General features: G+C 41.5%; 3 protein-coding genes across 5 annotated transcripts; all 3 read right to left on the bottom strand.

Annotated features, from left to right (window-relative positions):
• Positions 1-6886: 6886 nt before the first annotated feature.
• FZD6 (frizzled class receptor 6) lies at positions 6887-32320 on the bottom strand. Of its 2 annotated transcripts, none has more exons than XM_084283222.1 (7): positions 32209-32320; positions 31741-32056; positions 16970-17166; positions 13240-14257; positions 11053-11201; positions 9322-9744; positions 6887-8862 (listed from the first exon to the last, which is right to left on the bottom strand). In XM_084283222.1, the coding sequence occupies exons 2-7, from the start codon at positions 31918-31920 to the stop codon at positions 8706-8708; spliced, it is 2124 nt and encodes a 707-aa protein (XP_084139348.1). In that variant the 5' UTR covers positions 31921-32056; positions 32209-32320; the 3' UTR covers positions 6887-8705. The 2 variants fall into 2 exon arrangements, with proteins under 2 accessions (XP_084139348.1, XP_084139349.1); XM_084283223.1 differs by having other exon boundaries at positions 32205-32240.
• A 22639-nt stretch (positions 32321-54959) lies between these two features.
• Positions 54960-75728, bottom strand: BAALC (BAALC binder of MAP3K1 and KLF4; the record flags this gene model as incomplete). Its single annotated transcript, XM_084281473.1, has 3 exons — positions 54960-55064; positions 58080-58249; positions 75563-75728. 3 exons carry the CDS (start codon positions 75726-75728, stop codon positions 54960-54962), a joined length of 441 nt encoding a protein of 146 aa, XP_084137599.1.
• Positions 75729-94550: 18822 nt separating this feature from the next.
• ATP6V1C1 (ATPase H+ transporting V1 subunit C1) lies at positions 94551-115028 on the bottom strand. 2 transcript variants are annotated; one of them, XR_014618258.1, is made up of 16 exons: positions 114958-115028; positions 110185-110366; positions 108813-108880; positions 107572-107657; positions 106691-106785; positions 104938-105029; positions 103790-103888; positions 102305-102373; positions 101146-101238; positions 100967-101060; positions 100376-100473; positions 99419-99545; positions 98325-98416; positions 95579-96653; positions 95281-95489; positions 94551-94693 (listed from the first exon to the last, which is right to left on the bottom strand). XR_014618258.1 is itself a non-coding variant. In XM_084283149.1 (13 exons), the coding sequence occupies exons 2-13, from the start codon at positions 110314-110316 to the stop codon at positions 98321-98323; spliced, it is 1149 nt and encodes a 382-aa protein (XP_084139275.1). In that variant the 5' UTR covers positions 110317-110366; positions 114958-115028; the 3' UTR covers positions 97810-98320. The 2 variants fall into 2 exon arrangements, 1 of the variants encoding a protein (XP_084139275.1); XM_084283149.1 differs by lacking the exons at positions 94551-94693; positions 95281-95489; positions 95579-96653 and having other exon boundaries at positions 97810-98416.
• Between the last annotated feature and the right edge of the window lie 1997 nt (positions 115029-117025).

Below are 117025 nucleotides of genomic sequence, written 5' to 3'. Positions count from 1 at the left end.
TTGGTGCCATGCGTGCAGTCTCCCTGCTGCAACTGGCCCTGTTTTTCCCTCCTCTCATAGCCTCTCAGCGCCCCAAAAAAAAGCCACACAGTCTGGAGAGAAAGATGTGCTCATACACACCAGTGTTTCCACTCACCCCACCTATAAAAGGCTTAAATTCAAGGGCCTGCCCATTGTGTTGCTGGGACTCTGCTTTTCTTGCACACTCTTTAACTTTATAAATACTGTTAGTCATGATTTTATTTTTTATTTTTTTAATTGAACCAGTAAATAAATGGCGCTCATTCATTCCTCTTCAACTGCAACTGCAGTAGGAAAAATAAGAGCATTTTCTAATGGAAACCCATTGCCTATGGCTAGTGCAGAGGTCGGGAGTGACAGACCAGGTTCCAAGTCTGGTGAAATAGACCCAAATCTGGTGGAAGAGCCCCAAACAGATTTGGTAGAACAGATCACCTCCTTACACAGGGAGGAGAAGCTTTAACCACTCAGACATGGTTTCTTCTCAGATAGGAACTACATTACTCCGGGCTTTTCACAACCAGGAAAACCAGGCTTAGGTGTCTAAATATTAATTCAATGATGAGGATCCGGAGCCAAAAGGGGCCCAGTGTGGGAAGTGCCAAGTCCTGGACCTTTCATCTGCCTTTAACTCTTACTGCTTCCTAAGTGTCCCTGCTCTGCTGTGCCCAGGGATTCTGGTGCTGAGTGGCAGTCCTGGCTGTGTGCTGCTGTGGGGAGCTTGTGTGTGTCATGGGCTCAGCAGCAAAGCACACGGGGTTAACATTGCTGTGCTCACAACTGCAACCCCCAGTATCTTTGCTGATCTACCTTTGGTAGGACTCACGGAATTATGAACTCATGGAGTTCATAATTTAGCTCTTGTTAACTTTCTTACGGATATTTTGGGGAAAGCTGCAAGGCAGCGTGAGAGGCTGAGCTCAGAGAAGGCTGCTGTATTCCTCGAGTGTCTCTGTGCAGCCTGGCTGTCTGATGGAGAAAACAAAGAGCCGTCTGTGCTGCTGCAGAAAGCCAAAGTAAGAGCTCTCAGGAAAAATTATGGCAGGTCTAAGAAATACATATCTCATATTCTACCAAAAAACCCACACAACTTTGGAACTGCATAAAATCAATGGGATCAGTTCCTCGATCCCTTTTAACACCTTTTAATTTATACATTTTATTTATATAGTGTGTTTAATACTTTACCATAATCCAAAACTCCTTCCCCTCTACTTTGTTCTTTTACTAGCACAGATATGCTTATTTATAAAATCTTCAAGTAGTTTCTAAATAAATGCAGTGAGTGTGGCATTGTAGTCACAGTAGTACTTTTCAGGTATGCATATTAACACTGGAATCTTAAAAAATTGTTTGAGAAAGTTTTTTTTTATTTTTTATTTTTTATTATTGGATTATAATACTCAGTAATGTCCTAGTTCAGTCTCTGCAAAAAGCTTGAAAGTGTAAGTCACATCAATATTTTACTTTCTGGGATTCCCTACCTCCAGGTAAAAGTGAAATTATGCTAACATTTCACTATGCAAATAAAATAAAATAAAATAAAATAAAATAAATAAATTGATCATCCGAGTAACAACCAAAAAGAAGAAGGCAGAGGTTTGAGCAAAATAACAGCATTCATCAAAACAAGAGGCAAGTAACTGTCATGAAAGCATACACTAACCTTTAAGAGGTTTGCCCACTGAAGGAAAATCCCATGTCCATATACAGGAGGAAGGCATTTTTTGAATGTGGGATAAAAATCATGCGGTTAGTTAGTCATTCATTCTTCACTGGGGTCATTCTGAATAAGCACTTATTTCACATAAGAAATAGTGTATTCTTGCACAATAGAAAATGCTAGAGAGAGGATTTGCTCTTTACTACACAGATTACTACTCTTTACTCTCTACTACTCAGATTAATTAAGTTTTCTATCAAGATAAACCTTTAATACTTTCACCAACAAGAGCGGGACATATGTCAGATATCAGAGTATGCCTTGCAGAAAGCTTGTCCTTTGGGAAACTGCTGGAGCTATTAGCAGATCAGTTTTTTTCCTCCAAGTAGCCAACTGATTTACGGTTGCTTTTCCCTCTAGCTGTTACTTTATCGTAATAATTTAAGCATTGAATGTATTAAACTAAATACATTGTCAGACAGAAATAGATAAACTTCAACTGACCTCCCAGGGAGAATTGAATGCCTCACTGATAAAGGATAAATCAGGCCATCCAGACTTATCCATCATATAAACATTATGATGAAAAGCCCATACAAAGACTTGTTTCCACTTGCTCACTGGGTGAAGCTTTCTGACTCTGAAGGAGTCCAAAGGCCCCACTGCAAAACTGCCCACCAAGACTGGGGATGGAAGAAGATGAAGCCACAGAAACAAATGAATTGGTCCAGGACATTCAAGTATTTCACAAAACAATGTAAGCCGGGGGGCAGTGCTACAGCTCAGCAGTGACAGCTCTGAACATGGGGGGGGGCTGCCCTGGCTCTGCCCGATGAGCGTGGTGGTGGAGCCTGTGGCATTCCTGAGGCCTGGCTTCTCACATCCCCAGGCAGCCTGGCCTCAGCAACAACACACCGCGGCTCGCTGCAGGCTGTGGGCCTGCTGGGCAGCACCCACCTTGTCTGCCCACTGATGGACCCAACACGACATGGAGTTACAGGGGCTGCTGGGGCAGGCATAGTGAGAGATTTTCACCATAGAATCAGAATCATTAAGGTTGGAAAAGCCCTCCAAGATCACCTGGTCCAACCACCCCCCTACCACCAGTGTCACCCACTGAACTGTGTCCCCAAGCACCACGTCCAACCTCTCCTTGAGTACCCCCAGGGACGGTGACTCCGCCACCTCCCTGGGCAACCCGTCCCAGTGCCTGGCTGCTTTTTCTGAGAAGGAATGTCTCCTGATTTTCAAACTGAACCTCCCATGAGCAGAGTCCCATAGTTAGCTTCACGGATACTTTAACAGGTAAAATCTTGCATTAAAATTGTTGCATATGCTAAACTGCAAGTCTCAGTTGACTTGCATCTTAATTGCACTAGTGAAATGGCGCTGGAAATGGTCAAGCACAACGCTGAATCACTGTCTCACAGGGAGATGAAATTGTGTTCTGGCCAGAATGGAGGAAGACCTACCAAATTCCTGTGAATAAAATGTCTTTTTGAGTCCTTCTTTGATTTATGTTTTTTGTTTTGTTTTGTTTTGTTTTGTTTTGTTTTGCAAGGGGTGCTCATCTAACTATGCTTCTCTGTGGCATAACTTTGCTTCTTGTGTGGTTTCTGTGCTTCTGTCCTTGTAACTTTGCTGTAATTGCAACACCTCTTGGCTGATTACAAAGCTACATGTCACAAATGAGTGAGACAGTTTCCCATTGTCAAGTACAGAAACTTTCAGTATGTGTGCCCTGAATATATCTAATGCTGTTGAGGTTATATTATTTTAAAAGACAAAGTTCTCCCTTGTTTTTTCATTGCTTGTCCTTCCTTGTTTTGTCCTGCTGGCTTGGTGACTTTCTCCTTCTCTCCCTAGGAAACCTCATCCCAATTAGCAGCTTCTCTCAGTGTCTGTTCTTATGACGATCTTCTCTACTGAAATCACATTTTAGGAAAAACAGCTTTGAGTAATTTCCAAGGTGAGTCCTGCCTTGAACCAGCCTGATGCATTTGTATCACATCCACTCACTGGCGTTTCAGTGACATGTCTTCACATTTCATTAATGATACACTCTTGGATTGTTAATCTCTTCAGATGGAAGTCCAGGTTGCAGCTCTGCCTGTAGGAACCTGGAAACAGAGCAAGTCCAAGAGAGGCAACATCAGTGACCCAAACCCGTAGCCAAGGAACCTTTCCACCTGCTTCAGCATCCTCGAATCCTCCGTCTTTGTCTGGGTCATTCAAGACTGGCAGGTACTCTCTGATAGTAGGTATGATACTACTAGAGTTAGGCCTGGGGATAATGCAGCTTCCCAGGTAGCTTAAGACACCAACTAATTAAACAATTTAGTATTAATTTTCTCAAAGACTTCATCTGGCAGATCCAGTTTTATATGATCAGGCAGAGCACTAGGAAGATAAAGTGGGATGCCTAACAACTTCATAAAAAAAAGGGAGCTTTGTTCATCCTGAATACACGACCAACCCAGAACATATTTCTTGCTATTAAGCTCCTTTTGGTGGCCATTAACAATCCCACCGTCATCTCTGTAACTCACAAACTTAACACTTCCATTTCACAAAAAGTGATTTTTTTCCACTCTGCTCTTCTTGTAGAAATGGTTCTTCACTTCAGTCACATCTTCCTTTCCCGTTTCTGTTAGTGCTGGGAAACCACCTGTGAGCCATTTAACGAAGGGAAAGTGTTGTGGGTGTAAAGATAGCTCATGTTTGTCATTAGTTTATTTTAACCAGCACGACCTGAAATCAAGCAAACTTTTATTTTAAATTTACTTTTGATGAACAAAGTTGAAATACAGGAATAACATTAGCAAAGAATTCAGATATAAATGTCCTGGCATGTTTTTAATCTTTTAATTACACTTTGCATCTCAAATACTTTTTAATTGGAAGCAAAATCCGGCTATTATACAGAAACAGATTTGATAGATGTACATCAGAAAGGTACTCCTAGCTCCACTTGCAGAGACACAAAGCAGACAGCTCATGAAGGTGTGGTAGAGGTTACCCAATTCTTCTTTCTTTTTTTTTAATTATGCTTAAATTTTTGTCCATTAAAAAAAGCGTAAGTACCATACGGAACAAAAATAAGTGAAAGAATAAGCACAAAAAGGGTGAAACACAGGAAATAACATTTATTCCCATGAGACTTTAAAATACATCTGGTGCCAGCCATCTGAACTTTTGCAAATACCAGAGGTTAACACTGGCAGAGATCTTTACCCGTAAACACAGCCAGAGCGGTCAGATACCTTCAAAGACCTATTCAGCAAGCAGTCATCATCAGTGCAGGGCTGCAGCAGTTCCCTGCCCAGGTGTAGCTTTCTGAAATTGCATCTTGAACCTGGGTGGTCAAACTTCAAAGGCAAACAATTCCGCAGCCTCCCCAGCTACTGAATTTTTTCCATGCTTTGTGGAATATTAAACTTATTTTTTATTAAAGCAGTTCAACTTTTCATATTTATTATTTTTAGCTTCTGAAATTCAATGACTGTCTTCAAACCAAGTGCATTCTTTATCTGCTAAAATAAAAAAGACCTGCAGTTCTTCACAAATCGGTTGAACGATTGTCAGACAAAAAGTATGTTGCATTAACTTGTTACTGCTCCATATCTGAACTGGTTTTTGGAAGTTTAAAATAGCGAAAGGATTTTAAGATATTTTAAATACTGCAAATGTTTTCTTGTTACCTGCTAGTACCACAGTTCAACCATTACTAATAGGAATGGGAATGTAGTAGCAACCACTTTGTCCATACCCCAGTTCAGTTTTAGAAAAAAAAAATGTTGGAAGTTTCTGAAATATGTGCATAGCTTTATTTTGTGCTCTATGTAAACTTTATCCCAAGTTTCAGGAAAAGATTAGCCAAAGATATTTAAAGAAAGAATATTACTGTATTGGTAAGTTCAGGCACCGTTTATATCACAAAACAATTTTGTATGTTAAATTTATCTTGGGACTTGAAAGCTTGGTGTAACACATATTATAAAGTAAATTAAGACAGATCCATTAAGAGAAAGAAGAGAGGTAAAAGACCATTGGTACACACGTTTTTAAGGCTTAGAGAGGTTGTCATTATCCTCAATTCCAACTTTCTACAAAGGCAGAGAACTAGACTAGCACTGGCTTTATCAGTATTTTCAATTATTGGAGTTACAGAGCATCTATCCAGTCTTTAATGACTGGAGCTGTTAGAGATGCTCCAATAAAAATTTATTTGTAGTTTTAAAAAAGGTCTCTTAATATGAATTACCTATTTTCAAGTTTTAGAACACTCAGTCATGATAATGTTGGTTAGGTAACATGAGAGCAAATAACCAAAACACCTTTTATTAGGCAAACAACACTTCAGAGCTTCTTTATAGTCCATCACTGTAAGGCAATCTTCTAGACCATGGCTCATCTCTGCACCTGTTTCCTTTCAATTTTCCACCCACCATCATTTCTGTAGGCATTCAAATAGCTGTTGAATTTTCCAACTCCTACTTTGGTGTTTCAAGGTTAAAACATCCAGAGATCACCATCTCTAACTATGAAGTTCACCTTGGGAACTCACACTGTTAGTTATTTATGGCACAGTACTGCAGTCTAATTCTACCAGTGATGTATTTCACTTGAAACGAGTGACTGTTTAGTCAGTATTTTGCAGTTCTTTGAAAGTTCATATAGTTTTAAGTCCCAAAAAGTATTGCTGTTACTTAAGCATTACTTTGTACTCATCTTTTCAGAACAGTGTCCAGAAGTCGACCTTTTTCCTAAACTGCCAAAAAAAGGAGGTAAACTATTTAAGAAGGTCGTAGCAAGAGCATATTGTGGAAATACACATTCTATATAATCTAAAGGAGGTCTTTAGCTAGAGGTCATGAAAGAAAGAATGCTGTAAATGCTAAGATGAAAGAGCTAATTCAGTTTCTCACTCTTTCATAACCTTCCGTGTTCATCTGAACAATTCCCACCATTGTTCTCTGTCTTGGTTCTCATACAGGAGGGATAAAAGCATTGCAATAATTATTACCTCATAGAGCTCTAAGTAAAAATGCATTAAGGAGTCTTAGGTGCAAAAATACCACAGTAACAGAGAAATAAACACACTGAATCTAGCTAAAAAGAAATACCAACTCAAACTTTTTACTATACAACAGTATTTTTATTACTAACAAAGACAGTAATAACAAAACTACTGAATGTGTATAAAGTTACCCGTTTACAAACATAACTAAAAGAAGGAAGGGTACTTAGTGTGCATTTTCACAGGTTTTTCTCACTGCCCTTCTGAGCAGCAAGAATATTAGATATTTTCAATGGGGAAAATGATGAAAGCAATAGCACATCCTATTTAAGGCAATAAATTACAAATACGAAAATGCACATGACAATATAAAGGTAAATACATTCAATTTTCAATGCATGATCAATAAAACAAGTAACTCTGGTTTATCAGAACAGTATTTGCCATTGTCTCAGTACTTACATGACCTTTGTGCCATGCAATTTTGCTCGATTGTTCAAAGCATCAGCATGAGTGCTGCACAAACTGGAACACAGATCCTCCACACAATAACGAAATAAAGATAACGATTTAAGAGCAATGTTCCTCTTAGTAATCAAACAAATGATGCTGAACAATCTCACAAAAAGCAGTGAAATTTCAGTTTAGAAACCCTGGCTCCAAATCACCTCAAGTAATAAATGACATTGACTTCCCTGGAGCCAGGATTCCTTTAGAGATGAATGATGAAACGCTTATGCACATCAGTATTTCTTGCTCTGGAGCACCATTCTATCATAAGAAAGTATCATAAGAAAGGCTATCTGTATTAAGGCCTTCTTGAGTTAAAGAGAATACATTGTTGTAGCATATAGAAAATTAAACTTTGTAGAAAAGTTATTAAGGTCTTGTTTTATGTAAAATGTACTGTTAAACAAGCTTGCATCTTAGTTTATCTGCACCACAGTTTATTTTCTGCAAGGTTTCTCTACAGATTTAAAAAAGAGTTCAAGTTACTTGCATAGAAACAAAAGGAAGCATATGCTTTCACTGCAGCTCAGTAAAAAACAACAACAACAAAAAAAACACACAACAAACATTTACTTCAGATTCTGTCTTCCTGAATAGAGGATCTGAAGCATTTCCCTGCTTGGCATGATGCACTGGAACACCATACCAGGAGGGGCTCGAAGCATTTTTCTGAAGTACAGCTGTATCTCATGTACTACCCCTGTACAAGATGCCCAGATGGCTGATCAGTCTTGCCCCAGATGTGTAGTGTATGGTGTGTGTTTTGTATAAAGATAAAATCTGCTTTACTGTGAACTACATAAAATTGCCTGATCATCATAAAACTGTTGACCTCAGTAGTATCTAACGGAAGCATTAACTTTATCCAGTTTATACAATTAATACAAAACAGTAGTTCTAAATATTGACCTTATGCAGTCAGTTATTTACATAATTCATTTTTTATGTACAAAATAAATCACTATGATTCCAGATTCCCTTTCATATTCAGTGTAGAAACTACCATAAAACAGTGCTATAAATGACACATCATGACGATTTATAAAGTTTATGCATCTCTTATTTTTAAGTGATAATGTTGTTTAATAGACGATAAAAAAGAAAAAAATCCAAAACAAGTAAAAAGCTGAAAAATATCAAATACGCAGATGGAACTTGTATGCCTTGGAAAGTAACAGTGCTTTCTATGGACTATTTCAATACAGTTTATTAAAAAGTGTTCTTTATATTGGGAATAATATTTTTCATCTTTCTTAAATTATTGCTAGTCAATCCAGCTATATCCTATAGAACTTTCATTTCCATTATTCCTGGATGGGTATGAATACAGTACATTATTGCCAGTTGTCCCCACTACAAAACTTACATTTTTATAAGTGCAAAACAAGATGTGTCTGATTTTTAATAAGGCACAGAATATCTGTTATTTCCAGTGTTACAGAACCCATAACAGTTTTATTTGTTGAAAGTGTTCAAATAAAAATCAGTCTTTCAAGGGTTTGAACTGGTTCCTGAATCCAACTCTTTTCTGGTGTCTGAAGCTGAGTAGACAAGTAGTGATATGGAGCCTGACTGTGAGACATCAGGTATCTGGGAACTGCTCCTTTGTAATGCAGGAGATTCAATAAAATCATTTTTAGGAGTTACTCTGTAAGCAATGAGAAATAAAACACAGCGAGTCAATTTTAAGCAAAATTCATTAGACTGGAAAAGATTTCTTTTTTAAGTAACAAACTGATCATGTATCTTAAGCTATCTTCCTTTCAAGAGAACGCAGCACAGTTTTGTATACTTCAAGCTTTTGTTTTTTCAGACTCATCGCCTTTCAAAAGGATTGTATTGCAGCCACAGATTTATTCAGGGTCACATCTCAACAACACACAAATATCCTTCAAGCTGAAGTTCCAGCACTCAAACACTTAAATGGAAAAAGAATCCTAAAAGCCAATACAATAGCCCATATCGTACTGTAAGATACACGGCCCTAAGTTTGCAAGAATTACAGTATTCCTAACAGCTACTGACAGTGAACTGTATACTGATTCATCAGAGAGAAAAAGCAGGAATAGTAGTAATATAAGTAAAAAACTGAGTTACGAAATCTTACCTTCCTTCACCTATTCTCTTCACACTCCCAGACAAGCTACTCATATCACACGTGCTATCTGCTTTGTTTCTTTTTTCCACCTGATCCACGGTCAGTTTAGAACTGCACAACATTTGATTTCCACTGTTTTCGCCTTCCTCGACTTTTTGGGCTGATGTTCCATCTGCCTCTTTCTCAGATGTCTCCGGAGACGTTTTAATTTCTGCAACAGTTTCTTGGCTTAAGTAATCGTGATTAGTGATCGCTACTGCAGAAGTTCCATGATTTGTTGTGCCACTCGTGCTAGTCCCCATTGACTTCGAAATTACTTTCAATCTGTGCGAACTTGATTTGTAGTGCTTCTTTTTGTGTTTAACTTTGGAGTTGTGCCTCAAGAAAAATTCGCATGATTCTTGCAGTACTCTTCTACTCTCCCTGATTGGACTGAAAGAAAATACAAGCATATAACTGAATGACGAGGATAACCTCACATACAATGCATTACAGCTTGGTACACAAAAACATAAAATGAAGAGCAAACAATGATGTAATCTGAGCTGGATGTTAATGAATATGAAGAAAACAATTATATATAAAAAGAGGGAAAAAAACTGATTGTAATGGCTTCAAAGCAATTATGCCCGTGGAACAATTAAATAAAGCCGATTTCTACATTCCTTACTTCTGCAAGTAGGTCCAATGACTTCAGTAGTTTAATCATCTAAGAGAGGAAAGCAGGATTAGCTCATAAGCAGCTGTATTACCAAATTAACTTTATGTAATGTAAACCTTGTTCGAGTGAAAAAAACGGTAAGCGTTGTAAGAATGACTTCATTATTTTAAAATTCTTATAGCTGAAAACAGTTAACATCTGAAATGCAAGAAAAATCCTACAGGAAATGGAAAAAGAGAGGAGAGGGAAAGGAAGCTATAAGCTCACCATCATGGAATGCAGATGTAAAATAAAAGGAGCTTAAGGACTTCATAAAGGGAAACTCAAAGAAATAAAAAGATCTTAAAATACATTATAATATATGAGTAACACAGATAATCTCAGAAGGATTAATATCCTTCTGAAGGATCCAATCTTATCCAATGAAGGAATAAAAAGGAAAAGAAAAATGACAGTTATGAAAAATGGAGTTGACATTTGTAACCCGTTTAAAATCATAGATATGCATTTACTAAAATTAAGTAATTAAACTGATTTACTCTGTGTTTCAGAATAAAAATAAGGGACAGTAACTTAATATAATAAAGCCTAGCTAAGGATGGGACAATTAAGATTAATTTCTAAATAAGACAAGCTTGACAGACGAGAAAAGCAGAGGATGTTGTTATTCCATGATAGTAAACATAGCTGAGTGCTGTGCCAAATAAAGTCTGAATACATGAAAAGATCTAAGTTGATGGCTGAAGTTATCTTCCCTGATTTGACTGGAAACCAGAGATTATCCAATGCTAAATAAAACAATATGTCTACAGCTCTACGAAGAGAATAAATAAGCAGAGGAGAATATTGTTTTGTCTTCTGAGAATGCAGTCAGGTCACTGTGTATGGAAACCTTCCACAGACTGCAGTGGAACTTTTTGCTTGTGCCAATATGCAGCATTCAAACTTCAAGAGATAAAAGGGCCCAAGGACAACGTTTTGATTACCTGAGACACATTTATGAAAAGTCTGAAATCCAATATATATATATATTTTTTTTAAGTAAACACTTGAAAAACAAGAATAAAAATTGCTCTTACTCTCTTTTGCGGTTTCTGTTGAAGAAATTGGCCCATTCCGAGCAGGTCTTTTTACTTCCCACCCAGAAGACTGGAGATATGCCAACAATTAGTGTCAGCAAATATTTCATCAGAAACAAAAATATTTCTGGTCTTGCCAGTGCCTTTGCCTAGAAGATAACAAGGTTTAATAAATACGGAGAAGACATACTTGTTATTTTTTGAATACAGAAAACCAAAGAAATTATGTAAAAGAGAGACTTTCTCCTCATGGCTGCTCTTCTTTGCTGAGGCTTGTACTGTGGACAAATGCAAGACATGTACAGTCAAGTCGGATCTGGTTAATGTCTGCTTGCAGGCTACAGCTGGATACACAGAGAGGAGATTAGTTAGAAGGAAATATTTTTCTTTTAAATTGACAGGAAAGGTAATTTTAGGGGTAATAGTTTTTGTAGCCATGTTCTTCAGAGATGGTTTGTACAGATGAGATTCATCCCTTCAGCTTAAAAGGGACAGCGGGTGGATGAGCTGGGAGTTAATCAGATTAGACAGGGAGCTGCAGGGAACAACATAGCTGCTTTCTGTTTATTGCAAAATTAATCCACCTATTTGCAGAACAGGATCATAAGAGCCGAGCCATTTAACTCCGTAACAGACTATCTCCTCCTCCCAGGTTGCAAATTTAATTTATGTTACCTGGCTTACCTGCCAATCCTATCTACAAAAATCAGCATTTTTGTCAGTCACGTAGCCTTAGCTACTTAGGCTGAAGTTTGTTTCCATTTGGTTCTGTTCTGATCAATGCATCATGGCTCAGGGAAGCCACAGCCAAGCACAACAATTGAAGCTGCTGTAATAGCTCTAAGAGCACAGGCTGTTTATCACATGGACAGAGCCCAGTAAGTACATCTTTGTGTAAACTTGCTGTTGCTATTTACTCTTTCCAATAGGTTAAAGACTGAGGATACAGGCGCTTTGTGCCTTATTAGGCTATGATTGTATATCTAAGCACTACAAAACAAGTTGGTTTTGTTTGTTTGTTGATAAAGTGAAACGCCTTACTTTCAACCTTGCTTAATTTGAGCCATCTAAGTTGAAACGAAGCTCAATGCAAAAGTGCACTTGTTAATGAAACGTTAATGGAAGCAAAAAAATAGCCAAGAAGCCTGTGAGCTCTGATGTTCAGTTTACACCAAGTTCAATACAAAGGATATAGAGGATGGTTACGAACATGGAAGGATCAAGCCTTTTTTTCCCCCATAATGCTTGTGTTTATATTCCTCTTTTCGATGACAGGTTATTGCAGTAAAAACACAGATGGTATGTACAAAACAATGAAAGATAACATGAGAAACTTGTAGTTGTCTTAGTGATGGTTTATCCCTCTATATTTGTTCTTAAATGGAATGACACAAACCACAAATTACTTAAAATTGCAGAGAATTTTATGTATTGAAAGAGATTTAAGAGATTTACATAAGATTCAGAGTACTGGCTACGGGACAGCTTTACTTACTTTAAAAGCCTTTCCACGGAAGTTTTTTTTCTTACTTTTGTTTAAAAAAAAAAAAAAAAAAAAAAACGTGAACATCTCTGCAATTTAAAGCATTTTTATTTTTTAAAAGATTTCTTCACATTATTGAAAATTAGCCTGGAAGTGACAGCTATCATGGAAAAAATATACTGGAAATTTGTTTTGTAGTTCAGTGCTTTACAGTTCTATACTTCAACAAAAAAAATGATTTTAAAAAATGATTTTAAAGCTGTGGTTATGAGCAACAATTTAAAGCCAATTTAGATTCAATTTTCAAGATTCATTTTTTCAACTTGAATTGAAATTGATGTGAATTCACCTTAGGTACTGAAATACAGAACTATGCATCCAAATACAGGTCAACTGCTTTTAGGAAGAGATTGTGAAAAACAAGCCCTGCCCCGAGCATTACTCATGCTGTGAAGTTCAAGTAATCCCATTACAGCTGTGAGTTGGAATTGCTGAGTGAAATCAATTTGTTTAGAAGAAAATTTCAAAGGAGAAGGATGATACCACCAATTTTAACTTAAAAAGCAACCAATCATTGCACGTTCTTGAACTGTTTACTTACCATGAAAATAATTTTATTAAACTACGCCACAAGATATAGCAATGTATATGGGTTTTTGCTAATTAACTTATCAGTATTATGTAGAAAGGAAACTGCTACTTGCCTGATAAGGACAAGGAATGTGGTACTGGTCACAGTGGTCGAACACCCAGGTGGTTTCCCAGGTCTTGCGGTTCACCAGCTCATAGACATAGCACCCGAGAAGTGACACAAGCGGCACCAAGTACAAGCCACTAAAAACTCCAATTCGAATCATGAACTTCTTCAGCTTCTCTTGGTTTCTGCCGTCGTGCTGGATGACTTGCCGCACGTGATTTAAAGAGATAATACCAGCTAAAAGAAGAGAAAGACCGAAAAAAACACAAAGGCATAACGGCAAAAGCACAAAGTACAGAGAAGCATCCACGTCGTAGAGACCCACAAAGCAAACTCCACTGATATTGTCCCCTTCGACTTTGTTCATGGCAAGAAGCATAATGGTTAGAAAGCCGGGTATTCCCCACGCCACGGCGTGGAACCACATAGCCTTCTGCGCAATAGCTTCACAGCTCCATTTCCTTCCTGCTGCGAGGAACCAGGTGATGGTGAGAATCACCCACCAAATGGTTCCTGCCATAGTGAAGAAGTACAAAACCATGAAAAGGACGGTGCAGGCTTTGTTTTGGGAGCCAAGAACAACTGTTTCCCCAATTTCTAGCTTATCGTCTGCCTTGTTACAGGCAGTTCTATTCCCAAGCAGAAATCCAATGAAGTACATTAGAGACACTATGCTGTAACAGACCGAGTAATAAATGATGGGCCTCTCTGGGTACCTAAACCTTTTAACATCAATCAGGAAAGTCAGGAAGGTGAAAAGCGTAGCACAAAGACAAAAGATTGAAACTATTCCAATGAAGCTTTTTGCAACATCCAACTCGTAATTTTTGAAGTACATATTGGGACACGGGGGAGCACACTGATCGATGCCTAGAAACTTGTAGCCTTGTCCATTGGAAGTGTGCAGGTGTCGGGGACACCAGAATCCATAATCCCTTCGCGTCTGTCCTGGGGTCTTCTGAGTTCCATGTGCGTTCGTGGTTACAGGAGCAGTGGCAGGAGCAGTCTCGTCACAATTGACTAGTCTAGATAAATTAACAGAAGAGGAAATATCTTAATACCCCTCATTATCAACCACAGTTATTTCTTACTGAAAAAAAAATGTGGAAAAATCTGATTCTAAGCACTGTGAACTTTTATAGATGATGTAAAATCTGCATCATATGAAAAACCTCAGTGGTATTTTAAAAAAACATCAAATCACAGAATGGTTTGGGTTGGAAGGAACCTTAAAGATCATCTGATTCCAGCCCCCTGCCATGGGCAGGGACACCTCCCACCAGCCCAGGCTGCCCAAAGCCCCATCCAGCCTGGCCTTGAGCACCTCCAGGGATGGGGCAGCCACAGCTTCTCTGGGCAGCCTGTGCCAGGGCCTCACCACCCTTACAGTGAAGAATTTATTTTTTATATGTAATCTAAATCTCCCCTTTTTGAGTTTAAAGCCATTCCCCCTTGCCCTATCCCTACACCCCTGACACAGAGTCCCTTCCCAGCTGTCCTGCAGCCCCCTTTAGGCACTGGCAGGCCGCTGTAAGCTCTGCCCAAGGACTTCTCTTTTCCAGGGTGAACACCCCCAGCTCCCTCAGCCTGTTTGCACAGGAGAGGGGCTCCAGCCCTCTGAGTCCTTCCATGGCCTTCCTCTGGACTTGTTCTAATATGTCCAAACAGAGCAATGTATTTTCAGTTTAGAAGGCTAATAAAACACAGCTATTTAACTGTTGTCTCTGCCATTTTATTGCTTACGAAACACTTCACTCAAACTGCAACTGTTCTTTTACAGTCTTAATCCATACTTTTTTTAAATATATATATAATATTTATAGTTGATTTTATTTGGATAGACTGGGGGAGAGACAGCAAATGATCTTGTCAAAATGCAAGCTTCAATCAAGAAACAGTGCTCACAGTATCTAGAATTAACTGTTGACTAGTGTGTGATGGGGATATTATGATTTTGTATTATAATGATATTTCGTTGTCAACAGCAATAAAGAGACAAAGCTAAAAACATAAGCATTGCAAAAAAATCAGTGTTTTAAAAGTTCATTTAGAAATCGCTTTAGACTCATTTGTTCAAAGATTTAATTGGACAAAATGTGAGGGTTTTTTCTTATGATTAATATAGGATTAGCAATGTTGGACAGATCTTTGATTATTCAAGTATAACTCAGATAAGCATTTATTCAAAATGGGATTTATGTTAAAATACATTCTGAGTTTAGGCACGTATTTAAAAATAACAAGTTTTGCATGCTAGCTTTTAAAGAGAGATTCTGCTATCCCCAAACATTCTTTGTCAAATGCTATTGTAGGGACATGTCTGCAAGGAATGTACTGACCTTACATCTAAAACTACTTTTTCCCCTCCATGTCAATTTGGAAGCTCAGCTTGAGCTAAAAAGCCTTAAGTTCTTTATTTCTCTGCATTATCATGCTGGCCAAATAAAGCCAGACTAATAATTAAGAAAACTGATGCCAAAGCAGATTCTTTCATTAACTGTGGGCCAGACCAGTATGAACATCAGAACAGTGCAAACTTTATTCACCCATGTCTTAACAGGCATTATGCATGTTTGTAAGAATATGAGTGTGAATCTCAGAACTGCAACTGAATTTGAAGCCCATCCTCATCACTTCAGCTGTTTTCAGAATATCCTGTGTTACTTGGCCTTCCCTGTGTCATCAGCTGGGCAGACATCATTTCCCACATGAACAATGTAGGGCCATTTTCAGTAAATGCTAGCAGTAATATAATATTTTAAAGCCGCAATGACTCCCGCAAGAAATGGAATTTGATTTGAAATGTCATTTGGAATATATATTGAATCATTGGATTACCTTGTAATTTTCCTAATTTTTCAAACCAGTTCTGGAAGACTTTCGTGCTCAAGTCTCAATTTTTGTGCAGAGAAAAAGGGAAATAGAATTAATGCCATATATCTGTCATATTCATTCCAATATGGATTTCTACCAAGAAGCATAGCACAGGACTACTGGCCCAGCTCTGCCTCAGCCCTGTCATGGATCAGCAACTGCATGGGGGCTAGAAACTCGACCTGTTGAGTTTCCACTCCTTGCTCCTCTCTCGTATTTTTGCCCTGATGCGGTTAAGAACACTTGGCATTAAACATTTGTAAGTATCTCCAGTTGAAGGTCAGAATCTCAAAATGATTAAACCAGAGATGCTTAAGTCGTTCCCATTTTATATATAATGGCTCTCTTTTTCCCCAGTGTAATATAAGCTGTCCTTTCTCTGGCATAAAGACCTGAACAACTGTGAGAAAAAGGTGCAAGCACTGGAAATGAGACTTCTGCCATGTAGTACAGGAAAAGTAATACAAGACTGAATTTGCACATGCAAGTCATTAGGAATAAGGTAAGGCTTCTACTATTTAATGCTGGGTGTGCACTCAAATACAGAATATTTTAGATACCTTTATTTTATGAACAATTATTTATAAAAACCCTGTAAAGTATTGTTATTATCCCTAGTATAGAGATCAGAAAGCAGAGTGACATCTGTGCTGTAACACTTATAATTTTAAATTTAATAATTTTAATATTTTAATTTTTAATAATGTACTAATTTTAATATATGTGACCATTTTAATAATGAAAAAAGTAACATATAAGAATAGTCCTATGAATTTTTAACGTCCTGTCTCTAATTTTTAGCTTGGTCTGGGTACATCTGAAAAATATCACCTCTACTACTGATCACGTGAAAAATACCCCACCTGTTACATTCCAGCTCTTCAGGCCATGCGATTCCAAAAGTGTCAATCAACGGCTTGCAGTCAGAATACACCTTCTCACAGAGGTTTCGGCAAGGATGAATCACATGAACTTGCTCCAGGCAGGCAGGAACAAATGCTTTGCACAGAAATGTGTGGACGTCTGGTGAGCAGTGGAGATTCATAAGGGTAAGAAAAGGCTTTGGGAAAGAAAAAGGCTTTCATTAGTATTTTTAAAAACGTAATTCGAGGCAGTAAAATTAATTTTCATCACTATGGCTCACATTTCTTCTCCCAAAGGTTTAAAAGGATAGTAGAGAACACTGTACAGCAGTTGTGGAAGAGCAAAACCTGGTGGTTTGAGTGTGGAGGAACCACTCCTCACTGCACTGGTTCTTCCAGCTCAGTCCCTACTCTGAGATCTTAGTCCATCTGTTACTACTCAAATTTGGTTTTTCTTATTAGTGTTAGAAATCTGAAAGGAATCATTAAGGTCCAAGATTCAAAAAAAGAGAGGGGGGAAGGTAAAATATTAAGTTTCTATTTTGGCTATTCAGCTTCTAAACAGGCAGGCTGAGATTTTTAAAGATGGATCTATCCTTGTACTTTGTGTTGGAATTACATTTTCAGTCTGGTGTGTTGTATCCATCATCTTCCCTCAGTCTATAGTTTGCTGTGTTTTTCTTTTTCTTTTTTAATATTTTTATTATTGATGCAGTCCAAATACATTTAAAAGTGAGCAATAATGATATTTCAAGATCTCCACATGACTGAGAACTTGTCTACCTGTATTACAGGATGCTATACAATGACCTACTGATGCATATTCCTAGTGGAGAGTTCACAGAGTGAAATGTAATGCAATTTTCCTGCCCCTTGTTCATTCAGTCCATTACTCACAGTCCAAGAGGCCTTCAGAGAGGAAAAAAAAAAAAAAAGACATCACCTTTTCTCTGCATTTTACTAACTTTATTGCTAGGGTAAATGACTTTAGACAAACCAAACTGGTGCTTTTGAGGGATTTTGTACTCAGGTTCTTGTAAACATCAGCAACAAGAGAAGTCGAGAGCAGCTGGCTGGGCATGCACAAGCTCAAACGCTCCCATGTCTTCGTTCTTTAATAAATCCCAGTATCCTGGCCTGCTGTTTGCTCTGCCTTCCCTGCAACACCAGGCAAAGCTCCCAGTGCAGCTCATTAGGTAAAGCCAGGTCGTTTAATAACTCTGGGGCAGCAGGGATTAACTGAGGGCTGTGGGCAAAATTGATCTGCAGGATCCCATCAGCCTAAGTGCTTTGTAGGTAGGCTTTTTGATGAGACACTGTCCATTTCTGGAAAAAGGAATCCCTGTATCATGTGTAAATAGTCAAATTCATGTGCTTCAGGAAAGCTTAAACAGTACTTAACACACTTTGACATGTGCTGGTAAATAGGGACATTGCACAAAGTTTTCAAAGTATCCAGAACTTTCAGTAAAAATAATATGACCAGCAAGAATTTTATTCAATTCTTTGCCACTAACAGCTCTGTATCTCAGTCATTCTGAATTCATCAAGAAGGGACCAGTAAGAAAGGATTAACCTCTGAGTCTGGAACAGCACCCTTAATTTTGTCAGGTTCTAAGTATCCCAAATATATCCACACCCACGTACCAAGAGCAAGTCTCACTGCTGAGCATGCAGTTGAAAAGGAAAAACTTTGGTAAATAACCTCCCCTTCAGGTGGGATACCTCAGGAAGGAACCCAGGAATGGGGAGGAGGGGGTAAGATAAGGCAGGGTAAGAGTGACAGAAAAACATTTTATGAAAAAAAAAAAAAAAAAATTAAAATGTTGGCACTCTTAGAGCACTGACTGCAAGCTGCAGCTCTCCTTACAGCAGAGGTACGAGTGCCTGATCCCTCACCTGGGTGTGTGCTCTGCAGCTGCCTTCCCAGGAAGGCGACTTGAGGATTTTAGGACAAGGAAAGATGCTTCTTAAAACGCTACACTGCATTGGATGAAAAAAGCAGTCAGCCATTAGCCCTAAATGAATTACATTTCCTTTGCACTGTCGTGGTGTTTATTCTTTTCAGTTACTTTTTTTTCCTGTTCAAATATTTAATTTACGCTAGGTCTGTTCTTCTTTGCACTTAGGATAACATAAAGATAATAGCTTGAGTGATCGTACAGAAATTGAATTTACATTTGATGTCAACTCCCGGGGAAGCTGTCTTATTATTAATTCTTCCTTTTTATCCCCTCAGAGTTCATCTCAGTTGATACAAAACAAAATTAATTTTGAACAGCAAGTTTCAGGGTGTCAATCAAGAGCTCTTGCAGACTTCAGCTAAACAGCAATATTTTCTGTAGGAGTAGGAAGTTTTAAGAATTGTTTTCATATTTGTAAAATCAATGATGTCTAAAGAGCATGAAGAAAGCTATGTTTGGTTAAAAGGTCAGGCTTTGCAACCTACCTCAGCCATGCTGACAACTTCTGCTATACAAAACGATTCCAAAGCCAGAACACCGCAGCAATCACCACACAATTAATAACGCTGCGTATTACAGGCAGATAATGGCAAGTGAAAACTTGACTGTGAGAGTTTTACTACAGCATGTTGTCTTTGGCTACTGTGGTTTAACGAACAGGTTTTGTTTTGAAGCAGAAGCGTCCCAACAGATAAACACAGAAATGCCAGACTGGAGGAAGAAGGTGGCTATGCTCAGCCTTCTTTTCTTCCTGTTCTTTATACAGGCATTAGAAAAGAAAGTCCCCTTTGGGTTACCAGTGTGGTTTATTTAAAAACTGTGGCCTATGACCGTGTCAAAGCCTTCTTGAAAATCCAAGTATAACACACAGGCTGAGCCACCTTTTCCAACAAATCTGTGGATTCCAAAGAACTCCAACAGCTTTTGTTGGCCATAAGTTCCCCCAACCAAAAAAAAACTCTACAAAACGTACAATAAAACCCTTTGCCCCAAGCATAAGCAGATGGGATTTGTACAGTACAGATTTATTTTTAGAAATTGCCTACTTTTACCATTTGAGAGCAACATAAGAGGTGGCAAACTGCACTTGGAAATCTGTTTTAAATTAGCTATCTTTAAATGTGGGCTTCGTGTCCAGCCAGCCAGTCGTTTTGGAAGTGCTGCATTGTAAAAAATAACAGGTCTGCATTTCCTGACGCACCACGAAAGCAAAATCTCACCAAAACCAAAAGGAGAAGCATTCGCTCCTCCTGCTGGATAGCATGTAAGCAAAAAGGTTAAAACCAAGACCAGAAGCTCCCCGAAAATAAGCCCTGGCTGCCTCAGGGCTGGGTTACCACACCTAGCAATAGCTACCATTGCCCTGTCACACAGAGGACAGAGATGAAAACCTGCAGATTTGGCAACAGCAGAGTGAAACAAAGCTGCTTGCAAACCAAGAGCAGAGCCTCACGAGGCCAATGTAAGTCCTAAAATAGAAATTCTCATCTTCCTGCCTATGGGAAACAAAACCCAGTAAATACAAGGCAAAATAAAATACGCTAACAGTATACCAAAACAAAAAAACCACCAAACCACCTAATAACTAGCAGGAAGTGACTGTAGAGCCAAAGATGATATAATCTGTAATGTCCCCAAGTAAGAGTGGTGGGAAAACTGAGGATTGAAATGCAAACTGCTCCACTGCATTGTCAGTGCAAGAATCCAAGCACAGCATTGCTGTGAAGCTCCTGTGTGTTCACTGTGGACAGTGAGTAAGGTCAAGCAATCAAAGACCAGAACATCCCGATCGACAAGAGGAATACCCTCAGCACTGAGCAAAACACCACTCAGCTTAGTGCTGGACTTTTTAAGGAAGCTTGTCTGTATCCCTTTTTCTCCAGAGGGAAAGCCAGCCTAGCTCAGTAACCCAGTCACGGTGTGGCCCTGCAGACAGGAACACAAGTGAGATGCGCAAAAACAAATGGTACAGCAGAGAGAATAAACACCGAGGTGCAAACAGGCTCTTAAACATATTTTGCCAGTAAATAAATTGCAGCTTTCAACTCCACGCTAATCTCAAGATCATGAAGCTTTCCTGTATTGTGCTTGGCAGGCTTGGAAAACCAAGATATAACAGAAACAAGGCTCAGTACTCCAGGAAGATGCTGCAGATGAAGATGACTTTGTTCCATCTCATCTCGGTTTTTCCCTACAGGAAAGGACTACCAGAGGTGATTGAGTAGTTACTACCAATGTATGTCAAAATGAGTGAGAATGTTCTCCTGGACTGTAATCAATATCACAGAAACATTTAAAATAGAAAGCGGTAGATCAAAATACCAAGGTCTTTGTTAAGCAGCTCTTGGAAATCTTAACTGGCAAGAACGAGTATTTCTGAGTTGCTGATAAGCAGAGGTGAGAGCCTGTGCTCAGCTATTTGGAGCCAGTTATGTAAAGCTAACAGCCCACCCTCCTCATCGCTGAGGTTTAGCTACCAAGGTAAGTAAGTTAACTGAGCTAAATGTATTAACACTGAGGTTAATTACGTTAAAACAATGAGACACTGTCTCAGCATTAAGCAATGGCACGTGCTTCATGGTTTGAGGTGAATCCTGTGACCCAAAGCACCAACACTGCAACCTCACTCCTCACAGCATTGCGTATGTCAATTCAGGAAGCAAACGTAGGCTTAAATCCGAATTTCTGTAATCTTAGTACTCGGGGTGCCCCATATTCCTACCTGTATTAAAGCTGTACTTCGTTATTCATAAAACATTCACCTGCTTTTCAGAAAATCTGCAGAAGTTTGTTACGGGTAACAATTTACAGTACCAGATTCAAACAACTACTCCAGTAAGTGTCATTACAGACTTGAAGTACAACCTCAAAATCTAAACACAATGAATTTTACCTATACACCTTAATATGCAGTGTTGGAAATACAGCTGCTATCCACCTCTGCAATTATAAATGCAGCAGTCTCAGAAAAATAGGCAGTAACCACTCTCCATACTCAGAGCTATGCTACCCATTAATCTCCAATACCCCTAGCTACTATTATAATGATCAGCTGGTTCAGTTAAGAAGAGTGAAACATATATGGCATGGCTGATTTAATCCTACACTGTTGTTTCAATAGAGTTGTTCTGGGGTGGATGCGAGCAAGATTAGCATCGTGCCCAGGGAAACTAATGGCATCACACAACTCATTGTGTTCACACAATGGCTCATGGCTGCACAGTGAACTGGCTGCCAAGAGTCTGATTCCTTGTTTGTGCACAATTAAGTCACGACAAATAAACGCACCAACACAGGAAACTAAACGAAGGGTGAAATTTGCAAGCTAGGTTAGACTCAAAGCAGAGCTGTGAAGAGACTCAGCTCATGTTCAAAGTGATATGGGTAACTCTTCTAAGACAGGTTTTTCAGAAGTAAAATTCACTGATAGGAGTACAGTATTTTAGATATTGACATAAATACATTTAATATGCATTATTAAATTGTGTCAGTTTGATGGAGGCAATAAACATTAAAATAAAAGTCAAATTTGTGTGCTTTCAATAAGCTGCCTTTAAAGCATTGCTCCCTGCAGCTTGTGAAATAGAATTAAGCCAATACAAGTCAGGTTTAATTTAAAAGCTTGTAAAACCTTTTCTGATCTAAATTGGTTCAGAGGTTACAAATATAAGAACAAAATCTTTTTTCAGAATCGAAAGTAGGTTACCCCAGTAGTTTAGAAGAGACAAATCGTTTACATTTCCCACCCCAGCACAATCTGGTTCAAGGATCTGAGAAAAAAAACAAAGGAAAAATGTAACAATGGCTCAGGAACCATGGGCAAGCAGCTGAGATGCCCGAGCAGTGCAGACCCTATCCTGTGCAGCTGCTCCATGAGCCAAATCACTCACCTGAGCGTTCAGTGTGGCTCCACTGAAAGCACGAGCGTACTCGCTAACCCTTCATCACCACTGTCCCTCTAAATATAAATGTACTAAACGTAATATATTTAATATATAACTTGGCCGTGAGCCTTCCTAGCTGCTCACAGGGGATGGGATCATTAACCAGCAACCCAAAGAGTACAAGGCACAAGGTGAAGTCTTTCAAAGGTCAGTAGGGCAGCAAAATACCCACTCAAAAACCCACCCCACCAAAACAGCCAGGCTCTAAAACTTACCAATGACATCGAGGGTGTACGTGGACACGTACACAAGAAGATCAAGCGGGCTGTTCTGCTTTGACCTCTGCGGGTTGCTAGTTTTGGGTGGCTAAGCTGCTGGTTTGTCATTAACTAGCAACTACAGAATTTCTTTAGGCAGTAAGACTACTTATTCCCGTGTCTTCCCTTTAAGATAAAAATACACATATCCCTATGCATATTAGCTATAACAAAGGTTAGAAACAATACAGATGGAAATGTTACATCTCCCTAGAAGAAGTTATTACGAAACAAAGTTCCGGTGCTTTCTGAAATAGCTTATTAGCAAAATTCACTGCCTTTTGTGGTTCTAACCTAAATTATAGCTTGACCGAAATTATAGGCATGACAACCTCTGCAATTTACAATACAAAATAAATATTAGGGAGCTTTCCTGAGCACAACTCAACTATTTACGCGCAGCTTTCAATTATATATGGTTTTATCTCCGTCTATACTATACATAGCAGAGAAGATGAAAACAAGTTAACTGCTGGAAAGTACACCGCAGCCCTCAAACGTCTCGAGTCTAGACTACACCAAATGAGACCTCCACTGCATCTGGGCTGTGGCAGCAGAAACATCTCAAAATAATCCGAAATCCTTCATGTATTTGCCATGTGTTAGAGGAGCAAATTGATTTAGCACTGAGCTTTTTAATACAGGACACAGTTTAGAAGATTACCTGTGAAAGAGTTGATGCACCAGGTGTTATCTAGGGATATGGGGACATTCACCTCCCCGTTTCTAAACCCAAGCCATGCTAACACACTCGATGCCCCTTATCACAGAATCATCAGGATGGCAAGAAAGCCACTTCTGTGGATGTAAAGGCACCTTAACCAGCTGTGCAGAGGCCCAGCCACCTACCACTTTTCCACACACCTGCTGAGCCAGCTCCGAGTCCACCCAGGAGCACAGTTAGTTGTATGTTGTAACAGCACAGACACCGAGCCTCAGCTAATAAACCCTACCAGGGGTTTATTACCTTACACCCAGCAGGAGCTGGTTGTCTCTGCACAGCCCTGCTGGAGCTGGAAGAAATGGGAAGTACAGCAGAGGCACAAACTAATTTTGCAAGGAGTTTCGCAGGGCTCAAAGCTGACCTTACAAGAGCCCTGCATGGAGCCACGCTACTGCCTGCATCACGTCTTTCCCTCTTCCTAAATCTGGGCTTGTCCCACCTGGCCAGTACAACAGCACGGCACTGACACTGTATAGAGAAAGGAAAATCTGGTTTATGAAGATAGTTCCCATGCTAACAGGGAATGGGCTCGGCCTCGCAGATCCCACTCAATGAGAAGTAGCCACGAGTTGATTTCTTTCCTGCGTGTCACAGGAATGAGAGGCAGCTTGTCCCACGGCCAGTTCAGTGCCTCGACGTCCCACCTACTGGAAACACCAAAAGCAGAAGCCAGAGGCAGCACCGCTGGTGCTGAGGTACCTAAATGCAACCTGATGGGCTCTTCATTTAATAACTCAGCCATCTGACTCGAGCATGCCAGGCTGAGGTCATCTGCTACATCAGAGCAAAGCGAAGGGATTAGTGAAAGTTTGCAGGGATTAGCAACTGTAATGATTTTCACGTGGTACTGAATCAAACGCTTTACTGAACTTCAAACGGGCTGGCTTAGTTCGCACCTCCAAAATCCGCACAGGTCGCTGCTGCCACGCACGCAGGTCAGCCAGCAGGAGAGGGTCCCTGGAACGAAATCTCAGCAGCACCAGAGCACGGGCCAGCAAGTCAGACAGCACTGGAAACAAATGATGCAGGCTCAGACTGAGACAGCTGAAGAGAACAATGGAAAAGCAGGTGGCAGCCTGGCTTTGTTTCTGTTTGGGAAGCTCTGACCACGCCGTGAGCTGTTCACGTGCTCAGCACCCACCACCTGCTGTAAATTCTGATCCACAGCAATTTTCTGCGAAGACTCTGCTTCTGGGAAGGTCGTTGGGGGTGCAGAACAGAAAACCAGGCCTGCCACTTTAATCCACTCCTACAGCTGTAATCTCTGCTGTATTGTGAAAACACAAAACATGCAGCAATTAATGCAAAAAGTAGATCATTGCTGTATAGAAAAGGCAGTGTGGAAGATTTCTAAAGAGATCTATAAGGTCTTCATGGAAAAAAGGTGATACTGCATTCCTAAGGACTTGTGGAAAACAGCTCTCATCTTCCACAGACACATCTACTTCGTGATATTTCTGTTGTTATTTCTAAGATAATGTCTAAATGTCTAAAACAGTGATAAGTTGTACAGTTATAGATTTTTGCTCTGCAGATATATATCTTAATTTCTCTTATTTGTTGATTTTTATTTACTTTGGGATACAGTTCAACCTTAGAGGCAAGAAAGCAAGAAAAACTTGCTTCTAAATAATATTAAAAAAAAAAAAAAAAAATCTGAATTCTAAAGCATAGACGAAGCAGCTGGTAAGGAAGGAAGCTTTACCCACAACAGCCACTACTTTATGAAAACTTCCTCCTTCCTTCAAATGTAGGGTAGCCAAAAATATGAAAGGGCTGTCAATAAAACTACGGAACTGATGTTTCTATGGGATCCTCCTTCTGCACACGCAGCCTCACACAAAGTCTCTCCTCCCTTCCTCCAAAATCTCCACCCCAATCCCAGACATCTCAAAACACTGACCTCTCTGACAAGAAGATCAGTGCCTGCTACAGCACAGAAGCAACTTAGCACTACTTAATAGGCAACCTGTTGAGAGCTTGTGCCCTTCATTGGGAGAAATCACTCAAAACAGTCACAGGTGCTCCCCAGCACACTACAGAAACCTTGGCCCATGAGAAGCTGGGGGCTGCCACGAGCACCATCAACCTGTTCATTACTGTTCTGTAGACTCAGAGGCAGTCAAGGACTCACATTTGCTTGCTCTGTCCCTCACAGATGCTCCTGATAAGCAGGCAGTCTTCCTTTTGTCCCTCTGCCCTGGTGCCTGGCTCCCAGACTGCTGCAGGCAGTGCCCTGGGCGGTCTCCCTGCGGCTGAGGTGGCACTGGGGAAGGTGGGACAGGCACCAGGCTGTGTAAAAGGACGCTGACAAACTCACTGAGGGCACGTGGATGGACCAGAACTGCTCTTGTTAAACTGGTAAAGGAGCAGGAGGCATTAGACACATGGCACAGGTGGCAATCCCTGCAGGAGGCCTGCCCTCGCCCTCCAGAGCTGCCAGGCTTGTGGCTGGTGTCAGCGCTGGGTCAGATGCGCAGACCCCTCCTGCTCTCCCCAGCTCTGAACGCCCACGTGAGGCAGCTCCTCCTCAGCACCAGGAGGTCCTTATAGTCCTCAAGGCCACCTTTTTTTCTACCCATTCACCTCAGGATCTGTGGGCCACATTCACCTTCAGAGCTCAATTTGTAGCTCCAACCATCCCCCCCCAGCTTACACAGCGCTTACCCTCCCCTGAATACCTCGTAGTGGGAACACCAAACCCACCTTCCACTTCCACCCTGCACACAGTAAGGCACAGGCACTGCACAGCCTCACGACCCATGGACAGTAGACAATCAGCATCTCACAGCTGCAAGAAGGTGCCTAAAACCCACTGCGGCCCCTTCAGAAAGAGGCAATCCTGATTAGGGAGGCTGGCATCAATCTGTCCTTTCCTAGGTGTCCTCCTGGAGTAGGCTGCAGCCCCAGGACTAAGCCCACCCGTCTCCACCTGCAGTGCTTGGTGCAGCCAGTGCCCACGCTTGGCATGTGAGCATGGAAAAGGAGTTGGAGAAGCACATGGAGACCCATAGACCTCCAGGGCTGGCACCAACTCCTGACAGGGCACTGCAGAAAGGACAGAAGTCTTCAGGAGACCAACAAAATAATTTATTGTATCCACAAAATCAGCGCATGGGGTGTATGAATGTGCTGCTCAAGCTCCTAGTACTGTGAGAGCTAACGATGACTTCAGTTACCTTGAAACATCTGAGAGCAACTGCAGTAGAGTGCAAAACCAAAAGGCCCTGAATTTGCATGTTGTAGAGTGACACAGATTTGTCTAACGCACATTTTTGACCTCTTAGCTTTTCCACAAGCAACACTGATACTCAAAACAGAGTTATTCATCTCCAACTATTCTGTATTTCTGGAGACTTACCCAGCACAGAAGTCATGGTGCTTTGTGTTTCCTTTGATCCACACAAAGCGGCTCTAAGAAAACAGTTCAGCATTTGCAAACTTTGATCTAACATGTATGGATCTAGTTATTTTAGCACAAATCTTTTACAACCACCTTGTTCCAATGAGCTAGAAAAGTTAACTTAGCCTGTACTAAACAATGATACACAGTATGTTATACTTCATACTTTTTTTTTTTAACACCTTCCATGTCAGTTACCACCAGTGATAAGGGTGGTGAAACAGCACAAATGTTTCCAGCAAAATGTGAATTACAAAGCCCCTTGTGCTTGTTCATACCTCTGCACCCTTTCTCCTGCTTAGGCTCTGAGGCAGCATCATGGAGAAAAAGCAATTCCAAGGAGATACAGCTGATCGACTGCTTTCCTAGCTGAAGCTGAGCTACCTTAAGAGATTTAAGCTTCCAGTTTCAAAGTACCAGTGGCTGGTGTACTGCAGCAAGCACTGCTTGTCTGAGGTAAGGGAGAGAGGCAGGATGCCTGTCTGTACAGGTCTCAGTGCATTCACACCTGTGCCATTTTGCAGAATGTCCCACTAACAGCAGTCTGCACCAAATAGCACTTAAATTCCTCAACAATCCCAACCTACAAAAGGTGGAAAGCTTCATCCTATTCCTCCTCCTGCATGTATAATATATTTAATATCAATATATATATATTGATTTAAGTTTGCCAGATAACTGGTTTCCAGTTTTTGCAAGTATCTTCATATTTGGTTGCTAATTTATACTTAGAGGCAAATCAAATGATCACATTAAAAAAAATTATTGAACTTACAGAGGTAGAAAACCACAGAACTTTGGCATCAAGCTTCTGAAGGTACTTTTTAATCCACTTCAAATTGCTTTGGTATATTCTCCTAGCTTCTGCCACTGCAATCAGCTCCACTGAACTCACCACAAACATGTATTTTGACACAACCGATTAAGAAATATGAACAAAGGAAGTTATTACAGAGTAATATTCTCTGCTTTGCTTGAATAATGCAATAATACTCCAGATAGTTGAAGTACTCAAAGCACTCAAGTTAGTTGAAGAACTCGAGTTAGAAGTGACTTGTTTTTGAGGATTGCCACGAGAGGGAGTTACACCTCTGGAAGTATGGCTGAAGGGCGGCTTCATCACAGCTCCATCCATCCATTTTCCTCACTAGACATATTCCAGGTCTTCAGCCTCCAAATTTGAGCTAGTAAGAACACGAGCAGTGGTACTGCTCAATTGCTTTGAGACAGATGCTGCAAGTCGCTGCAAATAATTAGGTTCCACTGTCATGCAGGTGTTCAAAGAACATACGTGAAAAAGCTTCAAGTCATTAAGTCATGTGGTTGTACCTTCCAAAAATCTCCATTTGTTGCATAAACAAAGCTAATCCAAACAAACAAAACTTGAATAGTTTGAATTCAATCCGCAGAATCAAGAATTCAATTAAAAAAAATAAGGCAGGTGGGGAGGGAGCGAATTATGAGCTTTCTGTTGCAAAAAATAAGAGCCAAGGAGGACTACCACCATTAGCAGGACCTCCATAAGATTGAGCAAGTCCTTCTCCCTGCTCTAATCAGTTCAATGTTCTGGTTTATAGCATATCACCATGAAGAGCTGATAAATCACACAGAAATAATACCACGAATCAGCTCGGTGACCCAGTTGATTTCCAGGAGGAAAACCACCACATGAGACTGTGGCTCCCTGTCATTCTCACCTGGAGGATTACTACGAAGGCAAAGAGATGCCAATTTAACACCTTTCCAGAAAGGAGACAGAGTCTACAGATGCCTTCATGCTCCATCAGATGGAGCTCATGGCTCTTCTGGCCATACAAGACTCCCCATGGGGAACACACACCCGCTGAGCCTCAACAGTGGGCTAGAGCAGAGACTTAGCCAAGTTCTGGAGAGGTAACTTCACACCCAGATGAGCCTCATCCTCCTGCCTGACTATTCTTTGTTCTTTCTGGGAGTAAACATAACGAATAAATAATGAAAATAAGTTTCCAGAGCATACAGGAGCAGAAAACAGGATTAATAGGCACTTCCTGCACAAAATACTTGAGATTTCTTGAAGAAGTCTCCACCATATGCCCTTGGATTGCACGATCAAGCAGCTTGCTCAAAGTCAGTTAAGATAAAGTAAGAAAAATATTACAAGCGTCAGTCTCATAACCCAGTGTTTACATTTTAAGACCATGCCCAGCCTTGAGAACAAGCTGTGGGGAGGGTAAAGAGAGATGGAATTAAAAAACAAAGCCTTTGAGCATTCCTACTGAGGATCAAAAGAAAAAAAGTTTTAACCAACATACCATTAAAATTCTTTCTTTGGTACAAACGGAGTTTGGACTACCAATTACAGAAAAATTCAAGCTCTTAAAACAGAAGTCGCCTTCATCTCCCACCCTCCTGCTCCTTCACGGCGGTAAAATGAAGTTAAACCACAGTCCCGAAGCCCCATAGCTCCTCCTCTGCTGCAAGTCCCCTGAAAAGCAGAACCTTTGACACTCCTGCAACAATTCACTGCTGCAATCAACCATGACAAGCCACGCTGACGCCGTTACTGAATACCACGTAGAATCACTTCAGAGGGCATAGGCAGGATGTATACCAGTAGTATGCACCAGCCTCTGGAGAGAGGCCCACCACAGAACTGTGCTGCGCTTACTGCACAGCTCCAGCTAAAGTCATAGTGCCAGACACAGTAAAAGTTACACAGATGGGGGAGAAACTGCCTTATGCTTTCATTCAGTGAGGCAGGTGTCTGAAAAAGTTGGTTTGGCCAACCAGTACTGTCCAACTGCAAATAGAGGAAGGCAGATCAGGTAGCTCAGGGACATCCGTACAGCACTGGGGTAGTGAGGTACACCAAATCAGAGGCCAGACTGTAGCAGTGACAGGACACTAAAAAGTATTAGCACGCTAGGCCAAACCCTAGTGCTGTTCCAAACAGCCCCCTGTCAGCTGGCTGATTAGTGATCAGCCATCGTAGGAGCCAGAAGTGATTACAAAAAGACAGGATGGAGAAAAGGGAACAACACTTCTTGCTACCATGCCATTCCTGTAGAGAGCACTAAATAAAAACACACAAGTCATGAACCCTGTCCCTGAGGAACTAGGCGTAACTCACTGACGATACAGGAAAGTCCCAGCAAACAGAAGTGACAGCGATCTCTGCTCTCACAGCAGCGTTCCTGGAAGGCATGAGCACTGACAAGCTACCTGCCAAGCAGGAACCACCTGCATGCCTGACAAGATAAAATGGCAGGCGCTGCAGAAAGAGAGCACTCCAGACAAAGGATGGCTGGAGAGAGAGTTTTCCAGTTTAAAAGCACACAAGGTATCTGAGATCTGTGGGTGAACTGAATTGCTCACATACAGAGCTCTTAACATCTGATACTGGAATTTCCCATGTGTCTACGTGGGGCTGGCAAATACAATGCAAGCCTCTGCCCTTCCAGACTGGCAGCTAGAGGCCAAAATGGTAATCCTGAGTATCCCAAACAGCACTAAACAAATGCTTTGGCAACTGAACCAAGCTCCTTCTCCAAGCTCAGTAATGAATATGCAAATAAGATTTTAGTTGTAGTAGTAGCAGCAGCCTTCCCCGATACTACCTTCAATTTTTTTTTTTAAACCAGAAGCTTCTGAATTTTAATCTCACTTCTGTTTCACTCTCTGCATAGCACAAGACTTTGAGCTTTTCAAGACCTGTGTTAAGGTGTTCCCCCTCCTCTTGCTACTGAAAAGCCATTATTAAAACAGGTTTAAAACTTGTTTTACAAGCCTCTCACCCAGAGAGGCTCTCACCCTCTGTAGCTCCTGTACCCGGCACAGCTCTTCCACAAGGTGGCATGCTCTCAAGGGAGCCATGTTGCAGTCAGTTCAGGTAGCAAAGCATTTAAAAAAAAAAAAAAAGCAAAGCACGGAAGAAAGTTTCTCTGGGTCAGGAGTTTCTGCATTCAGTCAAGTGGAAGCAGAACGCAAAAAGCAGAGCAGAGAACAAGACTATGAATAAGTTTAGGTACCTGTCCTTGATAGATGGAATAACAGATGGAAGTTAGGAAAGAAGAGACCTAACAGTGACTTCTAAACATTATTTTTGCACTGCCTGAGTTCAGGTGGGCCCGGATTATCACCAGGATATCACAGGCTATGCCCCTAGGGAATCTCAAGAACTGCGTTATGCATTAGTAAGGTACACGGGCTGCTGAGTGATGTGGTGAAGAGCTCTAGCAGCCGCACTGGTGTGCTACACCAACTCCTCCTCCAGTCTGATACAGAATCCATGGGGTATGTGCCTATAGCTCCCTCACACTCTGCTTACACAGCTAGACTGCAGTCCAGAAAGTTTCAAAGAAGCGTTATCTACTCAGTTTATCTCCCTTATCATTTAGTATGGCAGATACCAGCACTCAGCGCAATGTCTCAAGGACAGAAAGGATGCCCTGCACACTGTTTACCTCCACGCGCTACCTTCGGGGCGGCACAACTCACCTCCATCTGGAGAGCAGCAGTGTCCTGGTCGTAGTGCCCCATGATGTTGGGGAAGAAGGTCATGTTGTACGGCATCCGCGAGCACCTGGCGATGGTGATGGGCTCGCAGGTGAACAGGCTGTGCCCCCGCACCACCGCCAGCAGCCAGGCGCAGGTGACGGCGCCCAGGATCGCCCTCATTTTGCCGAGCTCCCCGCTACGGGCGCAGGGCTGCGGGCGGCGTGTCCGGCACTCGCATCGTCCCCTCCTCCTCGCCGAGGCTGCGGCTACTGCCCCATCTCCCAGCGCCTCTCCCCGGCTCCCTCCTCGCTCCGAGCTGCGAACACAAGGAAGAGCCGCGCCAGGCAGGGCGGTCAGCGCCCGCCGCGCTCGGCCTCCTGCCCGCCGCGGGGCTGCCGGCAGAGGAGGGCAGAGAAGAGGAAAGGAGGGGAAAAGACGGGAGACGAGGCCGCCCCGGCCCGCACCTACCCCGCCGGGCCTCGCCCCGCTGCTCCCAGCGCCCCGGCTCGGCGCTCGGTTCCCAGCCCCGCCCTAGGAAGCGGCGCCCGCAGGGGCGGGCGGGGAGCGGGGCCGGGAGGGCGGCCCCGGAGCCGGGGCTCCCTCGGCGCCGCAGCCCCGACACGCCCGGGCCGAGCCCCCAGCGCCCCCTCCTTCCTCCTCCGCCTCCTCCTCTTCCTCCCCGGGGCCCCGCCTGGCCATGGCGGCCGCGCTGCTGCCGTCCCCCTTCCCCTCAGCTCGCCCCCTCCACGCCGCCATGACGCGCTTGGCATGGCGGCGCCGCAGGAGGGCTGCCTGCCCCTGGGGAGGCGTGGGGGAGAGGGGACATGGGGAGCCCGAGGGGGGTGACAGAAAGAGAAGGTGGTGTGGGGTGTGTGGGACGTGGCAGTGAGGGCAATAAAGTGGATAATAAATGGATAACGTGTGGATAAAAGTGGAGCACCTCGCTGGGGGTGTTTGTGCCCTCATGTCCTTGCTACCTTCATGCCCTCCCATCTCCATACAGAATCATAGAATATCCCATTTTCCAAAATACCCAATATCCCAAATCCAAAATTCCAACATAGTTGGAATAGCACAGGTCTACCCAAAATATTCTTGCTGCCTTCATGCCCTCATGTCTGCCTGTCCTCTCTGCCTCCATGCCCTCACATCTCCATGTCTTCGCAGCCTCCATGCCCTCATGTTTCCATGTCCCCATGGGGCCTCGTCTCCTGGCAAGCTCAGGAATTGTGAACCACCCTCCCACCACCTCCTCTGCCACACTGAGACCCCATTAAACAATAAAACCCCGTTTGGAAGCAGCCAGGCCTGGCCCAGGAGCAGGCACGCTGCGCGCCCCTCAGCTCTGCGCAGAGCCACCTGAGGTCTCCTCAGGCTGGTGCGGAGCCACCCGCCCGGCTCCGAGCTGCAGGACTGGAACCGGGAGCGCCAGATGCCGAGACATGCAAACCAGCTCCAGGAACGGGCTGAGGGTGTTGAGGCAGCGCTGCACCTCTGCTCCTCTGCCCCAAGGGAGTCTGTGCAGCCAGGCCTCCTTACCCCGAATCCAGGTAGTCCGTCCAGGGGTGGCGGCGAGCGTCAGGCTGCACCTTGCCTATTCAGAGGACCGCAAAGGCTCTCCGTGCAGATCTTTTGTGTGCGAGCTCCTATGGAAATATACATGACCACAAAACCCCTCCTGAGTCTTTTACATGAAACTATCTTAGCACCTGTATGAATCACGAGAAGGGTTGTACCTACCTGCTGCAGATCCAAATAGCTCAGCCATTTGAGCAAATGGAGTAACTTGATAGCAGTAATGGAATTCAATTTGCTATACAAACAAGCAGCCAAATGGCAAGGTGACTAACATTTTCCCAGCAGGTTTCACAGATGGTATTAATGAAACCTTGTTATGTGCAGGTTGTGGAAGTTGATGTGCTACAGCGTACAAAGACCTGTGTTATCCTCTGTCGTCATTCCAGTTCTCATCCTCCAACTGGCTTCAGGTCTCTCTCAGAAGCTCATTCCTGTTCTAGAAATACCACATTTTTCTTTTCATGAGTGCTGAGAGGCTGCACGCGCTGTGGGTCTGGCATTGAGAGCACTAGGAGCATGCAGGTATCTCCCCAGTTGGCTTCTGCCGACATCCCAGGACAGCTCTTGCTCAGCTCTCGATGAAATTGCTGAGTTGCTCTCTGCTCTGGGAACGCCATCAGTTCCTTGAATGTACCCAAACTTTGCAGAGACAGGTTGTGTTCAATGCAGATTCAAACTCCACCAGCTTTCTACTGACTTTCTAGTTTCATTGACTAAACGTGGAGGCATTTTCATGGAAACAGGAACAGAATTACCCTGGACAATCTGTACAGAGTGAACACTCTTTGCTTCCTCGTATGTAGGGTTGACAAATTCTCAGAGGAGCTTCTGTTGCAATTTTAATACAGGAAAAACAGCATATCTTATATGATTTTCATGAAAGCTTAAAATGCTGAAACAGAAAAAAAATCTAAGGTTTGGGAATTTCAGTCAAACCATGGAAGTTTGTGAAAGTAACAAGCATCTGAAAATAAAGTATTGGGAAGGGCTCAGCAACCTTAGCTCTGCTGGTGTCACACTGTGTAAATATAGCATTATATGAAGTGATGCCTTAGTTCCTTCTGTCAGAATGCATTTGCATACATAAATTAAATCTCTAAAACACACATATGTCTAAATAACATTGTTTTCCTTCCTTAAAGACTCTCCTGTTTTTCTAAGATGACTGGAAAAGGCAGAGAAAAGGAAGGATGAGCCCTGTCTTCAATGACACTATTAATATATTTTGCTTCCTCTCAACCTAGTTGCTAAGCAAGTTATTCCTGAGGCTGGTTCTCAGAGCCGTGATCTAAATATATTTGTTTCTGGCTATATAAAGGTCTCGACTAACCAGAGTGAGGAATGTGAGCACTCTCACTGGTATCCAGCAAGGCACTTTTAAGTATGATTAAGTGTTTTAAGCGTGTACTCAAATGTATTGCTGATTAGGGATGCAACTACTCAGATGTGTAAGTACTTCGCTCACCTGGCACTGGAGATATTGTTAACATTTCAGTTAATGTAATATTAATTTTCTGACCTTTGTCTGGCACCACTTCAAACAATTATAGCATACCAATTTTCACTACAAAGAGTCGAAGTGATTTAGAGCCTTGTTCAAATCTCAGGTCATCTTCAGATGTCTTTCAACACATCCAGCACAGGGTGTTCAGCAGCGCTGGTTCACGTACCATCACCTCAGTGCCCACGCTCCATCCATCTGGCTGGAACCCATCCTCATCAGAAATGTTAACAGCCTGCCTGGGCTATGAGCTGAAGAACCCTTTTCTCCTTCAACTTTTTGTGTGGACGTCCTTCCTGGAAAGGTGAAAAACAGCGTGACCACATTTGCTTGCTGTGTGAACACGTTAGTGCACCCTGTGCTCATGCACTAGGGAAGAAGGCTCCAAGATGTACAGTGGCTTGAGTTTTCTCCTGTTGGCACAACTAAGAGCTTCATAACTGAATTATATTGTTGGAACATTATACCAAAGTTTGACTTAATATAATTTAAATGTTACAGATTTGCCAGTTACACAGTTTGATGCTGGCTGGTTCAGTTATAAGGTTCATGATGTTCTTATTATTCTGTATTTAAAACACATTATTCATAATTTGGTGAAATTTAGAAGGAGTAAATAGCCAGTAGATGGCACCAATAAATCCCGTTGTGAGACTTAAAATTGAAATCTTTTTCTCAAATGTGCTTGGAAATGAAAAAAAATATGGCACAAGACAATATTATTAAGACAATTTATTCTAATGAATTTACAATAATAGATTAAATGTTTCAGTTTATAAACAGAATGTGTTTTTAAGACAAGATTTTACCTCTTAATTCAACACAAACTCATGAGAAGGTCTTAGAAAGAGCACATAGGTGTTTTGCAGTAATTTTGCAGTTCTTCAGTAAATCCGGTCTTCGATCAGTTAATGCCTTCTGAGCACTTCTCCAATCTCATGCAGCTCTGTCAGCTTAAACCTTTATAATACATTTTTTTTCCATAAAGCCTTTGAACTGTAACCCCTTGCAACAGCAGTGAAATCTGGAAAAGGAAGTATATTTAGAAAGCCCGAAGGTTTTGCATTGCCATGTGTTAATCGCCCTGGTGGGTTCTCGCAGCCCACGTCATTTTCTTCCCTAAACAAAGTATGACCTATTTAGACTTTAGTCCTTGAAAACATTATGGCTGTGTGGTTTGTGGCACCCACACAGGCCACACATCAGATCTTGATTTCCTTTACGATAGAAGGATCTCATCTTTCATTTGTCTGTAAATGACAACACTGTGCCTTCACGGGGTTGCTTTAATAAAACAGTGATTATGCTAATGTTATTCCTTTCCCAACAGGTTACCTCGCCTAGGCTCGGATGCTGAGCACCATGTAAAGTTAACAGGAAATACGTCTCTGAAGAATAAATTTTTCTAAGAATGATCAAGGAAATTTCATTCCTTGTGGACTTTTAGCAGACTTCACTCAATAAATCTGCAACCAATCTTCTTGGGTGACAATAACAAAGAGCAGCGACAGTGGGTGTTTTCCCAATGGGGCTCCTCTTATCTTGTTCTTTCTGTGGCTCTGTACTTGCTTTGGACAATGTCACAAAGGCTGAGGGAAAGGAAATCTGTGTTACAGGGCATGAGTCATTTCCAATGGAAAGGGCTGATAGGAACCAAGCGCTCACAGTGGACAGGCAAGGCAGCAATGATGCTGACTGCAAAATAGCAAATACTGACTTAATAGGGTATGCTGTAGTGTTGTTCTTTGTTTCCTCAAAAAAAATGATGCATTAAGGAGAGGGACTGTCAGGGAGTGTAGTGATAACAGGACAAGGAGTGATGGCTTTAAACTAAAAGAAGGTAAATTTAGATTAGGTATTTGGAATAAATTCTTCACTGTGAGGGTGGTGAGGCCCTGGCACAGGCTGCCCAGAGAAGCTGTGGATGCCCCATCCCTGGAGGTGCTCAAGGCCAGGCTGGATGGGACTTTGGGCAACCTGGGCTGGGGGGAGGTGTCCCTGCCCATGGCAGGGGGCTGGAATTAGATGATCTTTAAGGTCCTTTCCAACCCAAACCATTCTGTGATTCTATGATTAACTTGAGCTGAGCTGTTCCTATTTATATGATGTGCAAACATCAAAGGAGAACTGACTTCACACACATTTCAAATGCTGCTTTTTAAGTTGGTAGTTTAAGATATTTTTTGAAATAAGAAAAAGCCAGAGATACAACAAAATGAGTTTTTGGAGTTCAGGCACTAACTGCTACAAGGTGATTCCGAAGGTACTGATCAGCATGTTAAAAGCAAAGTAGGAACCATCCACAGCATAATGCCAGGGTATTGGTAATTAAACCTATCCCATACCCAGCTAATGCATATTGTCTTCCCATCACAGCCACACAATTCTTCAGTGACTTCCTATGTTCTAAGGAACTACATAGCAGACTAACCTATAAAAATAATATTAAAAACCTGTCTGTAAATACAGGTTTTCTGACATCTCCCAGTTAGGTTTCTGGAGTGGTGCATTGACTATCTGGTTAACTATGAAGGAAGAAATTCAGATAGGAAGTATATTTTTTGTTTGTTTTCATTGGTTCACAATCTAATATTTATTTTTAATAGTGTTTCTTTGAAATTCTGTAGAGTAAAGCTATAAATAATGTATAAGAATTAGGTAGAAAGTACAGTGGTCACTGTATCCATCATCTTTATGTATAGAACAGCAAGTGGTTTTCTGTCAAAATCTGTTGTTTTCTGTCACTGTTCAGATCTATTTATAACAATTAAATTATTTGAATCTTTAATACTCAGAAATAACAAATGGATGTGCTTTTCCACAGGTGCTTCTGAGCTATTACAAAATTGAAACAACATGCAGAATGCTAAGTATATTTTCAGCTGAGACATACAGTTCTGCCTGAGATCAATGCAGAACACAAAAATGAGTCACACTTTAGATCTTAGGGAAAATGTAACCACATAACAACTAATTCGTTGGGTTAATAAAATCTGGTGCACTCCAGGACTTGTGTCAGCGTTACTGCTCTAAAGTAGGATTTGCAAAATATGCTTATGGAACCAGTTGTACTGTGTTGTGGGAGATAGTGCTGGCCACTGTTAACACTTACAAATTATATAAACCTCATTTTCTCAGTCTCCTTCTGCGTCTTTTCATCGTTGCTGTTTGGGATCAACCACTATATCATTAGTCAATGTCTAGAAATGAAGCCTTTCCATCCAACAGTTTGTAGTCAAAAAGGTTGTAGAGCCAACTCTGGGAGTGTGAAATCATTTCAAATGCAAATTATGACAGAAAAAGGAAATGTGAAATATCCTCAGACAAAAAAAAAAAATAGACAAAGCCAATAATGAATGAGAAAATAAAGGCCCTAGGATGTGATAGTAATAACCTTAGTAAATCTTGAACAGGAAAAACAAATATTGATTCATTAGTTGATTCTAAACACAAAAGTACAGTTGCTTGAACATACTTAGTTAACATTAAAATTAGTCTTCCCACCTGGCATATGAGGTAATTCAGCCATTCTCTGATATTGACAGCTATGACTGACAGATGATTTGAGAAAAGGTGAGTCTGAGGAGAGGCTAACCACTACTTAGTTATGTATTTTTACATTATTTTTGTAACAAAGTGCACTTGCTTCCATGTTTGTACCTTCATTTTCGTCCTGGGACTTTTCTGCTGTGTAACTGGATATGCTCAATTTCAAGAGGTAGGAGGAGGCCAAAAGCCAAAAAGTAAAGCATCAAATAAAGAGGGAAGATCAGAAGGAAAGGGTGAAGGGACAGGGCTCGGGCTTCTCTGAAGCAGAGGGATCAGAAGCAGAGGAGAAAGGCCAGAAGGCCTTCTTCTCTGAGCAGGGCAGACACCGGAGTCTGGGCAAGAGTTTGCTTGCTGGTTGGGGATGGAACATACAAAGCTCAGCTCTGGGCTAAGCGAAGGATCTTGTGATGCATCCAGAATGGCAAAACAAAGCAAAAATGTAGCATATAGACCATCAGGAAACAAACAAACAAACAACAATCCTGAGATGCAAAGTAGGATTTATGCATGCCCATGACACAGGTATCCTAATCTCCTCTTCTCTGAGCACTAGTTCATGAAGGCCTGTGATCTTGGAAAAAAAAAAAAAAAAAAAAAAAGTGGAAAAATGGCTCAGAATTATCTATAAAGCTTTCCCTCTCGCAAGGGAAAAAATGGAGATCACTCATACCATCATCTCCTGGATCCTAAATAGCATCTGTGAAAGAAGAAACTTCAAAAAAAAAAAGAAGAAACAAAGAGAAATTTAGGAATTACAGGAGACTTCTCTTGCCTTTCTTGCTGACAGCAGCCTTATCATCATGGCTGTCTTTGTCCGCAGAGGACCCAAACTGCCCTTGAATGATAGGGATGCCCATGTTTCCTTCTGTGAAGGCACTCATGGACATTGGTGTGATGTCCCTGTCTGTCAACAGAACATACAGTTCAGATCCTCCCAAGAGCAGAGGACAACACCTTATTAATAGCTAAGTGTTCATTATTGGTATTAACTGTCTTGCAACTCTGCCTCAGAGCCTTTATTTAGGTCTTGCACTGCTGTCAGTTCCCGCTATAGCTATGCTGTCCTATTTGAGCACAAATGACATGGTGAGTCACCACGTGCCACCGCCAATGGTCACCCCGTGCTATGATCCTTTACGCAAACTTTCAAGCAGTTCAAGGACCATCTGAGAGGTTCAACTGGTATCATGATATGGTAGAAGTGCATGATACACTGGAAGTGCAGATTCTCCTAGAATATTATTTTTATGATTGCATTAGGGCTAAGTCTGTGATGAGGTTCTGTGTCTGACCCAACTCTGGTAACTTTCAGAGTGAAAAGTGGAAATAAGCAAAACAATGTAGATGGAGAAGCCGATCATGGCTGGTAGCTGATACAGCCCTAAAGATGCTGACAGCACTCAAGGGATTAGGCCAACCCAGCAGTCCAAGTCTCTAAAAAGGGGAGCAGGGATATCCAAGGAGCAGCACTGTTCACAGAGGCCAGAAAGATAATGGAAATTCCACACCAAAAGTGCCGTAAGGCAGCTCCTGGGTCCTTTTCAAAATGCCTATAAAACAAAATGGATAGACGAGACCACGTTCAGTTTAACTCGCCCAACTCAATTTCTGCTGGAAATGCAATTGGAGTAATGTATCTATGATTTTTCGGTCTGGTCCTTTGGAGCATAAATCCAGCTTTACTTTCTCTTCAAATGTCATAACAGCCAGCATTGATTAAGAACTGAAAAGAAATACTTAGGAGCTTCACCGCTCAAGAGCAGTAATTTGCTCCTGAACAAAAGGACAGAAAATAAATTCAGATCACTAATAACAGAAGAAGATAATGTTTTGTTTCTACTCTCCTATTTGCACTTGCATTATCCTAACATGTGCCTCATTATACTTTGCACCAAAGTAATTCACCTTCTTTTGCAAAACTCAGGTGAAGCAACAGTCATGTAAAAAACTCACATAAGCAAATGCCACAGAGTAATTTGTATTAAAAATAGAACAATTATAGACATATATTAAAAATCTATTAAAAATAGAACAATTATAGACAAAGAACAATTTCTGTTATCATATCAAAAGTTATAATGTATTCATTGATTTACACTGATATAACCAGCATTAGGATTTAATCCAGTGGGCTGACATTTCCATAATTCCATAATTCATATGTTTCCCTCTTTCGATTTTCCTCTCTGTACGTGTTTTGGCAAGATACCTGTTTCTGCATCTCTGCCAGTTCCATTGCGTTATGCCTTCAACCACTAACAAATGCGAGATTTCTACATTCCTGGGAGTAAAGAAAACAGTTCAGCTAAGCTTTTGTTGTAGCTCCACGGGAATTGTGTGAGTGAAACTGTCAAAAGCCAGGAAAGAATTCTGTGATTTCTACTGATTGGGAAGAACTTAAAGCTACTGTCTGCTCGGGAACTGGGGAAGAGAAGGGAAGGGAAGGGAAGGGAAGGGAAGGGAAGGGAAGGGAAGGGAAGGGAAGGGAAGGGAAGGGAAGGGAAGGGAAGGGAAGGGAAGGGAAGGGAAGGGAAGGGAAGGGAAGGGAAGGGAAGGGAAGGGAAGGGAAGGGAAGGGAAGGGAAGGGAAGGGAAGGGAAGGGAAGGGAAGGGAAGGGAAGGGAAGGGAAGGGAAGGGAAGGGAAGGGAAGCGAAATCTGCTTACTGGAGCTTTCTACCTTCATACTAATTCACAGTAAACCAGCATGGTTTCTTCAGGATTATAGGCTATTGTGGTAGAACAGCAGCAGCAAAATACAAATTGAGTGAATGAAGAAAGGGAGAGCTTTTACTTGTAAACAAGCACAAAAATAATTTATTTTTATACTGTATAAAATTATATAAACAAAAGCTATGGAATAAATACAAAACTACTGATTTTCGCCCACAGTCAAGTCAGCTTTTACAACACTGGCTATATAAAGTGTATAAAGTATAAACTTCATGTGTATGAAGTATATACTCATTTTAAAGCCTTTATGGTACCAAAGTAGGCAGTATGGTGTGCAATGGTCTCAGTGTAAGTGAAAATTAGTGTCACTTGAATAAAAACTTACCTCTGATAGGTGCAACCAAAGCAGTCAGTCAGTGAAGGGAGAAAGATGCTGTGTAGGCCTGTCCCCACTGAGTTTTCAACTGATTTTTTTGATATGTGGGAGAAAATGGTGGGGTAGAAACAATTTATGCTAAATTGCACTGGTATGGCTAAGCAAAGCTTGAGCCTGTCTGCCATGTGAAGAAGGAGATCATTATTTCAACCTCAGAGACATTCCAAATACCCAGCTGGAGTAGAAAATGTGATTACTTTTCTGGGAGTCTGACAGGCAGCCCGAGAGCAGTGTCAAGATACATGTATTTATTGCCAAAAAGCTGGTCACTTGGGCTTGCTCAAGCGTATCTCCAACAAGTTTTTGAGAGAACAGAAATTTATTTAAGAATTCAGCACTGCCTGTTAAAGTATGTGGGGTAAATGCCATCTGAATTCAAAGAGAAGCAGTTCACAGAACTGAGCAGACAGGTCAGGATGTCCTGGGCTAATAAGAAAAGATCATTAATTTACCACTGGGGAGTCCCAAAAGGTGGTGGTAAATGAAGTGCTTAGGAACCAGCAGTATCTCCTCTTAGAGAGCAGCTTTCCACCTGCTTCAGAAGCATCCAAAATAAAAGCCCTCACTTATTTATCCAGATGACAGTGAACACAATGTGCTAGAGATGGTGAAGAAGACTTCTCGGTTAGTCTAACAAGTGGTAACCACAAGTGGCTCTGAGGAGATCTGAGAAGTTACCACACTTCAACCCTCAATGAGTGACTTCTCATCTCAGACAGGGTAATTGACCATTCCCAGGGTAATTTCTCATTGCTTAAACCATCAGTGGAGGGTTGTCTAATGTATGAAAAACGAGGATTTCAAATCGCAGCAGGATCTTCTAAGGAGGATGTAGGGACTTTACTGTGAGCCTGGATGATGCTTCTGTCATGAGACATGCTTAACTTGAAGGATGTTGAGTCAGAGAGGCAGTGCTAACATGACTGGGAGAAAGAACTGAGAGAAAACTTTTCAGCAAACGTTGGTCACAGAAGAGCCTGGAGATGTTACAGGAATTAACTTATTGCTTGCATCCTGCTGTGGCCACGGCAACAGGACCTCATGTCATCTCTATAAATAAACAGAGCCACATCAGAGATATCTGGCTCTGTGATCAAGTTCTCCTTCTAAATCAAATGACATGACCTATGCTAGTCACTTTGATCAAAAAGGTGTAACACATGGTCATTTCTGGAAGAATTATTTTCTTGATTTTTCATAGAATCACTGAATGGTTTGGGTTGGAAGGGATCTTAAAACTCATCTAATTCAAGCCCTTGGGCAGGGACACCTTCCGCTAGACTAGATTACTCAAAGCCCCATCCAACCTGACCCTTTCCAGATATACAATTAAAAGTAACCCAGACTTTACAAATTTATAGGACCAGAGATAAATGAAGAACATTGCCTTTCATGTGAGGAATATCATATGAACCTGCATTAGTCCCTAATACATCCAGTTCCAAATTCAGCTATGGAGAGCTGACATCTCTGTTTCTGAAGGCATCAGCCCTGTTGTAGCTTATCTTCAAAATGTCAAGGTTGGTCCCTCCTAGAGCAGGCTCACTGCATCCTCACTGCACAGCCTTGGAGGTTGATTTGGTCCACATTTAGCAGGCTTTCCACCATCTCATCCCTCGGCCTTTTCTGGAAGTCTGACACCTTTCCTGTCTCATGTAAGGCACACGACTGCTCCAGCAGATTCCACAAAAGTTGTCTGCATGCTCCCCATGCTGATAGCCACTTACTGCAAGAACATGCTGCCCACCATTACTGCTGTTGTGCCATCGGGACTGCTTTTTAGTGACTGCCACTGCCACATCTCACTCCTACTCTTGAATGAAGTCTCCCCCAAAGACCTGAAAATATGAGAGTGAGTAGACATTTGGCAAGTAGAACAGCCATCCATCCTAGAGAAGTCAGCATATGGGCAGGCTTTTGCCAAAAATGTGAATCATCAGTTCAGGTTCAGGAAGTTTAGCTGATTAGATTCAGGAATCTGATGATCCTTAAGGTCCCTTCCATCCCAAACTGTTCTATGTTTCTATGATAACTTTCACTGGGGACTCACGAGGTATCCCTGCCAGTTTCTCTGTAGTTCAGAAAAAAATTTGTGACTGGGATAGCAGTGTCCCTGGCGGGACCAGGATGACCAGGACTGGACACCAAATTCCTATATATGGGGCCATATCCAACAGCTGATGAAGGCAGCTAGCAGAAGCCCATGGCACAGGGATGTGTTCTGAAACTTTATCAGATATAAGACCACCAATTTATGTCCACATAAGTATGATCACTGTGGAAGTTTCTGAAGCCATAGTCTAGATTGCTTATCCTTAAGTGCACTGAGTTTGTTTACAAATTGACAATTTACTGGTGACGTTGCCATAACTAGTAACCAGAAACAAAATATTGTGTTTGTGCATGTGCTTGAATGTGTGCTTTCTGAAGGGTTATTCTTTTTGTAAAGTGACAGAATTGACTCTAAAACAAGGATGTACGTGTGACTAGAGTGTGCTAATAAAGCATTCGTTAGGTTATCAGGAAGCTACAGCTCTATGGCGATTGAGGGAAAACAGGGGGTTGTAACAGGAGACCCTGAAAGTACAAGCACAGGATGACAGTAGAGGCCTTCCAAGTGCAAGTGCAGACTGATGGTAGAGGCACAACGACTGTAAGCACAAATCACACATTTGTGTGGTCAGCTATTTGTCACTAAAGGAAAACAAGCCTGTGAATTAGGTTAAACCTGTTTTAGGAGTAACAAAGAGAGCAAAAAAAGGAGCCTCCAGCATAAATAAATAATACTATATATAGCAAATTCAGATATAGTGTGGAGTTTTAAACCAACGGGGACAGTGCAAGTAAGCAGAGTGCATTAGAAACCACATAAAAATGACTCCAAACAGACCCAGAGCGATGAAGAAGCCCCTCAGCACTGAGCTCATATTCCTGGAGGAGATGAAGTGAAAAACTATGGACATGAAGCTCATATTCCCCAGGGGCTGTAACACCCTGCTTCTACCTTGGAGCAGGCTGCTGCCCTGATGCAGAGGGGCAGGGCAGGATGAGCACAGCACCAGACAGTCGGGTGGGTGCCGAGCAGCATGTAGAAGGTTTAGCTGAAGCCTTCAGCTGTAACAACTGAACAATTTGGACTACCTTTATTAGTATATGGTTTTATAACCAGACTGATAGTAATTCTTTTATTGGACAGTTAACTTTTTTATTAGCCTAGCAATAAATTCTTGTCTGTGCATATATCAAATGTGTTTCTTTAGCTCCTATAAATTGCACTGATTGTTTAGTCTAGTACCCAGTCTTTGAGGACTGAAAGTTAAAATTCAGTACAGACACCGATGGAGAACACAGAGAGCCCTTCTGAGAGCCCTGTGGCATTTCTGCAAACAGCCCTTTGTAGGCACAAGCCTGCAGTAATCACACAGGATCACGGTGCACTCAGCATGGTCCCATGGTCGTGGCAGTCTCACTTAAAGAATAACAGTTGATTTTACCTAGAGATGCAGAAAGATAGCACTCGTAACTTGGCAAAGAGCACACAGAAGCTGAGTCTACGGCATCCATGGGCTGGGTGTATAGGTGGACAGAAGCATGTGAAAGTGGAAAGAGTGGTGTATTGCAATGAGATACGTGCATGAAACAAATGCTGAGCTATGAGAAATCAAGAATTGTGTGTGGAGTTGCTCTGCCTGTAGAAGGAGGATAGAGACTTAAAAACCAAGGGCTTGGGCTGCTGTTGGACTACCAAAATGTCATTCACCAGGAAGCTACAAGGGCAAAACTGATAGGAACAGGTTTTCACAATGTGTGAAAAAGCTTTACACCAAGGTGAATTAGTAAGACCTTGAGCTTGAGCGAGCTACAAATAATGGTCAAGCCAACAGCTGTGAGATGCTGCGCACAGGACCAGTGTTGGAGGAATGGGTATCATAGGTGAGTGAAACTGTTTCCTCTGAGTGGTAGCTGTTAACACCATTAGATTAGCTTTAAAAGCCTAGAAACCACTAGTGTTAACCTTAGATTAGCCAGAAATGAAAAGTTACCAACCTGGTTGACTGTTGTACTGGAATTTTCAATCAACAAGTTGCAAACATCAATGATATTTCTGAGGTTGCACTGAAGCCTTTTCCTAGGTCATCAGTATGAGGGGGCCTGAGCAAGCTTCCTAAGACTTTCAGTCCCTCTTCTGCTTGGTCTCTGCATGCTCCTGGGACAACCAGAGAGTGTCCTCCTGACGTGTGTGGGCTTCCACATCAGAGCTTTGTAGTAGGCCGGTCTGCTTATACCAGAGCAACGCGCACACTGGTAAATTGGGCATGCCTTTTCTCAGGCTGGCTCTTTCCCAGAGTAATTAAGGGATTGCTCTGCAGCTTACAGGAGCTGTTTGTAACACGCTGCTGATGGTCCATGAGACATGCCCTGGGGCACAACGCAAGGGCATCCATGGGCGTGCCAGGCTGGGAGGCCTGTGGGGTGGAAGAGGTCTCTGAGGGCAGATGGAGACAGACGCAGCATAACCCCTATCACCTGCAAGGGCAGCTCCAAGGACAGCCCTTTTCCAGGCCAAAGCCCTGATTTATTGCAGGGGGAGCTATCTGTTTTGTTCCAGTGTTCACCGGGAGTCAGCACGCGTGTGTGCATATGTGCGGTGCAGATGGTCTGGGACTGGGATCGAGGAGCAAGTACTGGAGCTAAGTGATTTAGCAGCATAGATTCACCCTGTGATAAAAATGCATTTGTAATATGAGATGTTTATGAGAGGGAATTGAAAAATACCTGCCGAGCACAGGCTTAAGAAGCTGCTTTCTTACCGTGGATACAAGTAATTAATGTGTGGTAAGGAAACACAGCGCCCAGACAGATAAGCAGCGATGACAGCATGCCTGCTGGAAAATGCAGCCCAGGATATATTCTAGAAGATAATCCACTGCATTTATTAATTGTTATTTTACAGTGTCAAAAGATGGCCGCAATATCAACCAAAGTCAAGGGGCAGAAAATCCCAATGTGCTAGGTGTGGAATCCCAGAGCAGTAAGGCGCTGCATTCCAGAGGTGGGTGTAAAGTACTTGTCTCAGCCAATTAATTTAAACATGTATTTCACCTGAAAGGTGGTTTTGAATTAGAAACACGGATGATGAATGTCATTTGCGTAGAACACTGTATCTATCCACTAATGGTTAACTCCCTGCATCCCAGCAGTTCCCAGAGGTTATGATACTACTTGTGCAGGCTTGCAGCCGGACAGTGAATCAATGAGAAATAACTTTGCTCCCGTGCTTGGCAGCTTTGATCGTGTGCTTTGCTTCTCCAAGTCCACATCTGAACTGTGCACAACTATGCTCTCTACATGATAATAATGCATAGACTCACGTGCTGCAAAAGTTAAGGCACATTAATACTAAAACTGGTTTGGTGGGGAGCTAATCTGAGGACAAGTAGATACCACAGCACTGCAGCAGGGCTGGTCTGGGGCCATTGATGAGATTCTTCCCTTGTTGTTTTAGAATCGAATCAGCCCTTCATCCCTTGAGTGAGCAAACTGAATATTAAGGAGATAGACCTGGAAAAGTCTACCTGCCTTGCATGAGCAAATCCCAAAGTTTTATTTTCTGGTAAGAGCAGATACAACTATAAATATTTTTGTGAGTTTTGCATGTGACAGCTTATGATAGCTGATCAATAACAGGCTGCTGATTACCTGAGGGCCCTTTTCCCAAACTGATTTTGACTGTGAACAAATTGTAATTTCTACACATGCAGTAATGCCCCAGACATTTTTGCCCTTATCCAAGTATGTGGTTGTTTTGCAAAGGTTAATGGAAATTAAATTAAAGCTAAATAATACTGATTATAATGCAAGAGTGTGCAAGCAAAGCTAATTAATACAACTGGCAGCACAGCTTAGTCCTGACCCGTGACACCACTCTCATTGTTTCTCCTTCAGCCCTATTTTTCCCTAAGCAGCCACCCTCAGCAACCTAAAATGGCTTCTCTCAAACATTATAGCAAGCTTGATATGGACAGATTTGTAGGGACATCACACTTCCTCTCTCAGGGCTTAAATGATGTTCAGTCCTCCAGAAAGAAAATAAAATATGTTATGTTCTCCCTTCTCCCTTCTTGCTTATAAACATCCTAATTCTGTCATTAAGGATAGGGTTTTTCCTACTTTATAGTGTTTGCAGAGTTCTTCCGTGCAAGGAGGTGTTGCAAATAAACATGAATTTTATCCTACTAAAGTGGTATACGTCAACAAATGTCTATTCTGGTGAATCAGCTCACTTTTTATCCTACATTAATGAGCCAGCTTTGGAATTTGTTTATTCGTGAGCAGGAGAATGGCTTTTAACTCTTAATAACACTCTGAGGATGTCTGAAGAAAATATGGAAAACCAAACTATAGGATTTGAAAAACTTGGGATGATGATGGGACAGAGCAAGAGGTCTTGCATCTCTGCATCTTCTTCCACCAAACCTCATTCGTTTCTGGTACCTATCCCACATCCTTCTCTGAGAAAATCTGGAAAGGAGACACTGCAGAAGGCACGATTGCAATGTGGGATGCTTAGCCTGGGGACACTGGAAGTTTGATTTTGAAACATTGCAGAGTATCGAGTTCCTCAAAGTACGAGGGTAAATTTGCATCACTGCGGAGTACAAGCGTGCTGTGTTGAAATTGTTTACACAGGGGTGTACATCACATAACACCTCATAAACTTCAGTTTTAGAAATGCTCTGACAGGCCAGACTACAGCTAGCCCTCAGCAGTTTTGGTGGGTGGTGTCGAGCCTCTTACACCCCTGTGGGGCGATAGCTCCCTGAAGCACAGGGGCAGCAGTGCCCGTCTCGCCCACAAGTGCCCGCTGCTCACTGCCTTCTACCCCCAAACTCTCTTGCTTTTTGGCACATCTGAAAGCTGTTCCTTTGTGCCATTCTTCCTTTTCAATAGGAAACAAACTAGTTGCTGTGTCAGCATCTTGGCCAGGAATCAAGGAAGAACAAGCTGCTTGTCAAAGAACTCCCTAGGCATAGATGATTAGGTAGGGGTGATACTTCAGCAAGAGTAACCCCTTCTGACTTTAGGAGAAAATTATTTATTTTAAGTGGAAAGACTTGGGGAAAAAGAAGTTTTACATTTAAAAGGCATGAGTTAATTTCTATTGCACAGGTTAAACAATGCAGCAGCTACTTTCTCTAATCTCTGTTTTCCAAATCAGCCAGGAGCAAGTGTATTTTATTACCTATGTATTGTATTTCCCTCATACATTTACAGCACCTGCATCGAATCATCAAGAGCAGCGGACCACATCCCTTCTGCTCTCCCCCACCCTCTGATGTTCCTCCTGGCGCGAGCCAGCCTGCTGGCTGCTAATCCTTTGCTGGCAGAGTCTTGGGAGCACAGCTCTGCTTGATGAGCAGCTGAAAGCTGTGCTGTTAGCCTGGGCCATGCAACTGCACTACGCTGCTTCTTCTGCCTTGCACTTGGCTGCCATTCTGCCCACACTACTGGGGTTTTTTTGATCCTTGGACAGGTGCTGCCTAGAATTCATCATGATTTCTTTATTATTATTAATTTCAATGTATCAGAAAACTCAGAAATCTCTTATTGTGGACCCAAATGCACAGTCCTCACTCATGTCACAATATATGTTGGTACGTCACTGGCATACGTACAAAAAAGAACATTTTGTACCTGTATATAGTGGCATGGTCTCTGAGCAGAATCCAATTCTTGCTGTCTCTCATGTGCTTTTTTAATCTTCACCTCACATTTGGCTGACTTGTAGGATTTGCTCATTGCACACTTATTTTCGCACGTCCTAGGAGGGTCAAACACATCAAAAGGTTCTTAATCTCTTCTGCAAGAAGAGTAGGATAGAGCCATATCAAACACATCAGAAATGCTTGGCTTCTTCTGCAGGAAGAAGGCAACGTAGCTTCATCCTGAAGCCTGAACTGGGACTTGACTCATAGGTTATCCCACTTTGTTTTTGACTAGCATTTCTGAAAATGCTTTTCTGATGAATATAGCAGGTCCTGTTGCAATTCCTTTGGGTGTTAGCTGAGCACTGGACTGTTTCCCATGAGTCACAAGTAAAGCTGCCCTTTCTGCATGTTTCTATATACACCTTCTCCATCTGTTGGCACGCCATACAGACTTTCTCCAAGATTTTGAAACATTTCTCATCAGTAGAACACTTCTACATGGCTAACTAACAGAATCATCCTAATCCTTATCCATTTTTTATTTTATTTATTTTTTTACTGTTGATCGTACTCCCATCCCATGTCTTGTCTCAGCAAACACCGTGTCCAGTGGGACAGGGACTCTCATTCTGTCTTCTTAGACAGCAATCTTGGTAATGAATCTTTGGAGCGTAACTGGTAAAAATGACAAGAGAGGGAGAAGGACAAATAGCTATCATTACCCCCCAAGGAGAAGTGGGGCTTTAATTACATGAGCACATCATGCCCAACATGAGCGTGTCATCCCTGTTCCTCACAGTCATTGTAATTGGATCAGCTCCGACCAGTGCAAAATTAATGTTGTGTGACAAATGCCTCTTTTATTCATAAGTTGTCTCAGGGAAGACCTACCTGGAGAACAAAAAAAAAGATAACTTCAGGGTTCTGGAATATTTAGTAGAGCTGGGGTTTCCATGGGTTGTGATAGAGCAATCATGTGAAATGGAGAATCAGTTGTCCCTGCACCACAAGACAGGTAATTCCTACTGTTTTCTTAGCAAGCTTGCCTAGATGTGCTGTCATACACTTATTTATCCTTAAAGTTTGTTATTTTCTAACGTCAATTTTTTCCAACTTCCCCGTAAATCCATTTCTCCTTCCCAATCAACATAAAGAAAAGAGACACGGCCGCTTCCATCAGCGCGCTCATTTCTGCACTAAGCCAGCACATTTCCTTTGGTCTTTCCCAGTAGACGTTGCCTTCTAGACCCACAATTGCTCTTGCTCTTTGCAACTTTCTGACAGTGAGGTGCTGGGAACAGGGCTGAGTACCTTAGCAGAGGCCTGCTTGAGGCTGTGTGGAAGGATCACCTCAGTGTGCACCACGTTTCTTATTCATGGAGCCAGCTCAGAGCTCTAATATGGTGTCTTACTAAAGGAGATGTCTCAGATTCCCAATGTCTCCCACTTTTGCCATTACAGTAACCACCAGCTCTCTCCCATTTATAATTACAGAATTGCAATTCCTCTCATTTGTGACCTTGAAAGTCCTCTTTGGCAAATATAGCAATTTCTTATGGGGAATACACGTAGTTTAGTTTCTTTGATGTGGCCACAGTCCATGAGCCACAGCCTGAGTAGATCAGATACAGAAATACTCTGATTCCATATAGACAGGCAGTGGGAACCATTCATTATACCCTATCAGTCTTAAAGATAAATCAACAGCAAACACAGGAATGGAAAATATATACAGTAGCAAACAGATGCTTAAATTTTTTTCTTTATTTCTGTTTTCAATTTCAAGGTCAATCTTCAATAATTTGCAGATAAAATGAGAGTACAAAAATGCTCCTTTTAGTCTAGTTTGAATCCCTATTTAACTGGGTTATTCATTATTTCCAAAGAAAACTAAGTCTGCTTTTTCAAACACTGTTTCTGTGCTCAGATTAAATAGCTCTTTCTTTTCAGAAGGCATGTAAAACAGATTTCAATGCAAACATTAAAACCTTTTACACTTGGGTGTCAGAATCGAAAACACAACTCAAAGGCTCACAAAAAACATGCATGAATTGCAGAACAGAAGTACACATGAAAGACACAACAATGTAAACACACAGACATACACAAATGGATTTATATGTATATCAACATATGAGAAAGATTAAAAAAAAAAGTCTTCCGGTTTGTATGTGATCTTCTTCATTTAGATATCAAAAATGTATGTTTAACTTAGCACTTACATATTGCTTAGACAATATTTGTACTTTCCTACTTTTTACTAAAAGGTCCCAGGTTTTGCTGTTGCACAGCAGAGTTGTGCGTCTTCCAGTCAATGTCATGCAGTAATGGTGAAATTATGAAATACAGTGAGGAAGCTTGAGGGACACGACGAAGGAACAGTGAAAGATAAAATTACACTGAGTCACTGAGAAGGGGAATTGCCTAATGCTCTCTGCTGGTAACTGTAAATTCTCACTCTTTGTTTATCCAACATCCACTTTCTTTTGAGTGATTGCATTTCTCACATATTAGAAGAAAATATATTTTACATATATATACATATCAGAAGAAATTCCTATCCATATGTCGTGTTGGCATTGTGGAAACATGACAAAACAAGTTTTTAAAACTTGAACTAAGGTAGACCATAAAAACTCATCCAGGGTTGGCAAATAATTTCAGCAGGAAATGTGTGGTTTCAATGCAGCTTTAGATATCCTTCTGTGCAGCCAAGGACCGTGGAACAAATTAGGTGACATAATATCTTTTGAAAGAAAATTACATTTCAAAAATCCTGTCATTTGGGAAGACAGAGATGTCAGCAGGTTCTTCTCTAAAAGCGCGTGTCCTCTAACAAGGTTGTTTTACTTCTGTATTTGAGCCATCTGTATTTTCAAGACTCTACTTGAAGAACAGACCCTGTAAGCAAGACTCTTCACTCCAAGGAAGGCCACTGGGAATGAAGATGTCCAGATGACTCTTTGAGTTTTCTTCTTCCACTAAAACCAACACAGGCATCTATTTTTAATTCTTTAAATTGTCTTGTGCAGTATAGTCTTGTGCTAGATTCTGCCACCCCTAATTATACAGAGTGGTGTAATATTTCATAAGCAAATTGGTCATCTCTGCTAGTAGTTGTCTCTAGCAGAGGTAAAGTAAAGAAAACATAAATACAACCCGATCTATGTAGAGAGGCAGGATTCATGTCTCCACAACTTGCTGTTAGTTCTATTAAGGTCCTTGGGAGCTTACGCATCAAGAGCTAACAAACTATCATCTTGGACATAAGGTAATTTCTCTTCACTTACCACTTAATGAATAAGAACAGTAACGTGTTACAGGAAAGGAGTTTAGGAGGTTGCTTGTAACTAGATATGGTTCATACTGCAAAGGCTGGATCCAGTCTTCGAATGCCCTGAAGTTATGACCTTGAAGTAGCTCAGGAGAGTTATCAAGAGCAGATAGAGAGGTCATGCAGGGCACTCAGCCTTTGTGGCTCCACAGCTGCCACCCTGCCGGGGGACGCAGTCAACAAAAGCAACATAAGCACAGATAATTAGGTAGCAATGCCGTCTCCTGCTAACCACCCTGTCATATCTCATACTCTGAGTAGGAGACTCAGAAGACTCATATTCAGATAGGACTATCTCTGATACCGATGTGCTGCCACCTTTCTTTTGTTGCGTGGCCTCAGACATCAGATGCATCTGGTCAGCACATCAGTATGAAGCGATTTCTTAGCTAGTAAATAACCTCACTGCCAGCACTCCTTTGTCTTTGTATCTGCTCACCCTAATGTTGTATCTGTCCAAGGCACCTCTCTGTGGAACAGTTTGTTATGTAGTGAAACTTCCCTTTTGCCTTCTTTCAAAATCTGTACCCTTACACATACCAGCATCGTCAATTCCTTTCTGTAGCTTTCCTGTGTCACAAGGGTTTATACAGTACTCTCTCTGCATGTAAATCCTTTGAAACAGGAGTGGGTTACGAGTTTGGCACAGACCTGAAATGGCTCACGGTCTGCTCCGCACAAATAATGCAGAATCCTGGACGTGTGCTTTCAATCAGATTAGCACATGGCCACAAACAATGGCTATCCATTTCCAGATGAATATTGCTGGGCTGCTACAGCCGGTTTATTGTTAGAGTGAGTCAAGTCCCTTCCTGTCCTCTAATGTTGCAAGCAAGTTGGCAGGGAGCCACAGGCTGGAGGGATGTATACAGACTGTGTTTGTCTTATGTGTACAACACTATTTTCCATATTTTTTAGTTGTCTTATGTAAATATGCAGCACAAGATCGGTTTTCAGATAACGTGTTGAACTGCAGAAAGTGTAGCACACATTTTTTGTCCCCTTTTAGGACATAAAAAAGAAATATTTCTTACAAATGCATATTCTATTGTATGCAAAAATCTCTTACTGACTCCAGATTTCACTTTGCCTTTGTGTTGGAATAATTAATAAACAATTCCCTATTGCATAGACGTGCTGTACTCCACGGAAGGTGTTAAGTACTCATATACCTAGCAGCAAGTCATTAAAATGATCATAATATGGAATAAATTAGGATTCAGTACCACAGTTCTATTTATAATGATTTGCCCAATTGTAAAAAAGATTTCTTGCATTTCATACATGGATTTTCTTTCCAGTGCCATCTGGTTGTTATGAACAACTTTTGAGTAGTTATTTTAAATGACCTTCTAGGGATATCCATATATGTTTGGTGGGGGAGGCAAACAAATTTGCCTTTTCTGTCTTCATAAAAATACAAATTTGCAGAGAATATACATTATTACTTCTATATTGAGAAGCAGTATGTTGAATTAATTCCTGGTCTTCACTATACTGGAAATTTATATTCCTTTTAGCTGTGTATTTCTGATAAACATGGAATATTATGACACAGGAGGCGTACAATGTAACTAAATACATTCTGCACACCAAATCAACTACAACTGATTGAATAGAGTTAATTTTTTGAGCTGCCATTGGCAAAATATTCTTTTAAGAGTTACAGTTATTTTCGTGTAAGGTTAGTGTTTACTATTTGCCCAGAGTCTAGTGAATTCAGTCTGGGTCTCAACATAATTAAAGGGCCATGTCTAAAAATCCAGAATAGCCAGAGCTCTACTTGCCGGCTCAAACTAGGAACTTCAAGTAAGTCTGATTAGGATGGAAGTTATTGTTTCTAAGTCCTAAATTCTGTCAATATAGAAAATAAATTAAAACTAAGTAATTGAAAGTTTAATATATAAAAAGATTTCTATGTGACTTAACTTTATATAACTGATATGTATAGTTTAAGAGATTTAATGGAAGCCACCTATGTGTCTCTTTCTGAGATATCTGGGTTTGAATTTTACGAAAGTGAGCTCTTTAAATGAACTCTGTAGATTTGAATGTACACACTTGAACCCCTTGTGTCTAAAAATGCAGCTTAATTTTCTTCATTTGCTGTTTTAAATTGAGATGAACAATGCCTCTCATCATGCAGTCTCATCCCAATAGCAATGCAGAACAAGACATACACAAGTAGATAACATAGCACTTAGTAAAAAACAAACGGCACAGATTTTGGTCTTTGTCTGTGTGGTGCCACTGCTTTAGACAAACGACATCCTACAGTGTCTGCAGATGTTTTCTACAAAACATGTTTCTGAAGGCACTCAGCAGCAGCTGCCTACTGCATCCGACATAGATCATCTTGAGATCTTCAAATCTTCAGTGACTGATCACATTTAAAGTGCAGCGAAGTATTCTCAGGTCCATTCTCACTTTCATTTTACTTTGTTAATTGACACAATTCTTTGTTATCCTTCTGTCGCTTTGTCTGATGCTTTTCGTAACATTAATGGTGACTTCTTTTGTAGGCATTTTCTGTGTGTCCCGTTTACCCTGTGAAAGTTTTAAACAGCACAGTGAATTCCACACTGACAGGACAGAGCCATTGGCAACTGCCTCATAATTAATGGAAACACTTATATTTACTAAACAGAAAGACCTCATCAATCTTCACAGTACTGTGGTGTGGAACAAGTTTCACATTCAGCATGGGTGTAAGCTTTTATAGCTGCTTATAGGCTGTGGACATCAGTAGGCTTTGGATCAACCCTCTTGACTATTATTAGCATTTCTGTACGTGTGTATTCAGAAAGTGGGGCAGATAAATCTGGTTACAGTCCAGAAGTGGAAAGTAGAGGGTCCTTTGGATGTCACTGGGAATCGGGTGTGACTAGCCTGAGATGGACTTTTCTCTAGTTTCTTTTAGGCTTCTTAAAAGAAAATACAGTTTCAAAATAACTCTTAGTTCTACTTACATATAAGACCTACATACAATATATACCTTCCAGATCTTTGTCAGGTTATTTCCAAATATTCAAAAAGTCAGTCTCTCTGAAGCATGCAAATGCATCCCTAATTTAAATTTATCCTCCTTCATCTCCTAGGTTGTCTGCTTGTTTCCGTAAACAGTGTGCTGTAATGCTCAGGAAACTGCATAGGTCTAGCAAAGGACACTCATGAGTGGGCAGATATAAACACAGAGCTGAGATAGGTGGTTTTGATCATTGCATTTCCAGTGTTTCATGAGGCAATTTGCAAATGTAAATAAAGCCAGGTAAATTAAGTGTAATTTACTTGGTAATAATGCCAGCTGTAATGTCTGGTAAAATTCCACTGATATGAATGGAAAGTACATGTTTATCTGTGGGCAGCACTGGGAGTCACATCTTCCAGCGCCTATTATTTCTCATTTCTGCACTGAATACACCTGCTGCTTTGCTATCTACCCCCCCAATGCTCATATTCACACAGTGATTCTCCAAAGACCACATGTAACATGAAAATCAAGGTAGGTTATTGTCAATCAGTGACATAACCTACTTCACCTTTGCTTTTGGGGTTGATTGGCCATTATATTGCCTTCACTCATCTTAGGACTCTTTTCATCAGCAGCATCTTTTACATCCAAGTCCTTTTCATCTTGCAAACTTCCCCAGAGTGGCTGAGGCTGGCAGGGCCCTCTGGAGGCCAGCTGGTGCCACCCCTGCTCAGGGTGCCCAGCACCACGTCCAGACGTTACCCTCATGGGAGAGTGCTAAGCTTCATCAGACACAGCCCATGCCATGCCCCTTCCCTCTCAACACCACAGATTGAACCCTGTCATATGACCAATGGATTGGGTGAGGAAGGAGGATGCTGTAAAGCTGGATGCCTAAGAAAATGAAACACAGAGAGGTCAAGCAAATTACCTCCCATTGCCTTACAAACTAATGGCATTGGCCAGGTCTCCTGAGAGCCCCACGTGCTGCATCACATTGCTTTCTATGACATTTAGAGATAAACTGTAGTCAATGTGAATATTCAGATGAATAAAATGGACATATTTTGATTTGGTGCGTATGTGTGTGTGTGGCAGAAATAGTCACACTGCCTCCCCTAGGCATCTAAACTTTAGGTGTCCAAATTGGAAACCTACTCACCTTATGGTTACCTAAATAGCTGTGAAAACAAGATTCAGAATTGCAACTCAGAGCTGGAGCCTAACTCAGGTACTACACCTTCTCCACTGTAGGAAGCTACATTTCCTTTTTGGGTATAAGAAACTTAGACAAATTTTATTCCTTTCTTATATACCTCCATTTAGATGTATAGAATAATGTGAATGACCTACTAAAAGTGCTACAAACATTATCTGATGCTGTAAGTACCAGAAATTTCCTTTCCTCACTGGGTTGCAATAGTACAAATACATTACTGAATGTATCTTATCTAGAAAAAGGTAGGAGGATACATTCAACGCTATAGTGCCCCAGGTCAGGAACCCACACTTCGCCAAGAAGCCAACACTCACGGTATTAATATGTTGTGAGAATTTACCCATATTACCCCTATTATACATATTTAAACTAGTAAGCCTAAACGCAGAAGTAATTTTTCAATTGCTTGCAAAATGAGAGAAACAATCTCCAACAATATGTCACATATACACTATAATTCTGAAGTGTGGCCAAGTCTCTTTCAAATGGGATTAATAAGTATGTTAGTTGTGTTCAACCACATTCAGCCTGACCAATTCTTTTTTCTTTGTGGGCTAATGCTTATAAAAGGCATTTATGTTTGTTTTTTTTTTTTCTTTACAGCAAACCTGTGGCTTTAGATGTCATGCTGATGTACGATGTGTACCTATACTTTTGGAGCTGTGGGATATGGCAGGATTTGTGTCACTGGGAAATGTTTCTGTACTTCAGAACTGTGACAGGTAATATTGTGAAGGTTTAAAATACGCGTGAAAGTGCCAACGCGGTTGTTTGTTAGAAAATAAAACTTAAAGTTTACCACAGATTGCTTTTTCCATTTGCTGAGGCCCCAAAGACTGGCTTTTTCATCCATGGTTGTTATGGATGATCCTTCTACAAAGCTTACACTAGGTGAGGGGTAGAAGGAGGTAGGACCTGATCCAAAGCCTAGCGAAGTTGTTGAAAAAACTCCTACTGCCTTCTTCAAGCTTTGCATCTAGCCTTGAATGAACCATGCAGTGCACATAATTTCAGCAAAGCAGTAATGAAGGAAAAACATATTCCCTTTCAGATTTTTAATCTAAATAATTTGCACAACACATGGCACAGCGGGACTGAGATGAAGAATAATATGACTTTTTTTTTTTTTTCCATAACAAGTGTATGGATTGCTCCAGCTGCCAAATAAAACATCAATTTTGTGGCCATTCAGGCATGAGACATTGTCAGAGGTGCTGGGCTTAATCACGCTGTGGTGCGGTGCAACCATTTTGTCTTATCCCAAGGCATCAAATACAGCTTGACTGCAACAAGAAGGATTGTCACGAAAATCGCATTGACCCAGCTGAGGTAAGCACTGAGTGCTGGGACATGTAATTAATTACACCCTCACCTCTGCTGCTCGGAAGCCGCTCTGTCGCTGTGGCACAGCTCCAGCGGGGTGAGTCGTGGGGTTTGTGCACTGGGGACCGCTGATGGTCCTCTTCTCGGCGTTCAGAATCCCTGCCGTGGCTGACGTTGTGCTTACACCTGTCTGAGCTGATTTTCCGTCCTCCAGAATACCTGGTGGGGATGTGTGAAATTGTGCAATTAGTACTGAGCAGCCGGTTATAACTGTGGCGGTGGTTTCCTCCTGTTTCACCCCTTTTTGTAGCAATGCAAGTCATGGATACCACATTGAGAGCATCTTACCTCGTTTTGTAGCTACCATCCTTACATTTATTTTATTTTTTTCCCTTTCTTCTATATTTCACTGTGAAACATTGACTCAGAAAAGATGGAAGATGGTAGCAGTTCATCCACTTGCAGATCTCCATCAGCTTCGGACTGTGGGAGTTCCCACAAGGAGCTGCTTGCAAGAGCAAGGATTTAACTAAGAACCCAGAAGTAGGCACAAAAATGGGTTCCCCTTAAATCTGTTTTAGTTATGGTAAATGTAGGGAGCATGACAGATAAGAGACTAGAGTGCTGCTCTATTTATGGCCTCAAACTTATTTTTGTTGAGTAAAAAAACTCATAAAAATATATTTCATACTCTTTTGACCATCAGTAATAAAATAAATTATTAATTTGTTTTCTGCTCTAGCTGGGTGGACAAGGCAGACATTGTACAGTATAATACTGACCAGCCTAAAAGAATTTTCTCATCTTATTACATTAACAAAAATCTGTTGTCATTTACAGTAAGTGCAGAGCACTACGCGTCTGGTTGCAATGCTGAGTCTGAAATCCAAATACAAAGAGCAAATGGGATGCATGACTGTAGGTCTCAATTTTATTTTGGCAAAGCTTGTTTATAAAGAGATTTTTGTTCTAATAGGAAAAAAAAATTACTAACTGGCAATGAAGGTATCAAACCTGAAGAAGATGCAAATAGTCACAGATTCTAGGGGAAAATAAATATGAGGAAAAACAATGAAAATTCGTTGGTACTTGAAATGTGCATTGCATCATCAAAACCTCCTGTCATGAACCAGGTGGGAATCCAAACACAGTATATGGGTATTAAAAATGAAACAGAGTAAATTCTGAATTCTTTCGGAGAGATCTGTCAGAAAACCTGCTTTATCAATGGAAAACAACAACAGTAGCAGTTTACAAATGCAATGATAGCATTGGTGGATAGGGGAAGACACTGTCTCTCATGACATCCTTGTCTCTAAATTGGAGAGACATGGATTTGATGGATGGACCACTTGATGAATAAGGAATCAGCTGGATGGTCGCACTCCAAGACTTGCTGTCAATGCCTCAATGTCCAGGTGGAGATCAGTGACAAGCTGTGTTCCTCTGGGGTCGGTACTGGGACCAGCACTGCTTAACATCTTTGTCAGTGACATGGACTGTGTGACTGAGTGCACCTCCTGCAAGTTTTGTGATGACACCAAGCTGAGTGGTGTGGTTGACACGCTGGAGGGAAGGGATGACATCCAGAGGGATGTGGGCAGGCCTGAGAGGTGGGCCTGTGTGAGCCTCATGAGGTTCAACAAGGCCAAGTGTGAGGTCCTGAACCTGGGCTGCGGCAATCCCAAGCACAAAAACAGGCTGGGTGGAGAATAGGTTGAGAGCAGCCCTGAGGAGAAGGACCTGGGGGTGGTGTCCAGCACAAGGGCATGGAGCTATTGGAGCGAGTCCAGAGGAGGGCCATGAGGATGCTCAGGGGGCTGGAGCCCCTCTCCTATGAGAACAGGCTGAGGGAGCTGGGGGTGTTCAGCCTGGAGAAGAGAAGGCCCCGGGCAGAGCTTACAGCGGCCTGCCAGTGCCTAAAGGGGGCTGCAGGACAGCTGGGGAGTGTAACGCTAGGGCAAAGGGGGAATAAGCTTTAAACTAAAAGAGGGGAGATTTAGAATAAATGTTAGGAAGAAACTTTTTACTCTGAGGGTGGTGAGGCCCTGGCACAGGCTGCCCAGAGAAGCTGTGGCTGCCCCATCCCTGGAGGTGCTCAAGGCCAGGCTGGATGGGGCTTTGGGCAGCCTGGGCTGGTGGGAGGTGTCCCTGCCCATGGCAGGGGGCTGGAACTAAATGGACTTTAAGGTCACTTCCAACACAAACCATTCTGTGATTCTACAATTGTAGGATTTCAGAAGTCAATAAAAACTAGTCACTGCACTTCCCTAAACAGTCAGAAGATGGTGTTAGAGTTTTCCTAGGACAGTTTAACTTGTAATGGTAGCTACTAAGCATAATGCTAGATCGTCTATCTTTTGATTTAAAAATAAACAAATATTGAATTGAAACTTGAAAATATTATATTATAGTTTATTTAGGAAACCAAAAAAATACTTCAATCTTTGGAACTACCTTTTTCTGCTAGATATAAAAACAAATGCTGTTCTCACACATAAATCTACTTGCCATCAGACACCAGTAAACCACCTCTCCTACATCTCCAGCAAGCCCACAGCCAGTTGTATTTTAAGTCTTCTGTCTTCCTACCACTCCACAGTGTACAATGAGAGGCAGAAAAGCAACGGTGCAGAACATGAAACAGTATAGACCACACAGACAACCAGTTTTCAGGAAGGGAGACAGAGAGGCCTCTATCTATGTATGAGTAAGAGCTCTAAGCCAGTAGTCATGGCATAGGTTGCTTATTCACCTTGCAGAGGAGCTGCGTGAACAAGTTTGAGCACAGCCTTGAACAGGCAAAATGCTCTAGGCATCCCCTACTAATCCCATTAATTGAATCTCGGATGTTTCAAGCATATATGACTTATAAGTTTTTCCTTCTGTGGAGTCATCCTCCCAAATTACTTTCCACCGTGTGTCCCTTTGGCCATATGGCCTCTAACTGAGTTGTCTTGTGAAACAGTTGTCTGCTGAAAAGTAACTTTATTATTAAGCACAGTTGTTCATTTATCAGAAGATTGTGTTCCCTCCCTTGGTCTCTCACAGAACAAATTCTGTTACATCAATACTTTCCTGGAGGCTGATGGAAAATCTCAATCAGTGGTATATTTGGTTCAGTTTTTGTTTTATTCTCTGTTAGCTTTCAGCCTGAGCATCATCCGTTGCAGGGATGAGACATTTCTCCCAATACCTGTCAGAAGTGAACCGGGTATCAGCATCTGATCCTTCCACCTTCAGTCACACTATATAGATACATGTATATACGGATGAGCCTGTGACCACCAATACTAGATGCTCCTACCAGAGTGAAAAGCTTTTTCATAGAATCCTAGAATATCCTGAGTTGGAAGGGACCCATAAGGATCATCAAGTCCAACTCCTAGCACCACACAGGTCTACCCAAAAATTCAGACCACGAATTATTTTATTCTGAAAGATGTTTGCTACTCTGAAGTTAAGAAACTCTTGACTGCAAACCAGAGATGATATTAAAGAAAAGACCAGGAACAGATTGTTGCTTTTTAAATAGCAACTATTTTGCATTGCTATTTGGAGCTTGCCAGGGTGCACAGAAATGGAAGAGCTAACTTTCCTCTCCTGCACAATCTGGAATTCGCAAGCTAACAGGCTGGCAATGCTAGGAGTCTTGCCTCAGTGTCATTTAAAGCAAGCTAACTGTCTAGATATTTATACCGTCCTCACAGCATAGGTTCAGTAAATACCCTCCACAGACTTTCACTGTAGAGCTTCAGTGGAAATTCAAACAAATGGGTTCAGCAGTGTTGTTTTCTTTCCTGTCTTCCTGGACAACCCCTGCCAGAAGTCTGTGGGTCTTCTGGGGCCAGGGAAAACAGTGGATCCCATCACAACTCTCTGACAACTTCTTATCTTTTATTTTTAAATGAACTGTCAAGCTTAAATTATTTTTATGGCTTTATTCCCCCAATCAGGGTTTCTGGGTGGTTATCAAACCTCCACCATGGTAACGGTGACCTTCTCACAAATGGTTAGGCAATGTTTGGGGACAGCCAGACTGTTCTCACCATGGGGAGAAATGGGCGATAAGAGACAGGCATTTCATTGCTCATAATCCTGTTTGTTGAAGGTACAGGAGCTCTCCCTCAGTGACCGCAGGGAGGGCACACACCAAGCAGTAGCCCCAGAAATCCAAGCCTATCTTCTCATGGAGAACTGCACTTAAAATAAGTTATTCTCCCAAGGCGATGCTTACTGTCTTCTTCCTTCCTGCTGGCTTTCTAAGCTGCATGGGCAAGCTGACTTTTGTATTTCTTACCAGCCTGATAGAAATCCTTTAGGCGGTAGTCTGACAAACACTTCTTTCAGCAGCATCAGGGAAAAAAAAAAAAAAAAAAAGTGTTATTTTTAACTGAAATCAATCCCTGGGCTTCATTCAGCATCCAGTGACGCAAGCAGTAGCCCCGGCACAACTTAGAAGGTAGCACAGGAGCTGAAACAAGCCGCAGAGACCAGCTCATGTTGGTGACCATCACACAAACCGAGACTGCTCATCCAGCTATGCTCACGCTTCTCATCAAGTTGCCTTGCTGGGCTGCCTAAATCCTTCAGAGGTATCTTCACACTGCTCCAAATGAATTCCAGATCAGGGGACATGTATTTGTTTCTTCCATTCAGCATGGATTCACCAAAGACTCCTGTTGTTTTACAGGAAGAATAGTATCCCAAAGACTTCTGAACAAGTTGCTGGTCCAAAGTAGGGTGCGATAAGACTGACTGCTTACAAATAAACCTATACAAATAAATGTTTTTCCTAAAATCTCTTTCACTGAGAAGTCTGATGGTTTAAATCAAATGATAATCTTCAAATAATTCTTCAAGTATTTTCAAATTCAGAATTTGAATAGATTTTGAAAAAACAAATTTGTCCTTTCCTTTTCTTTTCAACTAAAATAGTGGCATTAAAATAGTGTCTCTTGTTCAAACTTCATCAAATATGTAAGTTTTGAAAAATATGGATATGGACAAATATCAACTTTAGTTACTCAGTTTGACACAGAATAACTAAAATCTGCCCCTAGGACCTGAGCATGTTTGAAATGTTCCACAGTTTAAAAGAAGGGTATTTTTTATGAGCACTTTAGTAACTGTATTAATACGTAGTGAACAGAGAGCCACCTAAAATGACAGATGTCTCAATACAACCAGGAAGACCAGCAAGATAGGAAAATCTGCCTGAAATATGTATCCTGTGTGAAGATCAACAGACATATCAGAGGTAATATGAACTCCTAGAACAGGACAAGGTGGATATAACACAATTCTCACCATTAACACAAAAATTAGATAGCATTTTTAGGTAGCTCATATAAACAATATCTCTATATATGTAGAGAGAGAGATTTTATATAATATATAAAATTAACTCTCTAAGAACATCTGCTGCTCACAATTAGTAGTTTATAATAACATTGAATATTCAGACTCCCAGTAGGACACCGAGTTTTTCCAGTCTCTCTGGGATAACTGCCTACTCTCTTTGCTGTAAACTTAATGAAAAATTTAATGTGTTCAAGTAAACATCAGAATTAGTTTTTAGAAGGAAGAGTCTGCGCACTTTGATGATGCTGTTTAGTTCTATCCCTGCTCTAAAACTCTCTATTAAATAACTGTAGCTATTATCTTCAAGTTCCGTAGTGCTTCAGACTTTTCAGTTCTTTAACATATGATAGTGTCCTACTCATGACTAACCCATGACTTAAGTTTTCTTCATAAAAAATTCTAGGCGGTAAATACTGTTCACAGGCATATTTTAGTTCTTAAATGACACTTGAAAGTTGTGCTCTGAAAAGTTGTTCATAGCCTTGCAGACTACTCACAAAATAAATAAAGCATGTTTAGATCATATTTTGTTACCCTTTAAACCATTTCCCTCCTAAATGGGAAGGGAACCATCTAAGAAAGATTTTTAAAGGATCATTTTAGTAAAGAAGATGTTCATCACAGAGAATTCAAAGAAAATGTAAAATATGGAATAAAAATCTTAGATGTGTATTTCTGATTCTTTTTCTGTTATGATGACAATGCTAGTGATAAAACCAGGAGCAACATATAGATGATGCTGTAGTTCTTCATACAGCCTGGTTATTCCTAAGAATTAATGCACAAACCATCCTTTATGAGAGTATCTCACAAAGGTAAGAGGAATTTTTTACTTTTAAGATTTAACTCTTTCTAACCAGATTATAGTATGGAAATAAAGATGATGTGAAGATGGCAAAAGTGGTATAATTAATTCAGAGTACAAAAGAAAAACTGGAGTAAAAAGCAAAAATGCAAAAAGCATGGATCAACTGCTGACACAGATACAGAAAAAAAAAAAAAAAGAGAGAACTATGGGGTCAATTTTGTGCATGACAAAAGATAGAGATATGACTTCCTCATAGCCTCATAGCTTTTTTTATACCTTGTCTCTGTATTAGATAGCTAATACACGTTTGCTAGTGATCAGGAAAGGAACAGAAGCAATGAGAGAGCAACACTTACAGGCAGCCCATAATTATCAGGATTCCAGGAAACTTCTCAAAACCTAGATGGCATGAAGGTATGGCTGCCTGGCTGTATAGTCTGGGTCCAAAGAGCAGTATCTTAGTAAGATCCAAAATGAACTGAAATTGTATATTACACTATTTTACGATTCCAAAAAGCAATGTTACAATAGCTAACGCTGAAAAGAAATTGGGAAGGGGTAGGAAGGCTGGTAGTACAGAGAATACATGAATCTTAGCCACAAGGATCAGACCTTGGTGGAGGAAATGATTCCCCATGTGCTTGCAGCAATGTTCTCCTGCCTGACCTCAAAGCAGGAGACACAAATTCTGACCCAAATGAGCTGCAGATCTGACCCAGTACTGTGCACCCTGTGCTGTCATGTGGCGTGGTACTGAATAACAAGCATGCATCTGTTCAAAGTGAGTAAATGTTGATGAGCACGCCAAATTTATATCTACGGAACTGGCAATGACAAACCAGTAAGGTTCAATTTTCTGGTTCAGCAACACCCTTCTTTTATTTATCACGGCTGTTATCTCATGAATAATGCATAACTGCTTTATAAAATGCCTGCATAATAAGATGTACACTGCACTGTAAAGATGTACTCAGAGAAAATTTGCAGTAAAGAATAATGAATGCTATTACTACAACATGTAGACACTTACGGAGAGAATATGTATTTGGTACTGTCACTGAATTCTTGCTTTTAGTGTCACAGATGGGTAACAGACATACAGATCACTGAAATACCTGTCTTCTAGGCCTGCTCTCCTGATTTGAAACTACTGATGCTTGAGAAAACTACACATCTGCAGGGCTGAGTGCTGGTAGGCACTTGTACAGCAAAAATACAACACAGAATGGGTCCTATTAAAAATGAATGGATTGGAGGCTGTGAAGAAAGTAGAGCTTAAGTCATTGCCTCTGAAACAGAAGCCTAAGGGATGATGCCAGATGGTCAGTGCAACTGCAACAGACTTTTTTTTTTTTCCTTTCTTTTTTTTTTTTTCCCAAAAAGGAAGGATTTGGAAACTTTTGGACATAGCAAAGAGTGATTTTTTTTTTTTTTTTTTTTTTTTTTTGCTCTAGATGAAAGAGCCAGAAGATCTGCAGAGGGAGAACATTCTGCAGCAGGGAAATGTCATCAGAAACAACATCTTGTATTTATTGAATCAGCAGTTATCATAATGCAATACATTTACCTCCCAGACATTCAGAGAATCCAGACCGATTTATCTGAACTCTAACATAATATAAACTGTCGACAGTGAAGCAAAACAAAACAAAACAAAACAAAAGTATTTGTGTCTTTGCCACTGGGGACTTGGTGCTGCCCTCCGCTCACAGCATGCCCTGCAGCCGGAGGGGCTGCAAACCATGTCCCATCATCTGCTTGTCTGAACTCTGCTTGTCCCAGAAGCAAGGCAGTCTCATTTTCTGTTTAGAAAGTACCTACTTTGCTTTCAGTGCTAAGGAACTAGGTAATAAATAAGAGGAATATGAAGAGATCGGTGTTCATGCAAGACAAGAGGTCTCAGATAACACTTAATAGATAGCAGAGGGCAAATGGGACTCTCTGATCCTCATTTGGCCATGGTTTTGTCATGTTCAGAGTCTTACAGAATTATGTTCTTCTGTAACACAATGGCATAAAACGTCAAACTCAGTACTCAAAGCACAAGCTCATGATTAATATATTTAATAATGTAAATGATATATGCACAACGGGGTCCTGGCAAAACCGAGAAATTAAGCACCATGTCTTGTTTTCCTTTTTTCCAACTTCATTTCTGAGCATAAGACGAATGAGATTTTTAGAGATCTGAGTATTTCAAAACTTCTCCTATCATGGCTTTTTTGAAACATGGCAAGATGCTCCTCTGGTGTAAATACAAGGAATTTTTTAGAGATTCTGAAACTGCAATTTAACATGTGCATGCATAAATAAACATATGATAAATAGCTCTGAAAGTCTGGTTGGATTTATTACTGCAATATTAAGATTTCTGCTGTAGACTACCCAAGGATTCTAGCAAGCAAATAGAACACAGGGAAGTCTGCATTAAAGCCACAAACCTTGATGTGCTCTAGATGGTCTTATTTCCCAGTTACAGACAAATGCAAAGTGTCTCTGTATTGGCATGTTTTGATTTCAATTTATGATAAAGAAAAATGGTACAACTTCTGAGCTGTTGTAAACAAACTTAAAATTTTGCAACCACATCTATGAAATGAAAGGTGAATATAAAATCTATGTTTATTCCAAATAGTAAAACCACTCTGCAATGATCTTTAATGGTGTGCAAAATATCTGCAAAATATTAGCCTGGATTTAGATTTGTTGACTCGTCATGCTGCATGGAAATCTGAATGTTCTGAAGATGCTGTGATCATTTCAAAGATCAAGTTACTGCAGGGAAAATAGACTCCAGAAGTAGATTAGGAGGGAATTGGTCTGATCCTGAAGGGAAGATAAGAAATGTAAGCTTGAAAGGATTATAATCAGGGTGCTAGGGAAGGACTTCATGACAGAAAGGCATCAGAGTCCGATGGATGAAGATACAGATTTTAACAGCTAGAACAGGAATGAAGAACTGAATTTTCACTGCATTGTGGAAAAAGCATTGGCAACATTTTGGAAGAGCCTCCATACACACGAAGAAGTCTCAGACATTGACGGCTGAACATTTTTTAAGCTTGGGAAAATCTTGAGATGGAACAGATTAAGGAACTTACCAATGCCACATGATGTGCCAGAAACAGACTGCTCTTTCCTCCAAAGCGAAAAATCAACATACGAATAGCAAACCTCCAAAACACTTTAAATGTTAGAAATATAGACAGCATGTGGATCGTATTCTCCACATGCTGTATGGAGATCTATGCTGTGTTTCAGTACTGCCTGTGAAAAATTCACCCTAAAAATGATACACTCCATGCACAGTGCTGTACTTCATGGCTTTCCAAGCTAAGTCAAGTCACCTCTGTTTTCCAGAGGTGTTTGCTTTTGGATCAGCTGGTGTTTGATACTTTACTTTTAAAATGGAAAGAAAAAAAATAGGGAAGCACTGTGCTGGATGGAAAACAAGATGCAAGCTGCTGACCCTCTCCCAACCACCCTTACCACAACTGCTGTACCCACCCTCTCTTAAGGAAGGTCCTGAACAGTGGCTTCGATTTGCAGGTGTTCTCATGGTCTTTCTTTCTTCTTAGGGAGGGGGCAATGAAACATCACTCATTTTGTTTTAGAATAATTTCTGGTACAGAAATAGGAGGTATTATTAGCATTCTCATTACCTAGTTAATCATGTGTGGAAGCTTAAGACGAGTAGGTTGTATCATTTCAATTAATCACTGAGAGAAGCAGCAAAATATTTAGGCAGATTAAACAGAAATCTTCATGAAAAGCATCTACAAGCACATGAAATTTGATCCAAAATGTCTCTTCAGCTTTGTTCACCAACATTCAGAAGCTGGAAATGAAAGCAGAAGCTTCCAGGTGAGACATGAGACGTGTACTTTAACAAAGAGTGATTGGCTACTGGGATAATTTAAAAGGACTTTGGCAAAAGGTCAATGACTGGCAAGTTGTAAATTAAGTCTGAATGTCCCGAAGATACTCACACTCCGTGTGGGAATTAATTTAGAAAAAAAAAAAGAAAAGGCTGTATGGCCAGTTGAAATTTCCAGCCTTACAGTCTATGAATATTTGGATATTGATGATTTCACTGGCTCACGTATGACTGAGATTGTAAAATGCTTTGGCTTAAGATATCTGTATGTGTGTGACAAAGCTGCTGCTCACATTTTGTGCTCATCCTAAAACAATTGCAGTGGTTGTGTTAAAACCTAATGCCATCAGCTGTTAGCAATCTGCTAAGTAACTCCATGACAATTTCTTCATCTTTTCTCCTGCCAGCGCTGAACACACTCAGAAATCACTCAGATAGGAGAGAGATATTCATACTTCCAGCACAGCGAGTGTCAGCATAAAACCCTTCTGATGGCCCTCGTGGGAAATGCAAGCAGTTTACAAGAATGACAACTGCAACGGGAGAGGAAGCAAGGAGAGGACTACATGTATATCCAGCTGAAACATATGAACATATGCATTGCTAGGAAACTGGTAAAAAAATCAATCAATAGAGGGGTTGGCTGATCAGCTGGAATACACCTGAGCAGGCCAATGTGAACCCATGATCTTCCAGCAGGAATGGGAGGCTGAAAATTACTTCATTTTCATCAGATGCTTAAAATATAAGGCTGAGTCAAGCCAACGACAATACAGAATCAGTCCGGAGGCTCACAGCGCATTTAAGAAAACCTTAATACGGAAAATCCTACCTTGCAGCCTAAAGCTGCCAATGCTACCAGTAAAGTGTTTCTCTCCCATTTACCTGTTCGTTTTACTCTTAACCTGCATTTTTCCTAAACAGATCAGAAAAGGCAGTGTGACAGCCTAGGGAAATAATTATGCATGTGCTCATCAGGTAATAAGATCGGGGTAGGAATGCATTATCTATCACTGTGCAATAAAGGTACAAGCCACTTTCTTTCATGCAAGTGCACTGCAGAGCCATGTACGTAATCACATAATGCATCTTTGGAAATATTATCCGCACAATCTTGAAAAGAGTGCTGCTGGGAGTCAAATCAAAAGCCTTATACTAAACTCACAGCTTTGGTCATAGAGTTTTTCGGTCCTTCCTATTACTGTGTCTGAATTTAAGATAAAAGCCAACTTTAAAGCCCAGAACTTTTAACTGCAATCTATTGATTTCATTTGTAAACTGCAAAAGTACCTGAGAAAAAAAGTGGGATGAGCAACATCACTTCTGTTTCTACTAAGAAATGTATTTTTATACCTGACAACGGGTATCCAGATTTTTTTTTTCACTTTAAGGTTTTTGTGTTTTTTTTTTTTTTTTTTCACTTAAATGTTTGCACACATCGCATTTTAGTGGCTTTGTTTTATCCACGGGTAAATGACTATACTGGGGTAAACTATCAGTCCTAGCGGGTCTACTTTAGACTGTAAGAGGGATTTAGAAAGTCTCGGCCTTTGTCTGGAGGGGAATTATTCAGAGACTTGGTGGAAAAGTCTTCATAATATGTTTAAAAATCATAACTGATTGGGGCTCAGGTTGTACAATCCTTCCTCAATCATTTCCTTCAGCAAAGCAGAAGGACGCCAGCACCTGCTTTCATGGGGCAGGATGGGCAGCTGGAGGTGGCAGCACCTCTTGGGGGGCTCAGTGCCACCCTTGGTGCCACAAACACACGGCCATCAAACTCTGCTGGGGCTGTCACCTACAGAGCCCAGGGCAGCTCACAAAACAGCAAGCTGAAGGCTCTTAGTAGGAGATTTCTCTCATCTGTTGATTATCTCTGATACTTTTAATTAAGTTTATCATGCTGTGGACTCTACTTTTTATATGGCAGTGGATATTTGTTAAGGAAGAATTCATTAACAAATACTTAGAGGTGGTTGAGGGAGTTTATTTGCCCCATCAGAACACACTAAATATCACTGACACCTTTTGCTGAACTGACAGAACACAAGAAATAAAAATACTCACAAAGCAGATGATTTCCCAGAATGGCCACAGTGCGAAACAGCAGCAACTGTCCCACCCAAATTATTTACTTTCCCTACACATTCTCCCAAACAACATTTACTTCTCTAACAACCCTTCTCTCATAATCTAGCAAAAAGCTTAATCGTGTGGTATCAATATCAACAGGGCTTTTACCATGCTCAGAAATGAGATGTTCAATTTCAGGAGTGTGGTGGGTATGGTCTGAAGACTCAGACATACAAGGAAAATATGGTTATTACAAAAAGCCTTATTTATCAGCTGAATCAAATTCTTCTAATAATTTTAACGCTGTCTTGCAGTGGTGTAAATATTGGTTTGGGCCATCACTGGGTTTGATGCTGAGCAAAACCCAAGGGTATGTGCTGAACGAAGAACAGCAGTGCTGTCTGTGCAGTGGGCTGCCCACCATCATTTATTACAGAGGCTTTCCATTTAGTTCTAGTGTTTTCCTCCACTGCTGTCTAAGGCTTTTTATAATTCCCTGATCCATAGACACATGCAAAATTGTCTATTTTTACTGGCAAAGGCTACTGCTATTTTCCCATTTCCAAGGCAGGAGTACAGCAGGACATAGGGGACCAGCATTGGTGCTGCTACTTCACATCCCTCTCTGGCAGATGTGCTGAAAAGTTTAGCTAAAGTCACTGAAGTATTTGTGGGTGATCAGTTCTTCCAAAACAGCCGCCTTTCTGAGCTTTTGGTATTGAGTTTGTGCTTCCTAATCCTCTTCTTGTGCAGGTGTTAAAGGACCTGCAATAACACGCTCTGCAGAGGAACCTTACATGTATAGGAAGGCTGTTACCACCCATGTGAATGTTAACACACTAGAAGCTGGTGTGCAAAGCTGAGCAGACACGTAAGAACTCTGCTTTCTGAAAGCCACATGATAAAAATTAGAAGCAAAAGCTTTCTCTCTCTATGAAACATCACACATGCTCTATTGTTCTTTCTTCTCTTGCCTTTTTTTTGTTTGTCTTAGAAGGGTTTCTTCAGTACAGTCCTCCATACAGACTCCAGTGACAGCTGAACTTGAAAGAGACTGTACACTTAAAGTCCAGAAACAATATTAAAATGGGTTCCTCTAACTCATACCATATTATTATACCCAAGATCTGGATTAAGGCAGAGTATGGAATTACTGTAATATGTCTACAGCCCAGGAAGATGCTCTGTTTATTCACTTTTACTGTAATTCTGACCTGCAATAACGTTATCTCCTTAAAATATCACATGCCAGAATCACTGCTGTAGTTGTTCCTTAAGCATACCAGATTTTGAAGCAAGCAGTTAAACAAGCAGTTTTAACAGGCAGAAGGGATACTGATATACCTGAATTACTCACTAGCAAAAGTGAGCAGTCTTTGGCTCCCGAGCTAAAACAGATTTTTTTATTAAATGCTCCTCTGCAGTCTGATTTACAAGAAACACTCTGCTGCACAAAAGAAGTTCTTCATTTACAACCTGATGCTTGTTCATTTATATTAAGCCTTTAACTGTATGTTTACCTGGCAAATGAAGCAAGAGATGATTGCAGCTGTGGTCAAAACCAATCCCTGGTCTGTGTTGTTATGGCAACTAGTATTCAAACAGCCCGAGGATTTTTCTCAAACTGCATTCAGTCTCTCCTACTATAGAGAATGGAAAAGCAATTTTCAAAAACTTCTGTACGGAAGGTTGACATTGAAGCATTGCTTTCTGCATACTGAGGCTTGGCCAGAGGCTAACTGCAAGGATGAGCACAGGCTATAAAACTTCCCGTAGTCACAAAACAGCAGCGTAATTGTGTCCTTTAACCCCAGAGGAAAGAACACGAATTATTCATAAGTGCACAACTACACTAAAGGCAACCTTGCAAGGTAAAATGCTAGCCAAGCAGGCTGCTGGATACTAATGACATTTTTCTCCTATTCTTGTGATGGAGTTTTTACAGTATTTTTTTTTTTAATAAAAGGCTACAATCTGCTCCCATTTCATAGCTGCTTTGTGAATGTCTTCACAAAGGGATGAGCTGATCCCAGTGTAGGTTTCATTTCTGGCAGATCACCAACTGCAGTTCTGTTTTCTGATGCCAGTTGTTTCTCCCAGATGCATCAGGTCAGACCTGTGGATAATATTTTTCTTCAGTGTGCTTCAGGAGGAAAGACTTTACTATGGGAATAGTACAAGGCACAAAGACAATAAAAACCAATTGTCTTTGGTTTCAAAGCCTTAGCCAATATTGTGAGAGAGGGAATGATAAAAAATAAATGAACGTTTTATTAGTCGAGGCACTGAACAAATGAGTTCAGAGACAATCAATACACAGCTTCTCAGCTCTGATAGAAGGGAGATATTTTTCACTTGGTTGCTACATCATTTAAAAATTAATTACTTTTATTTGCATTTAAGTAACAATCTCCAGCCAAGACTGGGGTCGTACTGTGCTAGTCACTGTTGGAAGCAGGAAGGACAGATCCTGTCCTAAGGAGTTTGCAGCAAATGAGCTAAATCTTGACTGTTAGGTCTTCTTGACCATGAGGCAACATGCTGCTTTATCCAATCTGAGGCACTTTCAAGTGTAATAAAGAAAAAATAATTGAATACAGCAGCTTAGTCACTAATGAATGAATAAATAAATAAATAAATAAAAGAAACAGAAATAAGATGGTCTACTTGAGAAAGGATAAATTGTTATAGTTGCTACTTACTTGGTTTTGAACACACTTTTCCAGCACTGGTAGGAAATTTTGCATCTTAACTTCCCAGCCTACACACATGCACATATCAGAGATTCCCAATGTAACACAGCAGAATATGCAAATGTGTTTCAAAATACTTCAGGTTTTGTGCATTTTTTTTACATTAAATCTTTTCCTTGTGGTTTGCCTGTAACGCATTGTGTCTGCCCTTGGGGACCAGCCTGATCCTGTGGATTCTTCCTCCCTCACAAAGTCATTTCTCGTGCTAACACTTCCACTTAGCTGAATCAGACTGTCTGAAAGGGAAGGCAATTTGTGCAGAGGGTTGCAAGGATCAAGGAACGGTTACCAAGCAGAAATGCAGTCTATTATTTCCCCCAGCTATAGCCTACGCAGTAGCTGAACCTTGTGAAAAGCCCTTCGCTTGCACGCCAATGGTGCTCATACGAGAAGCCGCTCCTCTGTACTCTCTCATTGTGAGTCCTCCTTTTTTCTCCCTCCTGGAAGCCACTCGCCCCATGAACAGTACATAACCTTGTGGTTTAGAAGATCTCTTTCAATTTCACCACCTGCGGTGCTTCATGAAGTCGTTTATTACTTTTTCACTGCACTCATCCTTACCAACGCACCCTGCTCATCACTGCCACAGGCTCAGCGCTGTCATGCAGCCAGCTGCGATCACACGTATTTGTGCCTGTTAGCGACTGGTCCTGAACCTGGGAAAAGTTGTCTGTCTGATTTTAGCTGTAACAATTGCTCTTGTCCCAGAGGTCTTCCCCCTCCAAAATGGAGAAAAATGTTAAAACGTAAAAAATCATGTAGGGAAGCGAACAAATATTCTAAGAAAGGATAAGTTGAAATAGAAAATTAAAAAAAAAATAATAAAACCTATTGCATGACTTCCTTTTTAATTTAATGAGAATTTAGCTCTCAAAATGTTTTAGTAAATATACAAACTTTTGGCTGCACAAATACATCCAGTTCCAACGAGAGTAGACACAAAATGCTAAATATGCTGTCTTACAAGAACAGAAGGATATAATGAAAGTTTGGGATGAGATGAGATTACTAAAATTAATATATAGCAGTTACTAGCCCTTTCTTCATTGGTATGCTCACTGATCCTGTATACCACATTTTCTATCCACCTAGAGCAATTTGTCCCTGTTTCTGTTTTAATATCCAATTTTTTGGGTTGTTATTTTGCACTCCTTTGACATAAGCCAACTATCCCAGCCACCTTGTTGTTGGCTCATTCCCCCAATCGTTCCTTCATCCTGTCTTCACTTCTCTCTCTTCACTGTATTTTCCCAATTTATTCCAAGGGAAAAAAGACAAAGGACAACTGCATCCTCTTCTCCCAGCTGCCTTTGGCTTGTCCCCTTCCCCCTGACTCCCAGCTGCAGAAGTTTCCTGCCTCCTGTTACCCCAGTTGTTATGGGATCACATCCTATCTCCTCAGCTGCCCCATCGTCCCCTTCTTCTCTCCCTTATTCTTCTCTTTTGTCCCCCACTCTTCTGTAGTTCTCAGCTCTCACAATAATGCCATGTTTTCCTGTGTAAGCCTTAAACCCACACTTGACCTCATTTGCCCCTCCAATTGCTGTTTCCTCTCCCTTTCATCTGTAAATTCACGGAATGCCTCGTTTCTGGTCACTGGAGTACCTCTCCTTAGTCCCTTCCTTTCCTACTCAGCCATTACCCTACCACAGCTCTCACTGAGGTACTTTATGACTTTCTAGGACCATTGAGCATTCCCCAGGTTCCTTAAGCTGCTGGTTGTGGCCAGCCTGGCTGCATTGAAGTGTGAATCTTGCCCTTCTGAAGCCTTGTTCCTCCTTGTTCCTATTAGCCTCTCCTCATTCTTCTCTATTCATTTCTGCAATGTATTTTTGCAGAGTGTTTCTCTTGCCCTAATCATTTACTAGTGTACTTGAGAGCCATCTCTTGTCCTCTTATCTCTGGTATTCTCATCTGTGAATTCAATTATCGCGTGTTTCCGTGTAGAACACTTACTGATCCATCCCTTTATCATCTCCTATTCAGTATCACATCTCAGACTTCTCTGTATGATGTTCAGCCATCAACATAAAGTAAATATGGCTAAAACAGTGATGAATGTGAGTCCTGAGGCCATTCTTGCTGTGTCTATCCTGCTGGAGATAGCACCGTTGCCTGTCATTCAAGCTTCCCAGCCAAAATCATCTCAAAGCTCTTTGAATTCCTTCTCTAATCTTTTCCCCCAGGAGTACAACACCCCCCTTCTCTTCTCCATCCCTGTCACACGGTGTCGTCGTCTCCCCGCTCTGGCTGGCCGCTGGTGCCCACCTTTGCCAATTTTCAGCCATGCACTTTTTGTGATACCTCTCTGGTGCTTTGTAGCTTGGTATAAAAAGCTGCAAAGCTTCTTCCCTCACCACACGCGCACTGAGGCTGCCCGTATGCACTGACTGCTTCACACGCAGGCTAGGATCTATCTGGGCAGCACTCATTTCCCCGTGGTGCTGGTACATCAGCAGCACGATGAATTTCTGGAGCTAGCCTGAGATTTCTAGACACCTCTGCATACCGACTAGTTCTGACAAGACGTTCAAAGCCCGCATCAGATCAGAGCTCCTCGTTCCCTATCCCACCTTCGTCCCTAGCGCAGTGCCCGGCTCCCCCCAGCCCCATCCCAGCCCGGGGACCCCCCTCGCCCCCCGCCCGGCCCCGCTCACCGCTGCGCCCCGCGCCCTGCTCCCTGCCTCCGGCCTCGGCGCCGCCGGGCTCCTGCGGGGGGCTGTCGGAGTCGGTGTAGGTGAGCCAGGTGGACTCGGTCTCCCTCGTCCAGCTCTCGTAGTACCGGGGCTCGATGGCGTCTGCCCGGCTGCCCCCGCAGCCCATCGCGGCGCCCGCTCTCAGCGCCGCATGGGGCACGGCAGCATGGTGCTGCTCTCACTGGCACGGCTGGGCTCGGTTTGGCTCGTTTGGGCTCGGCACAGCTCGGCACGACCTCCCCTGCCTCCCCCCGCCTTCTCGCCCCCTCTCCCGCTCACCCCCTCCGCCCCATCCCCGTCCCCGCTCCTCCCCGCCTTTATCATCGCCCTCAGCCTCCCCTCCCTCCTCGCTGTCCCCTCCCCTCCTCTCTCTTCCCAGCCCTTTCCCTCTCCCCGGCCCCCTTCTATCCCCACGATCCCCACCGGGTGCTGCTCCCCCCCCACGAGGGAGGGCACCCACCATGGCTGGCATCCTCCTGGCCTGCTCCCACAGCCCTTTCTGCATCCCGCGGTGGGGTCTGGCAGCCCGTTCCCTAAACCCACCTGCCCCCTGCTCGATTTCACCCCTGGAGCCTTGCTCCTGGCGTTGGGACCAGTGTAGTTGCTGCCGGGGAACTGGGAACCCAAGGCGCAATGATCAGTGCCTCGCCCCAGAGAAACTTACACTCTTCCTCCTTCAACGCAGGTTTTGGGAAGCAATCGAGAATAAACAGGGCTACTGACGAGATTCCTACAAGACGGAGTATTATTTACACCAGGGTCAGTAATTTCAGTAGGACACAGAGGCTTGACACTGACTCACGCTGATGCTGGCTGCCACTTGTGTTGCTGCTTCTCAAGGCCCCAGCAGGGAAGGAGCAAACCCCATTAACATCAGGCTCTGTAGGATCATAACTTGAGAGGGCAACTTTACTCCAAATAAGCGTTTTTCTCATGTAATCACTTTGTAGAGGAGCAGTGGCATGACCATTTCACCCAAAAAAAAGCTCCAGAGTGGCACAGAAGTTGAGTGCTGGGCTTCCCATGGGCACACAGCGCAGGTGTTAGATCAAAAAGAAGTGCTGGAGAAACTTGGGATGCCCAACGGCTGGAAGCAGAAGGATGAGCTCTCTGAAGCTAAAAGCTCTTGTTCCCTGTAAGACCACCAGAGGGCTCCGGCAGACCCGACCCTTGCATCCCATCCAGCAGGTACCCCCTTCTGCTTGGGAAGGGATTTGGGGCAGAGCTGTCTCTCCGTGTTGCTGAATCACCACCCATCGCACTTCTGGAAGCAGACGCCTGTTTAGATGTTTCTAAGCAGCTTCTCAGCCAAATACTGACTCACGACGATCGTACTTCCCTGCTGAGGTCTGCTGAGATCCCTCACAGCGTGCTGCTGACATTTGTAGCCCACATACTTGTATTACCGAGGCCCTAGCACCAGTGGGGCAGCGAGCTGGCGGCCATTTTGTCATCACTGGGATCATGCTTTGGTGGATTAATGAGACCTTTTTTTTTTTAAAGGGGTCTCCAACAGAGGATTTTTGTTCATCAGACTGCCTCGCCACCAGATAATCTCTGGGGCAATGGAATATTGTGGCATTTGGAAGCAAATGAACGGACCTAACACACAACACACTGGATGGCTTTTGTGTGCCCTAAGGGCCTGTCCTAGGGAAAACTGCAAGGCATGCCTGAGCCTCCAAAGAAAGCTCAAGCAATGCAATCAGTGTCTCACACCATAATTACATGAAGCGACTTCCCAGACAGACAGCACTAAACAACAGACATGCTGCAGCAGAACCTCTGGGGAGGCTTTTTATTTTGTTTTGGCTTAACTTAAAAATTGGAAAAGACTCTTGTAGCACGCTGTCTTATTGCTTGTGTGCCTTCATTTCGGTTAGATTTAAGTTCACAGAGACAGAATTACAGAACGGTTGAGGTTGGAAGGGACCTCTAGAAATCATCTGGTTCAACCCCCTGCTCAAGCAGGGTGCCCCAGCACAGGATTGCACAGGATTGTGTCCAGATAGCTTTTAAATATCTCCAAGGAGAAGAATCTACAACCTCTCTGGACAACCTGTGCCAGTACTCTGTCACCTGCACAGTAAAATTGTTCCTCATTTCACATGGCACTTGCTGTGCTTCTGTTTATGCCCGTTGCCTCCTGTCCTGGCACTGGGCACCACTGCACACAGCCTGGCTCTGTCCTCCCTGCTCCCTCCCCTCAGGGATGTACAGACAGTGATGAGATCCCCTGGGCCTCCTCTTCTCCAGGCTGAGCAGTCCCAGCTCTCTCAGCCTCTCCTCACAGGAGGGGGGCTCTAGGCCCTCCATCATTTTAGCATCCCTTCACTGAGCTCCAGGTCTCTCTTGTACTGGGGACCCCCAGGTGAGGCCTCATCAGGACTGAGGGGGCAGGATCACCTCCCTCAGCCTGCTGGCCACACTCATCTGAAATCAGCCCAGAGTCCCATTGGTCTTATTGGCCACAAGGACACATCGCTGGCACATGATCAACCTTCTGCCCACCAGGACCCCCGGATCCCTCTCTGCAGAGCTGCACTCCAGCAGGTCACCCCCCCCAGCCTGTGGAGGTGCTTGGGGTTATTCCTCCCCAGGTTATGGGCCCTGCACTTGGTTTTGCTGAACTTCATGAAGTTCCTCTCAGTCCAGCCCTCCAGCCTGTCAAGAGCTTTCTGAAGGGCAGTTCAGCCCTCTGAGATATCAGCCACTCTTCCCAGCTTTGTATCATCAGCAAACTTGCTGAGGAGGCACCTCAACCCTTCATCCAGGCCACTGGCAAATAAATGAAACAAAAAACTGGACCTGGCACTGGCCCCTGGGGGACACTGCAGCTACAACTGGACTTTGTGCTGCTGATGGCAACCCTCTGAGCTCTGCCAGCCGGTTCTCAATCCACCCCACTGTCTACTCATCCAGCCCCCACTTCCTGAGCTTATATCATGGAAGGCAGTGTCAAAAGCCTTGCTGAAGTCCAGGCAGACAGGTTCTACCTGTACTCGCAGAAACTACGTCTTCTGACATATTTTTCTCTAACACAATCTTCAAAGTCTTGAAAAGCCACCGGCAAGAGAACAATGCAGGGCTTCTCTCTCTCTCTCTCTTTCCTATCACCAATAGAGAAGAATTAGTCTGTAAATGTAAAGCAGGCTCTTAAACCATTGTGCTGAACCACAGGACTGTTCATGGAGCCCTATAAAGGTGCCATTTCACTGGAGCACTCTGCATCAGCCTTCCCATTTCTGTTCTTGGTGGAGCACTGAGCAAATTACTGCAGAAAAGTAATAGCGCAAATACCTCTACGTTCACATTTACATGGCTGGTGTAATTGCTGAGTGGTTTATTAAATTGCTTGGATGATAACAAGACTGGATAATTTTCACTGTCAAATATTAAGGTTTGACAAGGCTTAGATTAATTAAAGCATCCTTCAAAACAAAAATGTGTAAATAACTAGCACAAACAGAATACATTTTTTAGCTGCAGTAAGTAAACTGTTTGATTTTATTTTCATCAATTCCCAGTGGAACTGAGAAACGCCATTTAAAATTGTATTTTCTTTCCACAGCTAAAAGAAATGCTCTTCTTTGGTGTGTTTTGAATTAATTAAAGAGACTACGAGAAAAACACGGCTTGGTATTCCTTTGTTAATAGAGTCAAATCCAATCAATTGGAGGCACCTCTGTATAAAATCCATTCTGATTAATTAAGAAAATTACTTCTCACTGGTGAGTGTGCCAGGCACAGTGCCGCATTTCCCTGTAACCACACACTTCTGATCTTCTCCTGAGCTAAGAGCAGACCCCAGGACATGCATCCTTTGTATGAATGAGCCGGTAGCTGTACAGTGCAGCAAGCTATGACAATTAAATACATTTTTGCTTGCATGTTGGCTGACATGAAGAAGGTAGTGGTGGTTTTAATACAGCAATATAACAAGAACATTCATTTGAAAATATTAATTTTTCCTTGCACTGAGAATTGTGTTAGGGAAGACAGTGGAAGAGAAATCTGCCCTCAGAAATGAAAACAAAACAAAACAAAACAAAAAACACACACACAAAACAAACAAACAAAAAAAAAAAACAGTCAAGCTAATCTTAGGCTGAGCCCACCTGTGGAGGGATGGTCACAGGTAAGTGAAGGACCAATATCTGCAGAAATCACAGTGGGAGAAACTTTATGACTTGTCTTCCTCCCTCCCTCCCTCCCTCCCTCCCTTCCTCCCTCCCTCCCTCCCTCCCTCCCTCCCTTCCTTCCTTCCTTCCTTCCTTCCTTCCTTCCTTCCTTCCTTCCTTCCTTCCTTCCTTCCTTCCTTCCTTCCTTCCTTCCTTCCTTCCTTCCTTCCTTCCTTCCTTCCTTCTTTTCCTTCCTTTCTTCATTTCTTTTTTTTTTTCTTTCCACATTTCAGCACCTGAAGTGTTCCAGCCTGGCAGGACTGAGATTGAGAATGCAATTTTTTTTGTCTCATTTAATTTGTCATGCTGCTACCATCATGCTGGGAGCTTATTAAGGAAGTAAAATGTGATCTCTGTCTATTAATCATTAGCACAAGTATGGTCTCACATAAATCCTATTAGGGGAGCTTGTACTGTATTTTAGCAGTTCTGGTTTTGTGCTGCCTGCTGTACAACAAGCAGCAACGCTTTTCCTAATAGCTGCCAGCAATGCCTGCTCTGTATGTTCTGTTTTCTATGGCTGTTCCCAAATTCAAAAACCAGCATAGGAAGTAAAGGGGCAGAAAGGGCAGGCAATGAACAAGAGAAGGGTCTCCTTTCTTCAAAATGGTTCCTCAAAGCAGATTTAAAATAATTTGATTTTATATTTATCCTCAAAAAATCTATGCAGACTTGTGGTAGGATGCAAGGACATCTTCAGTTTGTCTCACAGTTCATTGTGCATGGAGCATCCTGAGCACTGGTACATTCCCAGTGGATGGACCAGCCTGTTAATAACAAAAGTAGCCTCCTGCACTGTAGAGGAACAAAATAGACATGGAGGTTTGTCCTTCTCAAAGGGACAAAATAGCAAGGAGAGGAAGATGAAGGCGGTGTAAAATCACAGGTCCAACCAATGCCAGTGTATGCCAGATATTAGCTTCACTTGTAAAATTAGATGTCACCTCTTATTCTGATGTTATTTGTGCAGCTCTTATGGGTTTCATTACTATATCACTCTTCATCAACTACTGAACAAATGGATGTTCAATCCATTTGAATGTTCATCCATCAATGGATGAACAAACATCCCACAGATGCGGGGAGCACGTAAGAAACTATGGAGGTGCTCAGTGTGCCATCTGCAGGAAGATCAGTTGGATTTTCCTTTTTTTTGTGTGAGTGCAATTCTAGGCCCGTCTTTGAGTGACTGAGATGTCACACAACAGTGCTGTGATTCTGGAACTAAACAACCTGAACTCTGATCATATCTGAATATATGAATGTCTAGGTTTCCTACATTTCTAAAGGAAACCAATTGCCCTGTCAAAGCGTATGAGTTAACATGAGCTGCTTTTCCATCCTACAGAAGAGTCCAGTGAGGTGGGTGTCTACCATTAGAAAAAATGAAGGGTTTTTATAGTTTGTTGTTTTTGTTTTATCTGTAGAGAGATGGAGGAAGGAACAGAAAGAATTACATGAAGAAGTAACCATATTTCTTCCCACATTTACTTCTGAAAATATTTAAGTCATATTTTTGATTTCACTCAAGGCAGTCTATAAGCATACAGATGCAAGAATTCAACTTTGTTCAGAGTTACAAACGTTCTGCACCTACATTAAATATTTTCAAGATATGTGTACTATTTTGTGTAAGTGAAACTGGACACTATATTTTAAAAGTTGTTCTTTTTAGTCAGGTATTCTGTGTATCTGAGGAGAAATACATTTTATTAGCTGTGTTACATCATTGGACATCATCACTCTAAGCTTGCAATATGCCTGGAAGCAAGATTGCCTCCGAAGTTTTCACACCATACGTATGAGTCAGCTTTCCTCTTGACAGACAGGTATTTACCTCAAGGAAATGACCAAGCATTCATCTTTACTTTTATGAGTACTTGTAAAATGCAATTTTCTTGGCTCGATTACTCAAATATTTCTCTAAAACAATTTTCAAATGTATGCTATATGATTTCCACATTACTGTGCATTCATTATGTGCATCTTCCAGCAAGGAAAAAATAGCATTCATTTATCTTATGTGGCCATTCAAAGAGGTTTTCAATTTATTATTCACAGCTTACTGAAAATGTGATATTCAATATTAGCTACAACTGAAGGTTCGGAGAGATGTCTCCAAACAGCTCATAACCAGGAAAAGGCTAATTATCCCGCCCTTCCACTTCTTTTCATTTTTAAAGATGACTCTGAAATAGAAACTCAAATCCCAATACCCAGATAGCAAGAGTCTTCGAATTCCCACATCTGAGCCTGCCAATTTAATGTCAAATTGGATTAAAACCCCCCAAAGACTAGTTTTCCAGCTTCCTCATTGTGGATAACTGTGCCCAAGTAGCACTGAAATTTCCCGAGTTGGTGAACTGTCGTGGAAATTTCAGTCACATGAACTTCCCATGAGGGAAACCCACAGAGCTTTGCCCCTGCCCTGCACTTCTCGCTGCTGGGATCTCCTGGCACTGCCTGCCACAGTTTGCCTTTCCCACTGGCCACAGCACCCAAGCAGGAGGCCAAGCACCGTATGAGTGTATTGGCTTTCCCAGCAGGACATGTAGAGCTGCTACCCAGCAGGCGTCCAAGCATCCTGCCTGCTGTGTTACTGACTTTTCATGAATGCAAACGTTGGGCCAGACTTGCCTGATCATCCACTTCGCTTTTCCAGTGTGCTGCGTGCAAGCTTCAACACTGGTATGTGGAAAGATGAGATTTTACTTTTGCCTCCATCTGTCTTCTGAAAAGTCGGGAATTTAAATATTTTAAAGTTTCCTTGATTTAGGAAATAAGGTTTTGTACCTTTGTCTGCATTTGGAAGGTGGCATCACCTGGTGCTGCATGAGCTTGGTCCGATAGCATTCAAGCACAGCAAGTGGATTGAAAAAACTTAGCACAGCAAGTTGTACAGTTGGATTACAATGGAAACAGGGTTTTCTGAAAGAGGGGTGCTAGATATCAAGGACACAAAGAAACGGCCTCAAGTTGCACCAGGGGAAGCTTAGATTAGATATCAGGATTCATTTCTTCATGGAAAGGGTGGTTAGGCATTGGAATGGGCTGCTGAGGAATGTGGTTGAGTCACCATCCCTTGGGGTATTTACAAGATGTGTGGATGTGGCACTTAGGGACATGGTTTAGTGATGAACTTGGAAGTGTTAGGCAATGGTTGGACTTGATAATATTAAGGGTCTTTTTCAAACTAAACGATTCTATGATTCTATGTAGAGAGAGCACTCCCTATATGCTAGACGTATTTGCCATTGGGGAAGATATGTTCAACACTTTCCTGCATGTTAGGATATATTACTTTGTAACTCTGAGAGCTGCTGGTTGTTTGCAGAGCCATTCCCTTCAGTGCAGTGTTTGAAGGGCATCAGAACCAACAGCAGATGCAAATCCTGCAAGATAATGCCATGTAGCAGCAGGCAATCTGAGATCTCCCTTTTGAAGGTGGTAGATAATCTTCCTCTGGCCTCTTTGGGTGTCCCAGACCTGTCAAAATAAACTGAAGACAATGACATGAAATTATTTTCTGGGGCTGAATTTGTCAGCTGTACACCATGCTTCATGTGAGGTTGTTTAAACATCAATCATCCAAAGAGCCTGAGTGCAGTAGATCAAGTCTCCACAGGTGCAGCCATGATAATGCAGAGGGGGGCTTCAAATTGCTCACACAGGGCATTTGTGGTGGCAGTCACAGAGGAGAGGGACATTGAATTTGTCACTAGCAGGGCATAAACCAGCCACTGGCACCTGCAGATACCTTGGTACCAGCCATGGTGACACTGGAGACGTCAGACCACAGGCAGCACTGCATGGTGGTGGATTTATTCCCCCTAGCCAAGTCCTTGCACAGCTCCTCCCCATAAAATCCGTTTACTCTGTGCTCTGTTCCAAGGCTACCCTTTGTCCCTAATTAAGAAGTAAATCTTCAAACATGGTTATGAAGTCAGTATTTCATGGAACTGAATAGCATCCTGGCTGGGAATTTATCACTAAAGGCATTCTAGTCAGAGTGAATCTGGAGTTTTATGGCCTTAATACCTAATTCTTAATTAATATAGCTTAAACTTTTTCCTTCACATGCATTCTCCTACCTGAATATGCTATAAGATTAAGCATGTACTGCTATGTTTATATTGCTTATAGGTAATTCATTTGTTTTTTTTTTTTTTTATAGGCTAGATGCTATAACAGCCTAAAGCAACAGCACAGTAAAATCTAATCGTAATTAATAAGGAGGTAGGCATACACTCCACTGGCTGTGTGCTACACTAGGAGAGCTATATAAGTGGGGGAATGTATTTGGGTTTATGTGGCAAGATTTTGGTAGCAGGGAGCTGCAGTGGTGGCCTCTGTGAGAAGAATCCAGCAGCTGCCCCTTTTTAGATAAGGGTCAGTTTCAGCTGGCTCCAAAGGGACCTGCTGCTGGCCAGAGCCAAGACAATAAGTGATGTTTATGCTCCTGTGAGAGCAGATTTAAGAAAGGGAGAAAAAATCTGCTGCTCAACAGAAGCTGGGAGAGAGTGGAGTGTGAAGCAGCCCTGCAGCCCCCAGGTGGGTGCAGCAGGAGGGCAGGAGGTGCTCCAGGCAGGCAGCAGCAGTTCCCCTGTGGCCTGTGGAGAGGCCCTGGTGGAGCAGGCTGTCCCCCTGCAGCCCCTGGGTCCCACATGGAGCAGATCTCCACGCTGCAGCCCCCCCATGGGTGGAGGAGCCCCCGGTGGAGCAGGGGGATGTGGCCTGGAGGAGGCTGCGGCCCATGGAGAGCCCCGCAGGAGCAGGCCCAGGCTGGAGCTGCAGCCCGTGGAGAGGAGCCCACGCAGGAGCAGGGGGCTGGGGAAGCTCCACCAGTTGTGGTGGAGCTCAGCTGCCCAGCTGGGTAAAACCACCACAGGGGAATTGCTAATTCTACACACGTAGGGGCCATTCTATCAGCTGTAAACCCAACCAAATATTTTCCTCTCTATTCTTCTACTTTGTTTCCATTCTCTGCTGTGCCCAGAGGATGGAAAATAAAGAGAGGAAAACCGGCAGGGCTTAACTATGCTCATGTTATCAGTGTACTAGGTAAGAGTTCAATTAAAAGAAATCATGCTGAATTTTTAAATCCTGTTTCTTAAATTAATAATCAAAATGTTTTGAAACAACAAGAGAGATTATCCCCGTTCAATAAGCACTTTTGACTATTGCTAAGCTTTAGCACAACTTAACTAAATCGTCTCCTGTTGTATGTCTTCCTTTTAGCTCCAGTGCTTCTGCTGAGATATTTTTAAATGGAAATGAAAACCTACCTGAGTACAATTACCCTGCATTTAATCTCATTCTTTTAAAACTCTAATTAGGAAAGGGCCTGTTTAGTTGCTCATTTCCTCTTTTACTCTGCCTAAACTCTCTTTGGCCTACAGCAGCTTCTCCCTGAGACTCCCTGGAAGTTTTCACTCCTAGGTATGATGCAGTCAGTCCCAAGGGGAGAAAGGAAGAACAGTCCAGGCCAGCCGTGCCCACTGCACACCGCTTTTTACACAAAAGTGTGAAATGCAACTGTAAATATTGTGAGGTCTCAGCCATTTCAGGTTGGTACACAGCGTCTGAGTCACTGGTTGCTGCACAGTGCCTGTGTGTGCGGCGTGTGTCAGTGCAATGGGAGAAGGCAGATGATACCGCTATTATGTGGAATCACTTCCACCCACTGCAGTGACTCACCAGAACGTCACCCAACAGGATTTACATCAGCTCCAAAATGCATCTCCGTTATCCATTCCCGTCTCAGCAGATTATTCGTTTCCTCCTCCGGATCCTTCTCTGGATGACAACAATACAGCTACGTGCTTTTCTACCAGAGGTGGCACAGGGCTGGAGGCTCTGCCTCTCCGTGTTCAATTCGTTTGGCAGAACTGAGTTTCTGTCACTTACAGGGGGTGCAGAAATGCAGACCTGTAAGGGCAGTATTTTCCCTTTCCATTGAATGACTGAGCCCTTTTCCCATGAAGGAGGTTTTCTTCTTCAGCTAAGATCTGTTGCCTCTCCTAGGTCCATCTACAGGTATCTTAAAGCATTGACTCATCTGCTGAACTCACGTAACTGAGCACTGATCTTCCTTTGCCAGTCTGTAAACGGCGATGATTCAGGGGTGTTTTAATCTAGCAGAAGGACCAGACAGACTCACTTGTCTCAGCTTGAATTCGCTACTGCTTATAGCACCCATGGGCAAACAAACTGCTCTGGGAAGTCAGCTGGACTTGGGAGGAAGAATCTGGTTCGGAGTAGTCAGCTACTGGCTAGTGGCAGTGCAGCGTCTCGGAGCTGTGTGAGCATAACTGATTTGGGCCTGTTAATAATATTAAATAATTAATTGCATTCTTATTTGTTTGAGGAAGTTGATTAAATTATTAGTTTCCTGGTTCTCTGCTCTGCCATACTTTGTGTATAAATGCAAGCGACATTTAAATACATTTGAGTATTTGGGCTTAAATTAAATTGAACTCAGAGTGGTTTACAAATTGGAACATCTCTGGAAATTTGGATTTCTGGCTCTGTACCTTATTTCTCAAACCCATAAAGAGGAAATATTCTAGAGTTGGATTGCTGCCCAAGTAAATACAGCATATAAAAGTAAAATAAACCAGTAAATAAATAAATGATCTATCAAAAATTCTCAAAACACACGGGAGAATTACTGACGGAGCTTTCCTGTCTCTGCACAGGGACAAGAAGTAATTTCCTGTGTGGAGCAGCAGGTGACCTGTGCTCAGGAGAGGGGGCTGCTGTCACCCACAGGGCAGCATGTCCCCCTTGGCCACCTGGTCCTGAGCTAAGCATGGGCACGTGGAGCTGGGGAACACCACTCCCTGCAGAAGCTGCCGCATCTTGGTCTCTCTGTCTGCCCTGCTCCAGAGGCACCAGAGCTCCCTGGATGTGCTTAAAATTTGACTTCACCTGTTTTCTCCATTGCTGGTAATTTATATTGAGAGTTCTCAGGTCTGGCTCTGTCCAAAGACCTGAAGCACAAAGAAAAGGCCTGCAAGAGAAGTTTAACTCACCTGTCCTGTAATTGAGGCCATGCACATTGAAATGTCATATTTCACAGGTGTATCCCACTCTTCCAAGATTTTCCACGTTCTTTATTAGACAATTTCCAGCCATCACTTTCCCTTTACTAGTACCTAAGTCCATAACGGTTTTTAGCTGCCAGAATTTTTTTCTTTATCTTCTTAAGTAACTCTTTGACCTTTGGATCCACATAAAGCAATACATCATTATAAAAATCTCAAAAATTTACCTTTCTCTAGGAACTGTTTGCAGGTGAAAGACAGGCTTTCCTACTCTGACTTCATGCCTTATTTTTATTTTCTTTTTAAACAGCAGTTTGTAATTACAACTTACCAAAGATAAGACTATGCAAGAGCTTCTCATCAGCCAGAAAGTTGTGCCCTGTCCTCAGCTGAATTACTTTCAAGCTATCATTTCCTAGGCAGCACTGACACGTTCAGCGAAGATCTGGTTGCAAATAATAATTCCGTTTTATTGTCCTTATTTCAAGAGCTGCATCATGGTGTATTGGTCAGGTTTTGAAAATCCATTTCAATATAAGTAACTTTTTATTAGTGTTATAAATTATCCTAAGTTTGAAAACAATTATATACAACTTTATTATTATTATTATTATTATTTTCCTGAATGGCTGAATGATGAGCTGAAATGTCTATTATTATTATTATTATTATTATTATTATTATTATTATTATTATTATTATTAAAGCGGTTATCAGATTTCAGTGTAAGATATTTTGAATGATATCTGCCTAGAACATTATGACTCCTTCGAAATCACTAATTGGAGGATCTGCACATTGTATAAGAATCTGCATTTTATCAGGCTAATCATACCTGTTATCAACATGGGAAAAAGTTGGTTTACTAGAATACAGCTGGTCACAAATGGCTAAAAATGTATGCTAACTTAGAGCAGATGAGGCATGCTTTTATTTTTAAACAGAGCGGAAGGCACTGAAGTAATTTCAGTAGAGTTGGGATTTACTGAAGTGTTATTTGGCTGTTTAAAACTACATTTTTTACCAGCAAATGGGCACTAGTTCAGCAAGCCAGTTCATTTCAAGCCAGTTATAGAAACTATATGTGGAAATTTTGTGGGTTTTGTTAGCACAATGGTCCTGTTGGGCCTTAAAGGCTACTCACTCTCCAGCTTTTATCAAGTGAAACTTCTAGTCATGAATGAATATGGCATAAATATTACATAAAAGATCAACAGCTTTGAAAATCGCCTTCTCCTAAGAATTACCTGAATTTACTGTTGATACTTTCAAAGGGGAAGATGTTTGGGTTGCCGATGTACAGAAAGAGAAGTTCTCTCAACATAAGATGAGCTTTATTTATCTGTCTTCTCCAGCACACTTCGGGTCTCCTGCTGGTCTTCTCCCCTGGTTCATGAGGTGAACTCACCAGACTGGAGCTCTTCACTCTAGAGGGCATCAAGGACTGCAGATTAAAATAAATTAAGTCTGATCTTCTTGGATACCAGCTTAGTGCATGAAGAAAAACACAACACATCTGTGGAGTCTGATCAGACCCAGACCTACAGGCCAGAGAGAAAGGAAATGAAGCTCTGGTGATTTCTGGCAGTGAAGATCCTCATGCAAAAACATCAGGAGTCCTGCTCAAATTAAATCAGTAAGGCCTTGAGAGGAGGTTAGTAAAGTCAGTTTTGTCCCTGTTAACAGAAGATTTTTTTTCTATTTTCAGGAAAAGAAAAAAAAACAGAGGTTTGTACAGATGCATGCTGATGTTCATGTGTGCAAGTATTGCCCAACAGTGAGAAAGGATCCGAAGCCCAGGAAATGGAGGAGGAGCTCATCCATGCATACCTATAGAAAATCTCTCGGATATAATCGTGAGGTTGCCCTGAGTGCACTGATGAGACACTCAGTGGTTATTTCAGCAAAAAATCGTTCTTCGCCCAATGTCACCTAACATTGGGCGAATGCCACCCATTCACACCGAGAACATTCCCTGAAATTTTGGAATTGCTCAGCTGTTGTTTTTAGAAGATGCTGTGCTGCAGAGGGAAACAGCACCATAGGGCATTGCCTCACTCCTCAGTTAAGCCTGTCGTTGACAACTGCTTCAGTGCACGGATGATTTATTAGCAGTTTTACCCTGCACCTGGGAGCCCTTACCATGCACCGCGGGTTTGTTGTACCACATCTGTGTGAAGAGAACAGTACGATTCACCTGGACCCTGAGAGATTACAGTTTGATAGCTGGCATGGGCTTGGTTGTTGTTTACTGTTTGCATTCCTGATGGTTGAGGCAAGGTGATGAGCCTGAATCTGCTGTCATTGAGCAGAGATTTATTAGTGATATAACACCTGTGCGTTCGGTGTGTGGCTGGGTTTGCGTGTGGCAGAGTGGTATCATCACCTTTATTTCATTCTCTGTGTGTGATTCATCATAAACACATGGAGAAAACCCACAAATTTAAATAGCTTCAGAAAGTTTAAAAGCAACAACACTCAAGAAAGCTTCATCTTAAAGCTGCGCAGAGTAACACTGCAAAGCGGGGTTTTGTGGAGAGCTCCGTGTAAGGACCACAGTTGGCTGGATGTATAGGAGCATAGAAACATAGTGCTTGGGGTTCAGCTGGAGGTTCAGACACCTAAACCTGCCTGTGCCCCACTATTCAATGGGGATCTAATCAATAGCTTGGAGAGCTAATAGATCACCCATTCAGAAGGGGGTTGAGTCAGGCAGATAGGCAAAACACCAAGTGCTGTGTGATGTGCCTGTCTGGTCTCCCTCCACCCATCCAGGAGGATGTGAACCTCCTGTAGGTCCCATATCTCACCTACCCGTCCCCTTGGGGCATCTCAGCTGCACGTCAGATGGCACTGGACACGGCTACACAACTGCAACAAGCTCTGCACCTCCACGTACTTCGCATTTATCTTCTTGTAAGACTCCAATTTCACAGTTTTGTTCTCTAGGAAAGAGTTCAAGAGGAATAACATCCCTACACAGGTATTTTAAGCACAAATGGATTTTGCACGGTCATTCAGGTTCCACTGTTGAACTCCTTGGGGTCCTTGAATGAGCACTAATGAGAGGAACAAAGGCCTGAATGAGGTAACTGAACTATCTGCCAGTGAAGCAGTGCAGCAGGGAAATTATAGGTTTGATTCACAATTCTGAGCGTAATCCTTGCCTGACTGAAATAACTGACAAAACTGTCATTAACTGAAACGGGGACAATATTTGTCTCATTCATTTTAGCTTTTTCGCTTTTGAAGCTCTAAGGTTTGAAGTGCTTGTATGTTTATATGACAAAAATATTTTTATTATTAAAACTGCTTTGCTCACCTCAACACAAAAGAGTAATTTTCCTATTTTCTTAAATAATACCTTTTTATAAGGTCAGCTAAGGTATTTAATGGATCTAAAGCATTTTAAGGTATTTTAAGTTGTGTTGTGTTTTTTGTTGTTGTTTGTTTCTTTGTTTGTAAATTTATTTTTAGACTCTACTTAAGTAATTATCTTAATATATTTTTCCATTTGAAAAAAAAAATAGAGATTTATTAAAAATAGCTATTTTGCACTAATAAGCACACTTTCTAATTATTATTATAAAAATGACAAGATGCATATACCGTAATTAATTCTGGTATCATTTGAACTAGATGTTCCTAAAAAGTTTAATAGCAAACTTTCCACAGGTTTTGGCCCCACTTGAAAACGCTGAGAGTAATAGGCCTGAAACTGTCATTTGCAGTAGTAGTGACTACACAGCAGTCGTACTACTGGATGTGATGGCAGTGACCGTCTTCTCAGCACCTACAAATGCCCCAGCAGGTGAGCTGTGCAGGTGTTTGAAGATGGTTTTAATGTCACAGGCACACCATTCTGAAGGGCTGGCTTCTTCTTTCATTCATATGAAAAAAACAACAATTTATAAGAGCTGGTTTGGGCCACCTCAAACCTTCTGAGAAAGTACGGCTGATGGATCCATTTTGCCAAAAGAGTCAACCCCTAGTTTATCTATCAGAGCTGAGAAAAGGAGCAGGATGGCCTAAGCCTCAGCACTTCCACAGGCTTTAATTTGTTCAAAGGCTTATCGTTGCTCAGGGACCCACTACGTGGCTCCAGAAACTAACCACTTCAGAGAGTTAGGAGAAGAATTTACCCTGTAGTGTTTGAGAAAAATTTTTATATTCCTGTTTCACTCCACTGAAGTCAACCTGTTGCGTTAAATTGTGATCCCAAGGGCACAGCCTTATCAGTTTGTAATGAGCTTCTCTCTGTGTTTGCTGTGTATTTCCTGTTACGTTCATCTAAAGTGTGTAACAGCAGCTCAGGATGTTTGTTTTCAAGTTTTGCTCTGATAAGTAGCACTGCAGACATGAGTGTGTACTCACCTCTGCTCTTCCCTCCCCTGGACTAAAGTTTATAAACTCTGGGATTGTCATTGTTTTCTATAAAAAATGAAGTACAGAAGTGGTTCCTTATGGAAAAAGCAATCAACGTTTCTTCAAATGAGAGATCCAAGTAGTGTGTGTCTACTTAACTTAAAGTTACTTCATTTTTTATAGAAAACAATGGCCATCCCAGAGCTTATGAACCAAGATGTAAAAACATTCACACCAATATCAATATTTCTGATTACAATTTTTCAAGGGGCAACTGGAGTTTTTGCAAGGGATTTCTGGGGACAGCTTGGTTTTAGTGGCTGGTCAAAACTGTGTTTTTCCATCTTCCCTCTTCAAACATTTTCTGTATTATGGGTAACTGAAAAATCCATATATAATTTAATTTTTTCCAGACCCTTAATCAGTGGAGCATAATGGCTAGATTGATTGAGTAATTTGTCAGAGTACATTTTGTCCAGTGGGCCTTTGGTACACCCGTGGCTGCCGCAGCAAGGCTGGCCCCGAGTCACGCAGACATCCAAGGTTCAGGGCAGAGGAGTGACAACAAGCAGGTTGCAAGTCTCTTGTAACAACACAGCCAATTAGTATGCTGTGAAATATAACCAATTCTGAAACAGTACTGCCCAAGGAATAGTTTTACTAGTGTCTACAAGCTTTCACATGAGTGAATTTGGCAAGTTAGGTTGTTGCTTAGCTCTGGGAGATAAAGACAGGGATGCATCAGAATTTAGGGCAAGCAAGCAGGGACTGCAAATACTGAATACTTGTAAGAAAACCAGGCTGCTGAGAAGAGAGGCAGAATATCGCTTAGCAACATGAAAACATCCAAAACTGCAACCTCTGGTAGAGTGAAGGAGTACAGAAGAATGAGAGCAAGATAGGAAAGTCCAAGTAGCCAAAGCACAAAAGCCAAGTAAAGAGCATGCAATGACCTACTGAAAGGTGACATAGAGCAGAAGAAGACTAGGAAGGAACTGGCTGTTGTTCTTGTCTGCTTTTACGTGGAAAATGGGTTCAAGGGGTGAGGTTGTTCCTTGTACTCTAGATCAGCATTCGTTCTTGTGGTTGTTTTCTCCATCAGGTTTACCGGTGAAGGTAAGTTGAAAACCCTTTTCTGACTAGTGCCTCCTCTTGCCCTGTTTTGTAAGAGAAAAGGAGGACAGCAGCTCCTGGGGTGGCTTTACATCACAATCATGGTCTTCACAAACACTTCCAACACCCAGGCTTGTTTCCATCTCCCTCGTGCTAGGCTGGTGCTTGTGTGCGAGTGCGGTACCATGAGCCAGAGCAGGTAGCTCACACGTGGGAAAATGCAAAGTTCCCAGCTGGATCCATCGGCAGCTCTGCCTCGTTGTGCTGGCACTATTGCTGACACAAGGCAGGGAATGGCCAAACAGACATACAAGTGAAGTACCCCTGTACCTGTGTAGTCCTGTCCACGGTGACTGTGAATTCCTCCTGACAAGTCTGGAAAGAAGAGGCAAGACTCTCTCAGGCTCTGTTAAAGAATTTATCAAACCCTTCGATTTGGAGTATTTAACCTAAAATCTAAGTTTGTTGTGGAAGGAAAACTTGATAGTTCAGGAACTACAGGAATATTTTCCCACGCCAAAAAAAAAAAAAAAAGTCAGAAATCCATTTCAAAAGAAGGAGAAAAGTTCTGCAACAGTGCTTTACAGTCTTCTTCCCTAGGGCCATTCTTTTATTTCCCTGTGTGGCCATCGGTGTCAAGCAGGGCTGCATGTTGAAAAAGAGGTGGTCCAGAAGTTTGAAAGTTGATGACTTCCGCATTGATGAAAAAGAAGCATGATTCCTAATATTCCCTGCATTTAATATTGGGTAAAATCAATTGAAAGAGTAAATGGTCTAGCCAACAAACCCACTTCTAAAATACCGGAATCCCATACTGTACCTGGAGTGAGAAATATAAATTTCTAGGTAGCAATTCTGAGTCTGCCAGAATCCTGGTTTGGTGTCAGGACGTTCTCTTCCAGCTCATCAGTGAGTATTTGATTATGTGTGGAGCAGCATGTTAATCTCAGGAGAACATGGCAAAAAAAAAAGCTTCAGAGTTATGTACAATATTAAAAATTTCCTTGGCATTATGAGACCACGAGATGAAATCATTAAAAGATCTCTTTAGCTCAAACCTTAATCACTCGGCAAAAGCTGAGAGAGTTTCACCCTGACTGCTCTTCGGAAGCAGCTCGAGATTGCTCTCTAGAGGTGAAAAATGAAGATTTCCTTTCTTTAAGAATTCATTAAAGAGCACACACGCACAGGACATACAGGATTTAAGAAGTTCTTAATGAGCCTACAGAATACAAAAGGCAAAAACACTTAAAAAAAAAAATAATAATAACCATAATTGGGCCAATAAATAGTGAACAGACCTACAACAGTGTGCGTGCTCACTTTACTTTTTGTAACTCTAACATGAAAATACAGCATTGCCACACAGCATTTGCTATTCAAAGCTGGCTCTAAACCATCTGCTGTTACTTAATTTAACTTTCCCTGTAGTTTTCCTCATACACAACAGGTGTGCCCTCTCCCTGTTTCCCCACGGCCTCTCTTCTCACTGGCTTTAAAGAAATTGTACATACTAGCCCCAAAGTCTCAGGGAAATATAATGCTGCAATAGTCTTCTTACAGGCTCAAATGAACCTCAGGAAACTCATGTTAAATTCATAGAATAGAATCATCTAGGTTGAAAAAGCCCTTTGAGACCAGCAAGTCCAGCCATCAACCTGAGCTGCTGCGTCCCACCGCTAAACCATGTCTCCTAGTCCCATGTCCACGCGTCTCTTAAGCACCTCCAGGGATGGGGACACCACCAGTTCCCTGGGCAGCCTGTTCCAATGCTCGACCACCCTCTCAGTGAAGAAATCCTTCCTCATGTCCAACCTAAATCTCCACTGGCACAACGAAGTTCAATGAAGTTGCACTAGCAGGAATCCAAATATTACACGTGTTTTCCCCGACTGTCCAAAATGAGAACTTCTTAGTGATATAGAAAAACAACCTTTGCAAGACTGAGGAGTCATGATTTACTCTATTAGTGATTTTTCCAGTGTGTACCATAGTACAGAAGATGCAGGAGTTCATCTGTTTGTACAAACACAACACTAAAAAGATCCCATCCCCATCAAGAGTGTTTCCATTTGCTTATGACTTGTCTCACATATTGTGCCCATAAAGATATGTAAGTCAGTGTAAGATAAACTATATCGTGTCTATCTAATACTAAGCTGCTGGCAAATATTAAAGTCTTTCACTCTAAGAATCAAACCTAAGGCAAGTGGAAGAATGCTGCCTCTGATGACACAAGAGATCAGCAGAAGTCAGACAGCCCTTCTGCAGTGTGAATTCCACCAAAACCAAAATAACCAAACTCATGGATCAGGTATGTGGTAAGACGTTACCTTCTAAACACTTATGCTCAGGAATCAGTCACCGTGGGCAATGTTCTTCTGTATCTAATAATTAAGCAGGACAGAGATTTATTTATCTTTCAGAGAGCTTTCAAAATCATTAATATTTTTATGAAAATTAAACTAACACAGAGGTTTAAAAGCAGGGTGTTTCAAAATGCCACTGTATTGAAAAAAAGAACCAGTCCAAAGACCTGACATCTGCTGGCCACTCTGATTTGCTGTGTATAACAACTATAGACCATAAAACAGAAGCAGCCCCAGAAGCAAGTTCTTGACTAGAGCAGGAGCACTCACACGTTTCTGGCCAAGAAAAAACTACAGCCACAATTAAAACATATTTAATAAATAAATAAATAAATAATAATAATAATAATAATAATAATAATAATAATAATAAAAAAAGCCAACAGTAATTCAGTATGTCACCATGTTGCTTTCTACCTATCACCCTACCTGATACAAAATCTTCTTTTATGCCCATTTAATGTTTGGTTTTATAATGCACAGAGGAACAAGACATTCTTCTCCCTGCCTGCGAGCTATGGCCATTTTGTACAGAACTCCCTTTCCCTTCCCACTCCTCTTTAACTCTTACGGTGATGCTGCAGTACCCTTTTACCTTGAATTACCTTCAGTCTCTCCCTGCAAGGGCACGTTGCTGCCTCATGTTCACCTTCCTTTCCACCAGGAGGCCCAGGGCCCTTTCTTGCAGCTCTGCGTCCCAGCTGGCTGGCCACCAGCCTCCTGGTTATTCCTCCCCGGGTGCAGGACCACAAATTTCCCTCTGTTGAGCTTCACGAGGGTCCTGTCAGCCCATTTCTCCAGCGTGTTGAGGTCCCTGTGAACGAGGACCACTTGGTGCATCAGCCATCCTCCCTCTGCTGGCTCCGGCCCTGACCCCTGGGCACAACACCAGCAGTAACTGACCTCTGGGTCTTCGTGCCGTTGATCACACCACTCGGAGCCTGTCACCTCACCTCGTTTCAGTCTGTCTCACTGTCACTTCCCTGCTGGACATCCACGCTTCTTCTTCTGCCCAGTTCTCTGCTCCTCCTCATCCCCAGTCCTGGTGACCCTGGAACTCATAGAAGGTTTTCTGATACGCTTTCATTATTATGTTTTATTTGTGAATTTTTAGTAACCACCAGCACTTCAAGACATGTTAAAACTCACTAAAATATCAATACGTTGCTATTTTAGACACTTCTGCTGTGCAGCAGCTGTTTCCCCTTCTCCGATTTCAACTATTTACAGCCGTGTAAATCATGGAAATCCACTTATGCCTGCTTTTCCTATTAGGACATAAATCACCTGTCGTTGCATACTATAGTAAAATTTCCATACCCCTCACATTTTGGAGAAGAGTATGCTCTTCATTTCTTCCACAAATTCGTTTTTACATTAATTCTAATCACTTGGCGTACTTCTCGGAGATGGAATGCAAACTTTCCATTTCTATGCAGTTTAAACCCCGTTCCACTTGCCAGAACTCCTTTAAGAACTGCAGAAATGTAGTAAAACTGCACAAAGAGGTTTTTATTGTAGCATTTTAGTATAAATTAGAACTAATGCAGACTAACTCCCACTCCTGTACCCAAACTACCTTTCCTCACCACTAGGAAAGGCCAGCAGCATCAGACACCTCTGTTACTCCATGGTTTGTCATCATTAAGAGTCTTCCCCTCCTCGCAACCAGGAATTCTGTTACTGTAACCCCTCATTCCCCATCCACCCTGCGCTGCTGGGACAGGCAACAGAAGTAGAAGAGTGAGGAATGAAGGTGTGAAGTTGAGCCTGAGATAAAAAGAAGGTGGGTTTCTTCTTCTATTGTCCAGCTGCCTCTTGCTTCCTGCCTCAAGGACTTCTTCATTTCAGAAGACTCCAGTGCTGCTTCGGCAGGCACTAGCTACCTTGAACAGGTCAAGGAGTACAGGAAAGCTGTTTCTGCGCTGCTTCCTTGCTCTTGCTTGTAGAAGTGTTTTGAAAACACAATCAAAAAGAACTAAAATGAAGAACAGAGAGAAGTGTTTAGCCTGTGATCTGTTTAGTCTCCTGTGATCACCAAAACAGGATTAAATGCTGTTTCTGGGGGAGGGAAATGGAACTTTGCCCTAAGCAGTTGATTACACAGTTACAGTGAGCTCAGACCCAAGACAACCACGTACACAATAATTATAAGAGCCAATATTCAAACATTGATCTATACAGGGAAGGATCTGACTGAAAAAGGGAAAACCTTAAATTTGCTCACACTTTAAAAACCTGGTCAAGGCAGTGAACAGCTGTTACCTTCTGTAAAGGAAGGGAGAGAGCATGGGAGTAGAAGCACAACTGACTACTTGATGTTAGTCTTTTCCATTTTAGCTGTACAAATGACCATATGTAAAAATAAAAGCAAATATGATTAAGATAATTTTTTTGTAGAGACTTCAGAATCCCAGTTCATTAGCAGCAGCTAGATGCAACTCTTGCATTCAAAAGCTAGCCTTTCCTTTTGGTAATCAGAGATTCTCTGTGGGCTTAAAGATAAATTCCTCAAACCTGCTTCTGACAAAATTAGAAAAAAATCCAGCATTTACAATCTCAGTCTTAATTCAAGTTAGTTTTAAAGAGTATTGGAGGTGTGGTGTTTGTTTTTTTTTCTTTACATATTTAGCAGCTAGAATATATAATGTATTTGCAATGGGTGTGATAATTGGAACGGGAATAAACAACCTCTCTCTATCTACATTCAATGGTAGCTGTCATTTGCTTTGTAAGGATAGGAAAGGATGCCCCCCCCACACACACACACAGAAGCAAAGGAGAAATGCAATAATTCAAAGTGGTCCCAGGCTGCAACTGAATGAAAAGAACAAAGAATTATCAAAAAGATTCCCTGTCATCCCGCTTTACAGTCATCTTCCTAATAATTATCTCAAGTCTTTTCCTTAAGGTCATGAAGATATCAGTGTAAAAAACATCCACACGTAGGTCTGGTGGGTGGAGTATTTCTGCACAAAGCAAGAGAAATACCTGCAGCTCTTTAAGTTATTTGTGTTGAAGTCAGTGGCAATTCTGCACCACTGCACACAGGATGCAGCACAGGTTTTAAGACTTAATGTATTGCTTCAGTTTAGACACAGACACCTGTAGTTAGATGCTGCACAAGAAAGGGAGACATTTGCACAGGTATGTTTATTTTTTTCCCTGTGTGTTTACAGTGCTTCGATTGTAATTGTACAACATTCAAAAAGCACAATTTCTTACCAATCTTACATACTTTACATCACAGTTCAACAATGTTAACACAAGTGTATTTACTAAATCAAACAGAATGGCCATAAACATTTACACTATTGTTCTGTAAACAATTTTTTTAATAAACAATGGGAAATGGAATTAATACAGATCACCATATGAAAGAGGAATGACCTTTTCCTTAAATAAATCACTCTGTTTATAAATACTTCAGTTCTCTCAATATACATTTACAGACATAATTGTTAAAAGCAGATTGCCTACACTTTCCTTTAAAAAGAAAATGTCTGGAGATGGACCACTGTGGGTAAAATTCACCTAACATATGAAGCAAGCATGTGATTAGTAGAGTGTTAAAGGTATTACTGTACTTCACCCTCACTTCAGTTTGTTTACACCAATACAGAGGATTGTCATGTTAGGGAACTTTTACTTGAATTCCAGTAAATTGCAATCGATCTTGTAGTACACGTATGGGTAGTACTCCTGCTGGCTGAGGTTTAAGCCTGGAATATCCATAGTTGCCTGCAAGTAAAGTTTGGAAGCCAGTTACACTTTTAGAACTCAAATTTCTATTCAGAAGTAGATTAAAGCATTCATGTTTGAGAAACAAATAGGACGGGCAAGACTTCAAGCTTAAACTTCCACGTTCAAGTGACTGTTTAAGCAACATACAACAAGTTAGAACTTGGACAAATATTAACCTATTTTTCAAAATGAAACAAGGGCTTTTACAGAAACTAAGTAGCTTTGTATCCATAATTCACATCTGTTGCTATAGTAAACACTGCCACTAAAGGGAAAGCAAAGGACTGCAATTATGTTTTACTACTGTTAAACTCAGCCTGTTATAGGGTACTGAGTGATCCAAGAAGTTACATGAAACTTAGCTTCCCATTTTCACCTTGTCTTACATTCCCACTCCAAAAAAAAAGTCCTTGAAATACTTTGGAAAAAAAAAATATTACAATAAATATAACTTTAAGAACTATCATTTATTATTATTTTTAAATATAACTAAACTCATCACGTAGTCTACCTTTACTTATTTAACTATGAAAAGCACGGCTTTCCAATACAAAATGAAGGTGATAGAATAAGCTTCCCAGCAAACCAGCTTTAAACATGAGAACAAGACGCCTCTACAGGTGGAAAGGATGACTTCAAGTTCCTTAAGCCTAGTTTCAGATCAAAGTTGACTTTATTTGAATTCTTTGAGAATGTGAACATGTATCCAGCCTGTAAGGCATCTTTTCATTGGTAGTAGGGAAGAATGCAGTAAGAAGAAGTGATTTGGGACTTTTACATTAGACGGCACTTCAAATGCATTAGTTGCAACTTTAAATACTATCTTCCTTTACAAAAATGTTAAGGTAGAGGTGTTATTTTTATAAGGAGATAGTTTTCTGTACTGTGAGAGAAGTGAAAAATATGGAGAGATGTAGCTTTTTAGAAAGGCTAGTTAACTTTTGTTTAAACAGAACAAACCTAATACTGCCTGGGAGTAGCAGTTACAAGAATACTTACATCAATAATGGCCGCTGCACTGCTGTCAAGGTGTTTGTATAAGTCATACAAAACCTCCCTCAGTTTTTTCATTGTTTTCTTATTAGGCTGAAGCAGCATGGCCTGGAAGTTAACCGGCAAACCATACCTGAAAAAGTTAATCAGACAACTATGAAAACGCTGAAATAAACCTTCTTTTACCATTTCAAAAGTTTTATTTTACTTTGAGAAAGAATCCTATTGCTGACAAGGGAAGTCTACTCATTTTCATAAAATCATTCTGATTCTACAGTTCATAATAAGATGTAAAGTGGAACTTCTGTCTTCAAGTTTAAAATAACAGTACAGATGTCTAAATGCCTTAAAATTCCTGAATGCTTAGCACAACTCAAAAAGTTATACCTGAAGTCTGGACTAAATTTTGAATATTCCCATTAATCTACTTGCAAGGCTTTGCTTATGCCACTAGGTGGAGAATCTAGTCTCTATTCTACCCTCCTTTCTAGGTATGTGGAAACATTTGCCAATATTCAAACTAAATCCAACTGTCTTCTTTACTCGAGTTTGTCTTCAAAACCTGCCTATAATGGCTATGAAAAACAGACTCAATTGCAAGTTAATATGCATTTTTCCTCCTCCAATTGTTTTCTTTTTAGCAATTCTTATCAAAACTAACTAAAAAAAATCTTTCCATTTTTTGACCGAGTCCTTTCCACTCTGAAAAAACGGATAAGAGCAGAGTACCTACAACTTTTATCAAGCACTGGGCGAACAACACGCAATTATCTACTTCAAATGTTCCACAACTGGAAGCAAGAGATATGTCATCAACTATTCTTGCATCCTACCCTTCGCCTTTGTTTACTCCTTCCTGGAAGGCTGGCATTCACAAACCTCAGGCTACTAAAGCTGAGCTAGATGTGCTTTTTCCATTCCTAAATCTTTGCAAGAATTTACTGCTCAGGTCTGTCTCATTACCTTAGGACAGATTCAACAAAAACTCGTAGTGCTTTCACATGAATCCATGCAATGAAAGCTTCACTGAAATTAACTTTCAGCCACCGAACCAGAGGCCCCTGTGAAAGAGAAAAAAATCTTATGAAGAAGAATCAGACAGTTAGGCATGTTTAAGCAAATACTCATTATTTATATCATAATATAAAGATAACTTAAAGGCAGCGTTCACACTATTGATATAATGGGTCAAGGGTAGTTTTCTACAAAGTAAAGATTAATTTAACAAGAACTCTGTTGTCTCTTCAGTACCCCATCCCACCTGTCCATGGGCTAACTATATTAAGGACCATTTCAACAATATCTGATTATTTCATTCAAATGTTTGTCCGTTTTCAAACGTTACATACTATCAGCTGCAATCCCAGCACTTGGTTCAACACAGCTAAGAGCAACTCAGCTATCCCTGAGCAGATTAGCTGGGCTGCAGGCTGACTATGTGTCATGTCATCCCAGCAATATGTTCTCAGAATCACAAGCTCATGAAGTCATTATGCAGCATTAACACGTCTGAGACATCTCAGGTTTCTATAATGACTAGTTTATACAACTTACAAACTGTTTCTTCTTGTCAGTTGACAGCCTATTCATTTCTTCTTTATCAGCCTTCATCTCTTCTTCATTATACTGGAAGTCACGGACCATAAATCTGCATTTGGAAGTGAATAAAGATCAGAAGTGGCTATCTAGAGATGCTTCACAGCACAAGAGGGAACATACAAAATAAGCCTTACTTATATTCTCTTGCTTTATGCTTGAAGTCATCCACTGCCTTCCTGAATAAGGTGACATTGCAAAGGTAACTATCTTGATCCTCAAAAAGTACACTACACAGAAAAAAAGTCAGAATTATTAAGGTTCAAGTCACTACAGATCTGAAATACAATAGGTTAAGTTGTACTTTACTGCTACTAAGGCAGGAATATAGATGCAGATAATCACATGGGATTACTTCACAAATTAAACACTCTCTACAGAAAGTAACTGAAGCTTTAGCAACCACTCTTAATTACTCCCTCAGTAAAGAGTGACACTTTGCCACTCAGCAGCACTTCATACATGCCTATGTATTTGGCCAAGTTAAAATTATTTTACTGGAAAGGCAATTGAAGTTAGTTTAGTACCAAAAAATTTAGACTACAGAATTACTGGAAATGTATGTTCTAAAGAAAAAGGAAATGGATTTGAAAAACAGAAGAACTCAAATTAAGACAACAGAAGTTGATTAGAAAGTGTTACTTATACTTTAAAGAAGATGCCAAGATTCACTATTGTATACTTCAATATAATGCTTATTCTGAGAGTTCACCTTGAGGAAAAAGCCTCAGAGATTTAGACTGTTCCTCAACGCCATATTTTTTCTCAGTGATTTATAACACTTGTATTGAACAAGTCACCTCTTCTTTACCCATCCCTATGTGATAGTTTCCCCAGTAAGTAAATCAGAATCATTAGGAGATCTAAGCTGAAGCTGATCCAACTAAAATGTGACGTAAGGCAGAGCAAGCTCAGATTTTTTAAGTGGCATAGAGTTGGTAGTATCAGATCTACCCTATCAAAACCCAACTGTCAATTTAAATTAACACCACATCAATGCTTTATGCTACATGTTGACTTTATTTTTGATGTGGTAACAAAGTTGCTAAAGTGGCTTCACCCTGTTAATCAAATCCTGGCATTCCTCTTCCCCATCATAAACATCAGCACCAGTCTGGTACCCAGGGCCTTTGTTAGCACGCAACAACATAATCAAGCTTGATTGACTCAGATAAAACTATAAAGCTAGACATTTTGACAAGCTTTAGACTAATCTTTAGAATTTAAAGTCAATACAGATAAAGATCAAAAAAACGTAACACAAGCAAATGTGAGATCTAACATCTGACAACTTACTTGCTGGAACGTGGTACAACCATCTCTGCTAGCGTTTCATATTGCTTAACCCAGTCATTATAGTTCAACCTAGAGAGCACACAGGTTGTGATTACTGTTAGCATTGTAGAATAAAATCTTAGATTAGTACATCAAGTTTTTTTTAAAAAAGTTAAAAACAATTAATTATCACATCTTCCAATCCAGGTATAGGTTGTTAAAAATACACAAGGCATCAGGGACAATTCTCCTCATACCATTTTTTAGGATTATTGCTAAATAAACTACATTAGCCAAAGTGAGAAATACTTTATCTTCAGTCCTCATAGAAGTTTACAGGTATACAATTACTGAAGTCAAGGAATGAGAAAATGAAATCAGTCATCGTTCAATATAGTTCTCAGAGGACCAAATGAACTTAACTGTCAAGGTTTATCAGAAACTCCTCATGCAGCCCTGCTCGTCTGAGTTACTGAAGGGAATACTACTTCCACAATTACAAGCAGGTTCCCCAAAGTCCTGCACTTGCCTAAGAGACCACTGAGAATTTGGGAAGCCCTGCCTTTCTGTAGCTGGTGGTGAAGGGATTCTACCCCTAAATCACCAAAAATAAGTCAAAGGTAAAAGAAAAATAACAGCTGAGGTATACTAGCCACCAGTTTTCTGCTAAAACTACTGCACCTGTTTTGCCTTCACCAGAGTTTTACACATGACAGACTACAACTGCACGCAATAAACAGCCCACACGCTACCTTCACAAGTTAGAAACTCTCTCCTTATGCCCATCTCCAGGGAGACAGGCTAGCACTACAAAGCAGAACGAGCTGTCCAAAGCTTTGCCATTTTCTCAACTACAAGAGTTTTAAAGACATATGTATCACAACTTTCCTTGGCCAGGGAAAAGAGTGGTTTTTTTTTATTGTTTTATTTCAGATCTGTTGTCATTTCAGATGAGGAACAGGCTGTTCCTCAGGTTCGTTTTAAAGTTTCATGTTAAAGGTTTAAGGTGACATAAGCACTATTGCATTGGTAGAGACAGAAATACATGAGCAGTGTTCTCACAACCTGAAAAAATGGGGAGCAAAGAAGAAAAGGGTTCATTTTGTTAACTAAATGGAGAAAGCCGACATAGAGCTAAACTGGGTAATTCTATCACTAAACATTCTAATGGAAAAAACTCATGTTTTCATTCAGTACTTAGTATTTTCATAAGGATACTTTCTGCAGCATGAACCACCACGGCTAATAAGAGACCTAAGTCTATATTCCCAGTTTCTCAAAGAAACTCATGAGCACTCAGCATTGCTTATGGTGAGCTCCTACAAACAATGGAATATAGGCACACGGGTTCATTTGCAGTAGGCGTCCAAATGTTTTTGTTTGTATATCCATGAAAACTCAAAGCAATTCAGGCATCCTTTCTTACAGTAGTGTAGGATTATGGGGTCTATTGCTTGATTTACATTTATTATTTTATCCTGCTCTTCAGACAAGCAATAAACTTACTTTGGTACAATCACTAATAACGTGACCAAGTATTCTGAATCAAGTACAAAGTCCTCTTTCTTTACAATATCAGCAAGGCTTCTGGTTAGCAAGCTTCCTCTGTAGAGAAACAAAGACAATCAGAGCAAACACCTTTAAGAATTGAGCTGGTATAGACAACAGTTTCTCATGCTTGAAAGTGTAACATATTTCATTTAAGCATTCAGTATGGCAGAGCAAACAAAGTGTCCTTACATGAATGTTATATATACAAAAGTTTTTATCACTAGCTCACTACTTTTTAATCAGTAGCCCACTCAGTGCTGAGTGTCATTTCCATATTCCCCAAACTCTGAACTCTTTTTAAAAGTGATCCAAGACCACAAGAACCATTAATTCACTCTGAAGGTCAGTATATGGAACCTCAGTTACAACCAAGCAACTGCAGACCAACATACAGAACCCCAATGAAAATTTAAAGCAGCAGCACGTTGCCTTATTCTCAAAAGAACAAGAACCTACACAGATTTAATGGGGCTTAGCCGGCAGATTACCACGGCTTAACAAGGAACTTATGGCTCCCTCATGAAACAGCTATCGTTATTCTGACCCACAGACCTGAATGAGCCACCATTAACGATAATGGCAGGGCTGAGTCAAATTAATCAACCATATTTGGACAGAACTGCTGTATCTCGACTACTCATCATGTGTACATGACAAGGCAGCATGCGGTCCTCTTTTAATTTATCATCACTTGCATGTATGCAACAGCTGTCTCTCTGCTGGTTGCTTTTGAGGGAAGAACCCCAATTAATATAGATATGTTCAGAGCACAAATTGGAATGAAGCGGAAAACTTCACTGTTTAGCCAGACATGTAAGTAGCAGTGTTACACACCGCTTTAACAGCAAGCTTCTCTTGAGGGCTTCAGCAATTTATACAATCTGTACATGCTTTTGTGTATTTCACTATCACTTGCCAATCACAAGTGAGTGATTACCAGGAAGTCACTGGTAATAAGCATCCTTCTATCACATATGCTACTCAAGATTGAAATGCCTCAAAAACACATCAAGCTTAGAGCCAGTACCTCTTCACACATTACTGTTTTCACGGTTAGAAAGTTTTCCTGCATTGCATTAACAAAAAAATTAAATGTGACTTACGCATTCTTTCTTTCCAAATTCTGAAGGTTCCCTTTTAGATTATTGTATGCCGAGGCTCTTGCTTTAAGATCATTGTCAATCTGGTTTACTCCCTTGAAGATCAAAAAAGCATCTAAAGAACTGAGTTTTTAAATGATTTCTTAATTTCAAAGCTTAGATCTTTCATCTGCTATCAAGAACTTGATGAAAAATACACAAGCTAAAATGCTTATTTCTCTAGGGCTTAACAAGCTTCCCTCAAGACTCAAAATTTTAGGTTAGAATTCCTATAAAGGAAAATGAATCAATAATAAGAATTACACATCCTCTTCTGGTATCAACCGGACATGCTACTGCACCGAGCTGATCAACTCCACCAGCTTGAGGTCGCCACCCTCCAGCTCAGCTGACAGAAAAGATTATTGAAGATTACCTTCACACTGTGATACAAATTTACTGGTTAACACTGGCTAACCCGTCCTTCAGCTGGTTTTCACACTTTCCTCTCAGGACTTTCAGTGGCAAAAATGATGGTATAGTCTTATGAGCAGCAAATCAAGCATGAAGTATTGCAAACCAACAATGCTTTTCATAATCTACAACTTAAGATGAAACTCTGCTGCACTGTATTTGCTTATTACATGTTTTTTCTTGCACTTTTCCTTGAGATGAATAGCCTTGCTCACTCTGAAAGATAAGAGTATCAACTAAATGCATTACCTATCTGATTCCAAATGGCTGCTATTTACAATTCTAAGTATTACCACTTTTTTCTGAAGTTATTTCCAATTTTGTACACTTTCAAAGAAAAATAGAAATTCTACCACCATTTGCATTTGACATCAAGTCACCTGCTGCTGTTTTATATTGGCAATGGTTTACACATATACAGGAAAATCTATTTTACAGATATTTTCAGTTTATATACTTAAGAATGTCTGGAATTGCACAGGGCCAGCTTCAGGGTAGACACAAACAGTATTTCAGACAAAAAATGCATTTGTCTATTTAAGTATTAATAGCATTCTCCATTTTATGACTCTGGTACCCTTTGATCATCTTCAAAACTCTTATATTAAAATTGTAACTATTTCACTGTTCAGACTGACTTATATTTGGCTTGCCATTCCTCCTCAAGTAAGCCACCTTTCTCAAACACATCCTCCAGGCTTAATTGGAATAACTGCAAAAATAGTTAATTCCCAGTTAGGCTGTTTGGCAGCAAGTTGGAAAACACAAAACAAAGTAATAAATAGTTCTCAAATATCCACTCATACTTCTATCAGCCTATACAATGAATTATTTTTAAAATATCAATGTATTTAGCTAACAGTTGGGTAGCTGTAAGAACTTGGTGCAGCATTGCTCCGGCATTATACCACTGCCTACTCTCTCCTCCACCACAGTAAGTAGGTACAAGTACGTGAGAATTGCCAGGGGCACGTATCCGAGCATGTAGTTAAGAAACTCTCCTTTTAATTGTGCCCTGGCTGTTGACAAAACATTCTGCTGGCGTACACCACTTCAGGATACTACAAACAGCACTTCAACTTGGGTATCCAGATTTTATTTTTACAAAATATATCTTTCTTAACAGCTACACCACTTTGTTATACAGCGACCTTGTTTATGGTAACACACAAGCACACCTGTCTGCACCAGGAAGAAGTTGTTAAAAGCACAAGCATCCCGGCAGGAAAAAAAAACTTTGAGTATTTCACAACGCGCATAAAATAACTCAAGCAAAAATGTTTTATAAAACAAACGACCTTACCTTTGCAATAATTTCTGAAATATTCTTCAAGGATTGCTTGATCGGATATTTGGCCATATCCCACTGGAACCTTGTGATATAGGTGACCAAGTCAACTAAAATTTTGAAGAGGGACTTTGTTAAGACACAATAAGAGGACTGATTTAGGAGTACTGTAACAGAGGAGTACTATAACAGCCTGTTGTAGACCTTCACATGTATGTACCCTGTTGCTTAAGAAATCTGAAAATAAGCTACCAAAATCTTAAGTTTTCTGTGACCTCTGCCTTCAGATATTGGTATCTCTCCATCTTTGTAGACCCAAAAATGGTATTTACTAGTAACTATGATGGCTGGAGAAACACAGACAAAATCAGCCATTATTTTGCTTCGTATGAAAAATGGCTGGGAGAAGGCAGGGTTACGACTGTTACATGGCTCACCTGAAGCAGCAGTTTTGTAAAACTACAGGAGAGACTACCCTGAGCCCTTCTCTTAGAATAATTGCGTTAATTGCTGCATTTGTTTTCATGTTTCCATTCATACTAACCTCTCTCCAACACACCTTACAAAAAATCATCTGTATTCAGATGACAGACCAGTACAAAAAATGTTTTCAATGACCAGTAACAGCCATTTTTATGCTCCACCCAAAACTTCTGACAATAGCCTTAAAGGATCAAAAGGCTTCTACGAGTGAGTATTTAATATGCAGATCTGTAATTTCTCGCTATTTTGGATTCTATCATTCCTTTCAGGATAAATAACCCATGGGAAAACATATTTCCATACCTAAACTAGGCTTTCAGAACATCAAACAGAAGCAGCATTAAGTGTGTGTCTGGATCACCGCCTTCCCTCCTACCGCTCTTAGGATGTGCATATTATGGTTAACACTTTACCTCCATTAGCCAGAAGATTTTCCTGAACTTTATCTTTACTATCTTCCAGAACATCAGCCATATACTGGGCCACCTTCTTCACAACGCTGAAAAATGAAAGATAAAGCTAATAAAAAAAGAAAAAAAAATGCCATTTTGAGAAACACTATTCCTAAAACTCATCTGAAATTGTGTGGAAATTAAGAGATTGGATCAGGTATAAAACGTTGAACGCTTTACACATAAGCTTTTCAAGAGTACCAACTGGGCTTGCTATCTGAAAGAGACCAATTCAAACACATCTCAATTTATTTAAATCATTCTTAATCACTGCTCTCATCGGTTCTCAACAGGATGAAGATACTTCCCTTGCCTCCAGGGAACAAAGGTTGACATTTCCAAATGTAATCCCACTATACTCCAAACTTTTTTCCCCCCTCCTTTTCTTCTTTCAAATCTGTGTCTGTTTCAAAATCCTAACCCCATTCTCAAAATATGTAGTGAGGTAGAAGTCATCAATAATAAAAATTAAACACAAGGCAACTGTGACAATGAAAAATGAAAGAAAACCAAAGAGCTATAGAGAAATCCCAGCCCAAAGCCCTCATGAGATCTGAGGCATAAGACCTGCCTTCTCCACCAAAAAAGCTAATGTTTAACATTACTCACATGTGCCATGCCAAACATTTTCCTATTCTGTTTAGAAACAACTACTTAATACTTCTCTCCTTGAAACAGAAGATAGCTCCACAAGTTCTGGCTATGTTATATTAGCTCAAAAATCACTTTCAAAAGACCATTAGTTTCTTCAAAATAAACATCCTTTGCATTTACATTTTGATGCTGTGTAATCATCAAAGTGGGTTAAGGAACATGTTACCTTCCTGAAGCCTGTAAACAGTACTCTAACTTGCTAAGATGCATTTTACTGCATCTCACCATCACTTCCTTTAGCTGCCATGCTCAATTCTGACCAGCTCTCCAGAATCTGGCACCACACAGCACTACTACAGGGAGAACTTGGGGAGATGATGAAGGGAGAACCTTCATCCATGTCCCACTATTCCATGAGAAGCGTCTCCCCCAAGCACAGATACTAGGAAAAACATCAGCTTAGCCTACTGAAATTGGCTTGTTGACTGCATACAAAGGATCACTATGAAACCTAAAAAGTTTGAAAATAGCCCGTGAATCATTAAGGATTGGCAAAGCATCGTATCAGTGTTCAAATATTATACATGCTAGTAAAAATAAACTGTTACCTCTCCACAAATGCATCCAGTTTAGCCAGCTCATCTGACAGACCAACTAAAACATCCAGCGTCCCAACCTAGAAGGAAAAATCAAAATGCATTAGCAACTGCATACAAACCTGGAAAAAGAAAACACCCCTAAAAGAGTTTAACTACATACACAGAAGCCAGACTATTCCCCGTGGTATATAAATTTAAGGTATGCTCAAACTCTGCTCCCTTTAGGAATAATTTTAGTTCACAGGAAATAAAAAGAGTAGAAACAAAACCAATCGTTAATAACCCTAGTGGGCCACATGAGTTTTCTGCAATAACTTCTCTAAATACTGTAGGCACCCTACAGGTTGAAGGTCATCCTAACTCACATCCATGGAGCTCCTGGGAAGAGACTGACACCGATTGGATTAGTAGATGTAAGAAGAGGGGCTACATCTCCTGAAATAACTCAGGATGGTCTAAAGATGAATGATAACTTACAGCAGATGGAAGATGCTCTAAGACAGCGTGTGCTGTGGGCCTGTTCCCTAGTGGAGGCAGAATGAGGCAGCGTGCCACCTGAACTTGAACCATTCTGTAGACACATAGGGGTGGCATTTTTTCCCCTTCATTTTGATAATCTCTCACTTATAAAGCATTAAACTGAGCTCACAATTATTTTTTTTTCAAGACACGTGCTGGTGTCAGACCTTATCTTGATGAAACACTGTCTTCTACCTTTTCTATAGCCTGATAGTTGCAGTTAACCAAGAGAAACTGCTTTCAGATTTTGTTTCTCTTCCCTTCTCACTGTAATAGTTTAAATGGTTTCCTTCCTATTTTCTATAGCATACACTGGCTGGTCACACTGAAATGCTCTCAGTTGGAGACAATTGCTACTTCTGGACACAGAAAAAGCAGGAGCTGTTTGGTCATCTGCCCTATTTTAAATCAAGCCATTTCATTGCATCTCAGCCAGCAAAGCAGCAGCAGACACATCAGAAGTGTAAGAAAAAAAAAAAAAAAAGAAAGAAAACCGTGTCATCTGAATACTCAGATCACAAATCTCCATTTGCATCTTAATTTCCAAAGCTGATTTTCTTCTCCTGCTTACTGCTAGCAGTATGAGACCCCAATTGCTTCCTGTGGGAAAAAACTGCTTTATTTGCTGAAAGAACACAATTCAATGAACCTTTAAACCTTACAGTATGAGAAATTTTTATAATTCCAGAGAAAAGATAACTGATTGTTTAAATTAATGTTTTGATCCACAAATACTCAACAAAATACATCAGCTGCTTTCTCTAAAAAGTCTGCAAGTATTCATCACCTGCAGTTTTAGTCTAAAGAAACAAACATGATGCCAAACAAACACTTCTTAGGACACGACAGGGGGCTTACGTACCTTCAGGTCTGGAATATTGAACTTTGAATTAGTAGAAAGATTGTTATTTTTTGTGGTCGCTGCGTGTAGTTTCTCCCATGTCTGTTGACAAGTTTTTTCCCCAGGAGCAGAAATCAGCCAGAACTCGGTCATTTTTGTCTCTTATCGTGATGCTTTCTGCTTCTGAAGACAGGGGCAAGATGCTAGTAGGAGAAAGGAAGTGGGATGGAAGAAAAAATATCTGCCATTAGTTTAGGATTGAAAGCTTTGCCTGAAGAAAAATCATCCTATTCCATGTAATTGAAGTGCTGTCCTAGCCACTGGAAGAGATTCTACCGAGAGTATCACATGGTTCCAAATTCACTTTTTCCTATCTCCCAAATCACATTTGCACAGTTGCAGAGTATTTTTAAACTGCCCATCCTGCAAGTTAAAGGCTGAGCTTGCAACATTAACATCTGCAACTCCACAGAAGATTATAAGCAACCTAACTGAAAATAAATCCAATAACACAAGACCCAAATCACGTTTTCAAAGCTCTGTGCAACCTCCAAGATCTGTGTAACAGACTGCTTTCTGAGAGAAAATGCAAGAGAAACACATTTCAGCTCTGACACCAGAGCCTTTGCAATCACTTTTCAGATTAGAACAGTATTTTGAAGTCAATTAGTATATCATTTAAATACATTTTAGGCAAACTTTGCTTAAATGAATAAACTAAGAGGGCTCTCCCAGCAGCTAAGCATTTCAACATGAAGGGGGGCTCCATTCTAGTCTCAGTACCTCTGTTGTCATTGCAGACTTCCAATAAAATTACACTAATGCTAGCATTATTCAAGAGAACCAGCACTAAACACAGTTTATGTTACAGGGCTTGTTTAGGGAAACACTTAACCGTGTTATGGACCTCCACTGGAGGTCTACTATCAACATTTTGGAGTGAAACAAAATTTAATTTCCTCTTATTCTGAGGACTTAGGTGCATTATCTTCCTTAACACATGCCAAACGTTACGTTTTCCTACGCCTCGCTGAACCCTGGCCCTATAAAAGACCCGGCCAAATTTACAGTAAACTTCACCCACGCACGGAGACAGCCCTGCAGCTCACACACACACTCAAGTGCCTAAGCTTTAGATTGGCTTCTGCTTGGACACGATTACGCTAAAACAAGAAGAGGCTTTGGAATGGATGTTGACTAAATAAAAGGCAGAAGTTCAGGTGGCAGCAGTGAGTATCCCCGCACGAGGCAGAAGAGCTGCAGCACAGAAGTCCAAGGCTCCTGTTCAGTGAAACAGACGGAACATGGTGTTCTCATGCTTTCCACTAAAACACAAATAGACCTCCAGAAAATGTATAAAGTTTCCAGAGATTACACCAGATAAGGAAACAGTTGCTTGTTCACCATGAGTCTCATTCTCTGCACTACAGATTGGAAAAAAGAAATCTAAACATCTCTCACAGGGCAAAAAAAAATCTTTAATGGATCCATTGCAAAGAATAATTGGAAAACTTTAATTACTGAAAGCAATCTTTTACAGTCAGTTTTCAAGGACTGACTGTGCAGACTAAATATTGACGAGTCTACCATAAACATAACTGGCTGCAAACACCTGAGAGACTTGCAGCAAAAATTTAATCATGCTAAAAAAAAAAAAAAAAAGTGAACTAGAGAACTTCATGATTCCTTAACACCAGAGGGGAAAAAACGAGTTGTTCAACTCAGTAACCAACATCTTTTTCTACTGCTCAAATGGAACAAGCAAAGGTGGGGCAGCTGTCACTTCCACGAATCACAAAGCTGCAGAACCCCTTTTCCCTGTTCCCGCCACCATTTTTCTCTGCCTGTCTGGTCTCCAAGAAGCTCTGTCCCACTTCACCAACCAGGGGAAGTGGGATCATCCCCATCCCAGACACCCACTCAGTGCAGCATTGTTTGAAATGGTCATCGGGGAGGAGTACCGACACCGTCAGACACATGAAAGACCAACAACCGGGCACTACTCCAGCCAGACACACTGACTAGTTTCAGCATCATGGCTTTTCTATGGTCCCAGAAAGATTTTCAAATACATATATGGGGAAAAAAAGCTTCACAGAAAAGTTTTAAACGTTTGTTTGGATGCTTGTTCTATGTCAGGAAGATGGAGTTTGCACTCAGAACTACAGGGAACAAGGAACAAGAAGCAGAAAAAGGAGAAGTGCAAGAGAACAGTAAGAAAAACAGAAACAGCCACTGGCCAGCCAAAAATACATATTGGCCCACTGCAAAATGAAAGCCATTACACTTAAACAGCACCAGAGGAAAAAAAAAAAAAAAAAAAAAGCAGGAAATACCAAGGGTTCAGATCATTTAAGTATGCTGACAAGTATTTTTGTTTTTTAAACTAAACTATTATTTTATTCCCTTGAACTGGAAATAATGGAATGTAGTCTTCCGTGAGATCCACCGCTGTAGTAAACTTATTCTCTCTTTAGGTCAAGAGGTATTTGTAAGCTGTCAAGCATTGGCATCTCAGCAGCCTGCAAAACCTAAGCAGTGGTCTCGTTTTGGCCTTACCAACAGAACTCCATGGATAACAAGCAATTACCTGGATACTGCCCACGAATTAGCTGCACCTTGCCCCAAGAGGACTCCTCAGTGCTGTAGTTTTGGTGGTATCTTAAACTGCACCTGTAAAATGACCTGATCACCCCCAAATTCCAGAGCAATCCATACTAGAATCTCACTGTACTAAGCACTGCCTGTATAAGGATGTAGTCCTGACTTAAACTGAAAGTCTGAAGCATTCTGTGTTGAAAACTAAGTTACATGGGAAAACAAACACAACAACAAAAGCCCACAAGTTACAACCCTCTTGTGAGTTTTTTTAAAACAAGCTGGCAGAAACAAATTTTGTTTAGCCTCTGGTTACCTCCTACCCCAAGAAAACCCCAAAGGGGCATTCAACATTTCAAATCCTCTTCTAACAACCCTGTGATTAACTTCCTTTCTTTTCTCTACTTAGCTAATTATTACAACTGAAAACTTTAACTGAAGCAGAGTATCTAAGGCAAAAGCTGGGAGGATAACCCCAAGAAAGAGCATCATCTCACCCTCCTCACTCCCAGTGAGCATTAACTGCAGTATTCCAGTCATTTTTTCCCCAGACATCCCTGCTTTTATGGTTTTTTTTGATAACAAACCCGATGAAAGAACCTAGAAGAAGCAATCAGAGTGGGCAAATGAGCTTTTGTTTACATGCTGGACCTCTGTGACAGGCACTGTTTTGTAACATACTGCTGAGTGGAATTTGTCATAGGATGGTTTTGCCTAATTACTGCTGGCTATTCTTGCTATTCCAATTATTTGACATACACTCATAAAAGGGCAGAAACATTCATAAATGGATGTCCAAATTCATAAATGGCATTGTCAACAACACAGAAATACATCAACTTAAAAATATTCAGCACTATAGCACACAGTTCATGAGTTTCATTCCATACTACACCACAGCGATCCTGAGCAAGCAGGAACCATGCTGCTAATTCTGCTGGGTCTGGTAAAGCTATCAAAAAATAAAACAATTTCTGAGATGTCATTATAAGTATATTCTCACCAATGTAAGCATGAAGTGTTGCTATACGATTAAAAGAAGAAAAAAAAAGAAAAAGGGGAAAACCCATTAAGCCAAGAAAATAAGAAGCAAAGCTTATAGAAAAGTCTCTCTGCAGACCAGGCTGAACCAAAGTTTAGAAGCTCTGGGAAGAGGTTCTGGAATCCTAGCTTTATATACAGCATTGGGCAAGCCACACGGGTTCTTACAAAACCTCAAGGTCATTAAGTTATTGTTTTCATACGGATCAACTGAAGCATCAGCATCTCAAACAAATAAATAAATGAAATCTTATGAGACCAGTGATGCTTTGACCCCCCTTCACCTTGCACAAAAAGTGAGACTTCCCACTTTTAAGGGCTTAATACCACAAATCCCTCAGAACACCCTTTCTGTCATTCTAGGTTGAAGAGCTGAGCGGCGTCCCACTGAATTCCTCTTGACGCCTTCCCATAAACATGCCTGCAACACGATTTTGAAGCGCAATAAGGGCTTCCACGAGCCCTCAGACAGCGTTTTATGTAACACCAACACTGCCGGGGCGTTCTGCTAGGCGAATAGATGCCACTCATCTACATCTACACGCTGTTCTTGGCACATCGCGCCCCTGGAAGCTTTTCCGCTGAAGCCCCTAGGTTTGAACTGCAGCTACTCCAACACCTGAAATAGGTTTGACATGTTATTTTGAACAGATGTCGCATTTCTGGCCATAATTAACAGGGTTTAATTTCTGTATCGTTTAGAGAGGCGGACAGGAGGAGGCAAAGGGCCCTCAGACACCAAAGCTCCCAGGCAGCACGCCCTGATGCGCCCCACAGAGCCTCCAAGCGACCCCTTTCGGCTCGGACGCACACACCCCGCGATGCCAGGACGGGATTTGCACTGCAGCTTCCCAGAGCGGCGGCGGGGCTGAGGCAGGGCTGAGGCAGTGCCCGCGGCCTGCGCCCGCGCCCAGCGCCCAGCCCCCAGCCGCCATCTTCCCCCCAGCCCTACCCCCAAAAAACCCCCCCTGCCGCCGGCCTCTCGCCCTCCACCCCCCCAAAATCCCCTCCCGGTGAGGCAGCCGGGCCCGAGGCCTCTCCTTCAGCCCTCCCCGGTGCCACAGGCCGCGGGAGGAGCCGCGGGGGAGCCCCAAAACCTCGGCACCCCCCGGTTCTTCCTCCATCCCCCCCCCCCGCCGCCCTCCTCCTCCTCACCGGCGGCCGCGGCCCCGTCACGGCGCCATCCCGCCCAACCGCCCCGCGTCACGTGACCGCCGCGGCGCCGGTCACGAGGAGAGGGGGAGAGGGGGAGAGGGGAGGGGAGGGGCGGGGCGGGCTCAGAGCCCAAGGGTCGCGGGTTCGAGACCCGCCTCGGCCCCCGCGGGTTTTGGGGTTGGGGGGGTGAAGGGGGGGAATGGATGGGACAGGGAGAGGTTGGCTTTTCCTGGCGGAAAATAGAACTGGTGCTAAACATCGGCGCTGTTTAGGGAGAAAAGCCTGATGTTTGCGTGTTGTTGTTTTTTTGTACCCGTAGCCCTGTGGTTGGCTCACGGTGTGGGGTGACCAGAGGCAGGGGGTCACAGCCCGAGAGACCCCAAGCCACGTACGGGTCAGGGTGGCCTTGGCTGCTGACAGGCGTTACATAGGGTCACAGAATGGTTTGGGTTGGAAGGGACCTTAAAGATCATCTGATTCCAGCCCCCTGCCATGGGCAGGGACACCTCCCACCAGCCCAGGCTGCCCAAAGCCCCATCCAGCCTGGCCTTGAGCACCTCCAGGGATGGGGCATCCACAGCTTCTCTGGGCAGCCTGTGCCAGGGCCTCACCACCCTCAGAGAAAAAAGTTTCTTCCTCATGTATAACCTAAATCTATGCTCTTTTAGTTTAAAGCCATTCCCCCTTGCCCTATCCCTACACCCCCTGACACAGAGTCCCTCCCCAGCTGTCCTGCAGCCCCCTTTAGGCACTGGCAGGCCGCTGTAAGCTCTGCCCGGGGCCTTCTCTTCTCCAGGCTGAACAACCCCAGCTCGCTCAGCCTGTTCTCATAGGAGAGGGGCCCCAGCCCTCATTTCTCATTTCATCCTCATTCCTCTGGACTCATCGTTCTAGCACTTCCATACCCTTAAATATCATCATGTTTTTAGGACAGAGAAGGCTACTTGGGTTTGAAACCCTATGGGTTCATTCCTGCTGTGTTTGTCAGGCTGTATCAGGTAAACTCTTGGAAAGCAGTCTTGGAAAATGTGATGGCAGCTCACTGATCAATACTGCCAGTACGTGTGTACTTAAATGCTTTATTGCTATCGACCTTCAGTGAAAGAGTGGGGAAAGAAGACAATATGCAGGCAGGTGGAGAGTGGGAAAAGATGGATTTAGAAAGAAACTGTTGCAGTTTTATTTTGGCACTAAAACTCCCGTTTCTTACTTTGCACTGTAATGTCTAAGTGAAAAATACCAGGCTGAAAATTGCTGTATTATTAGAGAAGTCAATTCCTTTTATTGTTTGAAACTGCTTACCATCTTAATTCACAGTATTATTTGGAGAAAGCAGGAACCAAGCACAAAAAGCCAACTACTGCGGTGGTTTTTTGGTTTTGGTGAACCAAGCAATTCTTTCATTATTTTATTTTATTTTATTTTTTTTCAACTGGGCACAATTTAGCACAAGCCTATAGCCATAGGTGGACCGTGGGGAACTCCCACTGGCAGCACAGAGAAGGCACAGATGTGATAGCAGATACCAAAAAGGTGACTTCACGGAGTCCCAGCCCAGCAGAGTATGTGCTTTCGTGCCTCTGGGAGCAACTCCAGGCCTCCAGTCTAGTGGTCTTCTCCCCCGTAAGTATTTATAGATCTAGCTGTTCCAGACTTCGCTTAGTCAAGCTCAAAGCATGAATGTTGTTAAACAACAACTGATGGGGCTAGTGAGTCTTCCCGTAGCCATTCATGTTGTTCTTCAGCCACCAGAGGCTTCTAAAAATATTCCCATCACCGAACTGCCCACAGCCATTCATAATATCCTAGACATGCTCCTACTGGTACAATTTTGTTAGAGAAATATTTTTCATACCAGTATTAAAAAAAGCACACTCTTAAAATAATTTGGTAAGGAAGAAACTTACTCACATTAAAAGTGTGCAAACTAATTTTTAAATACCTGCATTCCAAATTCCATCAAGAAATATTTCTTAATGGCTCAATTATTAACATTCAATCAGTTTTCAGTGGAAATTATTGTAAAACGTAGCAACAGGCACACTTTCTCATTATTATTACAAACTAT

The sequence above is a fragment of the Netta rufina genome (genome assembly GCF_964035555.1).
Source record: "Netta rufina genome assembly, chromosome: 2".
Lineage (NCBI taxonomy): Eukaryota > Metazoa > Chordata > Aves > Anseriformes > Anatidae > Netta > Netta rufina.
This window is presented reverse-complemented; position numbering and strand designations above follow the sequence as displayed.

Bases quoted from the DNA above. Each gene is read 5' to 3' on its own strand.
- ATP6V1C1 (XM_084283149.1), bottom strand. From the start codon at position 110,316: ATGACCGAGTTCTGGCTGATTTCTGCTCCTGGGGAAAAAACTTGTCAA. The intron at 107,658-108,812 runs GTAACAGTTTAT...TTCATTTTTCAG, and splicing joins CTGGATGCATTTGTGGAGAG to CGTTGTGAAGAAGGTGGCCC. The intron at 105,030-106,690 runs GTAAGGTCGTTT...TTGATCTTCAAG, and splicing joins TTTCAGAAATTATTGCAAAG to GGAGTAAACCAGATTGACAA.
- FZD6 (XM_084283222.1), bottom strand. From the start codon at position 31,920: ATGAGGGCGATCCTGGGCGCCGTCACCTGCGCCTGGCTGCTGGCGGTG. The intron at 17,167-31,740 runs GTGAGTTGTGCC...TCTTTCCCAAAG, and splicing joins CTGCTGCTCTCCAGATGGAG to CCTTTTCTTACCCTTATGAA. The intron at 11,202-13,239 runs GCAAGTAGCAGT...GTTATCTTCTAG, and splicing joins ACATTCCTTGTCCTTATCAG to GCAAAGGCACTGGCAAGACC.